Here is a 128313-nt window from a genome sequence, read left to right on the forward strand (position 1 = left end):
GCTATTACTTTTTTGTCTGTAAACTGCTCAAAGTTAGGATGACCAGATTGGTAAAGAGGCATAGTCAGGTGCATTTTTAATAGTTGTTTAGAAGAGGGAATCTCAGTAAGCATAACTTGCATGCCCTGCTGAAACTGAGTTTTCAGCACAACTATCAAAGTACAGGTGACCTATCCTCTTTTTCATCTGGCAACCCTATTCAAAGGGTTTATTATTGCAAGGTATCAGGAATAGGATTTGTGGCTTCAACAAATTCTGCCTGATTTACAGAGCAATCCTATGTGTGTCTACTTGGGGGGGGGGAGTTCACTCCAGTTTCCCATTAGTTAGTGGGAAGAGGATTGTACCCTTAAAAGTGGCATGAAGGAAGAGGATCTTTGAGATTTTTTTCCTTCCTCACTGCACCAGTATAGCAGTGCTATGTTGGTGTCGACATAGCAACTGGTTCTTCCAAAAATATTGTCTGCTACTGTCTACCAGAGCAGCAGAGTGATGTCACATATATAGCTTAACTGGTAGAGCCTGAGACATTCCTCCACATGTGGTGGGAATGCCCTAAAATCCAACCCTTCTGGACAGCAGTCCTACAAGAGATATGCAAAATAACTTAAAAGGTATTAGAACTCATCCCAGAACTGGCCCTACTGAACATCTTCAAAGTTCATAATGACCACACACATTATACAGAGTTTATAACCCACCTACTCTCAGCACCCAGAAGCTTCATAGCCAGACACTAGAGAGACCTGTCAGGAGTAGACATGGACCAATTGTATCCAATTGTATGGGAAACGGCCTTACTAGAAAAGCTAACCAATATACTGAAACTGAGACGGGGACAAATAGAAGAGGATGCCTTCACCCCAGTATGGCTCCCTTTTATCACATACACAGCCCAACAGCACAAGAATCCACCATCAGTATACAAATCAATCTGGTTTACCTCACCCAACAAGCCCTCTCCCCACAACAAACCCCACTGCAGCCAACCAACCACACCGTGCCCTCCAATACCTCTCACTGCCAAGGCAATGTAATAAATGAATAGAAATGCTTGACCTACCCAGTCGACGCTGACACAAAACCCCACACGTACACTATACAAAAGAATATAAGGCTCACCAGCCCAACCCTTCCTCTTCCCCCTCTTCTTTCCCAACCCTATACTGTACTCAACGCTAATGTCTCAGAATAAATGTAACTGATTTGTAAGGAAAGCTGTACAACCTGAAAAAAAGAGACAAGGCATGTTCTTTGGTAAACCAAGAAAATCTTTAATAAAAATAAACAAACTGGCAGAGCCTGACCCCCTCAATCTCAGGTTGGTGGGCTCGAACCTTCCACTTGCAAAGGGGGAGCTTTGAAAGCAGGGCCAGATTTAGGTTTGATGAGGCCCTAAGCTCCTGAATGTAATGGGGCCCTTTATATGTCCAGCTGTCCTTTGTCAACAACAAATTGTCGCTGTTTTTTTGTGTTGAATATATGCTATATGGTAATTTATGGACCTATTAGGCACATAACAAAATAACACAAAACACTGCTGCTGTATGCTGGTTTTATTTTATTTGTTTTTTATCTTATATTTTGGAAATGCACATCCAGGTTTTTTCCCCTTAATTTTTTGGGGGGCCCCCAAGAGAGCGGGGCCCTAAGCTATAGCTGGTTCAGCTTATACGTAAATCCGGCACTGTTTGAAAGTGATGTTTAGGCGGGCTGGCGGCCAGCTTAGCCTCCTGGAATCCCGGGCGGCCGAAGTCTGCGCAACCTCCTTGCCACGTAAGGGCAGCCGCTTATCAGCCCCTCGGCGCTTGAAGAACCGAAGCCCAGGAAAGCCACGCCCATCCATTCTACATAAGGTCTCCTCCTCCGCCTCGCCCCCACCTCACCGGATGTATTCCCGCTCGCACCGGAAGCGGAAGTCTCCCTGAAGACGGAAGTGGAAACTGCGACTCCCCCCTCCCAAATATCTTATACCTTTAGCGGTTCGTTTCATTTTGACTGCGCAACTCCGGGACCCCAGGAGCGGAGGGGCTGCAGGGTGAGTCCCTCCCGCGAGACAGTTCCGGTTTGGGCGGTGGCGGACTCGGCCTCTCTTTCCTCTTGAGCCGCAGGGGCGGCCGTGCTCAGCATCCTGCAGAATTGGGGTGGGGTCTGCAGAATTGGGGTGGGGTCTGCAGAATTGGGGTGGGGTCTGTGGGGACGGGGCGGCCTCTGCGCGCCTTCGCGGTGCTGCGCCCTTTTGAGTTCAAGGCGGGTACGACATGCCCATTCGCGCTTCAGACGACGGGTGGGGACGCGGGGCGGGTGTGCAAACTGCGTATTGAGAATCACGGGTTTTGCAGGATGCATCGACCGCGCGTGCGAACGATCCCAAGTAAAACTTTTTTATTATTATTTTACTTAAAACCTAGGTAAAACTGCAGAAAAATTTAAGTGGGTTATATAGTGCAATCTTAACCATTTCTCCTCAGAAACTTGTCCCACTAAATTCATTGGGGCTTTGTGTGGCAGGTAAGTGGGGTTGGGATTGGAGTGTTAGCCTCCCGTTGCACGATTCCCCCCGAAAGCATTTGGGAACGAGAAATTTGAATGTTATTAAGGGATTCTCATTTAGATCTGGAAGACATTCACGGCCTTGTCATGCTATAATATTCTTTTTTCTTTTTTTGAAAAAAACAGTGTCCATATGAACGAACACAGTTCTAGTCTTCCAACAACACTTTAAACTACTTACATCAATTTGCAGCAGCAGACATGAGTGGCTCCAAACCTGATATTCTGTGGGCCCCACACCACGTTGATAGATTTGTTGTCTGTGACTCAGAGCTCAGCCTCTACCACATTGAATCTGCTGTCAGTTCTGAACTCAAAGCAGGATCACTGCGTTTATCTGAAGAAACTACAGCTACCCTTTTGTCCATTAATTCAGACACTCCGTATCTGAAATGTGTGGCTTGGTATCCTAAATATGATCCTGAATGTCTCCTGGCAGTTGGGCAGGCCAATGGCCGAGTTGTCCTTACCAGCCTTGGCCAAGATCATAACTCAAAATCCAAGGATCTGATAGGAAAGGAATTTGTTCCAAAGCATGCTCGGCAGTGTAACACTCTGGCATGGAATCCACTGGACAGCAATTGGCTTGCTGCAGGCCTAGATAAACATCGGGCTGATTTTTCAGTACTGATCTGGGACATAAGTAGTAAATACACTCCAGAAACCCCAGTTGCTGCTGAGAAAGTAAGGCTTTCATCTGGAGACACTGAAGCAGGACTTGTTGTGACAAAACCACTTTATGAATTAGGCCAGAACGATGCTTGCCTTTCTCTCTGTTGGCTTCCACGGGATCAGAAACTTCTTTTAGCTGGAATGCACCGAAACCTGGCTATCTTTGACCTTAGGAATACAAGCCAAAAGATGTTTGTGAATACGAAGGCTGTTCAGGGCGTAACGGTTGACCCCTACTTCCATGATCGTGTGGCTTCCTTCTATGAAGGTCAGGTTGCTATATGGGACCTTAGAAAATTTGAAAAGCCTGTATTGACCCTGACTGAACAACCAAAACCTCTAACTAAAGTAGCATGGTGTCCGACGAGAACTGGATTGCTAGCTACTTTGACTAGGGATAGTAACATAATCAAGCTCTACGATATGCAGCACACTCCTACACCTATTGGGGATGAAACTGAGCCTACAATCATTGAAAGAAGTGTGCAGCCCTGTGAACACTATATTGCTTCCTTTGCATGGCATCCCACTAATCAAAATCGAATGGTGGTTGTGACTCCAAACAGGACTATGTCTGACTTCACTGTGTTTGAAAGGATCTCTCTGGCATGGAGCCCCATTACCTCTTTAATGTGGGCATGTGGGAGGCACTTGTATGAGTGCACAGAAGATGGAAAGGCTAGTTCTTTGGAAAAAGACATAGCCACTAAAATGCGTCTTAGAGCTTTATCCAGGTACGGTCTTGACACGGAACAGGTCTGGAGAAACCATGTGCTAGCGGGAAATGAAGACCCACAACTGAAGTCACTTTGGTACACTCTGCACTATATCCTTTTAAAAACTCTTGTATGCGGGAAGGAGTCTTAATATAGAGGGCTGGCTGCATTGTTAGGCAATGCTTTTGTCCTGGTGACAGATGAATGAGATATTCTCTTCTTAGCATTGTTTGATGTATTTCTGCTGCTTGGGAAGACTGTAGGTGGGATGGGCCAAAGCTTCATCTAGGCAAAAAAGAGCCAGACAACTGCAAAGATGTCCATTGGTTGTAGGACAGGAGGTGAAAGAAATAAGCAGCAACAGAAACTTGAGACTTAGGGCATATTGGCAGGAGCAAAATATGTATTGATGATCCACTGGTGTCCAAGAAGACAGTGGTAGTAGGAAGGAAAGGTAGAGGAGGGAGCACATGGAGCAGGGTGGGGTCAGGGTGATGCACCACTTTCCAATTCATTTAAGGAACCAGAACAGTTCTGCTGACATGATGCAGATTTAACCAGTAGTATAGTATAGTCTGTGTAGGTCGGTGGTTCGAATCCCCACGATGGGGTGAGCTTCCATTGCTCAGTCCCTGCTCCTGCCAACCTAACAGTTCAAAAGCATGTCAAAGTGCAGTAGAAACATAGGTACCGCTCCGGCGGGAAGGTAAACGGCGTTTACGTGCGCTGCTCTGGTTCACCAGAAGCGGCTTAGTCATGCTGGCCGCACGACCCAGAAGCTGTACGCCGGCTCCCTTAGCCAATAAAGCGAGATGAGCGCTGCAACCCCAGAGTCGGCCATGACTGGACCTAATGGTCAGGGGTCCCTTTACCTTTACCTATGGTCTGTGTATTACATAGGACACGTGGCTGATTTTTCGTTAAAAGGCTACTCTTCTTCATCCAAATGTGTGTTACTCTGTTGAAGTTTATTTATTGCCTTAGGCTATGACAACCAGCAGAAAATAATTTATATGTTCAACAGAACAAACATCAATAGTTACAAAAAATCCAAACACCAGAACAAACTCATATAAACTGCCCCAAACCATATCTAGCATTATTTTTTAAACCATTAGAAGAAAAAGGTTCTGCCGTCCCCCTCTCCCATTCAACCAACCCATTAGATAATGAGCCATTAGATAAAAACTTTAGATAAAAACTTTAATTAATTTACTTTATGCCTGAAAAGCAAAGTCACCACTGACCTTCAACCCAAAACTCATTACTGGCAGTGCTCAGGCCACATGATATGGCACAAATACCAGCTGTTGAAGGGTGGAAATGGTAATAAATTCCACTGGGATAGCACAAGCTCTTTCTTTGCGGACCTTAAGTAGCTTTTGGGATCCAAGCTGTAGTTCGTTTCTTCAAGAACTGAGGAGGGTATAGGAATTTCCTAGCCACCAAATGCATCATCATCATCATCTTTGCCGCATCTTATTTTAATGTTAATTTGCCAAGTTTCCTATACTTGAAAATACTTATGAAGCAGTATACTGAGGATATGGATCAGAAATGCACAGGAAACAAAGGATCTTTAGTTTATGCAGGCATCAAATCTATCGTGAAATCCTCTATGGGTAAGTGCATTTTGACTGATTTCTTACTTAATTTTTAAATTTTATTTTAATGAGTGATTTTGGCCAGCTATTCTGTCCCAGCTGCACCTACTTCACAGGGTTTATGCGAGTGGGAAATTTAATGGCCCAATGTACACCACTTTGAGGTTCTTCAGAGAAGGGTGGAATGTAAACACGTCTGATAACAAAAATGAAACCTTCCTGGTGTCTTTTGAACTCATGCCGTTTCTGAGTGTGTTTTCTCAACCACTTTTCTGGTTCACATGACATTCTGCATGACTTCCTAGTACCCCAAGCCAACTTAATCTGTTTGTACACAGATTTCTAAAAATAGATAAATCCTTTCTCCCCAAATGAGTAATTTTTTCAGGTTTTGACGAAGGTGCAAGAAATAGCTGAAGAGCTGACTTAATTAACAGTAACTGTGATGCTTTTATCGTTAATACAGTGGTACCTCCTGTTGCGGACGGGATCTGTTCCAGAGTTCTGGTTGAATCCCAAGGTTTCTGCAACTGGAGGGACCACTTCTGCGCACACATGGCAAAAACCCGGAAATATACTTCCAGGTTTGCGCTTACGCATCCCGAAGTTTACATATCCAGAGGGATACGTAAGCGGAGGTACGACTGTATTGGCTTTAGCTTTACATGTTCCTGAATCTAAGTTTCTATTTATCTTTGTATGCAAATAACTCAAAAAAAATTGCTCTTTAGGAACAACAGAGAACCTCAGGCACAGCAGGAGTGGATCAGACAGACAGGCCGACATTATTCAATATCTGAGTGAGGAGAGGTCACTGGCTTTGCAGCTTTGTGGATGGATAAAGAAGGGCACAGATCTGGATGTGGAGCCCTTTTTATACTCTTTGGAACAGGAAGGAGACTGGGAGCGAGCTGCTGCTGTAGCTCTATTCAACTTGGACATTCGAAGAGCAATACAGATATTGAACAAAGGAGCATCTTCTGGAAAAGGTACCTGCTGTGATTTGGTATCACTTTGGCAGAGTGAGCTGCTCCTTGTTGCATTTTCTTTAATAATGTCCTGCTTATCAGTGAAAATAGAGATTTCATATTCTCTTCCGCTTCACAAAGGATTGAATCAGGTAAGTGCTCTGCCAGATGCAGCTGGTGTCTTCTGTTTGTGGAGGGCTGTTTTACACCCTATGTTAAAAAGAACATGAGAAAAACAAACCAAATCTGAATGTTTTCCATTGGCAGAAACGAGGCATGAATGGAACCCACTGATTATAGCACTGTGCAAGTGTTTGTAGCCAGTGGCTGTTTTCTATATGTTCATGGATCTTTGCATCCAACACAGTATATTGGGGGGGGGGGGAACCTGGTTGGATCCCATACCCAATTGCATTAGTAACAGGAAAGGATAGACATCACAATTCTACTGTACCATGGATGAAGCATTGCCATGGATGAAGAGGCTGAAGGAGCAGTGGTACCAACCCACCCCCTGCCCCCATTTCTTCATCTGATGTTGCACTATGTCCTGGAATCAGCCATTCTGAATGATAGATCAAACTAAACAGTTATGCATGAATAGAATGTGGTGTATGAAGTAGTTCATGTCAATACAGTGGTACCTTGGTTCTCGAATGGCTTGGTTCCTGAACAAATCAGCTCCCAAACGCCACAAACCAGGAAGTAAGTGTTCCAGTTTGTGAACGTTTTTTGGAAGCCAAACATCCGATGCAGCTTCTGCTTGACTGCAGGAAGCTCCTGCAGCCAATCAGAAGCCGTGCCTTGGTATTTTGTTTTTTTCAGAATTGACTGAAAACTTCTTTATTATTCAAGTGCCCTATCCCACCCCGCCCAGCAGTTATACATGCATGACTAAAACATTTTGGCTTTTAAATGTACAGGATTACTTCCAAATACAGTCAACATAAAATAGAAAGGAATACAAAGTTTGTACACAAACTCAGCAAGGAATACACAGGTTTGCAACAGTTTTGGGAGTCAAACAGACTCCCAGAATGGATTAAGTTCGAGAAGCAAGGTACCACTGTAGTGTTACTTTTCCCAGTATTGGGAAGTCAAGTTCTTCTCATAATCAATAAATTGTACCAGCATCTTTTGTTCTGCCTTTCAGAGCGAGTTCTGTTCCAGGGTCAGTGGCAGTTGTTTTTGTTGAACACCTTGATTGCTGAGTTTGGGGGTACAGATCCCTCTGTCATCCCAAACAAAAGATTTTAACTGTATTTTCAAAATGTCCTTCAGAAGTGGAAACCAAATGGCTTGAAATGTTTGCTATTGTGCGGCCTTTATTTTTGCTGTGCAGGTGATCTAAACCTCAACGTAGTGGCCATGGCATTATCAGGCTATACTGATGAAAAGAACTCCTTGTGGAGGGAAATGTGCAGCACCCTGAGGTTACAGCTCAACAACCCTTATCTCTGTGCCATGTTTGCTTTCCTAACAAGTGAATCGGGTTCTTTTGATGGGGTTTTGGTAAGCTATTTTTGTTAGCTAATCTCCGTTGACTAAATACAAAGGCACAAATATTCAGATGCAAAACTGAGAACTTGATCTGGTTCTTTGTGTGTTAGAAAATTTGGCCCTGGGCTGCTTAGGGCTTTGGTCTTCAGCAGCTTTCGTGAAACAATCCACTGTGAAAATGTTATTGAAAAGGAAATAATGAACTCAGGTTTACGAGCATTGGCCATCATCTAAGAGGTGGAACATAACCCTAAATAATTAATTTCCCCAGATGGATTCCACTTCTCAACTTTGAGGTGGGATCCCAGCTTCACTTGCTTGACAAAAATACATTAAAGGTCCCATTCTGAAGATTAAGGGCAGGGATGTAGAATCTGTGGTCCTCCAGATGTTGCTGCACTCCTGGCTTCCATCCGTCCCAGCTAGTGGGGCCAGTGGTGAGCAGAGACAGGAATGGGATGGGAATCCAGAACATCCAGGAGGTCACAGGTTCCCCAGTCCCATGTAAACATTTCCCTTAGATATTGCAAAGAGATAGGATTTGTTCAGCAGAGGTAGAGCCTGCACTCCTGCCATTGATTGTACAGTGGTACCTCGCGTTACATACGCTTCAGGTTACATACACTTCAGGTTACAGACTCCGCTAACCCAGAAATAGTACCTCGGGTTAAGAACTTTGCTTCAGGATGAGAACAGAAATCGTGCTCCAGCGGCACGGCAGCAGCAAGAGGCCCCATTAGCTAAAGCGGTGCTTCAGGTTAAGAACAGTTTCAGGTTAAGAACAGAACTCCGGAACGAATTAAGTACTTAACCCGAGGTACCACTGTACACTGCTTCTAAAACTCCCCCAGATTTGGGAAGTGGTGCTTGGAAACCAAACTGAGAAGTTGCAACATATCTTGCACTTGGCAAGCAACTAGAAAAAAAGAATAGTTTTCTCAAAATCACTAAGGCTGTTTTTATTAATTTGTCATCTTATACAACTGTAAATATAGAATTGTCATAAAACTTAACATCAGCCTTTTTTTTCAGGAGACTGGCTGTTTTTTTCCAGGCTAATGCTAATGTGTTTTGTATTCTTTCAGTATGAAAGTAATGTAGCTGTACGAGACAGAGTGGCATTTGCTTGTAAATTCCTAACTGATGCTCAGGTGAGATGATCAGATCTGCCATCATTTTCTTCCTTTGTTCTTTCTAGATAACATAAAGGGTTGAATAAGTAATCACACACAATCTTGCATGCTATTCTCTGGGTGTTGGAAAAAGAGTTTTGTCATCCAAAAGAATTTGATAGCCATCCTGAAGTATAATACCCATTTGAAATAAGTGTAAAATCTAATAGAGACTTGTTGTACCTTAAAGACCAAAGATTTATTATGACACAAGCTTTTGAGGACTCGTCTAATGATCTCTGTACAGTCTTGTAAAGCATTTGCCCGTGGCAAGTATGAACTGCATCTGGGCAGTAAATATTTAACAGAGAAGAGTCAGCTTGGAATTCATGATTCTTTTAGGCCACTGCATTTGTTATGTATCCTTTCGGAAATATTTTGAAATTGAGTACACATTGAAGGTGGGTATTATTTATTGCTTTTATCGCTAAATCCTGATGATTAGATATAATAATCAAGACTTTAATTCTGCAGTGAGCCCAGCCCAACCATACCCCATTTGTGTATGAGTGTGTGTGTAGGCGTGTGGATGTAATTCAAGGAATGAGCAAAACACTGACCAATCTTCTTATTTTAAATAGCTGAATAGGTTCATTGACAAACTGACAAATGAAATGAAGGAATCTGGGAACCTTGAAGGAATTCTTCTGACAGGACTCACAAAAGATGGAGTGGATTTGATGGAAAGCTATGTTGATAGAACAGGAGATGTTCAAACAGCAAGTTATTGTATGCTGCAGGTTTGTATTTTTTTACATACAAAATCTCTGATTTATAGAATTCATGTCAATACTATACAACTCATTTTTTGTGTAACGTGCATAATGTAATATTTAATAAATCAAAATTTAATTAAATAATACTTTGCATGGGGTTATTGTTTTTGTTCATTAGTATTGGATGTATTTTTATATTATCAACCACCCTGTGATCTTCGGAGGAAGAATGGTATAGAAATTTAATTAATAATAGCAATTCATTATTGTGCTACCCAAATGTTAGCTACTGTGAAGCAATTCTGATAGGATATTGTGGGGCAATTCATGACTTAGTTCTTGGTAGCGTGGCTGCAGCAGGGGTGGGAGAAGCGAAGTGACTGCAACTTTTGGTACATGCACTTTCATCCTTGTTGGTTTACAGAAAGCCACAGTTTGGATTGGGGTTATTTGCAAGCTAGGCAAATACATTGTTGTTGTTGTTATTATTATTATTATTATTATTATTAATAATAATAATAAATTAAGTGGTGTTCATAAACAAGCTTTAAAACTATTTAAAATAGGTAAAACAACATTTCTTAAGCTAGGGTTCAAAATAATGTAATGATGGTTTCAGACCATCTTTGGGGAGACCTTTGAAACAGTCTCCTCTATGCCTACCTTTTTAGGGTTCTCCATCCGATGTGCTTAAAGATGAGAGGGTTCAGTATTGGATTGAGAACTACCGGAATCTATTGGATGCATGGCGGTTTTGGCATAAGCGAGCAGAATTTGACATTCATCGGAGCAAGCTGGATCCCAGTTCAAAACCTTTAGCCCAGGTAAATGTGCTTCTAATTTTTCGGGCCATGTAGTGAGTCAATTTAGCCAATGGACATAAAGCAGCAGACTTCATTTGACAAAGAAAAGGAAGATCCAGTTGTTTGCACGGTGCTTGTCTGAGGCACTACTGGTGAGCAGTATTGTTTTTGTTTGGTACTGCTTTGTGTTTTTATATTGTAAACTTTGATCCTTGGATGAAGGGTGTTATAGAAATTTAATAAATAAAATAAATAAATGCCAAACCTTTATTTCTAAACAGAAAGTCCACCCAATATTGGCATATATATTTTTATATTTTTCAAAATCAATATCTCTCCCCATATCACCTGTCTGTCCTTTTTTTTCTTTCCTGAACATACAAGCTTTTAATTTTTTTTAAACATGTTTTGCTTCTGAACTTGTAAGCTCTGTTTAGCTATTATGGTCCATTGATAACCCTATCATCCCAGTGGGTGGGTATGAAGTGGTGCAGCTTGAAAAACCTATAGGGTAGCAATATATCTACTAGTTGCTTAATAATAAATAAAAGCAAATCTAATCACCCTCATATCCTTTTTTTAATATTTGCAAGGTGTTTGTAAGTTGCAATTTTTGCGGAAAGTCAATTTCGTACAGCTGCTCGACCATCCCTCATCAGGGCCGAGGATTCAGTCAGTATGGCGTAAGTGGCTCCCCGACCAAGTCCAAAGTCACAAGTTGTCCCGGTTGCCGCAAGCCCCTTCCTCGCTGTGCACTTTGTCTCATAAATATGGGCACTCCAGTTTCCAGCTGTCCAGGTATGGCTCCCTCCCATTTGTTGAACTTCTCCATTTTATTATTCATAGGCTTCTAGCTTTGTGGTACAGAAAACTGAATACAGTCCTGTGAATGCTTATTTTGCTGAACTGCTTTACATCAGTTCACATCTGAATGACTTTCTCTGAAAATGAGCTGTTTGTTACTGGCTTTGTCCTGCTTGTATTAACTGTCCCATCCTTATTGGAGGGGTGTTGTTCTTAAACTGTTCTTAACCTGAGATACCACTTTAGCTAATGGGGCCTCCCGCTGCCGCTGAATCGCCACCGTGCGATTTCTGTTCTCATCCTGAAGCAAAGTTCTTAACCCGAGGTACTATTTCTGGGTTAGCGAAGAGTGTAACCTGAAGCATATGTAACCCGAGGTACCACTGTACTGGGAAAACCATAGCTTTAACTATTCAGACCTTTGTCGGCAAGGTGATGTCTCTGCTTTTTAAGATTCTGTCTAGGTTTGTCATTGCTTTTCTCCCAAGAAGCAGGCGTCTTTTAATTTCGTGACTGCTGTCACCATCTGCAGTGATCATGGAGCCCAAGAAAGTAAAATCTCTCACTGCCTCCATTTCTTCCCCTTCTGTTTGCCAGGAGTTGATGGGACCAGTGGCCATGATCTTAGTTTTTTTGATGTTGAGCTTCAGACCATATTTTGCGCTCTCCTCTTTCACCCTCATTAAAAGGTTCTTTAATTCCTCCTCACCTTCTGCCATCAAGGTTGTGTCATCTGCATATCTGAGGTTGCTGATATTTCTTCCGGCAATCTTAATTCCAGCTTGGGATTCATCCAGCCCAGCCTTTCGCATGGGAATTCTGCATATGTTAAATAAACAGGGAGACAATATACAGCCTTGTCGTACTCCTTTCCCAATTTTGAACCAATCAGTTCCATATTGGAGTGTAGCTTCCCTTTAATTCATCTTTAAGTGTAGCCTTTGCCTAACTCACATGCTCTCTTGCACCTGTTGGCTTGTTCACAGTGCTGTTTGAATACCACTTCTTTAAATGCCAGTCAGGCATTGAGAAAACAGGCCCTTGTGGGTTAAGTTCAGACTAAATGGTTCTTGGAGTTTTTATGGCCTTTTAAAATTTTGTAGATAATGAGGAAACTTAAATCATGTCTGGAATTCAAAGAGCTACTTAGGGTCAACTCGGAAAATCTTTAAATATTTTGCCATAAATAAGAAAACATGGATACAGAATCACAAACTGCTTTTGCAAGTCTGTCTCATCAGCAGTTTGCCATGTGTCATTGCAAAACACAAGCCCGGAGCTGGCTTAGGTATGCAGGACTCATCATGTGTTTCATTGGATCCTGACACCTCTATAGCAATTTCACGCATCTGTTGCCCTGCAGATACACATGCTTGGAAGGGCGACTGGCCTCAGCTTTGTGTGTTGTGAAATAGAGGAATATGGTGATGACACATGATTACATTTTTGACACTTTTTATCTGTGAAGAAGTGCTTCATATTTACAGGAAACATAATGTTTGAAGAGACACTTATTTCCCTGATAATTATTACCCTCACAGCTGGGAGCCAAGTGTAAGATCTTTTCATCAAAATGGGTACAGATTATTTGTGCGTTATTTGAAAGATGCTCTGTGCTGCATGAAATTCCCATTTACAAATATTTGTAAACTTTAAAAAAATCTAGAGGAGTTCTCACCTGTATTATGGAAATTGGCTTAATACTTTTCAGCCTGGGGATGTTAACTGCTTGAGGCACTGATTATTATGTTGCTTTGATTATACTGGGTAATTTTGTTTTCTGTGCCATTTCAAAGTTGTTTCCAATCCTAGTCATACTCCAGATAGACACACAGAAATTATTGGACATTAACTGCAGTAAGTCTCCTCTGAGTTGAACTTAATTGGATACAACCCTGTCTCCATTGGTTTTAAACAACCTGTTCTCATTAACATAGAAATCAATTCAGACTACATTTTCTTATTTATAGGAGGATCAAAGTCAGATGAAAAGGTGGATCTTAGCAAGGACAAGAAATTGGCCCAGTTCAACAACTGGTTTTCCTGGTGCCACAATTGTAGGCACGGTGGTCATGCTGGACACATGCTTAGCTGGTTCAGGTAAGTTAACAAAGAATAATGTGTTGCTTAAGCCATGGGTTCTTCCTGACTGCATCCCACCTATTTAGAACTTCTGCTTATATGGATTTGTAGGCCAGCACATACTACCAGACTACTAATTCTGCTACAATAGCACCGAGAATTTAAGACAAAGCCCTTGAAATGATAAGATTACCCAGCAAATGAAAGCATACGCATGAATTTGATACCTTTGATGAAAGTCTGTTCACATTTCCTCAAAATATACAAGAATTAAGGAGCTTTTTTTAATTACAAAACCCAACACCATCTTGAGCATTAACCGAACATGGTAGCACATAATGTAGAACGATTCATAAGACAAATTTAGTGTATTTGAAGACTAAGGGAACACAGGGCTTTCTGCTGTTCTCATGTGTGGTGTTCAAGAGTGGTTGAATGTTGAATGTTTGCCTGGACTCTAAAAAGTGGCGGTATAAGGATTGCAGCCAACATGGCATGATCAGAGTTCTGCTTGCACAATGGAACTTCCACTTTCCCCTGCAGTCCCCCTACTACCCTCCGAATTTTCTCTAAAAGGTCTCCCAACCTGCCAGTGCAGATGTCAAAGGCATAGAGGGAGGTTAAGTTCCATTGTGCAAGTGGAGCTTATTGTAGTTCTGCTTTTGGACTAGCACTGTTGACTACTGCTCTAAGTCTAAATACCTACAACAGGCATGCTCAAGGATTTATGTGCCCCCTTGGTGGAATCCCCCCCCCTTCTGAACAGCAGGTCTCCATTGGAACTAGTTGCATATGGTGCCTTGCAAAACATGCCTTCCTAGTAACATGCAGTCGGCATGAGTGAATTCATTACACATGTGAAGGCTAAATTGCTTTTTTTTGCACTTCTACAACTTTGGGGCATTTTTTATTTCTCAGGGTCTTACAAGTATTTTCTCTCCGTTGTCTTGCTGTAGCCTACATGCCCTCAGATGTTATAATAAAGCTGTTCATTATTATCACAGTAAATGCTAGCTGACACATGGTAGGATATTTGAGGCATATGGTTTTCTCAGTATTGACCTCAAAGCAGTTATATTACCTTTTAAAGCTATCGCCCTTTGTTCTAGAAGCTCTTTCAACACATTAGCTGTAGCCCAGAGCTCTATACAATGCACTCATGAAAGATTCTACGGGGAATGAACATAATGTTCCAACTGCAGTCAATTGATGTTTCCAGGCAGTGCATTTAGGCTCAAATGGGTGGTGGGATGTTACATACATTATTCTGTGGTAGCTAATCATCTTGTATTACATTCCAAGCTGCATTCCTCCACTTCCAACTGTTTTAATCTTTAGCATCCAATCAATTTTACTTTTGGAGCATGAACACACTGCTTTCAATTTATTGCTTAAAATAAGAATTGGAGGGAGATATTTCAGAGACACTTTTAAAATGTAGCTTGTAGAGTGGATTATAGACATGAGCCGCTCTGGATTATTATTTTGTAACAATTTTAACCATTTGTGTATTCTGTAATCTCTTTCTAACCAATACCAAAGTGCTTTATTCTTTTTTAATGAGAAAAATACACATTTTTTTGTTTTTTTAAAAAATAAAAAGGCTGCCTTGCAGTGTTATAATGCTACTTCTTTCTTATCTAGGGACCATACTGAATGCCCTGTTTCTGCCTGTTCCTGCAAATGTATGCAGCTGGATACAACAGGGAATCTTGTCCCGGCAGAGATGATCCAGCCATGAAACATTAGAGCTTAAATAAGGTCCTTCACATGAGAGGCTTTCTCCAATAGGTTTCCCTCACAGCCCGAACACATACCTCTGAATGTGTTACTGTTGACTTGCCTGTAATAGAAAAATAAATCATCCTATCACATCAGCAATTTGATGTGTGGTTGGTTTTGATTCTTCAAATTTGGCATGTGGACTTTGTTCAGTGGGTTGTGAAGCAGTTCATTTAAGAGGCATTTATAGGTTTCATTGAAATTCAAAGCAGCCTTCAGGAAGACTTTCAGCACTACACTGTCCAGACCTTGAGGCTTCCATCTGAGATGAAGTGGCATCATTTGCTGTGCTTTGGTAACTCCATGAACCTATAAAACACTATTGAAAACTCTTCTTGGAAAGGCAGTCGTGCTGGATATACAGATGTTTCCACCAGCATTTTTTCTAGCTTAGATTTTAAAGTGTTTATGCTCCCATCTATAACTTAGCTACCACTGCATTGCTTTTCTGTGACACTCCTAAGACAAATCTTTGCATGAGTTGAGCTGCTTTGGTTTGGATGAGTAAATAGTAGTAGCTCAATGCCAATGTAACATGCTTTGCGGGGCATCCCAAAATAATGTAATTAGTGTTACACAGCTACAGTCCGGTATTAATTAATCTGAAGCTTTTTAAGTTCAATGATGTGAAAGACCTAACCTTTGAAAAAAATGACAGCTTACCTGTATTCCCAAAACATAGTATAGTGTGAATTGCATACATCCAAATTTTGCTTTGGGTCAAGAGGACATTCATTTGCATCAGAAAACCACAAGCATATAATACACAATCAAGAACAGCCTGAGACATTACACTTAAAAGTTCACTTACAAAATGTGGACGACATAGAATATGTGTTGTGGCAATGGCTGCTCGTATCAGATGTTGACGAGCAAATAAATTTTACTCCTCCAAAAAAACTGCCTATGTCAAAATAAAGGAGCTTATCGATTTCGATAGTGGATAGTATGTAATATACTTCAATAGTGTAAAGTATAGAAAGGTAACATTGCCATGAAATGAATACAGAAGATGGCAATACACTGACTGGTATAGAACACTAGTGCAGGTGTAGGGAACTTTAGATTTTGCTCACCTACAACTCGCACTATCAGTGGCCACGTATAATGGGGTTGATAGGAGAGCCAAAGATTCCTCACACCTACTGTAGTGCATGTTACATTTTAGTTTACATTTTTTTCTACTGTTAACTAGCAACACGGCAAATGAGTTGCATTCAAACTTTCACTAGTCAACTAGAAACTTGAACTTCCTTTGTGCACATTTTCAATGCAATGTAATAATTGTTTGGCCTATATTATAGCTGCCTAATTGACAATCTTCTGTTGGCTTGGATGCAAGAACCATGCACAATATTCTGTGCATGCCCCTGGGCTTTCTTGCCTACTTTCTCACTGCATTATGAACGGCAATGTGGCGCAGTGGGTAGGTCAACAATTGGCCTGCATGCAAGTGGGAGAGAGTTCTACTTGCATGCAGGCCATTTTGGATCCAAGCTTCCGTCTTTGTACAAAGATATGTTAAAAGGAGAGGGGGGAAACAAATGCTTAATGGAAGCAGAAATATTTATTTCTATGTACACCATTTTTTAAATTGTATTGCCTTAGTCAAAGTCTACTTCCTGTCAGAATTGCATTTTTACTATTGATCAATATTTGAGATGCATATCACAATATCCAAGTTCCTGTATTTTTGTAGTTGCTTCAATACATTTCCAGAATATCTAGAATTAATTTTAAGCCATTAAGAGCAACTTATAGACTTTATTTTTGTGCCCTTATATTCAAAGTATTAAAAGAGCTCTGATATTAATATGGTGTCTCCTTCCCTTCTGTAAAAAATTATACTGAGTATGTAAATAGGAACTGCTAATAATGTGTTATCCAGTTGTCTTAACAGTATTTTGTAAAATGAAAGCAGCTGTATTTGCTGACTTTGAGAGGGCACAAAGTCTTTTGTGTACATGAAAGTTCTGTATGAATATCTTAACACTCAGTGCTCAATGATGCAGGGGCTGTACTGCATAGATTAGTTCTAACTCGAAGACAGTTCTCAGGCATTTCGGCTTGTGTATGTGTTTCTGCAGACCGAGGGTTTTTAACCACTTCCGTTAATACAGTTGCTTCTCCTTTTGACATTGTAAAATAAAAGCTTGATTTAACTTCCCATTTTGATTAAGCTGAATGTTTCATGACCTTCATACAGGTGATGCTGCAATAGTCCTGGTAGATACTAGTACCAGATTTTGTAGTATTGTGTTCTGATTTCAGCACCAGGCAGTATTGGGTGTTAAAAGTAAACAGGGAAGCTCCAACATTCAAAGTGTTTACTTTTATGGTAAATCTACATTGAAAAATTAGGCTTTGATTTATGGTGCCCCCCTCCAAAAAAACCCCAGGAGTCCTGCTTTACAATAATATTCCAACTACCTTGTAAAGAACAGATATTTGGTATGAATCATTCTTCAAACAAGAACTACTGCATAAATGGTGTTTATTGTTGAACTGCTAGAATATGCTGGTTAGGTAAGGCGACTAAAGCGCCAATTAAGTCTTAGAATAAAACCAAACACGTTTTAGTTTAGATGTAATCAATATTATGATAGTTTGCATTTTATTTAATACACTGATTTCTCTGATACTTTTCATGTACAAAAGATCACCTAAAAATAAAATAAAAATAAGCACTGTGTTATGTATATACCTAAGATGGTTACCTGAGTGACAGCTTAACATTAAAATGCTTATCTATTGCGAAATACTGTCTCTCACTAGACACAGGTTTTTTGTCCTCAGGACAGCATCGCCATTTAGGATACAAATGCATGAACTTCTAGATTATGTACTATATTGCTGGCATAGCAGACAGTCCCAAGTACACTTTAAGCAAGATTATTTCATACAGAGATTCTTGAACAGTTCTGTTCAGTAAGAACACCAAATTGTCCACTCTTAAGTTGTAACAAAAAGTACCAATCATGCATTAGTACTAAAAGGGTAGTAGTCAGGAAATTCATGGATAATTTTCAGAGCTTCATTATATAGTGCTAAATCTGAAAGAAACAAGAACATAACATTAAAAAACATTAGTGCAGGTGAACTATCCTATTTATACAATACTACCTAAGAGACAACGCTAACTATAATGTGCATCTCATTCTTAAAGAAACATATACTCAATTCCAAAGTCAGGAAGGTTAAAAATATTTCAAGGGGTTGCTTTAACCAGTATCTTGCCTGAATGTGAACAGGGATTAATTTGATAAAAATCCAATTGACGAAAGCTCAAATTTGTAAATGTATCCACAATAGCTCTCCCTCTGTAAGAGCAATAACTATATTGGATAGAAGAGGCTATATAACAGATTTAATACATCAATAACAGAATTATCCTATCTGGCTAGATACATACCAAGTTCAGTGTTTTGAACAGACAGGAATGACAACTTGATCTATGACCATGAAGCTGTCATCGCAAGTGGCAGCACAGCGGCAGCAGGAGGCCCCATTAACTAAAGTGGTGCTTCAAGTTAAGAATAGTTTCAGGTTAAGAATGGACCTCCAAAATGAATTAAGTTCTTAACCCGAGGTACCACTGTATCCACATGGGATTTTAATTTCTGAAAATGTATTTTGTGCATCTACTTCTTTGGGTATCATGCCAAACATAACTTCCATGGGGGAAAATAGTAGATAAGAACTGACCATTATTGAAAGAAACTTGTTAATCAAGAGTGCCAGAAGCTTATTCAAAAGTATTGAAAAACTGCAATTTGCAATGAGGGAGGAAATAATTCACTTACCAAATGAGTTTTTATCTTCTCTGAACTGGGTATATGATTCACACATTATGTTTACTTGATTTGTAACTCTTCCTGCTACCTCAATGACCCCAGAGATCTCTTCTTCAAGCTGCAATAGCAGATGAACAAGTAAATGTCTTTATTAAGAATTTTACCAACAATCAGTTTTACACCTCCCCCACCCACCACGTTTCTGGGAGTTCACTTTATGTTCCAACATAGCACTTATGAATTGAAATTACAACTCACTAAACTTGGCTCTCTATTTTACATTAACACCTTATCATAAAACACTTTTAAGAATTACTTAAGAATGTTCAAGAAAGTGAAGTTCATTCCAAGTAAAGGTGAGGTTATCTATTCTCTCAAACATCCACCTAGCTTAACTACATCACATATTTTGGGAATCTGTGACAAACACAGCCCATTCAAGCCTTTTGTCTTGCCTGACCCACCCCAGTAAATTCACCTGAATTTTGCTGTTCATGTGAGCATGCATGCACACGCACACACTGATAACCCTATACAAATGATATACAGATGACTGTGAAGAATAGGCAAGATCAAACGTAAGACAAAGGAGTTTGTTGGTGTGGAAGTTATTTTTGTTGCACCAAGCAGAAGCATCAGTACCGTACAGCACAGAAAAGCAGAGGTTATGTTAGCTGAATATCTGTAGCACTAGCAGGCTACTGCATTTGATTCTAACCTTATATATATGGCTTAGGAGTGAGCAACAAACAATCCCAGACAAACCTATGGGGCAGGCGAGTTATGCAAAGCGGAAGAGTAAGAATATAAAAATATAATCAGCACACTGTTCAGTCTAAGAAGATGCTTCTATAGTCTTCAGGTACGTAACTTGATGGGGCAGTTGTAAATGCAGTAGTGCTTATTCTTGTTACCGGGCTAATACGAGATCTACGTAAGTTCCTTTATCTAGCTGAGGTTTAGAACTTGAAGCCCTCATATATGGAACTGCTATACCAGCAACACAAAGACTGTTCAGGTCAATTCCGCTTCTACAATTAAAGCCACTGTATAGGACTTGCTGATCGTAAGGCCGGCGGTTCGAATCCCCGCTGCGGGGTGAGCTCCCATCGTTCAGTTCCAGCTCCTGCCCACCTAGCAGTTCGAAAGCACCCATAAGTGCAAGTAGATAAATAGGTACCGCTTTATAGCGGGAAGGTAAACGGCGTTTCCGTGTGCGGCGCCGGTGCTGGCTCGCCAGCTGCAGCTTCGTCACGCTGGCCACGTGACCCGGAAGTGTCTTCGGACGGCGCCGGCTCCTGGCCTCTTGAGCGAGATGAGCGCGCAACCCTAGAGTCGGTCATGACTGGCCCGTATGGGCAGGGGTACCTTTACCTTTTTATACTCAACACCAGCAAAAACTGTTAAGCGTAAGAATTATGAAATCTTCCAAAAGACAAGACATACTTACAGGTGTGTCCAGTTCCACGGTTGCATTTTTTCCTTCTCCATCAGATAGGAAGAAAAATTTCCCAGATGGATGAATCTAAATAAAATTTCAAAACACTCATTTTAAAGGTACTTTTAGCCTGCTGCACCTGCCTATCAACACCACTATGTCAGTCTTTTGTCGGAAATACTGAAGGACTCGGATAATACTCCATCTACATGTGGGCATAACTGCATGTTTTAAAACTGTACATGGCAGCTGTAAAAATGCAAGTCACATTCCAGGAAGGGAAAAAAAATGCAACATCTCATTTAATAAGGGTGATGGAGAGATTTAATTGCTCTACTAAAATGAATTGCATATCCATAACAGAGCCCCATGGGAGCTACATCTGCAATAACAATATTAAGAGGGAGAAAATAAATGGCAACATTAAGCAAGCCTAAAAACCAAACAGGTTCAAGATAATATATACAAAATAAGGATATATACCTCCACTCTCCTCCTGTTGCTTCCTCTCACTTATAATTTTTTGGGGGTATTGGGGTTGTAATTGCCTTGAGTTTTTGCAGTTATCCAAAGCAGGGTACCAATATAATAAACTTCATTTGCTAAATATCCTATGAATAATTTTCTATACCACCCCTCCTGTGTATATTTAATGTGTTCCCACTGTAAACAGTTGAAATCACTAGCAGGAATACATTAACACTTGTAAAGTAAAACAAACTTTGGATACTATGGATTTATAATAGATTACATTACAGTAAAAGAAGCAGGAACAAAATTTTAGAAATGGAACTCATGGAGTGAGGGAGGTCAGAAGCTTCGAGACAACCTCTTTTTTGTTGAATTGCGTGGAATTGTTATGTTTGTTGTGTATAATCAACAATCACTATGTAAAACCAACAATATATATACAATATTTAATGTGTTCATACTGCAAACCAAACAAGAGATAAATGTTTTGTTTTTAAATAAAGGATGACAAATGAGCCTCGACTTCAGCTGTCTCACAAACGGCAACATTAAAGAGCAGGAGCCTTTGGCGAAAGTTTGTCTGGAGCTAAGCGAGGGATACCATGGGCATTGCGGATGCACCACCCCAAGGGGCCTGCAATGCTCTGCAAGGCAAATCCCCCGGCGAACGAAGAGGAGTAAGGGAGCCACTCTTACCTTTTCCAGGCGCCCCACGAAACAAACGGGCTTCCCAATGTACTGCGCCAACTGACTTGTGGCTACGCGTACCCGGGGTCCTTGCAGCACGTCCGCCATTTCGGAACTGGGCGTCTGAACCAAGGCCGCCTCCCCCCGCCCTTTGCCTTTTATCCAGGCTACATTGGCGGGAAACTTCGACTTCCGCTCGCCGCGCGGGTCACCACGGCAACGGGCGAAGCGCGCAGAGTTCGACGGTCCCAGCGAAAACCTTCCAATGCGCTCGCAGAACGTTCTACACGCAGGCGGCCTCTACGTCATTTCCGTGTAGCGGATCGCGCGTTAGGGAGAATTTGCGCATGCGCGCGCCAGCTAACTTAGACTGTGATTTTCCTCAGCCGACGAGGTTACTTCAGTTCATTCGCCGGGAGGTGTCCCTCGTGAACCCGGAACCGGAGGTTGTTGTGGAGAAAAGGCTGCCGGAGGTGCGTATTCAAGACAGGCAGGTAGGGCCGGCTGTCAGAGAGGCCTCGCTCGTGGCGAAAACAGGAAAGTCGAGGCCGAGGATTATTTCGTCCTTCGTTTGTGGCGCGCGGGGGCAGTCGTCGAATAACGCCGGCGGTGTTGGTTTTTTTGCGCTTCGACGGTTATATCCGTTAACATTCAGAATGTACGTGCGGATTTGGAACACGCGCATGCGCGTCGCCAGTTGGGGAGGGGTGTTGTGGAGCTGCTACGTCAGCTGCTCACGTCTGGTGGGCGGAACTACCCGCGCCAACAAATTCGCTTTACTGCTTTTCCCACCTTATGGGGCAGAGCTCTTCTGGGTCCTCCTTGAGATGGGGCTGGTGGGTCGTCCTACCCATAGATAGTGGCGTAGAGCCACGGGATGACGTTGAATTTTGACAGCCTACCTGTCTGGTCTTCTGTGTATAAATTAACGTCTGAACTGGTGACCCATAGAATAGAGGGGTGTCAAGAAGAAAACAAGGGTTGGCATCCCATTCAGAGAAACTTAGTTGATTAGTAGTTTGCGGCTTAGGTGATTGATTAATTCGTTAAATTCAAATATGTCAAAACTAGCCGGAAATGGAGTCTCTCTGTTTCTAGATTATTTATTCATTTATCATGGCAGGCAAGGGTGGATATGCTCATCGTAAGATGGCACGTGCTATCTGTGGTTTTTGTAAGTTCTTGTATATAAAAAAAGTTTGGTTGATTTCCAAAGCTGCTGCTTGTTAATTTCAATTAGTTAATATACTGTAATCTGCAAATCAACTAAAACGTTGCATCCCAAGGAACATGTATCTTGGGGGGGGGGGGAATGCAGCAGAAGTAGGTTTTGGAGACAACTGTGTGCTCTGTCTTGAAACATTACATTGTTTATGTGAGTAGATCACTGTGAGTTATGGGATTGGCCAGGTTTAATCATGTGTCGGAGGTGGTCATACATTATTGCATCTGGTTAGCCCCTGTAAATGAACTGTTCACCTGAAGAAACTACTTCTTGAAAAATTATTTGCCCTCAAAATGCCCATTACCTAAGACATTTGTATTTGCAATAGAAAGACCCAATTTTTGTAAACCTTCAGTGCAGATTGGCTACAAGCAATTTTTATTTGCCAAAGGCAAATATACCTGTATCCCTTTGTGCAGTGTTGAAGGAAACTTTGCTAACTAGATAAGGAAGACGCTTCTACAAAAGTTAAGAGGAATTATTGGTTTCAGTAAGCAGCCTTCAGGATTCAAAGACCTTCATGTGCATAAGTCCACTATTCCTTAAAAGAGCCCTACAAGTTAGGTTCAGTATTACTGTTCCTATATATGTGTGTATGAGTTGTATCCAATATTACCCCTACTCAGGGTAGACCCATTGGAAAAAACAATCAAGACTGAGCATCCCCCCCATACCTTCATTCAAGATGTTGAACAACAGCGGGCCCAGGACAAACATGTAGACTGTTAATAATTTTCAGCGTTATTTTAAAAGGGCAGAAGCCAGAGTATTTCCATTGGGCATTGGAACACACCTAGACCTATAACAAAAAGCTTTGCGATCTAAATATTGCAGTTTATGAGTTTTGGAAGGACTTTTAGTGTGCTTTAATGCAGCTTTGTAGAAGTCTAGTGGCCTGGTATATCAAAATGAAAGTGTGAACTCTTTCTTTCATTCTTAAATATAATCTAAATTTTGTGATTGCAGATGAAGTTTTGAAATCCTGATACTAACATGTGAGCTTTAGTAACTCTTTGTTTTCCTCCCTTTTAGCCTAGTGTATAAAGGAAGGACATCTTTGCAGTTCAAGAAGAGTACTTCATAGTTAAGCATTTGGAAGGAAGTCAATGCTTGGAGCTGCTGAAAGTGAAAAGGCAAGTACTGCAGGATTTAGGAAGAGAGAAAGACATATCTGCACAACAGATTGGGAACTGATAGGAAGTGAAAGGTCATGGGGCAGTTTCCAACTCCCTCATTCCATCAGCTCAAGGATTTGTGTTTGTGCAACAAGACTTTCCCCATGCGCTCTGCCCGTGCACCCCCTCAAAATCTGCTCTGGAGGGTTGTGAGAACCCACTGAACAGATTTTGGTGGCACACGGGGATGAAGGAGGTGGGGAAGCTCCATTGTGCAAGTAGAAATCCTTGCAGTGATAGGAAGCGTACTTACCGTTACATGGAATGAAAGCTATTAGGTTAAGGATCACCTTACTTATAAAAGAACTACAGTGGTACTTTGGGTTACATACGCTTCAGGTTACAGACTCCGCTAACCCAGAAATAATACCTCTGGTTAAGAACTTTGCTTCAGGATGAGAACAGAAATCGTGCTCTGGTGGTGCGGCAGCAGCGGGAGGCCCCATTAGCTAAAGTGGTGCTTCAGGTTAAGAACAGTTTCAGGTTAAGAACAGACCTCCAGAACGAATTAAGTACTTAACCCGAGGTACCACTGTATTGTTTTGTTTCTTACTATGCTATTTTTGTGTCTTTATATTGTAAAACATCCTCAGGTCCTTGGATGAAGGGCAGTACTGAAATTTTAATATTTATAATAATGTGGGATAGATTTTAAATAAACAAATAATTGAAACAGGTCATTTCATGACTTAACTTAGTTTAGAATATGTCATCCTGTTAAATCAGGGGTTGCCAACCTTTTTCGAGAGGGTGCTGTAGGCCCCAGCCACAAAATGCCTGCCATGGGGTGGGTGGCATAACACAAAAAGAGAAGAGCGCAGTCATTGCTGCTGCTGCTGCTTGCTTCCATACCCCACCCCACAGACAACCTTAGGTTTAGCATGCAAAGTCAGTTATGCCCTGCTGGTCCTGACTCTGGGGAATCACACAGTATTGATTTCTCTGTAACACACATAATTATTTTGCTTGACAGTAAAAATGCTCTTCACATAATCAGATGGTGTGCTGATTAAAATATTTTTATGGTGGAAAATATAATATTATCTTGACTAACTTTTTCCAGTGCTTGAGTTATTTTTCCAGGTGTGAGAGGTTGAGACACAGCCAACGCTGCTTGGGTGTACATAAACTCATATTTCTTGAACTGAGCAATAATGAACAACTGACTTGTATCTCTCTGGTGTTCTCTGTTTGCTCCTGCAGGATCCTCCCCCAGTTCAAGTCTCTAATCTTAGAACTTGATGTTAAGAGCATTTCATAATGTTTATTTTGATGACGCCAGAATTGTGTAAGTTTTTTTTTTAGCATCACTTGACCCATTTCTCACCTTTTTGTTTCTAGACTTGTATTTCAAAAAGATGTTCAACTTCTTCCGAAAAAACCAAGATACCAAGAAGGTATTGGTGACAGAAAAAGAAGCAGATGGATTTGTTTTTCTCGGTAAGTGATTCTAAGAGTTTATTAAAAAATCATATATTTTGAACAAAATTTTCTGGGTATTTCACAGGTTGTTACCATTTTATATTTAAAGTACATTCAGTTCACTAAGAAATTTCAAAGAAGTTAATCTTGAACCATGCCCCCCCCCCGAGTGGTCATGTATGAACTGAAAATATAAACTGTAGACTTAGCATAGATGTTGTTTCTGCCTTGCCATTATTTCTCTTAGGCCCTTTGCATCATTTTTGGCACCACCCTCCCTGCTCACAAGTAACAAAGAGCTTAGTCGTAGGTCTATTTCCTGTGGTTGTAACAGTTTAAAAATTTAAATGTTTTTAAGGGTAAGGTACAATCGCTGGTTTTAAAATATTCACTTTTTAAGATGTCTTTGATCGCACCTACACCATGGAATGCATTTATTTTCTTTTTCTATTTCACCTTTCTCCCAAGCTGGGATTCAAAGTGGCTTACAACATTTAAAAATACCATTATAAAATGCGAACAAGCTAGCTTAAAAACAATAGTTAATATTCATCAAAACACATTTAGAACCAGCATTAATACACAGTTTGCTGTGGCATTTAAAGCACATGGCTTTCCCCAAAGAATTCTGGGAAATGTAGTTTGCTAAGAGTATTGGGTATCATAGCTCTGGGAGGGGTAAACTAGAGTTTTAAAGATTCTTCAGGGAAAATCATGTGCTTTAAATGTATGGAGTGGGTGTGACCTTTATTCTGAGGCAGCATTCAGTGAGTGACCTAGTTATGTTAGCAGCCTCCTTCAGCTTGGTGCCTTCCAGATCTTTTGGTCTTCAGCTCTCATCATCTTCAACCATTGGCCATTTTGGCTGGTGGTGATGGGAATTGGAGTCCAAAACACCTGGAGGGCAGCTGGTCAGGGGGAGGATGTGTAATCCCAGTAATGTTGACTCCTTAAGAGAAATAGAGTGACATAAGATTCTTGCAAAGCCTCTGTTTGCATAGGGGGATTACTGTGATGAGACTATTGTCTTTCTGTGGCGTTCCTCAGCTTACTTGATCCTATTTTGAGGCCTAAATATAGTGTGTATGGGGAAATGTACACCGAGTTCGATAAAGATTTTGTGACATAGAAATGACTAATCAATAGCCCTGAATGACAACTGAGTCATGGACACAGGAGAATCAGGAGCAATTGGGAACCGATACAGGATAGTGAGTCTTTCCATTCCTGGGTGGATAACAGCTCCTCTGTTGTTTCTGCCTCTTAGTTTGTGCATTACATTATCTCTCTGGGGGAATGACAACCTTCTTCATAAATATCCTAGATGTGAGACTTTTCAGCTAGTAACTTAAGAAGTTCTAAGAATTCTTTCCCATGAGGGTTTGTGCGCTGCGTCATGCATGCCCCAAATTCTCTGTGGATTTTTTGTTCTTGAGAGTGCGCGAGTGGAATTTATTCCAATCATTTGCCTGGGGGAATTAAGTAGTAATATTTCTTGCTGCATGTTGTTTTTCAGTAGGAGTTGCTTAGTACCAGAGCATGTGTGCTCAAGGGTATATGCTCATGTGTACCCTGCTGGGTGGTGTGCAGAATAGTTTATGGTCTTGGAGAAGAAACTTTTCAGATCTATTAGCTTGCTGAGAAAGGAGGAAAACAGTATTGCTTCCCATATAGTTAAATTAAGTGCATGAAACGCTTGCTGTTCTTCATTGGTTGCCTGCGTTCAACTTTGCTTGCTGAACGTTTGTAATAGTATTTTGAACGTACTGGGTTTTCTGATTCAATGAAGCTTCAAACAAGATTGACTTGAGCCCATCTTTCTCTCCTTTTGTTTTCCTGAGGTGTCCCAAACATAATATTTAATTTCATATAAACTGGAAGAATCAGGGGTCGTCTTTGTGACACTATTTATTTATTTCCAATATCTATGTGCCACCTAATGACAAAAGTCCTCTGGGTGGTTTACAAGTAAGAATTAAAAACACAAAATACCAAAAGAGAGAGAGTCACAACTGAAATTGTCCATGTTGGTGGCTTGGGCTGGCCCAATAATGAAACAGATTGAGACCATTGTCTCAGGTGGTGGGTACAGAGGCACTGCCCCTGTCCTGGGGACCTTCCCCCCAACCTCATTATTGTACATTCGGTGAGGCAAAGATCTTCTGCCACTCCCTTTACTTCCTCCTCACTGTCTTACTTTGCTTAGAGAAAGGGCTGAGAGGGTCCTTTTTTAGAGCCAGGCATTTTGAGTGAGGGGGCCAGCAGAATGTCTGCATTCCTGTCATGGTTTGCCATGGCAGCTTTTTAAACTAAGAATTTTAAAAATGCTTTTATGGAAGTTGGAAGTGCATTCTCCTGGCCATCTCACCCAAAATGCATGGCAGTGAAGAAGGACCCTCTTCAGCCCTTTCTTAGGTGAGAGTTGAAGGCTGTGGTAGAGAGCCTCCATTAAGTTTCCTGGCATTAGAGTCATGTTAATATGAAGCAACTGTGTGTAAAAATGCTGTTTCCTTGGATGACTAGTGCAAGAAGGAATAACCACTATTCTATACAAGTGTATTATCATTGTGTTCCTTCTTCTAAAATTGCTTTCCGTAGTTCCATAAAACTTTTCCTATGCTATATAATTGGCACCATATCAAGATCATATGTATATTCAGGAGAGATGTGCCCTCCTGGCATCAACAAGCTTCATTATTATTACTTTTAGCTGCTTTTATTATATGTTTCTAAATCACCTTGATGCTCATGTAGGTGGTGATTCAAAAATGAATAAATAACAACAATATTAATAATTAGTAATAATAATAATCATTCTGTCCTTCCTGCAAAGTACTCAGAGCAGCATACATAAATTTGCTCCCAACTTAGACTTTATTTGCAAAACAACCCTGTGTGCAGGTGAGGAAGGTAAGGCTGAGGCTGAACCAAGGTCACCCATTGAGCTTTGGGACTAAGAAGGAATTTGAACCTGGGTCTCCCTGTTCGTACTCTCAACATAATAACAGCTGCCCCACATAGGTAATTGCTGCTGCTGCTGTTTTGTGTATGAAATACTTGCAATGGCTCTGCCCTGACTGCCCTTTTCCATTTGGAACGGTTTCATGTGTGTTATCATTGTAATGGTTTTATTTGTTTTTATAGTTGTATGTTTTGTTGTTGTAACCAGCCCTGGAACTTTATGATGAAGAGTCGTTAGGAAATCTTAAAAATAATTTTAATAAAATTATTAAAAATAATAATAAAATACCCAGGCTTAATGATTGCACTGGTGTTCATCAGTGTTTCCTGCTTACCAGGATTTGAGGTTAGTTAGCAAACTCTAGTTGAGAAGAATTCTGGTTATTGATTGATTGATATTCTGCCTTTATTTCCTTATGGCACTCAAGGCAACAACACAGAGGGTTCCCTGCTGCTGATCACATCAAGACTTGGATTAGATTTCGCAAGGTTACAGTATCATATGCCTTAAGACCATGGCCTGAGTCCACTATAAGCACTGCTAGCTGGGTTTAAAGGATCGCTGTGTAAAGATGTAATAAACTGGGATCAAGTATGTTGTCCTCAAAGTCTTGGTAAGCAGTATAGAACATATGGGGTTAGAATGGCTTTTAGAGATGGTTGTGGCTTTCTAAGAGGTAGGAATTATGTAAACAAGCGGTAGCCAAGGGGGTATCGCCTGCTAGGTGTTGAAAACTACAACTCCCACCATCCCTGAGCATTGGCCAGGTTGACTGAGGTTGATGGGAATTGTAGTCCACAACAATTGGAGGGCATCATGTTGGTTGCCTCTGGTGTATATTGTTTTATTTATTGGTAATTCTTATTGATTTGTCTTTCTAGCAACCTTGCATTCATTCCTTGTAGCATTTCAAATGCTGTTCAACAGGTTTCTGCTCAGTATGCATTTGTTGCAAAATTGCTGGGGGGGGGGGAAGAGATTTTTAATAAGCATCCCACCTTAATCAACTGCTCTATGCAAAAGTCGATTGGGACTTTTTGTCTACCGATTGTCACTTCTTTATAATAACAGCTATATTTTGAAGTGCGAGTTTCTTTGGCTATCTTGCTCTTGCCTGTTCTGTGAATAACAGGGTTAAAAGCTCCATGCGTCTGATTACTGTAGTTTGAGTTCACTGGGCAAGGAAGATGAGGGAGACCTGAAAAACAACCCTCTCCAGTGTCACTGATTTCTAGTCGCATAAGGAGATAATTGCTACCCCTTCATTCAGTGTGGAGTCAAACTAATCCTCTTGGGTTCTGGTTTTACACAAAAACAAAGTGCAGTATTGCTTTTGCATCATTAGGTGGCATCTTGCTTCATGCACTTCTCAAGTAAATTGAATACAGCATTAATTGCCAAGCTAGCTCTTTCTCCTACTGTGGTTTTTTGTTTTTTTTTAAAGAATCTGTATGTCTGAAGTTTAATATAAAGCATAAATGGAATGATGTTTTCAGCCAGAGAGCAAATTTGAAATAATGGGACCAAAACCCCTAGAGCTGATTAGTACAGTCTGAAGGGTCACACGAGAGCCCCAAAACACAAAGGAGTGAATTTGCATATTTTTACAAGAGGAAAATAACAGAATGCAACAACATGAGTAACTATCAGCTTCATGCTTTATTAATACTATAAAAGAAACAGAGAGAGTTGGCTAACTTAAGAGTACAGTTGAGTTTTGGTTGAATGAGCTCAATCAGCATCTCCTATGCAGATTAACAGAATTAGGTTACCAAACAATGGACCTTCATAATGCTTTGTAGTATAAGCAGGTGTGTTTCTTAAGAGTAGAATATGCTAAGTACAGCTTTCTCTGGACTTTGTATATTACCATATCTGAATGTTGGCATCGCCATTCAGAAGCACAATTGCCTGTCCCCTGGCTGTTTCGTCCATGGGTCCAGCTTATCATATAGTTTACAATTCTGTAAATACAGTGGGTGTAGCCTTTATGAAAGAACATCTGGCACATTTGGTTGATAATGTTGTTGTAGTCATTTGCAAAGTGTTCCTATTCTGGTTGTCAAGAACACAAAGGTTTTTAAGTTGCTGATGGTACATAAATCCAGTTGTGCTTGTAAACCTGCACCACTCTTTGGTCCAACAAACACAGTTACAGGTGCTTAAAGTGTGTTTGATGGGCTAATGCAAAACTTAGTAATAGGACTCCAAATTATCTGAGACTTTGAGGTTGGGGCCCTTTGAGCAAAGTGCCCCTTCCTGTTTTGACACATTGTGGCTTGGGATAAGCAAACGTGTGTGTGTGTGTATGCACGTGCATGCATGCATGCATGCATGCAAAAAGACAGGAGTCAACTAATCTACTTGTTGCACATAGTCCTGGCAACAACACCTTACCCACTCTGGAAAATGTGACAAGTCGCCATCCACTTTCTTAGCTGGATGTACACTGAGCAGTCCTTCCCTTCTCGGCACCAACCATTGCTAAGTATGCACGCCTCCTTTCCCTGTTTCTCTGCACATTTGTGCTAAGGAGAGCTCTTGGTGGAGAGCTGCTGCTGCCTGGCAGCAGTGCAACCTTGCACTGTACATGTTTAGTCCAGGATGGACAGCAGAGGCAGGCCAAGCACTGAGTGCTTCCTAGAATTCAGAAGTTTCAGAGGCGAGGAGGAAGCTTGCTTCTGGTTGGTGGGTGAGAAGAGGAAGGAAGTGATAGCTGCCACGACAGCCACAAAGAGGGACTGATGGAGACAGGAGAGAAAAACAAAGAAGTGGCCTCTTCTTAGTTTCAAGTTCAGGAGGCTCAGGCTGTCTTGCCCTCTGAAGAGTTCTTCTGAGATTGGAATTGGGCAGGAGCTTCAGAGCCTCTGGAGTTCAGCATGACATCAGATAATAGTCCTGATGACTATGCATTTGGGTTGGCTACCAAGGCCACCCAAAATCTGTGGGCCCCTGTCAATGGTAAATTTGGCAAAGGTTGATTATTTGAACTCTGTTGATAATCGTGCTGTAGTTTATTTAGATGGAGAATTGGCGTTTAAACTGTGCTGCAAATGCCTCAGTTCTGGCTTAATTCTGATCTTGGCTTACCGATCATGGTTTGTTTGGGAGAAGCCAACTATGGATGCTGATTTAGATCTAACACTCAGCCAACTGCTCTGTGGTTTGTTTTGTTATTTAAGTTAGGGATGATCAAAGGCGGAGAGCTTAAGCTGCGTGCACCAGTATGCAGCTTGTGTATGGCATGGTTAAAGAAACATGGCATGGTTAAAGAAATAGACAGCTTTGTATTAATTAATGTTTTTCAAAATAAGATGAGGGGTTTTTTTGTTCTCTGTTTCAGAGTCTTGAGGCATAGAATATGAAGACACACCTACTACTGTAATTGGAAAAATGATTACTCGACTTTCTGTTATGAAAGTGCTACTGTGATAATGCAATAAAATCATGTAGGATTCACCAATATTGAAATAGAACCTTCCATTTTTCAAATTCAGCCTGACACTCCAAATGCCCTCATGAAACAAGCACTAACAGGAGGAGATGAATTATATTTTTTTTATTTATTTTAAATATTTATTGGTTTTTCTGTATATACATCCTCTTAACAATATTTCTCTAACAGTTTTCCATATTTTCCTCCCCCCTCCCCTGGACTTCCCTCATACTCCCATTTTGTTTTATTTCCATATTGTTCACCCTGCATATTGTTTCCCCAAAATTTCCCCAATACATATAATCTTATTTTTTTATTATATACAATTGTGATTATTTACTCAGACCCTGCCAATGATTCCAGTTCATTATATTGTCTCTTCATATATATTGTAAATGGTTCCCATTCTCTTTTAAAGTCTTTGTTGTCTTTTTCATGTAGTTTTCTGTTAGTTTTGCCAGTTCTGCATATTCCATAAGTTTCCCTTGCCATTGTTCTTTCGTTGGTATTTCTTCTGTCTTCCAAGCTTGTGCTAATGTAATTCTTGCCGCTGTTGTTGCGTACATGAATAATTTCCAATTTTCCTTTTTTATATTTTGATCTAAAATTCCTAGGAGGAATGCTTCTGGTTTTTTAACAAAAGTTTTTTTAAAACTTTTTTTCCAATTCATTATATATCATTTCCCAATAATTTCTAACCTTTTTGCATTCCCACCACATATGATAAAATGTACCATCTTTTTCTTTACATTTCCAACAAGTTTTTGATCCCTTTTTATACATTTTAGCCACTTTCTCTGGTGTAATATACCATCTATACATCATTTTCATATAATTCTTTATCAGTAAAATACAATCTGTAAATTCACCTTCCACATCTTTTCCCAGTCTTCAAGTTGTATATTGTGACCTACATGCTGTGCCCATTTTATTTGTGCTGACTTTACCATTTCATCCAATGTTTCCCCATATAGCCGCAGATTGTACATTTTTAAAAGTAATTTTGTATCATTCTCAATTACTTCTTTTGAAAGTTTGAAACTGTGTAACTGAAACCTTTCTTATTGTTTTCCTTAAACTGTTCATTTAGTTGTCTATGATGCAGCCAACTTTGTAAAAAGGTCTTCCTCATATTCTTTCAACTTTAACCCTTTTCCTGCCTCTGTTAATAGGTCTCTATACGTTGGCAAATTTCCTTGAATTTTATTTTAAGAGGGTCGCACTCACCTTCTGTTTGAAAGTCACCAAAACTTAAAGCTATTCTGACAGTTCAGTCTTTCCCCCCACTGCTAAATAGCAACTGAGCTTTGGTTTCACACAGGTTAATAATAACAGCACTGAGGTCTGTAAGTTCAAGACATTGGGGTCACTGCAATCTACACAGACACCTGGTTTTGGATCCCTGTCTAGCAGCAACTAGCAATGTTGAAGACTTCCTGGATTAGCATTGTAAGCATTGCTTTGCTAGTGTACAGTAACTTCAAGAGTTATGACCTTGGCCAAATACTGCATTGTCAGGTACAGAATTGGGTTCTAACCATCTGCAGTCCCAAGTCACTAGTTTGTTCTTGTTCAGGCTTGCACAGTGTTGGTGTTTGACCTGTACAGTTCAGTTTTTTAGCAGAGTGAAAGACTACTGGCCGTAGACTGCTTCAGGATTTGTGAAGGGCAAGTATATATTGGGAAGGATCCAAGAATGCTGAAGTTGATGTTGAAAACCACTTTGTGGGAAAACTCAAAAAAGAAAAATCCTTTGTTTATTGACTATGTGCTAGCAAATGACTTCTGGCCTACCTCATTACTCTTATAGATAACAAAACATAAATAGTGTATCAGGAATACTTCCCATATTGAGGATTTTATTTACTGTTCCCTCAAATCATGAATACAATCATAAGGTTGGAAAGATCAGTATATAGTGCATCTGACTGAAGGCTGAGCACTTTCATCTAGGATTCTAGATTGTTTTTCGGTTTATCACATGATGTTCTATGGATTTGGCTTGTGATCACAGCATTAATCTGACTGCAGCACTTTACTGCCAACTCTCTTAAGACATCAGGTTCAGCAGGAGAAGAGTGTTGGATGTGGATTTTGTGGGGGGGGGGAGAGACCCTCCCTTCTATAATATTTGGCCTTTGGTATTGGTTGGTGGTTATCTAGTTCCCGAGGAAGCAAGCATATAAACCTTTCCTAGATTCCTGTTTTACTTGTGGACAGAAGTCTTGATGAACAGTTGTCAAGTTAAGCTGATTCAAAGGGCAGGTGAGGAAAGAAAGCAACCATTTGATTTGCAGGCCTACAGATTTGTTGCTCATTTCTTTTAAATTATTATTATTGTTATATATTTATTTATACCCCACCTTTTTCCCTGATGGGACTCGGCGGCTTATAGAGAAAAACAAGAATCGCTAAAAACACAGAAGAAACAATAATTAAAAAACAATTAAATATTGATAGAATTAAAATTTTAAAACCCAAGGGACTTCACCTCAGTAGCTTGGTGTAATTTGATCTATCTTATATATTTTTCAGAAAAACAAAAACCTGGAAGTGAATTGCGATATGCTTTAAATACCAGTTTTAAGATATATATTCCAAAAATACCAGTTTTACACGCCACCCTACAGTTGATCCCTGAAGCCTTCTTTAATTTATTATTAAAATATTTAAACCCTCCTTTTCGAGCTCAAGAATGAGACCCGCAGGGTAGCTTACAACAGAGAGATGGCAAGGCATTCTACAAGAAACTTAAGAACAGCACAGATATTCCAGTATCAGAACAAATAAGTAGCAGCAGAATTTAAGAGGCAGCCGGTTCTACCAAAACAGAAATCTTTTGATCTGGTATTTAAAGGCCGATTTGATCTCTCAGTGCCGGGCTTTCAAAGCCTCGAAGCCACAACTGAGAAGACCCTTTCACCACTTCTGGTGGTGATGAGACAAGGAACAACAGTTCAGACGATACCGTCATAGATCAGTGGGCAGGCAGGATTGTAGAAGATACATCAAGCGACTTAGTCCTAAGGCATTTATGGCTTTAGAAGTAATAACCAACATTTTGAACTGAGCTCAAAAGCAAAATGGGAGGCAGTGCAGAAGGAATATCAGCAGAGTCCTGACTATTGCATGTTGGAATAATTGGTGTTTCCAAATGCTTTTCAACAGAAGTCGTCTATATTTAATCTTGTACATGTGTTGGTTATGTAAATAATTCGCTTGGAAACAGGGCAGTTGGATCTGTTCTATAGGGCAAAATAATATTAGACACAAATGCTTGTTCATTCAATTGGGCTGCCATGAAATACAAAAGAATGGGAAACATTGTGTGAAAGGTTAAGTTAAAACAGAAGCGCTGCATAATTAGAAAAGGACAGTAGAGGTGCAATTTGTTTTGTACAGTAACTGTAAATTTCTGACGATGGGGAAACAGCACAGTATTGTTCAACAAAATGCAGGAGGTATTTTTGCATCTTATACTGAAGCAATGCATGAGACAATATATATTACAGTGGTACCTCGGGTTACAGATGCTTCAGGTTACAGACTCCGCTAACCCAGAAATAGTACCTCGGCTTAAGAACTTTGCTTCAAGATGAGAACAGAAACCACGCAGCGGCAGGCCCCATTAGCTAAAGTGGTGTCTCAGGTTAAGAACAGTTTCAGGTTAAGAATGGACCTCCAGAATGAATTAAGTTCTTAACCCGAGGTACCACTGTATATTGGAGGCAACCCAGCAGGCTCCATGATGCTTATGAAAAACTTCATTGGTTCCCCAGGGCAGGAGCCCCCAACTCTGAGCTTGTTTTAAAAAGGCTCTAGCCATCCCAGAAAGAAAGTGCTGTTTGTGTTTAATGGAGCAGCTTAGGCTTTGGTTTAGGGTTGGCATTTCGTGTGTCTTCAACAGCTGTATGGTAGGCAGGCATTCAACAGGTCCATCCTTTTCTAGCATGGAAATACAATTATGTGAAAAGCTTCACCATGACTGGGCTGTCTAACTTTGTGATATGCCATAGTGGCCATTTTGTGACTAGAACCCACAGCACTCTTAAGATTTGAAATATGCCCACTGGTCCAAAAAGGTTGGTGACTTCTGTATTAGATGTTGGCATGTCTGCCATTTACTAGTTCCTCTGAAGTTGGTTTGCTTTTGCTTTGTTTAAAGCTTCGTATCAGTCCTTGAAATGAAGAGACTGGTAATATCAGTTGAAATAACCACACATACAAACCTCGTTTCTCCACCCAAAATGGCTTTCAGTAAGTTGTTGTTTTTTTAGTTCTGTTAAGTACTCAGGAAAGAGTTCAAGGCTTGGTGAAAAAGAAAATGGAGCAATGGCCTTGTGAAGACGTCAGAACCGCTGTGTACTGTTTCCATGAGCCGTGTACATGTATCATTGACATCTTGTGTTTATTTAGGCCAGGATCCAAAGGAATACCACCCATGCTCATATGCAAGGGCACTTTGGACTTTTAATTTATTTATTTTTGAACAGTGGGTTCTCAGCGCTGCAAAAGCAGTTTATGACTGTTGATGGGGATCTGCCACTCGAGAAGTAAAAATTAAAAAGCCATTGGGTGAGCACAAGTCCTTGGGCTGTTTATGGATTTCAGCCATTTGTTGGTTTATATTTATACTTAACTATTTTAAGTGCTGGTTTCACATGTGGTTCTAGTGCGTAAGAAGTGCAGTTACACCCAGGAGAAATGCTAAGGTTGAATGTCTTCATTCACCAAATAGAAAAACTTGCATGTGAAGTGGGAGCCACAAGTGGAAATTCCTGCACGGGTAGGCCAACTCACACAACAGTGGTAGGGTGGATTGCATGTGTGATGTCCAGGTTTGTAAGCACTGAGCTTCATGGATTTTTGTTCCCATTGTAAGCTCTGTATGTGTAGAGAAAGGGCATGCAAGTCCAAAGCTCTGTTCTTGCTTCATCATGCATATGACCTACATGCTAAGACCTTATGTGACATGACCTTGCATCTCAGCTGACTGTGTCAACTGAAAGTCTAAAGGGCTTTGTTAAGAATTTCTCAATGTTTTGGTGTATATCTCAAATAAGCAACATTATTGAACTGTGGTCAGTTAGGGTTCCCAGCACTTGTAAACCACTTTGGTCTCTATGCAAATAGCTGGATCTGCCGGGTGTGAGCTGAATATTTATTTTATTTTATTTTATTTGTCTACCACCCTTTATCTGCAGATCTCAGGGCAGTTCACAACATAAAAATGCAACATAAAAACATATCCCATCTCTTTCCATATCCCACTCCCTTTGAGTGTAGAAGCCTGAATGCCACCTGAATGGAAAACACACCATTCCAAATTCTGGTTGGCTTTCAAGATCATAGCAAACAAGCCACATTTGCTTCCCAATTCTGGTGTGTGTGTTTTCTTGCTGACGCATCTGACAGCCAGATAATTCATTTTTCTTTGCTGATATTTGTCAAGATAGTTCCATGAGATCAAGCATGATTCTTAGTCTCTAGCCAACGCTGTGCCTTCCAGATGTTGTTGGACTACAACACCTACCAGCCCCAGCCAACATTTCTAATGGTAAAGGGTCCAACAACATGTAGAGAGAGCCCCACGTTGGCTATCCCAGCTGTATACAAAAGGTCCTTCTGTTGATGGAAGCTCTCCGGTTCAGTAGAGGCTTCTGTTGGTGCAACTGGAACAGGGATGATTTTCAGCCATTTGTCCTCCTGCATCAATTCCCAAGCTATTTAGAATGCCCCCCCAGCCCTCTAGTGCAGATTTGGAAGGTGAATTGCCAAAACCCACCTCTCTCCCAGTTTCAGTGCTGTAAGCCTCTACTGGATCAATGTGCAGGGGTAAAACTAGGATAGAACCCAAAACTAAGTACTTGCAAACCTCAAAGTTAACCTAAAATTCTTAGGGTTTTTACTTTATTTTTGACCTCTTTGAAATTACAGAACCCTGGAAAGAATGGGTTAGTAATCTGTTCCTTTCCATACATAATGCCTGGGATCCAAAGCAGGGCATCCCCAGTTCTGTATCTCCAGGGGGTCTTTGGGCATTTTCTGAGACAGTGCCTCACCCCACGCCATGGGGCAAACCACTTCTGAAACTCAAGTGCTATTCTAAAAAGCCATTTCTGATATAGCATGGCGGTCAGCTCTTCAACGAGAAAAAAAGTCCTGCAAAATTATACCGGTCTCGTCTGAGCCCTTGGGCGCACCTAATGTAGCTCTTTGAATCACAGCCAATGTGTCTGGCAAGGGGACTGGCATTGTTGCTGAGCATGATTAAGAGCTAAATAAGTTATGATAAAGGGAGGCTGAAGTAGATAAGCAATGTGGGAACCCCCCCACCACCCAAAAAAGGCCCATAGTAGGAAAAAAAGCAATACTTTAACATTGGTTTGTTAATGTTTGTCTCCTTCTACCACTCCACCCCAATGGGTCTTGGTAATGCTGTGCATGACATCCTCTCTCTCTGCTAAGTATTTCTGGAATGCACAAAATTGAGATTGTGATCTGGTATAGGGGCAGGATTTTCTCTCCTCCGTAAAGCAAAAGGTAGGTGACCTTGAACAATCCACTGCTGCAGATTAAGAACACTCAAATGGATCACTGAATAAGTATTTCATAAGTGAAGAGGGAGACAGAATGCTGATCTCATTTGTTATTGGGGGGTGGGGGAGTTTTAGGGCAGCAGGGAAGGAAACTTTCCCCCCCAGTATAATGGTTATTGATGAGAATATTAATAATTTTATAATTTATAAGCTACCCATCTGACTGGATTGCCCCAGCCACTCTGGGCGGCTCGGAACAAAATATTAAAAACACACTTAAACATCAACAATAAAAAACAATGATATAGTGAGGAACTATCTTGCTCTCAACTATGTAACAATAATCTTGAACCCTGCAGTAGATTTCCTTCTGTTTTTTCCGCTCCACCCTCACTAGTAATGTAAACATATTCTGGATAGCCTCACAGCTTTCACAGATCCACAGCAAAGCTTGTGTTGTCCTGACCTGGGCTTCCTCTGCCTTTCCCAAATGTGCCCTGAACAAAAACTACAAGTATCGCTGGAGTCTTGTGATATCAGCAAGCATAAATATGCAGTGTGTTCAGTGAAGATTGTCAGTGAAATGTCAGAAACCAGATAAATTTACCAGCATAGAATGTATGTCCACAGTTCAACGATGGACCAGTATAAGAATATAGGAAGCTGCTTTATATGCAGGCCAGTCTAGCTGACTGGCAGCAGTAGAAAAGGATATCGCCCAGCTCTACCTGAAGATGCAGGGAATTGAACATGGGATCTTATGCATGCAAAGCAGATACTCCACCACCGAGCTACAGCCCCTCCCTTTTGCCAGCCCAAGCAAAATAGGGCCCCTTTTTACTTATTATCCCTTCCTGCCCTTGAAATGATTCTGTTTATGTGATCACAAATGTGTACATGATCACAAATGCCACAGTTCCACCTGCACAAATGTCCAGAATAGGTGGATCTAATCTTATCAGATGATTACAGTGGGTGTGGGTATCTTTTCTTTTAAGGATAATCCAGTGATGACTTACGATTGAGTTGCACTATAGCAGCAGGATTACATATGGTTAAATTATTTAAAGTTGGGGGTTTCGTCTGTTGCGTTTCGGAAAGACAAATCTTGTGGTGTGCATCTAGTCTGTCTCTTGACTTAAACCGGTGAAGGGTATTTTCTGCTTGAAATTAGAATGATTCTGCCTGTCTAACACATCTGGCAAATTATCACAAACTGTTGCTCTCTGTGTGGATGTGGCTTTGCATGCAGAGGGGGAAATTTTAAGATCAAAACTGAAGGCTGAAGACCAACAAAGCATAGCACACACACACACACCCCGATCCCCTGTATATTGAGGACCCTCTTTTAAAATATCAATGGCTTTGAAAAGTTGAAAGTAGTGTAGTTTTGCGTTTCCTGTGGAACCTATCAGTAGAGAACAATTTACAGTCGGTGCCATTCTTCACAGCTGAATGGAGAAGAGGTGCTTGTTCAGTGAAATGGAGCAGCTGCACCCGGTTTGTCCTGTCTCACATTAACATTTTGCTTTTTAATCAAGACCTTCACAGTCCTCTGCTACAGTTTTTCAGGACAGAAGTGGTCAGTAGCGAGGCAGCTGCAGCATAATTCAACATGTACATGAAAGCAAAATTAAAATAATAATAATATGGAACTTCTGAGAAGTGAAGTAGTCCCTTAATGTTGCCCAACCTTAATGTTGCTAAACCAAATTCAGATGGCAGAATGAAAACCTTGTTTGTTTTGTTTTCAAAAAAAGGGTGCTGCTAAGTATTCTCTGTGGCAGAATGGAGGTTTTAACACTTATTTTTAAGCTCAACCAGAACTTGAAAGGCTAGATATGTAGATCAGAATATATTGGTTTGAAGTCTTATGGCAAAATAATTGATGCCTATGCAATAGCATAAAAAGATCTGAGAAAGACACACTTTTCTCAATTTGTTTATGTATTGCTAGACAGTGGGTTCCCAAAATGGGCACCATGGGGGGCAGTGGGATTACCTAGGGGAGGCGCTAAGAAGTAGGCAGGTGCAAATCACTATCAAGTTTTGTAAAGCTGGTATCACTGGATCAAGTTTATCAATTTTGTTGAATTAAACTAAATGTGCAATCAATCATTTATGTTTTGAATTTTACTGTGTTACTGTCTTCTTTAGTGGATTGTGCAAACTGCAATTCTAGGGGACACTGGAGATGAAATTATGGAACTAAGGGGGCAGTGGCTCGAAAAAGTTTGGGAACCACTTCTTCAGAAAACCTGCTTCTTCCAGGTGCTCAGAAGTCTTTACAACTGGAGTTGCAGAAACCCATATGAATTATCCAGCTGTGGGCTGGGAATGGCTTTCAGGTGGGCCTCAGTCTGTCTCCCGGCCACGCTGTTGCCTTTCAGCTATCAGCAGCAGCTGTCCACAAGCACCTGCAAGAGCAGGAGTTGCTTAACGAGAGCAAGGTTGTAGTATGGAAAGTTGCCAGGCAAGGAAGGAAAGAGGGGAGAGAGATAACAGGAAGGAAGGAGGTGAAAGGGACTGATAGGAAATGGGAAGTGCTGGGTGCAGCGCTTTTTGATGCCCCGCTTTACACACACACAAGCACACTTGCACCCCAGTTCCTCCCCACTTCCCATTAGGGATGGAAGCTTACACAAGCTCCCCTGCTCTCTAACGGCCCGGAGTGAGTCTTATAACTGATGCAAAACGGGTGCTTTCATACCAGAAGAAAGCACAGCCCTGCAGGTGCTTCCCCCGCAGGAAACAACTATGTAACTGGGCTGTCGCCACTCAGCACATGGGTTTGAAGGGCATGAAAGGAGCCTGCACTTGACAGTTTTTCCTCAAGCCCCTGGGTCTTTGTATCTGCAATTTGTTTGGACTTGGGGCTCTTACGTTTTGCAGGATTCAGTAATGAAATTAAGGTTGCCCAGTACTGTAGAATAATAACTTTGCAAATATCAGAAAGCATGTGTAAATTGACAGTTCAGGTTCTCTCTCTCTTTTATGTGTGTGCAGGAGGAGTCTAGCATCTTTCTAAGCTTAGCTTTCATCAGGCTAAAAATAAAAACTTTTGTTTTACATGACAAGCTGCCCTCCAAAATTGTTCTTTGCAAATGAACACTTTTGCATGAGGAGCAGTATCTTTTGACTCTCAGATTTGGAACACAAATGTTTTTGACTTGAGTGTCTCCTCTTCTTGCCCAGGGCCTTACCGTATTTTTCGCTCTATAACACGCACCTGACCATAACACGCACATCGTTTTTAGAGGAGTAAAACAAGGGAAAAAAATTCTGAATGAAACAGTGGATGTATCATTTTTGTGCCTCATGCTGTGGCCACAGACATGTGATCTGATGGTGAGCTTGGGGTAGCCCAATGCAAAAATCCTGAGGATCCATGTGGATCCATGCTTTGTAACCACATTTTTGCTCCACTGCAGCCCCAGGCAACAGTGGGTGTGTGATTTGTTTGGTGCAGGCTGCAGCCATGGACATGCTATGTGATCTGATGGTGAATTTGGGGTGACCCAATGCAAAGATCCTGAGGATCCATGTGGATTCATGCTTTGTAACCACATTTTTGCACCACTGCAGCCCCAGGCAACAGTGGGTGTGTGATTTGTTTGGTGCAGGCTGCAGACATGGACATGCTATGTGATCTGATGGTGAATTTGGGGTGACCCAATGCAAAGATCCTGAGGATCCATGTGGATCCATGCTTTGTAACCACGTTTTTGCACCAGTGTGCAGAGAAGCAGCTGGCTAAGAATGCAGGAGAGGGGTATAACGGGAGGGAGGAAAGGAAGGCAAAAGTCCCCCCCCACACCCAAGCCAGCCCCCCCTCTCTCCCACCTCCATGTTTTCCCTAAAATGCTTCCCTGGACGCAGCACTACCGGAGGACGGAGATCCTTTCCTTTCCCCTCTGCTAGCCTGGAGGGAAGGGGTTGCCTGGAGGGGAGGGGATTTGCCTGCTCTTTGTTCCGTTTGAGCAAACAGCAACCGAAACAGAAGCGAGTGGGCAGTAAGACCCTGAGGCAGAATGCAGGAAAGCAACAGCTTCCTCTCTCACGGAGCTCCCTCCTCCCTTCTCCCTGACGCGCGCGATTGGATTTTTGTCTGATTTTTCCTCTGCGCTTGGGAGGGTTGGCTCCAGGGACCCCACATTCGCTCAATAACACGCACAGACATTTCCCCTTACTTTTTAGGAGAAAAAATCTGCGTGTTATAGAGAGAAAAGTACGGTAACTTCGCATTCTTTGTATATGCACAACTGTTGGACTGCCTTGGGCTGCCATCATGCTGCCTGTTCCACATGTTCAATTTTTTTTGTCAGTGGTGCCAGGTGCAAACTCAGCTTTAAAAATATACTTAGATTGGTTGCCACCACAATCTGAAATATTTAAAATGCTTTTACCTTCACTTCCCTCTGTTCTTAACTCATAGCACTATATAACTCATAGCACTATATCAGTAGATAGGACTTTCAGGGCTTTTGGAATGGAACTGGAAGATCAATGTTATTTTATTTTTGTTTTGCTTTGATGCATTTGAGGATATGGGTCCATTAGCAAAAATGTCATTTGTACTTTTTAATGGAACGCTTTGGACCAATGTGTCTGTGCTCTTCTCACCTACTGAAACATGGAATTCTAATGAGAAACATGCCCTAGTTTGATTCCGCTGGGCTCCAGACTTTTGTCTTCAGTTTGGGGAGAGACTGTTGGGTAGATCTCTAGATGTAGAGTTCCTTGGGAGTTTTGATGTCAAAATAACCTTGTGTGTGGATTGCACAGAGCAAATGGCTAGATTTTGAAACAGCTTGATAATGTAGTACTTTTGTGTTATTTTATGAGACTTGCCTGTTTTCCACATAAAGCCTGGAGTGCTCTCCCAAGCATATGTTGCAGAACAACATGGTAACTTAGGGGCAGGCGAGGAAGGAGAAAAAATAGGCCTGAACCTGCTGGTACTAAGCATTCTGACTCTGTTAAGCTTCATGCATAACTTGAATTTTAATATTTTGCTAAATCTGCCATGTACACATAACAATACAGCTCCAAGTCTGGAGAAGACTCTGGGTGGGTGGTTATCTCTAATCATGAGATGTCACTTTGGGTCAGGGGGGCGGTCATTAGACAAATAGTTGCAACATTTTTGAGCTTTTGGTTTCCCTGTGGCCGCCTCTGGTGGGCTTTTATGTCTTTGCACCTACTCCTTTCCTTTAATTGGCTAGCCTTGCTTCCAAAGAAGTGGCCAATAGAATAGCCTGCATTCGCTGCTCTTGTCAGGAAAACAAATGTTTCTGTTGCCCTTCAGGAGGCTCATGGTGACACAGTTTTTCAGAACACCCTGTTTAGTACAGTCTCCTGCAGATGTTCATCTGGCTTGCTTTTATCACACCAAAAGCAGCTTTTGTCAGAATCAAAGATAGACTGTGTGCTAGCCCTCTGTTCCACTTGAAGCTACAAGGATGGTGTCATCTTAACCACATTGTGTGTCCTCAAGTATATGTACAACAGGTAAGGCCATCATCACGATGAGCTTGGGCTTTGTGTTTTCAGTGTCCCAAGAGGTGTGACTTCTGTATTAACAAGCATTCAACCCTACGTTTTTTTCAGGCAGCATGAGAAGGTTGAAAGTAATGATAACTGCATTCAAAAACAGTTGCTGGTTATCGTTGTGGTGTCTCTTTCTTCTAGCTTTGTGTGAGTCCTAATTTTAGAAGTTGTTGTGAAGGATATCTAGTTTGGCAGCATAGCAAGATCACAAACGAAACAGTACAAATGAGATTTCACAGTAGGAAGGAAATAGGAACCCATTCAGAGGTCTCAGTCGGCCACAACTATGCTACCTCTACTAATAATTACGTAAACGTGGTTCAACATAGTAGACCAGAAAATTTCAAAATGCTTGATCTCTCCTTTTCAGTGAATTTCTCAGTGCATCAGAAGTATCTTCATTATAATGCAAAACATCTTTGATGTTAAAATTTGCAAACACGACAGCTCTCTACTGAAATGCAGTGTGACATGATGTGCCCTTTTGTTGAACAATACCTATGTTTTTATAAACAAGTTTGTATTTTATAACCAATTTTGAAAATGTTTCCAATAAGAAGAGAGGGAAGTAGTTTGTGATGAGGAAACTATTTATGAGAAACATTTTGCGGAATAAGAAGTTTGCTGAAGCACATGGAACACGTCTCATTTTTTCAGCTATTTCTTGAACATTTTACTGCCTGTTAATTTCAGTGTTAGATGTCTTGATTTGGGCTGGGTTTTGGTGGGGAAGCAATTTGCAAACTTTTACATTGTAAGTGATGTTGCAGTCATGAAAGGGACCAATAACACAAATCTCTTGCATTGTGTCTTCTAGGCAATACAGTGAATGAAGAAAGCAATGAGTCTTCAGGACTTGAGGGTGACCAGACTACACAGGTCAGAAATCCCTCTTTTAACTCTGTCTGAAAAAAAGGATATGGTTGGGGATAGCAGGAGTTACTAAACATCAGCTGTGGTTTTCTGTATTTAGATAAGATTTCAAAAACGTAATTCTTTTTTCTCAAGCACTGTAAGGCATGCAGAGGAGGCTGACTTTTTCTATGAGCAGCAAAAGCATCTGGCCCAAGTTGCAAATCTGGCCACACTCGGGATGCAGCCCAACCATAGCTCTGTCAAAATTGTGGAGTGAGGCAGGACTTTATTATGAAAGGGAGGAGGTTCCTATGTTTCTGTAGTCCAGCCCACGTCATGACTTGACATCATCGCTTTCTGTTAGGTGGATGAAGTTACATGGTATATGCCCCCCTACTTCATCTTGCCAGCCTTCTTCCCTTACTTACAGTGATCTGTTAAACATTTACTGCTGATGAGAATAAACTGGAAACATAGCCTTACCAGGCTCAAACATAAAAGACTTCTAGAAGATTTAAAGTACACAAAGCATTGAAAATTAATGTGTAAAAGAAAAAATGCTACAACTGCTATATGCCAGCCAGTATACTTGGTTTAATTTTTAGATAATTGCTTTATTTAAATACTTAATGTTGTAGCCAATGTTAGTGCTACTCAGAGTAGATTAACTGAGCACAACTTACTTAGTCATCCAATGGGCATGACATGCTTAGCTTCATTCATTTTAGTAGGTCTACTCTGGGTATACTTAGTTGGAGACAACCCTTTTAAACTAGCATTTATATGAGAGTGTGTGTTTGTGGGAGGGACACAAATATGCACGAGTAGTACTGGTAATGACTAGATTTTCTGGTGTCAAAACAGTTTCACTGGCCAAAACTGTAAGTCATTTTGCAGGATAGTGGAGCATACCATTGGATTATTTAGAGGTGGTTCTTTCTTTGCTTCCTAACTGTTGCTAATCTACTTTTATGGACATATGATGTCCATTGCTTGTAATCAATGTATCCCTATAATAGACCTGGTTCAGTAAAAAATTATGTTATTCAGATTTGTAGTGCTAATTAATATAACTAATGAGTTCAGAAAAAGGAACTGTGTGTGTTGCAAACACTTTACTTTTTAGTTCATTGCAGTAGCACTCGCTGCCAAAGAGGCAAGCTGCTAGTGACTTTGAAAATGGCTTGTTTCTTCATTACGAATTGCTGTAGTAAAAATATGAAAGAAAATTGTGGTTGCACATATTGGATGGTATCCAGTGTTAGTTCTATTCATAATAAACTCATTGAAATCCATAGATTTAAGTTCCTTAAATCATTGGTGTGGCTGTTTTTTCTTCTCAGTGGGTCTGCTCTGAATATGACTAAGTTGTACCTCTGGTGGCAAACGGGATCCGTTCTGGAGCCCCATTCGCAACATGAGCAGAATGCAACCTGCGGGTCACGATTCGCCGCTTCTGCGCATGCGCGTGACGTCATTTTGAGCGTCTGCACATGCGCGAGCGGCGAAACCCGGAAGTAACCCCTTCCGGTACTTCCAGTTCGCCGTGGGATGCAACCTGAAAAGATTTAACCTGAAGCAAACGTAACAAGAGGTATGACTGTATATCCTTTTAATTCCCGTTCATATCTGTAAACATAATATATGTCTTTATTGGTATTGTGGCCACTATATTGTCTCTTTTGGCTAAGTATAATGACATAGTCAATGAAAAATATTAGAATAAAAAAGATTCAGGTGACATACATTTATAAATACATTTATAGCACAGATGAAACGCTACTGTAGCAGCTAAGGCTTATGGTATAGTGAAATTTGTCTCTAGGTAGCAGGTTTTGGTCACACATAGAACCTTGATGGCAGAAAGTGAGGAGGAATTAAAGAACCTTTTATTGAGGGTGAAAGAGGAGAGCGCAAAATATGGTCTGAAGCTCAACATCAAAAAAACGAAGACAAAATAGAAGGGGAAGAAATGGAGGCAGTGAGAGATTTTACTTTCTTGGTCTCCATGATCACTGCAGATGGTGACAGCAGCCACGAAATTAAAAGCCGCCTGCTTCTTGGGAGAAAAGCAATGACAAACCTAGACAGCATCTTAAAAAGTAGAGAGATCACCTTGCCAACAAAGGTCCATATAGTAAAAGCTGTGGTTTTCCCAGTGGTGATGTATGGAAGTGAGAGCTGGACCATAAAGAAGGCTGATCGCCGAAGAATTGATGCTTTTGAATTATGGTGCTGGAGGAGACTCTTGAGAGTCCCATGGACTGCAAGAAGAACAAACCTATCCATTCTTAAGGAAATCAGCCCTGAGTGCTCACTGGAAGGACAGATCCTGAAGCTGAGGCTCCAATACTTTGGCCACCTCATGAGAAGAGAAGACTCCCTGGAAAAGACCCTGATGTTGGGAAAGATGGAGGGCACAAGGAGAAGGGGATGACAGAGGACGAGATGGTTGGACAGTGTTCTCGAAGCTACCAGCATGAATTTGACCAAACTGCGGGAGGCAGTGGAAGACAGAAGTGCCTGGCGTGCTCTGGTCCATGGGGTCACGAAGAGTCGGACACGACTAAACGACTAAACAACAACAGAACCTACTATGCTTCCAAAACTCTCTCCAGATAGGCTTTTCTGACACCTGCTCTGATGTCTTTTAAGTTTTTTTAAAAAATGATTTGTGTTTAATATATGCTGAAATGTGTTCTATGTTTATATTTACCATTTTAATTGTTTCGGGTTGGAGGCAACCCATTGTTAAAGCAACTTAAAACTAAAACAACTTGCATAATAGAATGACTTCATTGGATACAACCCTGTGTCTTTAAATTTCTGACTTTGTTGATTTAATAATGTAAGATATCCCCAGAGTAGAAACACTCATGGATGGGAGATGAATGGTTTAAATAAACAAACAAGTCATCTATATACTAATACTGATTCAAATCTTCCCATGCTTTTGTAACCAAAACCTCATTATAGATACTTATGAGAGATATCAGAAATTTATAGCAGAAATTACCTATGGCTGGGAGAGGTGGAAACAGCCCCATAATAATTTGGTGGCACAGGCTGCTGCTGCATTTACCAGGGGCCAGAATCTTACCACGGGGGGCGGACAGGGAAAATTGAAAGGCTGGTGAGAGAGATGGAAGAGTACTGGTCAGACCTAGACCTGCATAGCTTCAATAATAATAATAATAATAATAATAATAATAATAATAATAATAATAATAATTTTATTTATATCCCAGCCGAAGCCGGGCTCAGGGTGGCTAACAACAATAAAATAGTGCAACATTCTAAAAACATTTCATTATAAAAATTAATTAAAATCAGCAAGGTGATGGGCTCCTGTGCTTTCAGACCATATGTGTGTGTGTTTTGTAGAAAGGACCATCTCATTGTTTGGCTAGGTCACTTCCTGTTTCACCCTGAGAAATTATTTGCAAATGTCCCCAGAGATGGAAGAAAGAAAGAGCTGCCCATGGACACCCATGGAGAATTTAATTGGACATGAGTTTATACAACCCCCCATCCAACCCGCCCCCCTCAAAAATGAAGTGGGGAAACCCAAATGGAGCAAAAAAACCTCATCAGTTAGAAAGAACTGAGCATGCCCAATGGGCATGAAATGCCTAATGACTGTTGCCAGGGAAACCTTGGGGGAGGGGCTTTAAAGGGAATCTGGAATTCCAAGCAGGGAGTGATGTACACTGCAACATTTTGTTGCAGTTCCCTCTGAAAAATAAATAAAAAACAAAATAAATAATTACCTACATAAGATGTACCCTAAGGAAGTGTTCCAAAAATATGGCAAACTGTGTTGTCCATCACACTTCAGAAAGTTTTTGCAAAAGATTAATTGCTTACATAAGGTTCGCTGAGTAATAAGGAGTCCTTATTTTAGACCTAGTTTGCATGGTAGGGAGGAATAAGGGAACATGGACAGAATAGGTACCTAGGGAGAAAGTGATAACGAAATGTTTGACATCATGTTTCTAAGAAAAGAATGGTACTGAAAATAGTAGACAAAAGATAATGGCCTTAATTTTCAGTAAAGTACCATTAGGTAGTAAGAAAAGAAAACGAGAAAAAACTGTGAAATAGTTTTCAAATTAAGATGGAGTCAGAAAAGCTGTTCATTTCTGAAAGTTATTTTGGGAAATGCCAATGCTAACACAATACTGTGTACTCGGACAAATTAAACAAACTAGGAAAATTAGAAGGAACAAATATTTCATTGCTGATGAGAAGAATTCAGGAACCTCATTGGCATTAGAAGCATGGAAGAATGATTCTTTGTATAAAATATGTTTTCAAGCATAGTAAAAGTGAGGAAGACAAACGCCTCAAGTGAATTATAGGTGATTGGGGATAGCAGGAACTACAGGCAAAAAAGCTGATCTGTCTGTGAACCCCATCACAAGATTGTTGCTACCCATACTCTTGCCTCTGTTTTTCCCCCACTGTACCTATTTAAATGGCACAAGGAGTGACAGCTGTCGCCACCTTGTTACCTGCTACCAATTTATTTTTTATTTGGGGAGCTTAGGGGAAAATATTGAAATATGAAATGCAGCAATGAATGAGGGAAGTCTAGTTGATCACTGCAGTCCTTTCTGAAAACAGCTTTTGGTATATCATTTGCCCTCTTTGCTAGTTCTTTTGAGATTATTCGCAGGGAAGTGAATCGGTGAAAAATATAATACTGGGACTGGTCATGCACATCACTTTTTCATGTTTGAATATGGTAGATCCCTGAATTTGTTCTCAAGGGACCAAAAGAATAAGGCTATGTCTGAAGACTGTGTGTACTCTTTATTGTGCAATCACACTATGTATATACCAGAACTGCTTTGGGTAGCATTTTTCTTATCCTAAGAATCCTGATTGTCTGTGTGGCTTGTTTTGAAGATGCTTCAAGCCTTATAGTAGAGGCAGAATGGTAGGATTCCAGGAGCAAGTAATTGACTGCTTTCATGCTTTGGCTCTGCAGCGTGTTTTTGAACTACAGCTTCCATGAGCCCCAGCAAATATGACCAATGGCCAGGGATGATGGGAGTTGTAGCTCACCAATAACTGGAGGACCGAAGATTCCCCACACCTGCCTTACAAGGACAGAAAAAAATGTGAGGAAAATTTGCAAGGAGAAAAATGCAAAATGGTGCCACGAAGCAGTAATTTTAACATGCATTGCCTCACAGAAATCCTAGGAAGATGTAAGTGGTGTTCACATAGAAATATTTAAGATCAAACTATCTGTTTTTGTCAACTTAAAACATTTATTGATACCACTTTTATTGTTTATTTCTATCATTTTATGGGTTGCTGTTAGAGATGTAATGTCATGGAGGGGGAAACTATTTTTTTTACAGCTCTCCCCCATTTTTATGTTTTCTAAGTCTTCACATGTCTAGTTGCTGTGTATAGGCAAGCTTCTAAACAGGCTGAATAAAATGAAACAAATAGATCACTTTTCCTGGGAAGTTTGCAGACATTGACTGATGTTTAAACCTTTATTTCCATGCCTGTGCATTACAAAGAACAAACTGTAAAGTTGATAGATGTTTGTGTTCTAAGCTATGCATTGAAATGGAGACAGAAATGCTTGTGTGGTTATGAATAAACAAGAAGGGCATAGCTACTAGTGAGTCATATTTCATGTATTTGCATGTCAAAAAGTTCTTTGGAAAACATTGCACAAGGATATGCAGCAAACGCTTCCAACTTTCCCCCCAATAATAAATATATGAAGGTTTGCTTCATATGAAGGAACCTATCTTATGTCATCACAATTGTATTAAATATATCGTGTATCCCCAAGAAATGTTCTCTTTTTGTATATGCCTTCCTTGAACACAAGTGCTTCAAATTCCGCCTTGGACTTCAACTCTGTTCTACTGCTTTTAGGCAGTGCTGACATTTATGAGCAGTGCAACCTTGGTCACAGTAATTTTCCTGGGTTTGGGGGCATCCATGGTGCTGGTATTGCTCATCTAAAAGGGGTGACAGTGGGCAAGGTCTTCTGAGTTGTAATTTCCAGTAATGGAGCAAAGTTGACTTTTCAGTAATGTGCTGCTGAAAGCAGTTTGCTGAACCAGAACTAAGACTTCCTAGAGGAGAGTGGCAAGAAGGTTAAACAAGAAACTATACAATTCTACAATTAGCTCACTGTCAGAGTTGTATGGCTTATTAGAGATGATGGCCTTTGTCATTTGGATCCATTCTCCTTGCTTAACAAAAAAAATTTTTTAATTAAATTATATTGCAAAAAAGGCTCAGGTTAAAAAAGGAAAACATTCCTGTCTGCAGAGGCAATATACATAGTTTATTTCCTTTTAACATTAGCCTCTTTTGAAATTAACCTTTGAAGATGATGGGAGAGGACTGAGAAATCCATCTGTTCTCCTAATGCTGATCTTTGCTCTTAAATCATGAGACTGTCAACTCTTTATGATCACTAATATGGTTATTGTAGGTTGACAAATGTACTGCATTAGGGTGGTTGTATGCCAAGGTGGTTTTTAGGACTGGGAGACTCAAGTTCCAAGCCCCCGTCAGTCATCAGGTTTGCTGGGTTGCCTTGGTCAACTTGCTGGATTATAGTTTAACTTTGTTTCACATAATTGCTGTAAAGATTGTCAATGACTTTGTGCATGGAAAACTACCATAGGAATTTTCATTAACAATAATTTATGTTGATGATTTTCCAAACGCTACTTGACTGAATTGTTTGGCCTTGAATCTCTGGCTGATACTCTTGACTCCCCACCCCCTCCTGCTTCATTTACTGCTCACCTATGTGCAGTCCTCATAGTCTTGCCATTTCCTCCTTTTGTTCTTTGCTATCATAGTCCTTGTCTAAATGTCTTTTGGTTGCTCCAATCTTATTTTCAAAATACAGAGTTCTGCCCTTAAGAGTGAATACTGAGTTGCAGTGCCAGAGTCCACAGCTATCATTTCACCTATCCCCCTTTAATTCTTTCTTTGACTCATTAAGAAAATTAAGAGAATTGTTGTTGCTTTGTTTTGTTTCGCAGCAACCAACAGCATAGTATGCAATACCTGTAACAATAAATAAAACCTCATCTGATTCTGACAGATGGCATGATCATGAATTAGGATTTATAAAGCTTATCAAACATCTGTGTTTGAGTGCCCTGGGGAATAGACTGGTGCAAGAAACAAAGAAGGTAGTTGTAGAAATAACTGCTGTGGTTTGTATTTGTCTACTGTCACCTTGTAAAAGTAACTTATGCTTGCTTCTTTGACATTGCATTTTGCACTGATGGCCAGATGTGCTTTTCTTCAACAGATGCCAAATGTATTGGTGCTTCCTGTCAGTTATTTATAAAAAAGCATCCAAATATTGTTTTGTGAATTCACATATTTGCCCTCCAACCTTATTTTTCATTGCCCTGATTCTTCACTGTATTCTTCTCCTGCTTTATTGGGTGACTTATACTTCTAGTGGTCAAAATAAATCTTCCAGGGTCTACTTAATCCCTGCTTTCCAAAAGTCAACATCATACTTGCTTTCTTTTTCATTTAGATGGGCCTGGATAAACTTCAGCAGCTAGAAAACTGCAATCTAACAGCAACCACTTTACGCCGGTAATCTTCAAAATATATAACTTGTGCAGTAAAGCATCTCTTTGAATGGGAGTATTGTCTTCCTTTCCCCCCAGTGTGAGACACAATTCTAGCATTGGCTGGGTCATCAAATATGTTACCCAGTACTATACCAGCAAAGAAATTTACAAGTGGTCAGTTTATCGTCTTGCTATTTGATCTTCAAAACAGACACTTGGCTTTAGTCTTGTAGTTTCAGGTTTACTGTTCAAAAGGAACCAGTGATCATTATAGGCAAGTGGGCAAATGCTGTCTTTTATTGACCCTTGTTTGTGCTTTATAGTTCATATGAAAGACACAAGCTTCACATCTCCTCTGCTTGGGAGCTGGCTTTGGTCCAAAGCTATTTGGGGAAACCAGAAGGTGTGGCTCAACTTGTAGTGTGTGCATCTCAGAGTACACTTGCATACTCGGTTTGACACAAAGAGCCAAAGGTTTGAGGTCAGCTTGTTTCTGAAGAGGCAGTGGGTTGGGACTGGAAACATGCAGATATTTTTTTAACACTCTCCCACCAACAAAATGTGTGCTAAGGCAGAAAGAAAGTTAAATAAATCATGCAACTTTAGCAAATTTGCCTGTGTGCAAATTTTGCATTATCTTCTACTTGTAGAAAGAGCTCAGCCCATTAGAAATCCTGCTGAACTCCCTCTGGGGTTTCAACGATTGCCCATGCACTTTGAAGGCTAACTTCACAGTTGTAAGTCCTGCAAATTTGCTTTTAAAATATTGAAAGCTGAGATTCTCAAGATGTTGGTTTCTGTGATCAGTACCAGACTTTGGTGTGTCTGTGTTGTGGCACAGCACAGAAGAATTACATACACACATGTATATGTCCTGCATACTAAGCTCTTCAGAAAGATGCACTTCAGGCTGGTCAAGGCAGACAGAGGAGAATGGAAAGCCTTCTGCATCTTTGAACTGGATGATTGGCTCATGAGGTCGAGCAGAGCTGAAAGGAATCTTGGCAACAGCTGTAGCACAGCAATGTTAAAAGATCCAGAGAGTGCAGAAAAAGTTGCTATCATTTATAATCAATCCCTGATGCTTGCTCTTTTGCCCTTTCTCGTAATAATTAAGCTGATGCAAAGGAATTATTGAGCATGCACTCTTCCTCCAGCACTTTGTATTTCTATCATCACAATGTCTTTCCATTTTTGCAACACACCTTGCAAATATTTGGTAACAGGATGATAGCTTCAGTTTGATTTTTCCAGTTCCTAAATAGAACTGAGCAGTGATAGTTTGGGAGCAGAAGTCATGCCAAAGCTGAATGAGCTGTTCTTTGCTACAATTCAGAGAAATTGCTACTGAAGAGGATCCTGTTTATATAAAAATGCAGGAAGTCTCTACCAGAACTCTTTAAAAGAGATTAGAAGGGCAATTCAGAGTTGTACAATAGATGTAGATGAGTTCTTATACATGCTTTTGTCTTGAGATAACTTTGAGAGAGGTTTCATGACCACCCCCAAGTATGTTCTTTAGCGTCATGTTCCTATAAGCTTCATTTTACAAACCCTGTTAAGACATTTGTGCAAAATCTGAAAATGAGGAACAGTCAAAAACCAGTACCTTTTCATAGTAGTGGCTTCTCACCTCAGCTGTTTAATGAGTTGTTCTGAAGAATACTCATGTATTTAGCCTGAAATTTCTCAGGCAATTTAGGATTTGCAGCCTTTGTGTCTGATTTGAGAAAATAAAGGAAAACTACTACAGACCAGTGCAGAATTTCTTCCTCAGCCTGGCACTGATGTCCCTCTATACTCTATAGGAACACCTTGTACATCCCCACAGGATGCTGACTGTACTTCATAATTCCCCAAAGAACAGCCATTCTCATGATTCATCTCAATTCAAATTAAATCTTCTCAAGGACATCCACATTTTATTTTTAACTGTTCCTTCTCTTCTTTCAAAAAGGAACAGCTATAAAAATTGCTCCTCCTCGTTAGTCAGTCAGTAAGGGGCAGGTGTGTGGTAGAATATATGGTAAAGTGGTCATCTTTATCCACCCAGAAGTAGGACAAGCCTATCAATGACTGCAAGTGGTTCAGGCTGTCAGTGGCTACTTCTGGGTTCGACAATAGGATGAGGCTATTGTAGGCTTCCAAGGACAATCTGGTTGGCTGCCGTGGAAACAAGATGCTGTACTTAACCCAAGTAGATCCATGCATGCTGCTAACCTTGTTCACATTAACCTCATACATTCACTGCATGTGGGGGGGGGGGAGCAAGGTCATTCTAGCAAGCTCTGAAATCTCTCTGTGATTTCAGCTGAAGACATGTGTGTGACTTGGTTTGTGCATAATGGTAAGCTGAACTATGGCTTACCATGATTGAGCAAAGCGTGCCAGAGCATGCTGATTTAGCTTCCTCTCCTGGTTTGCTTGGATAGAAAGAAACCATAAGCGTTGGTTTGCATGTGATACTAAATCAGTGCTCTGGTTCATTTACTCTCAGGAAACAAGGAAGATACCAACATGCTTGCTCATTGTAAGCCATCATGCAGCTTATTGTGACATGTGAACCAGACCAGGGGATGTCAGATGAACAGAGATTTATACTAAGGACTATTGAGGCTAGGGCCAGGATTGTGTGTGTTATGGCGCAGTGCATTATTTCCCCCCATGATTGGCTGACATTATGAGACTTCCTGATTGGCTAGGGAGAGATACTCCTTATGCCCTGGCTTTGTCAGCAAAGTTATATTTCCTAGCTGCTGATCAAGGTCTGCCTTCAGCTCTTGAAACTGATTGCAGGAATCATGAGTTTGGGGAACATTCACGGCAGTCTAGTTCAGAGTACAGTCACCCACCGCACCAGCCCTGTTCCAGTGGGCTTCATTGACTGGAAAGGATTTGAACCTGGGTTTTCCATCTAAACCAGGGGCCAGCAAACTTTTTCAGCAGGGGGCTGCTCCACTGTTCCTCAGACCTTGTGGGGGGCTGGACTATATTTGGGGGGGGGGGGATGAACGAATTCCTATGCCCCACAAATAACCCAGAGATGCGTTTTAAATAAAAGCACACATTCTCCTCATGTAAAAACACGCTGATTCCCAGACCATCCGTGGGCCGGATTTAGAAGGCGATTGGGCCAGATCCGGCCCCTGGGCCTTAGTTTGCCCACCCATGATCTAAACCCTCTGCTGTAGCTGCTTTGTTCTGCTGACTGCCCTTTCCAAATATAATTTGTTAAAACTCAGAAATAATGGAGTCTTGGCTGATGTGTCCTGTGTTATTAACATTTGCCACTGAAGTTCTGTCTGCAAGCTCAAGCTTTCCATTGTAGGATATTGTACTATTACTTATCTCTTTGAATTGTGAACATCTCTTTGAATTGTGAACATACAGCATTTAGATAATGGGTGAACATTGCTGAACAAGAAAAGCACCTGTTTATGTAAATAAATGTTTACCATCAGCTGTCATTGCAGCCTATATATGGTCCCTGAATTTCTAATGTAAAATGTTAAAGACGCTCTTCAAAATTATTTGAATTGACAGTCCACTTTACTTGGAAATTGTGATGATGGTATACCTGACAGCATTTTGTGTAGCCAACTGTTGAAGAATATGTTTTGAATGCCCCACACTTCGCAATGGGACAAGCTGGGTAAAGGTGAATGTTATGCAGAATCAGCATGTCTACGGTAGAATAACAAATCCTCCAAACACACTGCTGTAAATTACTGTATGTGCTGGAAAGAGACAAGCATGGAAGCTTAAGCCATTTTTATAACCTTCACTTTGCGCAGCACTGTTTTGTTGTGATATGCGTGTTGAAACCAGCTTGGCAAGTTAACAGGATTGATAAGGTGCTGTCCCATGCTTCCGTACTTAGTACTGTTAGAGTTGGCATAACATCTTGGGATTGACAGATACCGCCCTTGCTCTTGTCACCAATGTTGTTTGTCCGAAGCTAGGCATGGAAAAGCTTAGTTAATTGCTATGGTTGAGAAGTAAAGGTTAACCTAACTTGATAAGATCTTATATACAAAACAATACCTTTTTAGTCAGCCTAGTACTGATGTGTAGGTGCCACACTTTGTTTAAAAAGAAATCTGGTTTTAAACTATCCAGTTATAACACATTGTCCATTTTTTTTAAATGTGTGTAATTCAGTACCCCCATGGCAAACTTAATTGGCCAGGATTTGGAAGCCTGCTTAAGTGCTTTGTTGTTCTTGTTTCTTCTTTAAACATTGGTAGAGTTCATTGTAGATTGCAGTTTACCTGGATCTTTATGACGTATTTGGAGGAGTAGGGTTTGCAGCAGGGCTTCTTTTTTCAACTGGAACTCGCCGGAACTGAGTTCCAGCACCTCCCAGGTGGGCGCCATTGCCATTATAAGAGAACAAGGGAGGCGTCCATGGTGAGTTCTGGAACCTCTTTTTCTAGAAAGATAGCAGTGGCTTTCAGACAGCTGCAATGGGTGCAGAACTCTCCAGAAAGGTCCAAGCTTCCTGGATATCTCTAGGATGGGGATGGGGAACCTCAGACTGGGAGCAAAATGTGGCTTCCAGGACACTCATATCAGGCCCTTGGGACTTTTCCTAGGCCACTCCCAAACTTTTCCTGCTCGGCAGCCCTCTTTGAATAGTTTTGCCTGGCTGGCATGTGTGCTTGAGCTGTCATAATGCTTTTTGCTTACCTGGATGGCACAGGGAGGTGTGTGTGTGTAATGACATTAATTGCTCCACTCATTTTTGCCTTTGGCCCATCCCAATGCCAGCATGAAGTCCCCTAAGGTTATCCACATTACTTTTTCAGACTTGTTAACTTCTTTGAGAGTTAAATACATGAAACAGTGTGCTAGGTAGTAGTTTCTAAATGATACATGCATCCAGTTGTGTCCCTTTATTCACAGAAGGCTCCCTGATCTGGCAGAGACTTCCCTGAGGGGAAAGAGGGGAAATGATTTTTGCTTGTTCCCCTCTTCCTTCCGTAGTCCCCTCTTGCTTCCACCACCCCACAGTCTGCTCCTGACAGCTGGGGTGGTGTGGGCTTCAGGAAAGAAGGAGAACTTGTGGAAATCACCCCCCTTTCTAGTCACAGAAAAATCTGCTGGTTCAAAGAGCCTTCTATCTTTGGAGGAGCGTAATTGGATACAACCCATGGTTTTAAATCTCGTTGGAGCAGTTAACACAGCTTCTTTGCCCTACATAAGAATCCACACATGTTTACCATGCAATATGCATTAAAAATATACTTTTTAATGGAATTGTATACCTAAAATCCTTTATTTATATGGAACTTCCTACACAATATTTCTTTTAGAATATATTTGATTGAGCATTCATAACTGTTCAGATTTAAATAGAATGATGTAATCTGAAGAGAGATAAACTAAAAGACCAAATAGAAGTAGCATTAACTTCACAAAGTCTCCATATCTCTCTTATTATTTGTTTGTTGTTTATTTATCATTTGAAGCTGTTAAATTTTCAACTACAGAACTCCTTCTGAAATTTTTATTGCCCATCTCTTAAGAGCCATTTTTCTGCTATACGGTTTTATTTCATGGCATGGTTTCTGCAGGTTACTCTCATAGGGAAAACATAGCATAATATGGGAAGAAGATATATTTGGTGATGTACTTTTGATTAAACATGACAGCTCATGTGCTTATTAAGAGATGGGGAAAAGCAATATGCTTCTTCCTAGAACGTGCAAGGTTTGCACAGACTGAAGCGGAAACAGTTAATTAGAGCCATCTGATGTTTGAAAACCAAGGAAGCAGGTCAATGGGTTTTGAGACCCTCCCCCCTCTCCTACTTTCCAATGAGCTTTGCTTCTTGATGGTTTTATAAAGCAAACTCTTGCAAGGAGGAAAAGAAGTTCACGCAACTGGGTTGTTGCTGTTGCCTTACCATTTCCTCATATTGCAGCAATGCAGTTGAGAGAATGAAGAGGGATTTGTTACTAAAAAGGAGAGAGGCACTTTTCCTTTAATACGATGATTTAAAAAGATGTCAGAAAAGGACCAAATTCGAAAGCAAAACAGAAGGAAATTGAGATATGGAAAAAATGAGTGCCTTACAATGCAGAATTGGTAGTGGAGGTGTATATACAATTCTAGGTCATGGCAATTTCAGGCTTCTGAATCTTATAGTTAATGCATTTTACATCATATTCAGGCTAGATTGCATATGTGTAGGGTAGAGTGTTTATTTATGTCTCTCCATAGTGGATGGTCCTAGGATGGGCCTCATTCACTACAAAATACAACTAAGCACAGTAAAATGACATTAAAATGGTTATAAATTCATAAAACCCAGCACATTGATACATTTAAATACTGCTCCATAGTGTTTATGAAACACAGTCTTTGTTGCTTTCATGATGCTACTGAGTGATTAAGGGGAAAAGATTCGGCCCTGCTACCCTTTTCACAGACATGGCCAGCCTGATAGTGGTGGTCTACCAAACAAGGCCCCTCAGAAAACCTAATGGATTGAGAAGATGCACATAGAAGCAGATGTTTTCCCCTACTTAAGTTTAGCTTGCATTTTCTTCTGTCTGAGATGTAGGAGCACAGTGCCTTAACTTGGTAACCATAGAATTTTCTGGTAAGTTCATTTCCTGCTTTTATAAAAGAGTTGTGTTTCTCAAACGCCATGGCTTTCAGAGATATTAGCTGTGGTTCTTGCATACATTGCCCACAAGACTGAAATGTTAATCCTTGTTTAGTCAAATGAACTACGTGTGGAACCCAACACCAGAAGAGGAGAAGCAGGGTGCCTGTAAAAGCGAGGTGGAATGAAACAATACATTGCAAATTGTCATAATTAGGGTGTTTAGCCATTTAAAAACAAGAGCTTAACCTCTCTTTTGTCTGCTAAAGATTCAGAACAGCATTTTTGTAAATCATTCATTACTGCTTGCAGCGCTGCTGTATAAAATAATAACTTCTATTGTTGTCAGCATGACATTTCTTCCAAATCCATTTCATTCCACTTGTAAGGAAGAGGAATGAATGGGACAGGACAACATATGAAGTTACCTTCCTTTCTCCAGCTTTTTTTCAAATGAGTGCAGTTAACTTTAAACATATTTTCCCTCACATGCTACATTAATATGGGTCATTATTTGAAGTCCTACATTTGTGCAACAATTAAGCTGCAAGCAGGTGTTCCCTGGGGTGTAGTTTTAGCAAACAAAACAAGACTCTAGGGATTTTAATTCTCTCTTATGCCGTTAAACAAGGACATCATGCCTGACAGCATGTTTTCTCTTACAGGGGAAAGTAGACCGGTGCTCTGATCCAGCATGCACAGTTGCTCTTATTGTTCAGGGAAAACTACTAACAACAGAGGCCTTGTGACCTTTCCTCCTTCAGGCCACTCTCCCCCTGCTTATTAATCACAATAGCAATAAATGCACTGTCTGGGGAAAGCATCAGATTATCCAGCTGCAAAATGTTATTGTTTTTTGCTCTTGAGAAACGCAGTATTCCATGTGACCGGAGGACAATCTTGCGTGTAGGCAACGTACACCAAAGAGAAACAAACACACACATTTATAGTCTAGTAAGCTGCTTGTGTGGAAAGGCCCCTGTAATCTGATTTAAGAGTTGCTGATACAGGATTGAGTCATGTAAATGAATACTGGAACCTCTAGAATAACGCTTGTCTCTTTAGATCACTATCTGGTTAAAGTAATGGCTTTGTGCAGCTGCGTTTTTAAAGAGAGATGTTCATTTAACAGCAGTGCCGAAGTAGACACTGTGTTACCATCCTCGCACACAAATGTTCCCTGTCTTCCCAGAGCACAAAATTCACAGGAGGCACTTCGTTTGTCACCTGCGATTACTGCTTCGGCTTCGCTTGGGGCCACATCATGGCATGAATTGACTGTTTCAATTTTATTCAAGCCAGTTCACAACGACGCCACACAAGAAGGCCACTGTGAACAAGTGCAGCATTCATAATATCCATTTTCTCTCTTTTTCTCTCTTTTGTTTCCTTAGACAAATTCAGAGAATCAACCAAAGTTGCCTGAGATGGGGACAGAGAAAAATCAGAACGTGGAAAGCCAGCCTTCTATGCTGGAACTTCTCAGTGATGTACCTTTCACACTTGCACCACATGTCCTGGCAGCGCAAGACGCATGCAATGACTTTCCCAGACCGTTGCTCTCCTATGATGTCAATGACAACCTAACAAGATTTTGGTACGATTTTACGCTTGAAAATTCTGTGCTGTGCGAATCGTAGTTGTTGAATCAAATGTACCTTGATCACTTGATGTAAAATACTGAGGCGTTGTGTGCTACGTAGCTCAACTACTTTGTGACACAATCTGAGTCATTGTCTGGTTAAGCATTGACATTTTCCATCCACTGTGATGTCCCTTACAGAGTTTGAAAGTACCTGTGCCAAACCTGGCAATTCCGTTATAATCTTCAGCTTGAACTCCTTGAGCAGAGTTCCTTTTAATTCCAGATAAGCTATCTAGGTGTTGACATTAGTTCAGGGCTTGCCTTTTCAAAGGAAGACATTGCATATTACAAGAGCACTTTGATTTAATAAACGGGTAAGAAGTACATGATAGTGAATAAACTGGCTCATTTTGGGAGAACAGCCTTTAAGTTCTCTAACATTAGACACAACTTTGTAGAAATGTTGAACAGTGGCAGATTCTATTTTACCCCTTTTATGAAATATAGAATTGTCTGCATCCACAGCTCAGAATGGGCTGCTGGTGTAGTTTTGGGGGTTTTCATACTATATTTCCTTGGGACTCAGCAGTTTTTCATTTGCTGTTTGTTTTCATCAGCACATATGTTTCTGGTTTATATCTTGATCAGCTTTTCCATTGCAAACCTCTGTACCCACTAGAGAGTGAAATCTGGGTATGTGTTTATGCACACACACACACAAAAGTTTACCACTGATCCTATAATTTATATGGGTCAAATGTAAAATTGATGGGTTGGAGTATTGGAAAAGATCAAATAGTTACATGTTTAACTATATGAGGTATCCTCTGACCCACATATTCAATTCACAGGTCTTATTCCTACTAAAGTTTAGCTGAACTTCCCTGTGCTCACTATTGTAGTGTATATGAATAATTATTGTGTGCAAGGTTCATTTATTTTCTTTTTACCAGGGATTGAGTGGAAGAGGATACATTTGTTCTGTGCCAAAAGCAAGTATTTCAAAAGGAATATGCAACATGGTTATTTAAAAACATGATACACATTTTTAAAATTAATATTCTGTGACTGCCTTCCCCAACCTAGTACCACCCAGTTGGTTTTGACTATGATTCCTATCAGCCCTGACTTTCAGCCATGCTGTCTGGAGGTTATCAGGCTGGGGAAAGTTCCTCTGTGGGATGCATCTTCTAGATTACATTAGATACACTTAATTCCCATCAAAATCACTGGGATGCTAGTCATGCCTTAGGTTCCATTGATGTTAGGGGAACTTATTCTGGATCCACTGCTTTGCTTTTGTGTTACACTAACAAATGTTAAATGTTTCCTTAGTGTCTATGTGTTTTTTCTTGAGAAAACTATGTTATAAAGTTTGACAGATCTAGGTGTGCCGTATATTTGTATGTGTGCAATAAAAGCTAATTAAATGTGATATTCCTTTTGAAACTGGAAAATAGTGTCCTTGCATGTTCAGTTCTGTAGCCGTGTTTAATCAGATGTCACAGAAGGGACCAGACATTGTTTTTAATGAATTAGAGATTTATTTAATGGTAAATGAGAGATGACTTTCTATTAATTAACTTGAGTGATAGCTTAGAAAATCTAATTTGCACTAAATTCTGTATGATGTTGCATGCATATCAGCAGAAGAACTAGATTGTGATCATATTCTAGGATATGAATAATTATTTCTAGAGGAAGGAATAAACAGTTTAAATGAGGCTGTTAGAATTTATGTCTCTTGCAAATTTGATGGCAAGGGGGTCTCAATCCCTGATCATCTAGGTTGTATGTTGTACTGTTCGTTTTTGTTCTTTATTTTACATTAGCCATTATATTTTGACTAGTCCAAAAGCAATATTGCCACTACTGTTGTCCCGTTTTACTCTGTTAAAAACCACTTTGCAGTATAATCTAAAATATACTTAAAATTAGATTTAACGTACAGTACAAAACATAAGCTAATATTTCAAAATGCTTTGCATTAAATAAAAGGCAGGCAGCAGGACATACTTTTATATTTAGCATTTCTTTTTTATTGTATGATTATTTTATGATTCCTGTAATAATTTACATTGAAGTAAGTTTCACAGTATATATTTTTATTGGGGCTCCAATAAAACACACAAAAGTGTTACAATGAAGGTATTTGTGTTAATATTTTGATTGTCTTTTTTTATTGTGTTGCTTGTTGTGAGCTACACTGGAGTGTATTTCTTTGTTGGGGCAGGTATTAATAAAATGAAATAAATCTATACTATTAAACTGTCCCTGCAGCAGATCTTTATTGGGCTAATGAGTTCCAATTATTAACAATTGGGTACTGGAGTGTTGTGACATATTGGAGGTGTTCTGTAGCAGAGTGACAAGTGGGAGGGGCTTTGGGGCAGTTATTCTGCAACTGACAATTTCTCTGCAATGTAAATTATTTCTACATTTACATTTGTTTAGAGGAGCCTGTGAGATTGGTAAATCTCAGCTAAATGACACTATGGTGAGTACAGTCATACCTTGGTTGTCAAACGCCTTGGTACGCATACGTTTCGGCTCCCAAACGATCAAAACCCAAAAGTGAGTGTTCTGGTTTTTGAACTTTTTTTGGAAGCTGAGCATTTGATGTGGCTTCCGCTATTGTTTCACATTTAGGAAGTCGAACAGACTTCTGGAACGTATTCTGTTCGAAAACCAAGGTACGACTGTCTCATATTTTATTTTGGCAATAGGTGATGCCCTTGCTCTGACATAAACATTACAAATCACTTTATTTCCCTTGAAAAAGAATCTTCTTACAGATTTTTGGAAAGGATTTTAAAACATAATCTTAACACAAGAAATAAGCTATTCATAGCTCAAGATAAACCTATGAAATGGTCGATTATGATTTTCCATACAAACCACAATCTGCAGAAAGGATTGTTCATAGCTTAGTGATAATGGTTTGTTTCACCAAAACAAACCATTGTGCCTGATTTGGGCACAGCACTAAACCAAGGATCTCAGTTTGCGTTTTCTGCATGTTAACAGAGAGGAACAAAGCAGGCATGATAGGCATATTAACTATGGTTTACCACATATTAACTATGTGCAAATAAGTATACATCTATTTGATAGACTACAGAGTGTTTGATGGTCAGTCTGTTGGCAACACAGAAGCCAATGGAACCTTATAAGTGAAGGAGATGGAAATCAGTCTGAATGTTTACATGAGAAATGGAACATGGAGCATGCAGTTTCAAGCTACATCATTCTCTTGTGTGGCTTCTACTGATTTCGGTTGAGCTTAGGAGCTTTCTTAGTGTATTGTGCATTTATGTGGTCTGCCTGTCACCTTTTGTAAATTAGTGACTACAGCAAAGGTAAAGGGACCATATAATTCAGCTATACTCTATGAATAACTGCAAAGAAAGCATCTAAGAAAGCTTCGAAGAACCATAATAAAGAGTAGAAAACATCCATGAAGGTAAAATGTGTATCTCAGAAAACATTCTTTGGCAATATCTCATGTCTGATCATTCTTTTATGTGTTCCTCTATCTGCATGCATCTGAGGGCTAAAACTAGATTTGTCCCTAGGGATCTGTCACTGTGAATAGAAGGGTTTAGGGGAGTTTTGGGATGGCAAGGGAGAGAAATGTTCAATCTCAAGTTGGCAAAAATGGAAATAATTATATTCGCCAGGCTATAAATGAGTCTTCAAAAGGCTCTACGTCTTGGAAGAGCTGGTAAACTCCTTGACAGGCCTGCACTTGATTAAAAATTATGGGGATGCTCAACACGTCTTTGTTCTTAGGACCCAATACTCAAGGTGGAGAATATCTCATGATCTTGACACAGTTGGAGAGAGTTTCGTTTCACCTGAGATCTGAAAATTCCTGTGTAAAACACATGTGTGTTCAAATTCTTTGTACTCTTCCATGCAGTGCTTTTATTGTGAATTAAAAGATGGTTCAACTCTTTCATCAGGTGTATCTGACTTTTCGGTTCAAGGTGGAACTTTTCAAAATAATCACTAAACTTCAGAAGTGGGTAGACACAATACAGATTGTAGCAAGGTCATGTATTCCAAGGGCTTGGAAGCCCAACTTCCTGAGATCCTGGATCAAGAGATTCCGGGAACTGGGAGCTTCTGGCACTAAACTTCCACTGAACTATGGCTCTCCCGAAGGTCATGTGCAAAGCAGAGCCATTGTTTGTTCTCTGGAGTGATTTTATATGCATGCAGTTGTTTTGACCCATTTTCTGTTTAAATCTAAAACATTCTATAAAAGTAAAGTCTATAAAAAGTTTTTAAAAAGGTGTATGTGATGACATAATAACCTTTTCTTTTGTTGAGGGGGATCTTTTGGATTATCTCACCTCTGTTACTGTTTGTTTCCAACGCAATATGGTTGTAACCCAATACCCAGCTCTTGCAACCAGTGAGGCTGGGTGGAATTACACTTCATCCTACAGAAACGGAGCCTATAGCTATGACAGCAAACAAACTGGCTGCCCTGAGAGTAGAATTGGTTTGGCAACATGCATAAACACGCACAGGCATAAAAGATTAGTTATACCAATGTCACTGCCGCTCTGATGGCCTAATGTCATAGAACAAGGGTGGGGAACCTCAAGCCTGGAAGCCAAATCCAGACTTCCAGACTTCTCTGTCTGGTCCATAGGACCCTCCCCAAGCCATGCCCTCTTTGGCCTTGCTCTGTGTCCTCCTTGGGTGCTGTTGCCTGGCACCTGAACAGTGATAATACCTCTTTCTTACTTAGACTGAGAGCTGTGGGTGCGTAGAAACCTCTGGTCTTTGCACAGCTAAAATGTATCTCACGTCTGTTGCTGCACCTGCCTCTGGCTACACCTCCTTTTGCTTGTGGTCACAGCCACTACTGGCCTCTGGAAGGTTGTCCTTAAGGAAATGCCACCCTCTGGCTGAAAAGGGTTTCCCATCCCTGTCACAGAGTGTTACTTGAGTGAGTTGGCCTCTCTAGGTTCCACCATTAACGCTCTTTAATTCCACTCAGTTTTGCATTCTAGAGCAGTTGAGTGCAAATGTGGCTGCTATGGTGGTGGCAATTATTACCCACAACTGTAATTGAGCCATGCCAAGACACATTCCGATGCAGATACGCTATCCTAGGTTAGCATGATAGAGTATATAGCAACAGAATTGTGTTTGAATAAGTGCTGCAGTGCTTTGTCTCCATTCTGTAAACAGTGTTAACTGGGTATCTTGGAATTGTAGTAGAAACCACTTGAAGGTGCCCAGGAGAATAAGACCAATTTCTGTGTTGAGCCAGTACTGACTGAAGTGTCTGGAAGCAGACTTGTAAGAAAGCTATTATATGTTTCCAGATGACTACAGGAAACTCCCAGACGAATGGGAAAATCCTAGTTTCTGACCAGTTCATACATAGCAAACCATGAGTGAATCAGAAGTTGTCCCCACAAAAATACACACCATGGCTTGTTTCTCCAAAGCTTGGTTTGTTTTCTGGCTGCTCATGCCTTTGAAACTTGGTGAGCCTATGGGGTGAGGTCATTTGGATTTAAAACTACTTCTAGTGGTCTTGCCATGTCCATTTGGTACTAAAAAGTCCCTGGCCACCAAACTGTCATAGTCATACGGTGACAACTCACTTCTTGCTGCTGGGCCAGGAGTTGTGCCACCCGTTTTAGCTGCTTATTTCCCAACAATGCTTCTCATAGGATTGTGCTGCTGTTCCATAAAACTAAATAAATAATTAATGAGTCTCTGAAAACCAAAAAGCAAGCTGTTCAAAACATACTGCAGGCTTTTCGACCAAGCCATTGGGTCATCTCCTTGGGTAGATTTGGAGACTTTCCGGCTTCCCTGCTCTAGAGATAAAACAGTATTTGACAGCCCTGCATTCCAGGCTTATTATGACTTGAATGAATTAAGAACAATAGATTTCAGTTGTAACTCACTTCCAAGTATTTATGCTTAGATGTGCAGCCTCGGGCTGCAACATTCCTCTTACAAGTTAACCTTCTCATTATTACTAAAAACAAATAAAATTCCATAACACTTTGTTGTAGATGTATCTAGCAAATGCATGCTGTGACTTATTGGGATGGTTCAGCCATAACAAGAAACTAGTTCCCATTCTGAGAACAAACCTTGGGATTCTGTGCTTCCTTCTCTTTTGTGTGTCAGAGAAGATTAAGCACTGCCACTTCAAAGAAGTCATAGCTCCCTGTAATGTGCAAATAACTGTGGTTTGTTTAAACCAAAAATTGGGATTGTGACCCTCCAGTTGTTGGACTACAACTCCCATAATTCTTGACCAATGTCCGGGGCTTTATAGGGAATCCCACATTGGGAGGGCATGGTGTTGTCAATAGGGTGTAGGGTGTTGGACCAGGACCTCAGAGACTAGGGTTCAAATCCCCACTCATCCATGAAGCTCACTTGGGCCCATCACTACCCAGCATGAGGATACAACATGGAGGAGGAGTGGTGGGTTAGAAATGTAATATAATAATGAAATATGGTTGTCTCCAATCTCTTGAACACAAAAGAGGAGTAGAGAGTGAGAGAATCTGAGGCTTGTTGCAGCTTGCTCATGTAGCAGGAAACCACAGTTTCCCATCCAGTTTCAATGTCTCCCATTACTTCTGAACATAATGAAGCGTCCTATAGTGTAATCCCTATTTGCACTGTTAATATAGGGAATTCTCTCATAGTAAGATACTGTTTGCCCTTCTAAATAATATACTGAAGCAGATGGACGGCTAGGTTTTCTATTCCCAGTATTTATGATGGCCACTTACATGGTGGGCTTAGTTTTACAGAAAAGAAAGATTACGCATAGCACAAAAGAAAATGGCTGTGAAGGTTTCCGTCATGTGAAGATTTAATTTCAAGAAGAGCTAAAAGGCCTGGTATTCACAGCTTATTACAGCATCTGGAGATGTGGGCGGTAGCTAAGAGAGAGAGGCTCAGATATCCTCCTAGATGTAGGCAGCAGCTGCAGTACAGATGAAAAAGAGGACTTGGTTCAGCCACCAACTCCCTTTAGTTTTATTTGTTACAGAGATAAAATAAATGCTTGAGATCAAAGATCCCATTTAGAAGCCTGTCTTCCTAAGTCACTCACCACATACACACAACTCATAGGACATTAAAAAGCTATTTACATGCAAACAGCAAAAACATGTGGGAAAAAATCTCACCAGAGAACATTTGTGGATTTCTTTCATAATAGTTTTCCTGTAAATTATTCCATGTATTTGACTGTATACATTAGCCAAAATTGAACTTTAAAAAGATGCCTGAATGGTGTAACATCAAATCTGTCTTTGCTGAAAGCTATGTGTCCCCCTCCTTTCCTGCCTAGTTGTCCCCCAGATTCAAGAAATACAGTGGTACCTCGGGTTACATACGCTTCAGGTTACACACTCCGCTAACCCAGAAATAGTGCTTCAGGTTAAGAACTTTGCTTCAGGATGAGAACAGAAATCGTGCTCTGGCAGTGCGGCAGCAGCAGGAGGCCCCATTAGCTAAAGTGGTGCTTCAGGTTAAGAACAGTTTCAGGTTAAGAACAGACCTCCAGAACGAATTAAGTACTTAACCTGAGGTACCATTGTAAATAAACTGAAGGACGGAGAAGTTAAAAGTAGGATGAGCAAGAGTGTGAGGGAATTCTACTTTTAAGAAGTGTGCAGCTCAAAGAAGACAGGGTTTTCCCCCTTACAATTGCCCCACACCAAATCATAGCAATTTGGCCACCTGGTTCATACAGGAAGTTGTTTATTCTAATGATAGTCTGGTGCAGCAACATTAATTCCTCTTAAAGATCTGTGAGATGGATTTGACATTATCAGTTCATTCCTTCCATCCATCATACTACTTGTTACGGATAGTCTGTTTCTAAAACTTCGTATGGAAGCCTTTTGTTAAACTCTGCCCCAGTTCTTTGTTTGGTTACCTTATTTTATTTTATCTCCTTAGTCATTTTTAGAAAATATAAAGCTCTTTTTTGTTGTTGGTTTTTAATCTTGATTAAATTGTGGAGCTTGGTACTTTCCAACAGAGCTGTATTGCAGATATAAAATATGCCATCAGAAGAAAACTGCTGGATTTTTAATGCACCATGAATTTGCAGAAGAATTTGTGTATCTTTTGCCAAAACCTGATGTCAGATACAGCCATATAATTAGGCCTAAAATCTTGACAACTGTATTTAAATCTCCTGAAAGTTAAGACTGTCCTGCTGCTCACCAAGTTAATTTAGTATTATAATATTTAACTGGGAAGTGCCTGACTTTGCTTTTATGCATATGATTACAAGCTTTGCAACAATGATATTAGAAAATATTCTCCCAAGCACCAGAAGATTGAAAGGAAAATAAAGCAAGCATAACAGTCTTGCTCAGAGGTTAAAAAGGGAATATTTAAATATCTTGCAATCATCTATATTTTAATGTGAGATGAATATATATATTCTCTTGAAATCCTGTTTTTCCATTTTAAGTACAGATGCTGAATATGCTGAATATGTTTTATACAGCACAATCAATACAAGGTTATTAGAGTTGAAATTTTTCCATAAAAAACTCTCTACAAAATTAAGATGAGGCTGAATTTTAAATCTTTTTCTACCTTCACATATTTGATTAAAATATTCCATTAACTGAGCAAAGGCAGTCAGTTAATGGAATAGCAGGAGGTGTTTTTGCTTTTTTTTATTTCCTTGGATATTCCATCTCACTATTTTCCTTTGATTAAATATGTGTTCCTACAGAACACCTTTTGATTCCACATTATTTTTACTTGCATTTCACATGTAAGGGGCATCTATTTGTGATTTGCAGCTTATGTCCTTACACATCATGCAGTACAATGGGACTTACTCTCTAGTAGGTATGGTTAGGATTGAACCCATTCTCATTCATCAAATTCACTCAGATCCTGTACAATGTTTTAGTCGTTTATTTTCCAAGCAAGGTCAAGGTCCTTACTGTATCTTGGTCAAGAAACTGAGATGAGATGCTCTGCTGTGACATAATTTCTGAGTTATCTCTTAGTTTGTTTTCAAAGGCAAGGAGAAAGAAAAGATGGGAAAGAGGAAAGTGGGGAACGAAGGGGGTGGGAACAGAAGAAAGATAAGAGATGGAGGTTTGGACCAACCTAAAGTCTACTTCCAAGACTACTGATCTAAAGCAGGTTGTTCGGCTGGGTTTCATTTTGGTGCCTATTAGCCCAGTAATTATTCCTGCTGGACCAAACTTGTCAGTAAAATGGCAAGGTATGAAACCAGGGGATGGAATGTTGTGTGGGATCTGTTCCCTTGGGCTTTCACTGACGGAACAGGCTTGCCTGCCCTGCCCAGATCTCCAGCAGCAACGAGAAAGGCGCCATTCAAACAGGTGAGTGCTCTCACAATGCCCTTGGGAACATGTGTGCTCTGCGGTTCAGTAAAACGTTTGTGTCCGGCATTCAAAGACATCATAAAAGAATGGGAGTATTTTAGGTGTAGAATGCCCTGCGGGCTTTTTGGTATATTTAAATGGTTGCTAAAGAACAGAGAGGGTTTTATTCAGCCAAAGATAGATGAATTAATGGTTAACAGCCCAACTTGAAACATTGGAAGTGGTGGAACTGTCTTTGATTATCACATTTTTTTACAGGGGGGTATTTTATCATTATTACTACCCTGTGAGAGAAGTCTAAATCAAGGATGGGAAATCTCTGTGCTTCCTGAGATGTTGTTGGACTCCAACTCCCATCAGCCCCAGCTACCATGGCCAGTGGTCAGAAAAGATGGGAATTGTAGTCCCTGGAGTGCCCCAACTTCCCAGACCAAGGGCTAAGTGGCAGGATCTGATTGAAGCTTTGTGGCAAAATTTGAACCTGGGTTTCTCTGGTCCAACAGGTAACCACCACACCACACTCTGGACAGATCCACACTATATATTTACAGCTCATCTGGCGCACAATGAAAGCGCATGACTTCCCCCAAAGAATCCCAGGAACTGTGGTTTGTTAAAGGTGTTGGAAATTGTACCACTGTGAGGGGGAAATTGCAGAATTCTTTCTTTTGAAATGTTTCTTGGGTGTACTGGATGGTGTGGATCTGCCTTGGCTCGCAAGGTTTATTCTGGCAGCCTTTGGAAGAAAGTCGCTTCTTACAAAACCTGCAGGTAGGATGCAAAGAACTTTGGACAGTATTTCGAGGGAAATATTATGACCTCCAGGCTCTGTTTTTCAGTCTCAGCTTCTGACCTGCAGTATCTTTACTGGGATTATAACACTGGCCCACCTCACATGGTTGTTGTAATGATAATAGAACGAGGTACGTGAAATTCTGTGAACACTTGAATGCACTTTATAAATCCTAAGGTTGTCAAGGCCAAGGGAGAGATGTTTCTGCTCGTCACAGCCCTGTGCTCCTTCTGAACTTTGATTTACAACAGAGGTTCTTGAACTGTCATCCACGGAAAGGCTGTGGAATAGTTAAGCATATCTGTACTTGGCCCTCTGTTTTGTTTGTTTATTTATTTATTTATTTATCTATCCTGGCAAGAATGATCAGCTTTGCAGAACTTGGCTCCCCAAATCAGCACATCCACCACGTGAGAAAGCAAATACTAAGGTTATTAAAATTTTGAATTAGTTGCTGTAGATTTTTTTTAAAAAAAAAGTTTGAGTGGTCCATCAAGTGGTCCCACCCCCAAGCAATGTTCAAATGATCCACAAAAAAGACAAATTTGAGAACCACAAATGTATAGCATTTTTACCTTACCCCTTTCTCCAAGATCTTCAGAGAGCCATACTTGATTCCCTTCCCATTCCCCATTTATTTTTTATTTTTCGTTACCTAGATAGACTTGCTTAAGGCCACCCAGTGAATTCGAGCCCCAGTCTTGGTCTAAAACTGCAGACGTATGTGAGTTTCATAGGCAGATCAAACTGTTTCTGCGTTTTACTTTGTCCTCTGCTGCCTGGATACCACAAGTGCTATTTGTACAGCAATTTTAAGTGTGTCACACCTTTGTTAATGAAAGTGTGTCTGTTCTCACTTGTTCTGCGTCAGGTGGACCAGAGCTTAGGTTCCAGCCCTCTGCAGAGAGTTTTCTGACATCTGATTTAAAGGAATGTGTAAATTGCCTCATGTGGTTAAGTCAGTAGGTAATCTATTTTATTGTACCTAGTTAATGCCTAATTCCAAACTGTAAAGGCAAAATGAAGTGTTCGAGGGAGAGAAATACTATAAAAGGAAATAGAACTTTAGAACCTTCTAGGCTTTAGTGTGCCAGCTAATGCATCCATCCACCTTGAGTGATTTTCCTGGCTGCTTTGTGTCCTTGAACTGAAATAGCACTTACTGCCTGCCCTAAAGGAGGATGGAGTTGTGGGTAGCTAGATACCATTGTCCTTTGCATGGCTGGAATGTAGCCTACTGTGCACAGATAAGAGTCACATCCGTTGCTCCACCCAGTTTTGCTTCTGGGCCCACCCACTGTTTTGCATATGTCCCCACCCACCGCTGGCTTGTAGCCCCTAGAGTTTTGCCCATAAGGCAATGTGGCCATACAGCTGAAAAACAGTATCCTACCCCTTTTTTAGGGGACGCGGGTGGTGCTGTGGGATAAACCACAGAGCCTAGGACTTGCCGATCAGCAGGTCGGCGGTTCGAATCCCTGCAATGGGGTAAGCTCCCATTGCTCAGTCCCTGCTCCTGCCAACCTAGCAGTTCGAAAGCACGTCAAAGTGCAAGTAGATAAATAGGTACCACTCTGGTGGGAAGGTAAACGGCGTTTCCGTGCGCTGCTCTGGTTCGCCAGAAGCGGCTTAGTCATGCTGGCCACATGACCCGGAAACTGTACGCCGGCTCCCTCGGCCAATAAAGCGAGATGAGCGCCGCAACCCCAGAGTCGGTCACGACTGGACCTAATGGTCAGGGGTCCCTTTACCTTTACCCCTTTTTTAATATAAATCATAGGTGCAGCAATTATAGTTTTCGGATCCAAATGTTCGTTCATTTCAAATCTCTCAAAAACACTTTAAGAACCTAAATTACAGTTCCACAGCACTATCCGTGTTCAAAGTGCTTAATAGCCACCTTAGCTATTGTTTCAACACCAGAGAAAAGATGCACTAGATTCAGAAGACTGGATGGCAGGATTCTACATTGTAGGACCATGGATTCTACATGTGTAGAACTGTTTCCCTTGATTAAAGAGTTTAAATTAACATTTCCAGTCAAAAATAATTTATTTTAACTGCCGTTCTCTGGAATTTCTGACTTTTAAAGTGGGCGGTATTGATTATGCATTATTGCAACAAAGAACACTGAGCTCATTGAAGTGCATCAAAAAAGGAGGATGTTTTATGTAATGGTCAAGGATCTTGTTCCAAGCAAGAGACATAACTCATTTCAAGGCCAGTGTCTGCTGCTCTTTAAATACCATGACTAAGGCCAATGAACATCATGTAAATAACAGCATCACTGCAAACTGGATCAAGTAATTGTCCTGTTTGACCATCATCAAGTATTTTTTTAAGATTTAAGGGTGTTTTGTTCTGTTTTTACAAAGTAGCCCTCAAAGAAGGGCGTTCGAATTTTCCGCATCTGTATCATGACATAATATTGGCTTGCATCTGCTCTTCCATTATTTTAAGATTTGTGTAGAAGAACATACAAGAAGCAGAGGGTCAAAAGATGGAAATCATCTAAGGACTGTAGGCAAGCAAAGGGGAAGCAACATGGTAGACGTGTATGACATCATGCATACTGTGGAGGAAAGTAAGTTTTCCTCCTTTTCTCATAATATTAGAACTTGGGGTCATCCAATGAAGCCGAGCGTGGGAAAATTCAGGGCAGACAAAAGAACTTCTTCACACTTTGCATAGTTGAACTTCAGTCTGCTGCCACAAGATGTAGTGATGACCAACTTGGATGGTTTTAAAAGGCAAATTCATGGAGGATTCGACTATGAGCAGCTGTAAATAATGATGGCTGAATTACAGTATGCTTCTGTGCATCAGTTCCTGGAGATATGAGTGGGAGAGTACTGTTTGCTCAATGTCCTGCTTGTGGCCTTTTTCATTAGGCATCTGGTTTGCCACTGTGAAGACTGAATCCTGTATTAGATAGACCTCTGGCACAGCTCTTGTTATGATCACATCTGATACACATGTTCCCCTTATGTACTCTATGCAGCTGCACTATTATGCTTGGGCAGCTAGAAATTTATTCTTAGAATAGAGATAGCCATTGTGGTGTCCTTCAGATGTTGGGAGCCACAACTCTTCCATTCTTGAATATTAGCCATGCTGCCTGGGGCTTATGGGAGTTGTAGTCCCAAACACTTAGAGAGCAACATGTTGTCTCTCTAGGACTGACAAAATGGGAAGGGCTACCAGTCTTAACCCTTCAGTTTCTTGAAGAAGATGCTTCTAACATAACCTACTGTTCAGTAGCAAATGACACTTTATTATAGTGGGGTACGTACAATTAAAATGTGGCCGCAATTTTTAAAATCTATAAATAGACAATAAAGAACTTGCCAACATGCATAACTTGAAAACTCCAGTTGGCAGATGTGTACTATCTATGTGTGATTGTACAAAGGGTGCTCAAAGAACAGTTGCAGGTTAAGTATGTGCATTGGCCTGCAGGAATTTATTAAATTAAACATATTGAAGGAAGATGGGTTTGGCAATGGCTAACAGCCATTAGCTAAATTTCATGTTGGCAATATAAATTCACCTTTAAATATTACTTATGTATTTGCCAATCCATTGTAGTGTTAATCCATGTAATGTAATCAATCAAACTCTTTAAATTCTGATTCCCGATTACACTAGGCCTTAGTCCAAATGATGTTGCAAGGAACTGATGTGCCTCAGTGTGTTGCACATGAGAGAAGTGACATGGATCTATTAACTGAGATCACAACGAGGAAGTGATTTGGAAGGAAGATTCCATAATGCCTTTTCTTACAAAGGATGCAGTTGAAAGAAGTGCCACGATTCCTTAACCTGGTTCACTACCTCAGAACAAGTCTCCTCAGTGTAGTTCTAATAGTTCCTCACCAAATTTAGCTGCAAGAGCCTCACTTCGAGGGCTCTAGAGAAGGTAAAGCAAACTCTGAGGGGATGACATATATTAATTTTATGTAGAGATAGACAAATCTACTTGTTAAGATCAACTGATTCGTTTCCCCTGGGTCTAGAAGAGCAAATACTACTGAGAAGTGGCAATCTAATCCTGTTAGTACTGTTCTATTTTAGGAGGCTCTCTGATGTATCCCGGGAACTTTGCAGTCCACTAGGCTCTTTATATAATTCTGTTTGATTAGAGCAACAGAAGTAGTCCAAAAACGGAACCTGAAACAGTTCACTTACTCCCCGAGTACTTGTACTTCTACTCTAAAAATAAATAAATATTTTTTTGCCCTTTCTGTTCAAGTAGCCTTGTAATTCAGATGAATCCTGTTTGCGCTTTTATTGAGAGTTGGGCTGTTTATTTATATGCATACATGGGAGGCAGGGTCTCCCCAGGGTCCCCTGTGATAGTCAGAACACTCTTAAGTGTGATTTTAATTTGCATGTCCACATATCCTGCATTCCCCTAGGCCTGCAGACAGGAAAATGCAAACACAACTCAGTGGCAGGGAGTGCGGTTTCAGCTTGTGACAATGAGCCCTGCGTCTCTATTGCCAACTTCACAACAATAATAATGGCAATCATGGTGGGGATCGTATGCCATGACTGCAGAGTCTGGTTGTTAGGACAAGTTGTGAAGCTTTCTGACTATACACAGAGAGGGAGGAATCATATTTCTGATTCCTACCCTATTTACTCCAAGTAAGTGTGAACTTGCAGACATCAGTCAAGGTGGCTTCAATTATATATAACTGTGGCACTTTGCAGCAATTGCATGTCAATAGACCTGCATGTACTTCCTCTACACAGGAATGCAAATAACTGTGAGCCTGAGAGTGTCAACATGTTGCAGGCACTGGCAGAGGAAGAGGAGTGCGGGGAGAGCGCCTCCCCCGGCAGCGTGATTCCCCAGGGTGCCATCGCGGCTGCCCCCCCACCTGTGCTGGGTGCCCCACCCCCGCAGGCACATGAAGCTCCGCCACTGGTTGCAGGGGTAGCCAATGTGGTGCTCTCCCGATTATGCTGAACCACAGCTCCCCTCCTCCCTGACCTGTGGCTATGCTGGCTTGGGCTGTTGGAAGTTGAATGCCACGATTAAGTATGTGAAACGGCTCGGCAGAGCAAGGTGGTAGTAGTGGGTGAAAAAACCTATTCATGTTTCACTTTGTAATCTTTCCAAAAAAGAAAACTGGAAGAGCAGTTCGCGAGAGGAGTATACTGTATTATATTATTTTCTCATTTTCTTTGTGAGTTACTTTTGTTGTTGTTTAGTCATTTAGTCGTGTCTGACTCTTCGTGACCCCATGGACCAGAGCACACCAGGCACTTCTGTCCTCCACTGCCTCCCGCAGTTTGGTCAGACTCATGTTTGTAGCTTCGAGAACACTGTCCAACCTTCTCGTCCTCTGTCGTCCCCTTCTTCTTGTGCCCTCAATCTTTCCCAACATCAGGGTCTTTTCCCAGGAGTCTTCTCTTCTCACGAGGTGGCCAAAGTATTGGAGCCTCAGCTTCACAATCTGTCCTTCCAGTGAGCACTCAGGGCTGATTTCCTTAAGAATGGATACGTTTGATCTTCTTGCAGTCCATGGGACTCTCAAGAGTCTCCTCCAGCACCATAATTCAAAAGCATCAATTCTTTGGCGATCAGCCTTCTTTATGGTCCAGCTCTCACTTCCATACATCACTACTGGGAAAACCATGGCTTTAACTATACGGACCTTTGTTGGCAAGGTGATGTCTCTGCTTTTTAAGGTGCTGTCCAGGTTTGCCATCGCCTTTCTCCCAAGGAGCAGGCGTCTTTTAATTTCGTGACTGCTGTCACCATCTGCAGTGATCATGGAGCCCAAGAAAGTAAATTCTCTCACTGCCTCCATTTCTTCCCCTTCTATTTGAGTTACTAATTCTATGTGAGTTACTAATTGCTGCATTAAATGCACACAGTTGCTTCTGCCATCGAAAGCCCCATGATGTGAACATTATAAGCATCTTCCTTCCTGGGAGTGTTTGTACAATTCCCATGCCACTTTAAAAAAAAAAGAATAAAGAACCTGTTTTCTGCACAGCTTTGACAAAATGAAATGTTGAGTGCAACAACACCTGAAGAAAAAGAAAGATGCCCTTTCTCACAGTTATTTCTATATGCACAGGTGTGTAGAGTGGTTATGAAAAGGAAGTGGGTGGTTTGATGACAAGTGCAATACAACAACCTGTTCCGTATTTTGAATTCCCTTATGTAGCTTTTTTTGTTTGTTTAAATGCTGTTGAATTTCAGTCTTATGTCATTTTGACTCTCCCCTATGATATTTGGAAATGTTACCAAGTAACAGAAGCTGTTATGCACAAGAGTGACGCTCTTGACATCCGTGGGGTTAGCAACAAAAGAACCTCTTATGATGTAAATAGGCTGGAGAAGGTCAGCCTTATAATGTTTCTCATGGAGACAGGTACTTTCAGCCAAACGGGAGGTAGTGAGATATAAGCCTCATCTGCTGGAGGTCTTGGAAACCGGCATAGATCTATTGTCAAGCCAAAATCACCATGGGAAATGGTTCTAGAATGTTTGGAAGGGTGGTTTTCTTTTTGTATGACAAAGGGGAGAAGTGATAGAGGGTGACAATACTAAGCAAGTTGTGGAGATCAATAGAAGGTCCCCCATATAATTCCCAGTAACTTGGGATCATACAATGAAATAAATTGGCAAGAGATATAAGACAGGCAAAAGGGACGCGGGTGGCGCTGTGGTCTAAACCACAGAGCCTAGGGCTTGCCGATTGGAAGGTCGGCAGTTTGAATCCCCACGACGGGGTGAGCTTCCGTTGCTCAGTCCCAGCTCCTGCCAACCTAGCAGTTCGAAAGCACGTCAAAGTGCAAGTAGATAAATAGGTACCACTCCAGCAGGAAGGTAAACGGCGTTTCCGTGTGCTGCTCTGGTTCGCCAGAAGCGGCTTAGTCATGCTGGCCACATGACCCGGAAGTTGTACGCCGGCTCCCTTGGCCAATAAAGCGAGATGAGCGGCGCAACCCCAGAGTCGTTCACGACTGGACTTAACTGTCAGGGGTCCTTTACCTTTATAAGACAGGCAAAGAACTTTACATTGTGCATAATTAATTTATGGAATCCACTGCTACAAGATGTGGTGAAGGCCATTATCTTAAAGCAGGATTAGGCCAGTGTTATTGGACCCCCAGATATTTTCCCATCATCCTTGACCACTGACTAAGATGGCTAGGGATGATGGCAGTTGTAGTCCAACCACTTCTGGAGATTCTGAACTGTGGATTCACAGAGGAAAACTGTTCTATCAGTGCTTGCCAGTCACAATGCAACCACTAGTTTCAGCAACAGCAAACAGAACAGGGGTATTCCCTTCATGTCCTAATGAGCTTTCCAGAGGCATTTGGTGGGCCATTATGAAGAACAAGTCATTGGTTTAGAATAGACTGCTAAGTCTTCTCCAGCGTGGCTTCTCTTACGTTTCCATGCATGCATGAGGCACACACGTGGGGGCACCATAGTGTTGAAAGAACTATTTATTTCTCTTTGAGGGTCACCTTCAGATTCCACTTTTATGACCTAGAGAGCTCTTAGTCCCCACTTGGACCTGGCAAGCTATACTATTGCTGCTGCTGACATTCCTAAAAGAGAGACTGTCAAAAAAAGGTAACAGTAGTTTAAGGGAAATATTATTTGAACATGGATAACACCCTCCAAATCACATCACTGGCCATATCAGGTAATTGCCTTGATGAAATGCTGAGGATCACAGTCTGGTCATGAAGAAGTCTATTATAAAGAGTACTTCAGCCAAGGGTTATAAGCTTTCCCATCATTCAGGCAATGTCTGTGAGAAAAAAACCAATGTGGGATGCAGAGGTAGCTAACACCAGTGGTGTTGGGTGCAATGTTCTTGACTTTTGCATGCTATTAGCAAAGAGGCAAAATGGCTAGATTGCTATATAGCAACATAAGCAGCTTGTCTTGTTTGTTAATAGGATATACAAGTGGAAAATGCACAGGATGGCTGTAGGACTCGTTAATAGCAACGTAAACTAGATAAATTAAAACTGGGTAACATGTTAATGACTTTCCTGTAAAATTTCTATTGACAGGTGTTTTGTCATAGTGACATTTTGTTTCTCACAATAAATAGTGTAGAAACAGAGAGCTGATGCATCAGCTGAAGACAAGATGAACATCTCACCGGAATTAAACTTGCATACTTTCAGCAAAAGCTTTGAACTCTGGACTAACTCTCACATTTATTCTTATAAGAAATTGTCTTCTAGCCTTCCTCTAAACATACGTATAAGTAAGATGAAAGAACGCCCCAACCCACAACTTTTTGATAGCTGCCTCCATATTAATCAGCTCCCACACAAATGCTGGGGAACACTTAAGTAAGCATCATGCCACTGCTCATATAGCTCAGGAGATTTCCTAATGACTAATCAATCCACCATCATTTTAAAAGATGGGGCAAGTTGAAAAGCTTTGTTCTGCTGTGATTCTATGATATAAGTAATCATATTTGCAGTTAGAGCCAAATAATTAATCTTACTGCTGACATCCAGATCTTCTCACAAGCAGAAAATCCCACCCTTAGGAAGGTGCATGCATTCATTTTTGCAAACCTGTCTCCCTTCCTTGCATAAAAGAAAATGACAGTCTGTTTGTTTTTCATTTTGGAAATTCCTTGTCCTACCACAGCTTCCTTTGTCAGATCTCTTATGATTTACCTTTGGCAACTTCTGAATTTTCAAAGCCAGACAGAATGTTTCTGTTCCATTCTGAGCTCTCTGTGTTCCTAATAATTAAGTTTATTAAATATTATAAAGCTTTATGTGGAGGGTTTTATGGGGATAGTGGGGAGCTAGTGTTAAAGCTCGATCCTATACGTGTTTACTTTGAGCTACACCCCGCTGTGTTCAATGGAGTTTGCTCCCGTGTAAGGATTGCAGCCTGTGTCACATACTGAAATCCAAATTTTAACATACTGAAGCCGACCCCATCACCACCTGCAAAATGTTATTGATAGATGAAGATGCAACATGGATCATTCTCACTTATAGTGTTAGTTAGGCACCTCTTGATTTATCTGTCATATACATGCTGGTACACATAGTGACTTTCCGCTTGGACAACAGTGTCATCAGCTAGTGTGTTTTCTTTCGCTGTTAGGTTCCTCTTCCTGCCTTATCTTCGTTCCTTCTGCAGTGCGTCATGGGTCTTCACTAGTTATTATTTAATTACAGTGGTACCTCGGGTTAAGTACTTAATTCGTTCCGGAGGTCCATTCTTAACCTGAAACTGTTCTTAACCTGAAGCACCACTTTAGCTAATGGGGCCTCCTGCTGCTGCTGTGCTGCGCCGCCAGAGCACGATTTCTGTTCTCATCCTGAAACAAAGTTCTTAACCTGAGGTAATATTTCTGGATTAGCAGAGTCTGTAACCTGAAGCGTATGTAACCCGAGGTACCACTGTATTTTATTTTATTTTATTCATAATAGTGATACACTGGCTTTCCTCATACAAGTTCCAGGCAACTCCCTGCAAACAACATAACACACAGTAAAACTAGAAATCACAAAACTATAGGAGCATAGGAAGCTGCCTTATAATGAGTGAGACCATTGTATTCAGGAATGACTAGCAGTGGATCGCCAGCATTTCAGGCAGAGTTTTCTTCTAGCCCTGCTTGAGAATGCTAGGGATTGAACCTGGGACGTTTTGCATGCAAAGAACAATGGCAGATCAGGAGGCAGAGACAGGTTTTGGTTTTTTTAAGCAGCAATAAAATATCAAAAGCAGAGCAATGAAGACTAGTTGGTAAAGTCAAGCTTTTAAAAGCCTATTTAAACAAAACAAAACAAAAAAAGTTTTAACACTAATTCCAAGGCAGTAAATGCCTTGGAATCATCAGCCTTGCAACAATTTTGTAATATAAGTAATTATTCCTTTTTTCTTTTCTTTTTTACAGATGAGGAAATATACCTGAATGGCAGTTCTCTAGACAAGGCTGCTCAGTGGGCCTTGAATTAAAAGACACTGGTCTTCTATGTCTAAGCCTAGTACTTTATCCATGAAACAATACTCATTTTTTACATATTGGTCTTCTTGTTGTTATTGGATATGATATGGGGACATAACCTTTGCAAACACAACTCACGTTATGCAACAAGAGATCAGATATATCACTCAATCTCTTTGTATCCTTGCTCGTTGCACTGGGTGGCCAGATACTGAACAAGAACACAAGTCAGTGAAGGAGAAACATTTGTAGAAAAACAGCACGCATCATATAAACAACTTACCTTAAGGGTAGGATTAATTATATAACACAGATCCATTACATTCTGTTGGTGCAATTATAAACTATTATAGCTAATTAGTGATTATACTAAATCTGTAAAGAGGAATGTATGCAACACACAGTCAACAGTCATTATCACTTCCGCTTCTATACCACCTGTCATTCTGAATTTTTAGCAATTTTGAATATTCCTAAAGTGGTTTGCGAGCTATGCTGTGAAAGCCTTGGATTTTTGGCTCCATATAAAGGCGGAACGATCAGAAATGGGGATCATGTAGGATTTTCTTACCCCACTCCAATGAAATAAAAATACTAATTAAATGTTAAATGAAATGAACTTTCTATTTTCCTCTCCTCACACACTTGCTTGCAGTTGCCAACAAGTAAACTTCCTGCCTGTATTTAACAGTGTTTCAGATCAATGGGTTCCTCCCCCATCAAAGGATCTCAGCTAAGCTATGACTTTTTAGATTGAGCTATATGCTACAGTATTGTTATTACCACCAAGAATGCAGTGCTTTTTGGTGTGCTTAAACATACGGATGCCAATGGCATCTTTGTAGGATAAGGCTTCTAAATTTCTGGTGTACACGCAGGATACATATCATACCAGTTTAATCTGCTGCATTTTCGTGATATTTTCGCAAGATCCTTCAATTTTAATAATGTTTTGTATATTTTTGACAACAGCCCTTTTACCTGTACTATCAAATCAATTCCATTATTCACGTTTGATTAGTTCTCTATCAGAGGTAATCTGACTTCTGAACAAAATTAGCAACCCAAATGGAAGTATGGAAACAAGACTGAGTGTTGTGGGGGGTGGGGTGGGTGGGGTTAAAACCGTGCATTTTACCAGTTGGTTCCACAAGAGGGAAGATTGCTGTGCACACTTAACCCAGGAGTAAGTCCCATTGAACACAGTAGGCCTACTTCTGAATAAACATGCAGTGGATTGCACTGTTAAGTCTGCAATAAAATCTTGGTTTCTTTCCAAACCGTTCATGTCTCAGTTATGAAATCTCATTCTGCTACCCTTAAATGTTGATTCAGAGTTCCTAAATTTTGCAGTTCAGCATGATTTATTCTAATGTTTTCCGGCTTATAGCTAAACATTTAAAAGTTAAGAGTTAGGATAAAGAGAAGAACCATTTCCATAGAGGTAAAGCAGCAGGTAGAAACAGGATTGCCAGAAAAAATACAAATGAAAGACGTTTTGTTGTGTCCGAAATAAGAAATACCACAATGTTCTATGGAGGTGTGAATTGTGAAGATAAGGGAACATCCATTCATTTCATGAGACTGTGGTTTTCTAGAATAATAGACAACCTTTAGACAAAGAATGCCATGGTACCCTAGCATCTGATAAAGAAGGCTATGAAAGCTCTTGCAACCATTAAGCAATTTGTCCCTATGTCACAGTGTGCCCTGTGCCTATGTCACCTTCAGGTTTTCTACCAATACAGAACTTGTTCTCCAGGGGTCCTGCCAAGACATCCCCACCATTATCAGTAGTTGTGAAAAGCAATATAGCTGGGGCAATATAACCAGCTGCTGACCAGTGAGAAGTTGGTGGGGGAAGTTAGTCCTTCTCTTAGCTAATGCGATTTGGTGGGGCTTGGGCTGGGGAAGTATGATCAGAAGAAGTCCAGAAACCCAGCTATAAGGTAAGGCACTTAAGTATCTAAAATTTAGACAGAAAGCTCCCCTTCCTGAGAATCCATCTGCTCTTGTTTCATAAGCCCTTGAGCATGCCTCATTTTACATGGGATAGAATCAGTCAATTCTTTCTTCTGTGCCTTTTCCTAACTTATAGGGCTCAGACACAGCAAAAGGTGGACTGACAGCTAGCTCCCTATTGGCCAGATGAGCAGATGAAGTGGTTAAGATCTTTCTTAAATGGGTAAAAAGAAGAAGAATAAATATAAATCTGTACCTGCAACATGAGGGAATTGCATGATTGAATGGGCCTGCATATAAAAACTCTCAACAAAGGGCCCTTAGGCGGGACCCTCCTACATCTAAGCCTTGTGGGCTTACCTAGCAGCAGCAGTGCTCTCTCTGGTCATGCTAGGGGACTAGGAGAGCAATATAAATCTTTCACAATGTACCCAGCATAGTGCTGCTGTAGGGCATCATGGGAAATTAAAAGGCATACCTGATGCTGATCAGAGTGCTTGTGTGTTGGGGAGTGAATTTAAGGGGACCCTGGGACAGGCATCTGTGTAATGTCAGAGCTCTTGGCAGCTGTCTGATGATGGGAAAGGACGGCAGCCTAGTGACAGGGCAGATGCCTTGCATGCAAAAGGTCCCAGGTTCTACCTCCAGCTTCTCCAGATAGGGCTCAGAAAGACTCCTCTCTAAAACTGCAGAGAACCACTGCCAGTCCATGTTTGTCACTGCTGAGCTAGATGGACCAATGGCCTTACTTAATATATGGCAGCTTCCTACATGCTGCCGTTCAAAGTTTTTACAAATAGGCAGTGCTTTATTTTGGGGGTACATTTTGTGAATCTAAGTTTGGCCTCATTGAGGGGCAGTATTTCAATATGAGTAGGAAAATGAGAGTACCCCTAAACATTTTTTTAAGAAAAAAGCACTGCATATAGATATATTAAACATTTTTTAAAAAAACCTGGCTGTACCTTTTTAGACTAAACTTTTTAAAAAACGTTTTTGCAACTATGTTTAGAATGAAGATCTAATCTTTAATAAATACCCTATAGTGAGAATCTGGGTGAGTTGGGTGGTGGGCTTCTGTGCAGCTAAGTTAGGCAAACTGGGATATACTATTTACAAGAAAGACCAGTCCTTTTAATCCTCTGGCTATTATGCTGCACAGTTTTCTAGTTTAAACGTTGAATCCAGCTAATTTCTACTTGGGGTGAGACAGATTGAAATTAACAAGGCTAAATGAGTCACGCCCATTAATTTCAATGGGTCAATTCAGAGTGTTGGATAGAGTACTAAACATCTGGACTGCTCCAATTTTAAGCATCAGTGATGGGTTGATATAAATTAAGAGAAATTGTGTTCATGACTGAGGCACCTCCTGTACTCAGGTCGAGTATGTGCCCCTCTTTGAAAAGTTATATACACATTTTCCTAAAGATCACGCTGCCTGGGATTGGCACTGGTATCTGCTTGCAATCTGCCAGTTCCGAATGAAAGCGGATGCAAATCAAAGAGAGAGAAAGCAAAGCCCAAACAGGTATCAGAGCAATCCATTGTCACGTGTTCCCTGTAATATCAGCTTGGTCTTCGGTCAGAGGGCCACCCATCCCAAAAGGATAACTTCCACTTTCCCACCTCGGACTCCCCCCCGCCCCCCACCACCTACAAACCTCGCTCCTCCGCACAAAGCGGCTCCAAACTACCAACCCCTTCCTTTTTCTTGCCCTTCCCCTCCTCCAGGTAAAGCAGAGGCCGGCGATTGGGCAGACGCGCCGCCCGTTCCCGGGCCGCGTCCAATCCGGCTCGAGCTAACGGAGGCAGGGCGCCCAATGGGCGCGAGGCCTGACGCCCCTCGCCCGCCACAGACGGGGCGGCGGAGCCTGCGGAGTGCCATTCGGAGGGAGGGCGGCGGAGCAGGAGGGTAGGTTGGCAGGGCTGGCAGGCTGCAGGTGCGGTAGCGCCGCCTCCCCCCCCACCCCCGAAACTCGCGGCTAGGTAGGAGCGCGAGCCTTAAGCAACCCCCGCTCCCACCACACCACCTCATCTGTGCCTCCTCAGCGGCCGGCGCCGTGTGGACAATGTGAGCCGCGAGGAGCCGAGCTGCCGACGAGGGCAGCCATGACCACAGCTGGGCGGTAGAACTTGCCTCACTCGGGATCCCCGGTCGCCTTCCCATCCCCCCCTTTTTTTCCTTCCCAGGGGAAAGAGCCTCGAGGGGGGAAAAAACCCGCCTCGTTCCTGTGGCCCTCGGAGCCGCCGCCATGTCCAGCTCCTCCTCGCAGACCCCTCCTCACCACCCGCCCGCGCAGAGGATGCGCCGCGGGGCCGCCGGGTCCCCCACCAGCGGCGGCGCCGGAGCCTCCTCAGTCGGTAGTAGCGGGGCCGGAGCAGCAGCAGCAGGAGGAGGAGGAGGAGGAAGCGGCGGTAGCGGCGCCCCCGGTGGCAGCTCGGGGACTAGCCGGCTGCTCCAGCCTATCCGCGCCACCGTCCCTTACCAGCTCCTCAGGGGCAACCAGCACAGCCCCACTCGCTCTCCCGCCGCCTCAGCCTCGGTGGGGAGCAACACCGGCCCCGGGGGGCCTCGCGGAGCAGCAGGAGGAGGAGGCGGCAACAACGGCGGCAGCAGTCCGCCCCCGCCCAGCTCGACCCCTCCGTTGTCCCTCGCGGCTGCCGCCTCCCCGCCAGGAGCAGGCGGCGCGGCGGAGCCCGGGAGGGTGAAGGCGAGGCAGAGGCGCTCCCCCGACAGCAGCAGCAGCGGCAGGCGGAGAAGCATCTCACCTGAGAGGAGGAGCCCCAGTTCGCCCATCTACAGAGGTAAGGGCACCTGTGGGGCTCTCACCTGGAATCCGTCTCTCTCCGCCCCCCCCAAACCCCATTTTCCACTCCCCACGCAGCATTGTGGAGAACACCCTCCTTGAGCCACCCCTCTAAAAAATAACAAACTCGACCCCGCGGTTCATGTTTCGGATTATGGTACCACCTCCTCGATCTAGCAGCGCATTTCTGTCAAGGGTTTGCTCGGAAGTATCTTCCCATCTTTTCGGTGGGGGCCTCATGCCCAGGTAAGTGTGAATACGATCGCCAGCCCTAAAGAAGGCGAAGTGACCCAGCCCTTAAAAAAAACACAAACACTCAACAACACATCACCCTAAATGTTAAGACTCAAGGTCTTAATTCAACTCGAGCTTGAAACGGAGCAGTCTTGGTTAGTGACCCCTTTTAACACCCAGCATCTACTCTGCTATACTCCTCGCGGTTTAGGCTGCTGAAGGGCTATAAAATTCTACCTTGCAATCCTTTATCTATTGGTAAAGGGAGCCTTGTTGCATATCCTTAAAGGAGAGTGCAACTCCCAAGCTCTATTAATGCAGAGCTACTAAACTAGAAAGTAAGCTGCTGCGTTTTATGTGTGTGAATAGAATGCTTGGACTGGCTTGTGCCCTGAAGCAGAATTCTCAGTTTAATGAAGTATATTTTATCCACCTTTTTAAAAAGGGGTTAGAAGAGTGTTTTTCAACGCTTGCGTTGCAGCATGCTGTATCCATGCCTTGTATGGAAATTTTCATCTGGTTTAGTGCCTAAAGGCTGGGCTAATGTCTGATGGTTCCATATTGGCCAACTTACATTTAAATACTTCAATAGGTTATTGAAGCGTAAGTTCTGAGATGTCTGCCTTCAGGGAAGCCGAAGCACAAAGATATTAGCATTCTCTACCAAGACCATAAGATTTGCAAAACAGCAGTGTTTGTAGAAGTATTCCTGTACCCTTTTACCAGGAAGGTATAAAAAACACCTGACCTAAACAAGCACATGCTAGCAAAACTGCAGGTTCTAAATAGAATACAACACCCATGCCGCTCCTGCAATATTTCCAAGATATAAGATGCACAAATCTACTTACAAAGCTTTCGAAAACCCCTCTCACTTAAATGCAACCCTTTGTAGAGCTAAAATTAAACCTTGTTGAACCCTGGAGGCAAGTAGAATGCACATTCTGTGGTATTCTTGTTAAAGAATATAATGTACTAGGAAAAATTCCCTCCAAACATATTTGAAAAAGTTTCTTTAAAAGGTGGCTCTGTCCACTCCCCTTAAGCAGTTGAATGAATCATATGAAATATGCTGCTTATCCTATAGCTATTGGGTAACCTGTATCTTTAAGCACATCTTTAATCATGCCAAGACTGTGTTTTGTTTCAGAAGCAAATTAGATACCCCTCTTGATATAGTATTGAATGCAGCAAGTTGGATGCATTATTGCCATGAATCCTTGCACATAGTTGTGCAGTTATGGTTATTTGGATTGTACTAAATTCACTCCTCCAAAATGTTGCTTGTATTATATCAGCCTTAAAAACATTTACATCCAGATGAAATTTAATTTCCCCCCTCACATTTCAAATTACATGTAAGTTATGCAACAGGCCTATGATCTTGATTCATCCTTATGGAAACCCTTATGGAATTAGTGTTTCTAAACCAAGTATTTTGTAAAAATGGAATTTAATCCATGTTATTTTGTCTAGAAAATGTAAGCTTTCTCCTTTTATGGGGACAAGACAAGTGCATACAATTCTAATTAAGCTAACTCAAACATTTCTGTTTGCTTGCTAAAATAAAACAAAATGGAAAACTGCTAACAAATACTGCATGTTTGAATCTGCATTTAAATGTGTAGTGTTTGTGAACAAATACTAAAAAGCTGATCATTCTTTTATCAAAGTATTTTAAAATAATAGTCTCTTTTAATAGATGAATTATGTTGCTGCCTTACTTTCAATGATTCAGTCCTCTTAAATTATAACTGAATGACTTCATTAAACTTGTTTGAGCCTGCCTTAAGCCATCATAGCAGCATCCACTGTTTAATAGAGTTGTGAGAATACAATATATAACTATGCATTGACCGCAGTGAACTGTTAACCTGCATGTACCATAAGGAAATCCTCATTAGTTGAGCTGGCATTTCAAAGCAGGCACCCTCCAGTAAATTCCGAACAAATGAAAATATGTGCCCACATACTGAATATTTGAATTCATTCATTTTATAATTTCTAGAAGGACAGCTATGTTAGCCTGTTGCGGCAAAAAACAAACAAACAAACAAACCAAGCTATTGAGGCATCTAACTTTACTATGACGTAAGCTTTTATGGACCATAACCCACATTTGTATCTGATGTAGCAGGCAGTAGTCCACAAAAGATTTATGCCATAATCAGTTTCTTAGCCGTTAAAGTTCCACTAGATTTTGTTGCCTTTTAGGGTCTATGGCATCACTCATCTTATATAGCAGAACAAGCCTTATTTAATTCTGCAAGCTAATAAATAAAATATTTAGTTTTACTTTCAAATTCTTAGCCTGCAGAATCTGCCCCGTGGACTAGTTTCACCAGTTCTTGTGACTCTGGCCCATGTGGTATAGTTAGCATGGCAACCTGCATTATGGAATAACTTCAGAGAACTCGGTTGCTTTGTGAAAACTCCTTTGTAGCAGAATAAATCAATTTAGCTTCAATCATTAATTACTCTAATTATTCAGTTATTTATTTTAACAGTTTTCAAAGAGCATGAAAGAATAATAAATATGTTTCATAGATACCATACTTCAGAATGTTTTAAGTCACACATAAATGTATCTTGTTTTCTCTTTGCATTAGTGTTTATACTGCAATGCATGGCTCTGGCTTTGCAAATGAGTTGCATTATTCAGTTTGTACTGGAGCCATTCTAGGAGAGATATATATTTGTATACATAGGTATGTCTTTCACTTTCTTACAGTGTATATGTTTAAAGGACATTGCTCTGATTTAAGTTCTTTAGTAAAAATGGAGCTGGCAGAGGTTCTTAAAAGAAATCTGCAAAAGTGCTCTGGGTTGGAAGCTTGTACAGGTCAGGCAGCTGCCACTGCAGACGCTGACATCACTACTGCATGAATGAAAACAGCTTCCTCTGGGTTTTTCCCCCTTCCATCATCCTTCCCCCTTTTGCAGCTTAAGGATGATCTAAAATGTTGGTTTTAAAAAACAAAACATTGATTCTGGTTTAAAATAGAATCAAGCCAGGCCAATCTTTAGAGCTTTAATTTGTAGAACAGGGTTGTTGTTTTTCTACAAAAATGCATTTTCTTTCTTTCTACATATTTATAATCTTCAGCAACGTGCATTTTAAAACGTAATAGTCATTGCATGCTTTGGGTTTTGTGCATATTTATTTGGAGTACTACAGCATCTGATGTTTTACTAAAACTGATGTTTTGCAGTTTTTCCCCTTTCTATTACATTTAAAAAAACTGTTTCCTTGTCGCATTTTTGAAGATAAAAACAGATGTCTTACAACCATCCTGGGATATATTTGCATGAAGAGTGGTTTATAAATACGGTAAATAAGCAAGCATTTGTTTTACTGAGTGCCATGGTTATACAAAAAATGAATAATACATATGTGAATTAACCCAGTGCAAAAAGTTGTACTGGAAAATAGTGGTGACTGAACAGCATTTGGTTACTTGAATGCCACTGTGTTAAAATATTAGCTAACCAAATAAAACAGTCATAGTGTTTTATTTGGGAGAAATGCTTGCTGCTTTGTAATAAAACTAATGCATTTCAATTACATAATCCACATTTTACATTCTAATCCGGCCCTTTTTAAACTAATATAAATGTGAATTCACTTGTTAAAAAAAATATTTAAGCTGTCCTTCTGTGAATGCATGACTTCTAAATTTACTCCTGAAGGTTTCCGTTTACCAAATCAAGATAAAAATACGATAAATTAAGCATAGAGAGTACAATTTAAAATGTATAATCTCTGGCAAATTATTTGGATGAGACGTGGCTATTGTCTGTAATTTAAAATGGATGCAGATGTTTCCTTACAAGCCTCTAAAGGGTTATGGACAATGAATTTAATCTTTAAATGCTTTTGTTAACAAGTTCAAGTAGCCTTTGAATATATTCTGAGGCCTAGAGCTTGCTCCTTCCTCCCCCTACTGCTGAGAATAAATTATCTTGGGCTACATTGGCATAAATACAAGATAAAGTTAACTAGACCTGTTTTCTTAAAGGTGAAGGGCAGTTGACCTATGTCATAAATCATTGTGAAAACATAGCTCAAGTTCATGGCTTTCATGTTTGATTTGATTTATTTACTGTTTATACACATACAGTTGTTTCAAATAAGAGTACTAATGCATCAGGTGCTCCTGTTGGCATGCCCAGTGAACTTGTGCCTTGCACCATCACATACAAAGTTGTGTTTTTCTTCCATAGTGTGTAGAAAAATGTCATATATGAGATCTCACTACTCTCAAGAACTCCCCTTGGTGATGCCCTGGACACTTACCTGAAAAGCTAACTTTTTACGACTGCATTGTGATGGTGCACTAAACTAATATCGAGAATAAGATCTCACATGTTCAGAATGGTTTGGTGTGAAACAGGTTGCTTCTGGCCCAACCGTACGCATGTCCCCCCAAAACATTTGCTCTCTGGCTCATCTTTGGTGGAAATTAGATACCAGAATCAGGACCTTCTTGCTGGTGGCACTGCAAATACAGGACACTTTCTCAAAAGTTCAACAAGCTTCCTGTTTTAGACAGATATTGAAAAACCTTATTTAGGAAGACATTTTATTATTGTGTTTTCACTACTGTTGTTGTTTTGGATAATGTGCTCGTTTATCATCTTCTTTCTGAATGATATTGTTTGTATTTCGTAAGTAACAATGGTATGTAGTTGCTTAGCAGATTGTAGGTCTCAGAATCCTGGCTTCTGTGAAAGCGTGGAACCAAAACAGACATTATGGTGGCTATGAGTAAAGTACTTTGTGAAAATTCCATGCGTCCACCAGCATATGTTACATGCTTCATGTCAATGCCTTTACATGTAGAATTTGTGCCTGTTCTGACATCAGATAGACAACATGTTGATGTATGCAAATGAGCACTCCACATGTCGCATAAATGCTTATACAAATAAGCATTTTATCTGTGGCTAAAAGATGTCCTTTTCAACATCTTAGTAAATTGTTAGAGTTGTCATCGTTCATTTAAGCTGCATCTTCTTTATGTAGAGCAACTTTCTGAATTATTTTGGTCATGTTATTGGGTGTGTATGAAAGCAGAGATTAGCGCCACACCTCATAGTCAAATTTGACTGGACGTAACTGTCCAGAGGTCCTTTACCTTTTTTACCTTTATGCTAAAAGTATCTTGGATAAAAACTTTTAAAAGCATATGTCTGAATTAGAATAATAAACTAAAAACCCTAAAGAGGACACAAAGCATGCTGAGCATATTCAATGTTCTCTAGGAGGTGTTGAATACAAGAAGAATCAAGGAGATGAGAAATTGGGACCTACTCAGACCAAAAAGCTTAAGCTCTCATAATTTGTGTCCTCTTCTCTCTCACTCCACCCAGAGCACTGCAAGTGTCAGCAAACTTTTTCAGCAGGGGGCCGGTCCACTGTCCCTCAGACCTTGTGGGGGGCGGGACTATATTTTGAAGAGAGAAAAAGTGAATGAATTCCTATGCCCCACAAATAACCCAGAGATGCATTTTAAATAAAAGCACACATTCTACTCATGTAAAAGCACCAGGCAGGCCCCCAAAATAACCCAGAGATGCATTTTAAATGAAAGGACACATTCTACACATGTAAAAAAACGCTGATTCCCTGACTGTCCGTGGGCCAGATTTAGAAGGCGATTGGGCCAGATCTGGCCCTCAGGCCTTAGTTTGCCTACCCATAGCTTAAGGGATTTCTCTCCAATTATTCAGTGTGCCATGAGGTTCCTACCCTTGAGGCTAAACCTTCCCACACCCAGACTCTATACGTTAAGGCAGGGAGATGCAAACATTCTATCTATGCTATATAGCTCATGTTCAGGGATAGATTAGCAGTTTAAGTTCAGTTATTACTATTTCCTTGTATCAGAGTTCTCAAGGCAGTTTTCTGTTCACTTCCCCCTCCTCAGGACAATTGCTAAACAGCTGAGGTTCAGCTTCAGTGACCAAGAAGCTACCATAAAGTACCAGAGTTTAGAAATCTTGTGCTTTTGCTGTTGTGGTGGAATTTCCCAGTTGCTTATTCCATCCCTTTAATTCATTGAAGGCCTTCAACTGGTATTCTGATTTGCCAGTGTGCAAAATAAAATAAAATGTGGGATTGCTACTTAGGGTGCAGCAGCTTAAATCTTTATTTGTAATTTATCTAGATAAACATCTATATAAAAATTATTTCATAAGTAACAATGATATGTATACAAAATACTTTCCATCTTCTTAAAATGACAGTTTTGCAAATAATTTAACTTGGATTTTTGAAGTTTTGCAAATAATTTAACTTGGATTTTTGAAGTTTAAAACTTTCAAGTTGTTACATATCTGTGTACAACTGTAAAATACTGTCAGGAACCCAGACTAGTACAGTTTACTAAGTTCTTCCTATAACTGAGATGAAGCTTACTTTTCTTTTTTAAGTTCAAATGAGTGGTTTTAAGCTATTAAGGTACTGAAGTCTATTTTAGCTCCAGAGAGAAAATACATTAAATAAAAGTTGAGCTTAATTGTGTATTCTACAAAAAGTGTAATGTTCTTGAATATGATCTGGTTTGGGCTGTAATCCAAGCATTCATTAGCAGTCATGGGGTCATGTAATCTTATCTTCACCAATAGTTGCTCAGTAGTCGAAATCTTTCCTAGTTTTGTTTGCTCTTTTTTTTAAAAAGGCAAGAGTGCCAGCTACATGACCCCAGTAAAGTCTGGAAAACTTATGTGTTCAGTACTTTAGCTGTATATGGGAATTCTGGTTTCAAGAGTCAGTAGCAAACATGACAATGTTCTGTAAATATCACTTATAGCTTAGTACATAAACATACAAAAAAGTACAAAAAAATTAAATGGAAATCAGTTGAAAATAGTGTTAGAGATAAAACTGCAAGCTACTGCATCTAAAGATCTCGAACATGTATTTGTTCTTGCCCTTTGGGAAAATATTGTGGGGGGGTGGAGGAGAAGGAAGAATTTTAAAAAGAAAATCCAACGTTGTAGTATACAAAGGAAGGTTTTATTTTTTGGACTTAAAATTATATGTAGACGTTTGAAGAAACTTGTCTTTTTGAGCTTGGGAAATAAATCCTGCCAGAATGTAAATGAAGGAGCAGTAATACATTTGGATGTTACATATATCACAGCTGGAGATCTGCAACAAAATGGTGCAGCGTATCCATGGCTTCTTAAAAAGAGCACTGCTGTTCAGGTTTCAGCTATCCTAGAACAGAGTTCACAAGGGAGATTTCAGGAGCAGCCTCCAAGCCTCCTGAAACCTTTGCTGGCTGTATTATATGGCACTAAAGGACATTGTGTGTGCGTGCACACTAATAAGGGGTGCAGAGTAGAGGGAGGAAAAGGCTAGTGGAAAAGGGAGGTGTGCTTTGCTTCTTTTCTCCCTTGAAAGCTCAACATATACTGTATTTTACTCATCATGGCATATCTGTCTTATCGAGGGGCTCAAACCATAGTTTGCCTTTCTGTGATGTGCAGTCTAGGGCAGTAAACTTTGCTTTTTATTTATGTGCCACTTTATATTAAAAATCTAAAGCAGCATACAACATAAAATTATAAAAAAAACAGGAAATTGTTTATATTGAACAGTATTTATTTTATGTCCTGTTCCATATCAGTAAAGAATATATATTCAAAAATAGTAATGTTACTGGAATTTATGTCCGAAAGAACCATAGCTTCTTACTTTTGAACTTTTGTTTTAGCTTCATAATAGCATTACAGAAGACACTTGAAAGCATGACAGCAGAATAGGTATTAACTGGCACCTAAGGGGAAATGGGGAAACAGTTTGACTTTCGCAGTTTTGTTGCCCCCTTTGAAAAGCCTTTCTTTCCAGTGGCCATTCAAATAACATTCATATTTGTTTGTATTGTCTTTAAACATTCATCAGTTTTCACTTGATGCAGAAAATGAAGGAATCTGTGGCAAGAGACAAGCAGGAGGTATTTTGATTGCTTGTCTAAAAGACTTGCAACTTCATTGCAGGAGCAATATGTTTCACACTAACGATTTGAACCAAATACAGTAAAGTGGCTGTATATTCTGTAACTTCTGAAAGCACTTTTACCAACATTGAATCATAATAGTGTAGCTTAAATACCTTATTTAGTAATCTAGTAACAATGCTACCATTGCTAACATTAATACTTTTGAAGCGTGAGTTTAGAAATCCTGTAGTATATTTGACATTTAAAAAATACTTAGGAAAGGTTATCATGCTCTTTCATTTTGAAAAAAAAAAATCATTGAAATCACCCTATTGATTCTTTCCACCTTGGTTCATAAAAGCTAGTAGAGGAGGTATGAGTGGTTGGGTGCAGTTTATTTGCCTGGCTGAAAGTGTCCTCTTCTAAAGAAACCCACGCTGGACTCATTGGCTTTTAATGATTATCATGTAGTCACAAATACCCTCTTTAGGGCAAAGGAGTTGAGAGAAGGTGTTGGCGCAAGTGCAGTCTCTTGGAAGAGACTGATTATCTAGGCCCAGTTTTGGAACAGAACTGAGTTTGACTTTGGATTTCCTAGTGGATTCCCTTTCTTGGGACAGAGGAGTGCAACCCTATTACTATTTCTTGATCTCTCAGCAGCTTCTGATGGCATCAACTAGGTGTCCTTCTGGACTGCCTCCAAGGAAAGGATATTGAGGGCCCTTGTTTTACAGTGGTTCCAATCTTACCTACAAGGTTGGTTATGAAGGATAGAATTAGGGGAGTGCCTTTCGGCTCTCTGGCACTTGTTTAATAGGGTGCCACAGGGCGCTATATTATCCCTGATGCTATTCAACATATGAAGCTGTTGCGCGTAGTTGTTAAGAGGTTGGGAGCCGGGTGTCACCTATATGCCAATAACAACCATCTTGTGTTTCTCTATAATGTCTGAGTCAGGTTGTGCAAAGCATGGACTGGTACCTGAATGCTGTGGTGGGCTAGATGAGGGCCAGTAAATTGAGTTGAAATCCTGGCCAGGTGGAAACATGGCTGATGAGTGGTTTCTGTGTCTGAGATATAGACCATTTGCCTGTTCTTGCACTCCATCTGAGCAGGCATGCAGTCTGGAGGTATTCCTGGACCCAGCTTTGTCCCTTGAGACTCAGGTTGCCTCAGTAACTAGGAATGCCTTCCACCAGCTTCAGCATATGCATTAGCTGTGACTGTTCCTGAATCAGGATAGCTTGGTTATGGTGGTTCAAGCACTGATAACTGAGGACAGACTACTATAATACACTTTATGTGGGGCTGCCCTTGGAGCAGGTTTGGAAGCAGTAGCTGACAGAATTCTGCAGCCGGGTTGTTACTGGGCATGCTACCTTGCATCTATGTGGGAGCTGCACTGGCAGTCACTATGCTACCAAGTTATTTTTAGTATCCCATTATTATATACAGCTCTAAGCAATCTTGGGCGTTGTGTTTAAAATATGGCCTTATTCCTTACTCCCCTGCCTGATCTTTGTAATTTGCCACAGAGGCATGTCTGACGGTGCCTGGCAGTGCTAGACTGTCCTCGGCAAGAAATTGTGCATTATGTGTGAGTTAAGGAATTCTGTACCTAATGAAATCAAGTTGGCGTTGTCTGTAATGAGCTCCAAGTGCCAGCTTAAAGACTTTGTTATTTTAGCAAGTGTTAGAGAAATAATTTATTGTTTTCGTTATCTCATTAGAACATCTATTTTTGTATTTCAGATTCTTTTATATATGTTGATTTTTACTGATGTTTTGGTTTAAATTGAGTTTCTGTATACCACGTGGGTATCTTTTTATGAATTTGCAGTATAGAAATGAATTATTCATAACTTTGGAGGTAGAAAGTTGCAGGTTCTCCAAATGATCTAGCTTTCCCCTCCCTTCCTGCTATTTGATAGTACATAGTTCAGGACATGGAGATGGGACTTCATGGGATACATTGTCCCCATAACCGGATGTTACATTCAAGTCGTCATTGTCACATGAGGCTCAGAATCTGTTAAGAAAATGCAAGGTAAAACAATGAGAAGTGATCTAACTGGAATAGTGTAGCTTCCACAGCTCTAATTGTATTTTCTTAATATAATAACGCTTTGTCTAGCACTCTGTGTCTGCACATACAATGAAATAAACTCTTACAGTGCAGCCCTAACCATGTCCTATTCAGTGGGGCTTAACTTCTAAGAAGGTGAAATTAGGTTTTCAGCCTTACCTATTACAAATGTATCATAAAAAATATTAGTCTTAAAGATGTGGCCTTCCAGTGTATTCCCCATAAGGTTTTTTTTTTTTTTGCCATAAGTTTTCAAAATGCAGAATATCAAGCCTTGAATTTATATATGGTGGGATTGAAAGATGGAAGATTAAGTGAGAGAAAATCTTACAAATACTCTTTCCTGAGTTTACCTTCAGTGTAGTCTGGTTGTAACAGTTGTGCATATTCCCTCTAGTTACAGAATACTTGGCATTGATCACATGTACCTCAACTGTTGAGAGGGTTTTTTTGTACTTAAGGCAAATATTTTCAGTTTTAAAAGGCCTTTTGTGCAAGTTGCCACACTAAAAACAGATGTGAATAGCTAAAAACACCATATTAACTGTTGCATATAACATGTTTCTGTTTCAGTGGACAGGCCAAAAGCCCAGCAAATTAGAACTTCTAGCACCATAAGACGTACCTCTTCTTTGGACACAATAACGGGACCTTACCTCACAGGACAGTGGCCACGAGATCCCCACATACACTATCCTTCATGCATGAAGGATAAATCCACTCAGGTATGTTTGAGAAGCCAATCATTGCTATTTACTTAACTGTTGTGTGTCATTCATTCCAAATAATATGTGAAATACATAGCAGTTCTAGTACCTAAAAACACCGTGGATGAGTTGGTTGAGGATAGGTAAGAGAAGAAGCAAAACAGAAGCTGAGGGAACATACTCTCCTTCATATTGTAATATTCCCTAATAGAAACATCTCTCTAGTTCACTCTTGCCTCCACTTCACGCACCCCTGCCATGTTCAACTTCTCTTTTCCTTATTACCCAACAGTCCAGGCTTAGGTTGGGAATTCCTCAAGGCAGGGATCTGTCTTTTATTTTAGGGTCCATTTGGAAAGGTCATAAGGTTCTGAGCAGCCATGTGCAAGATGGTATTTTCCTTCTACTGCAGAAAAGCTAGGGCATTTGGCCTATTTAGCTTATACATCACTGGTGAGCTCTGATATACAGAATACCATCTGCATGTTATTTGCGAGGGGTTGTGGCTTCTGAAATAATTTCAGGTTTGCCTTATGGCCATGGGGTCTTCTTGCTTGGAGCAGGACAGCTTTATTAATGAAGCTTTTTAAATTTGAAGCATGAGTAGGTTAGGTATACAGGAGGGATTCAGAACCTTATATTTAGTCTTCTTTTCAAATACTATGGAAATGTGAAAGTCCAAAAATCAGCTGTCACTAATGTGCATCCATTCTAGAGGCCCACCTGTACATTTCCTGTCTCCTGTTCCAGTTTGATTTTTCTTTTCTTTTTTCTTCTTATTCTGCTTTTTATGGGCTTGCAGTACCTCTAGAAATCGGCACTGGGACGAGATAGGTGCTTCAGCCTGCTCTTTCAGAAAATGAGCTTTGTTCCCTAGCATTGACTCTTCCTTGCTTCAGATGTTGAGTCTAATATCTGGACAGGCTGGCTTTGAACTGAAGTGTTTAATTGAAAACAAACCCCTGGACCAAGTAAGTCCCAGGGAAAAGAACAGCTGCTGGTTATCAATTTGACAAGATGGAGGCACCATAGGTGAGAAGTTCCCATGTTCAGGTTAGTTTCCTGATCTAGATAGAGTTGCACACATTTAGAAGGAGAAGCTCTGTAATCTGAGAGTACTCCTGGATCCATCCTTGTCACTAGAGGCCCAGATGTTATCAGTAGCCAAGAGTGCCTTTTTCCAGCTAGGGCTACAGTTGTTCATGAATCGATAATGTTTAGACTTGATTATTGTATTATGTATGTATGTATGTATGTATGTATGTATGTATGTAGTGCATCTACACTACTAACTGGTCCTGCTCCGTGATTACAGTCATGGGATTGTTGTCTTTCACATGACGGTATATGTTTTGACTCCACAGAGTGAGAAGTGATGGAGACAGGATGTTTGTGTTACTGTGTTCCGTGAAGTGGGACTATTGTCCTTTGTTCTTTTTCTCTTTGCTGTCTGATGCTAGAGAGAGAGGAAGCCATGTTGCAGTGCTCCATGTGTGTTTATATGTAAATAATGTAGATTAGCCAAAATGCTGAGTTGCCGAGGTCTGTCACGCAAGGTGCGAAGACTCTGCGGATCCCTAAATGTGCCAGTGTCTGTTGGCATCGGTCGCTGTGATGTTCGGGCAGAAGAAAGCTTTGAAGTTCCTGAATGATCGACCAGGAAGGAGGGAACATGCCAGTCGGGCATGTGTCTCTGCCAGGGTCCTACTTGAGTGTAGGATGAGCTCCTGACACGATCAGCAGCATGTAACACCTACTCTGCACAGGGATCTGCACTGGCTGCCAACATGCTACTGGGTCAGATTTAAGGTTTTCATATTGGTCTTCAAAAGAACTTGGGATCAGAGTACCTGAGAGAGTGTCTTACCTTCCTACATACTAGTACAGCCATGGGGTATGCACTTCTTGCAGTGCCTCATGCCTCTGAGGTCTGCCGCATGGTAACAAACAACTGGGGGAAACCCAACCAGAAGGGTGGGGTATTTATTATTATTATTATTATTATTATTATTATTATTATTATTATTATTATTGATAATGGAGTCGTTCCACTGTTGTAGGAATTCCCTTCCAGTGGATATCAGACAGGCACTGGCTATCTTGGCATTTCAGTGCCTTTTAATGGCATTTTTATTCCAACATGCCTTCCCAGAAGGATTTTCTTGGCCTGGTCCCTGTTGATTTTTGACAGTATAATGCTATTTTATTCTGTCTTGTACTTTGCTTTAAGGTTCTTTTGAATATAAAGCAATTAAGATAATGCCTTTTTCTCTTCCCTCAGATCTGTAGTCAGCTTTCCATACCCTGTAGCAGTGTATATGATTCTTCTGTACTTTTCCTGTGTGTTATGAATGGGAAAAACAGAGTACAGGGTTATGATGTCTTAGCTAAGATGGGAAGTTGCTAAGCCCTTTTTACCACCCTGCTTAATACCTTGCTGGAAAGCTGGAATTTCCCCTTAAATACAGGAAAGTTAAAGGCAGCCCGATTTTCTAATCTGGTGTTGAGTTGTTCTTGAATCCCCATATTAAACACATATATTTGGCAGCACCTGGTGGTTAAATAACTGCAGCTTTAGCATGCTAACTAGGATAATGAGACACCCAAGCTTTGAAACTCCCTTCCAGGGGGTGTTCAATCTGCCATTAGAGTAGAAATTGTCACTGAATATATTTTTATTTGTCCAGTCATTCAGATGATTAGGTGTGGTCCCCTTGCTGCAGATTTTGCTGTTTTATATTGATATTTTATGGTTTTGATTGTTTTATCACTGTATGGTTTAATTTTTAGTGTTAGCTGCTATGTGCTCCTGATTGGAGGAAAGGTGTAGTATAAAAATAGTGAGTGGTATTCAACTCAATTGCTCCATCAGTGCAAGGACATTTAGCTGTGCAGTGGAACTTCCTCTCCCACACTCAGGTGCCCCGCCCCCTAAATCAGTTTTGGTAGTTGCCTCAACTCTTCAAAGCTGACTTGGGGAGGGTGCACATGGGGTGGGGAACCTGAACTGTGTAAACTTATATCTTGCGCTTACAGAAAGAGTGCATTGGGTACCACACAATGAATGAATGATAATAATAAAAATACCTTGCTGAGTGTGATACTCCAGGTGAACAGTACTGTTAGTTTGTAGAAGGTGAATAATTTTTTTATCTCTATGATTATTCCAAATTAATCAGTGGAACAGATGCCCTCCTTTGGATTGCATAGAACAGATTTGAAGAAAGATGTGAAAGGACTTTTGGAGTTGAGATTTAAATTTTCAACTTCAGTTCTGTCACTGGTGAATTGTCATAGTAATTCTAATATTGTAATTGCATTGTATCTGTTTTGCAAACTGGAAGTACTGTCGTTCTCTATCTGTTAAATGGCCTAGCAAGACCTCAACATGTACAGTTGATTACCTCAAATTCTATTGATTTAACTTGGAGCTTTAGGGAACATGGTCACTTTGACCCATTTTTCATTTTGTTGGAGTCTTTCATGCTGTCCTTATTAATGCATTGGTCTGACTCTACATCAAGATCTGGCTATTGATTGACATAATAGTAGCTGGGAGTATTGGAAATACTGAGAGCCATTCAGCAGTAATGGAATGGTTAGACTTGCTGGATGTATGGTTTTAGGCACTATTATGTAAGAGGAATACAATCAATTATTACCTACTTGGGGTGAAATCATGTTTTCCTTTAACTACTGGTTAGCTTAGTTTAAAAGTATATCAGGGTTATAATTACTGCATTACTACTGAAACACATGGTGAGCTGGTTCAGTTCTGAGTGTCAGTTCAGAGTATGGAGGAAGGCCATAACCCAAGCAGTGGGACACACGCTCTGAATGCAAAAAGTTCTAGGTTTAGTCTATTGATGTCTCTAGTTAAAAGGATTGAGTAGAAAGGGATAGAAAAACCTTTGTCAGAGTCCCTAGAGCAGGAATGACCAATGTGGCGCCTTCCAGATGATGTTGGACTGTAGCTCTCATCATTGAACATTGGCTATGTTGGCTGAGGCTAATGGGAGTTGGTCCATATCATGAGACCACTACATTGGCTACCTGTATCCTAGAGCTAGAGCATGGTGCCCTCCAGACATTGTTGGACTCACAATGCAATCACCCCCAGCAAGCATGTCCAGTGGTTGGGGATGATGGGAATTGTAGTCCAGCAACATCTGGTAAGTGTCACATTAGCTGCATACATCTGTTCCAGAGGGCTGCTGTGAATCAGAGTATACAATTCTGGGATAGATGGGCAAACGGTCTGACCTGGTTTTTATTAATTTTTATTCTTAAAAAGTTTGCAAATTGCTTGAAAGGTAAAAACAAAATAAAATCCTCTTAAGGTGGCTTTTAAAACAAAACCAGTAGTCACAGATCTCAAACCATTAATAAAAGGCAGCATCAGGAACAGCACCCATCCATGGGCAGCTTCCTATGTAGCTGAATAATTTTCATTTTTAAAAAATACTGGGCATGGTACCCCTTAAGGTCTTAGTCTCAGCACTTTCTTTTTAAATTACACACAAAAATCTTCATGGGCTCTTGTGTTCTGTTGGTGATTCACAATTTTTAGATTCTCTAAAAATTGGATTCTCAATTTTGGATTCTCAACCAGGAACTATCCTAGCAGTAAGCAAAAGAGTATTGGCTGCCGCCTCAGGGGCCACATGCTAGTCCGTGTGGGGCACAGAGTGGCAGCCCCCCAGGTATATTCCTCTGTTGGAAAACAACTGTGTGTAACACAGTTTACTAGCCTGCTGCCCTTAAGGGCAGTTGAGGACACTGTCCTCTCATCAGTGTTTAAGTGAGATTAAATGGCTAGTTCAGTTGATTTCTGTATATTCTTCCCCTGCCTGTCTTGTCCTTCATTTCTGGTGGTAAAATGTATTGGGCCCAGCCGCTTCTCAACACTTTTGTTAGGGATGGATAAACTATATTAGACCAAAATCAGTTTATCTCAAGATCATAATTCTGTATGTAAGAAACCCATCCACTTCAAAATGATCATGATTGTTCTTGTGCCTTCCAACCACCTAATTAATGGCCAGTCCCAGCTAATCCTGTGTTAAAAATAGACAGAATATCATATATTTGGCCTGAATTGAGTGAACTATGCAAGTTACTGTTTGATAAACCTTTGAACAAGGACATAAAACTGATCTGATGTTTTACCATGATTATGGACATCACTTTAGTACTACAACACTAAAATAACATGACGGAGACCAAATTAAAACTAACTGCTGTGGTATTTAATCTGTTTTAATGGACAAAATAGGCTCACAAGACTTAGAAAAATTAAACTGCAGTTCAAAATTGTCTGTTTTCAAAGCAGTTAAATCATTTTGTTCTCAAATGACCAAATCCAAAGTGTAGAATTTGGCACCTCTTAGCGATTTCTTATTTTGAAAGCAAATAAAGTGCTTTTCATTCTTCAGACTTTATATCCAGATGGTAAGCTGCAACCCAGATATGACTTGCAGCGTGATCTTATCTAGTGCCTGAAGGTTGTCACAAATTTTAATTAAGGTGTACTAAAAATATTGCCTACAGAGTCACTTTCAGGGGAAAGAACATTTGTTTCCAAAAGTTGTATGCAAGTGAGATTTCATGCTTCATGTTGAGTTTTGGATGTAATTATATCTTACCACTAACTGCTTGGAGAAGCATTGGGAAAATATAATACTTAAACTTTTTATTGCTGTCATAATAAAACATATGCCAAAATAAATAAGTTGGTATTTTAGATGCATTTTAGGTGTTTTTTTTTTTGCTTTTTTGAGTGTTTTACTACTTTAAAAAGTGCTTTTTAGGTACATTTTCATTGACTGCATATTGCCCAAGTATATTAGAAGTCTATACTGCTAAGTGACATCAATTTCTTAATGAGACTGTTTATTTATTATACTTAATATCCTATTGTTACATACCGTAAATGTACAGTGCATAACAACAATAAAATCACAATAGATAACTAATCCCTATAATAATCATCTCCTGCCAACCTAGCAGTTCGAAAGCACATCAAAGTGCAAGTAGATAAATAGGTACCGCTCCGGCGGGAAGGTAAACGGTTTCCATGCGCTGCTCTGGTTCGCCAGAAGCAGCTTAGTCATGCTGGCCACATGACCCGGAAGCTGTACGCTGGCTCCCTCGGCCAATAAAGTGAGATGAGCACCGCAACCCCAGAGTCTGTCACGACTGGACCTAACGGTCAGGGGTCCATTTACCTTTATAATAATCATAATCAATAAAACAATATAAAATCAAATAAGAGTTCATAAAGTAAAAAAAAAGTCAGCCAATTAAATTAAAAACATTAGAAAAGAGTAAATCCACAAATGCTTCTTGAGTACAGATTTTGGCTGTACTGCTGATCAGGTTGTACGGCGTGACAACATGCATGTATCACCTTTGGAAGTCCGACTGGCAAATAGCCTTGCAAGAGATAATTAGCCCTCAAAAAAATACTGTTCCATCTGATGTCCTATCTGTGTTTTAATACTTTATGACACAAATAGCATTATGAATGTGTTGGGAAAGCCATCTCCCTTTTGAGTGGCCAAAACTTTTCAATCTTAATTATTCACCTAGAGTCAACATTTAGTACTCCACAGGTGAGTGACTGAAGTAGCTTCTAAGAAAATGGAATGTGGACATTTATTCAGTACTGTTTATATTGTCCGTTTCCTCTATCATGAAACTTGGGGTGGTGCATCTGGGATTCCCAGGCAGCCTTCCATCCAGGCACTTTCCAGATCCAGGCCTGCTTAGCTTCAGCAGCGTGGTTTCATCATGCATCTTCATAACATGTCATTCAAACCTTCCATGTGTACAGTTTCTCTCCAAGTGGTGCAAGTAAAGACATGGGCTTTTTAAGTTTGTCCATATGTACAAGTTTCAGCATTTTAAAGAATGTTACAATTCATCTACAGTTGCAGATTTTTTACTACTTTGGAATCGAAATCTTCAAAATTCTGTAGCCTTGACACGTGTATCAGGTAGCAGTCAATATGAATATATTGCAGAACCAGCATCTTAAATTATAATAATTGTTATTTTGGTTCTTAACAAAAAAAAGTGGATTAAAAAAAATAGTTTTCAGCTCACTTGCACCTTATTTTATAAGAGAGAATGTTTAAAAAGCTACATTTCATGACTAGCACTCAATTATCGTGCATAGTGAAGGAGAACACGAGAAATTGTAGTAGAAGATAAAAGGACATCATGCATAAATTAGCTATTAATATTTTGTAAAAAAATACTTGCTTTTCGCATGCAACAAAACCGTGGCTTAGTGCAGGGTAGACTTTCACATGGAGAAGGGCTGAAGTCCTAGTTGCTCCTAAATATACAGTTGCAGGGTTATGTGCATGTACCTGCAATCTGCTGTGCACAAGTTGCTATCCATGAAACACTTGACAACTTTTTCATTTTCTCTTATGTGGGCTTATGCACAATCATCAGCTACATTCCACTGTTTTCTGGACTGTGTAAAAAGTACGGGGCTAGAAGGTCATGGAACAGATCTGTGCCCATAGTACAGGTTGCGTCTTGAACAAAAGTCCACACTGATGAAAGGGATGGCATAGAAGGCCTTTCTGGCAGTTGTGCTGCCTTTTAAAGGTGCACAGTTAGTGCTTTGAAAACCAGAGAAGCCCAGTGAACAGTCATGAAATAGGGGGGGGGGCTGTACACTGTACCAAAAGAGCTGCTGGTCCTCATTTTAATAGTTGCATGTTTCTTTCATATGTAGCTTTAAAAATAAAGCATGTGGGTAGCATTTTTCCTCCTCATAATAGGTGTTGAGAAAATAGAATTTGGAGTTATTTATATGGCAAATGAGTAGAAGACTGAGGTAGTACTTGAGGTGGGGATGGAGATCTTCAAAGCTCTCAAATTTCAATTTTACAGTCATAATTTGCTAAAATCAAATGAGTTGATGCAAATTTTTTTCTAGTTAATCGCTATGTTCGTTGAAAAGCCAGCCAGCAACTTGAGCTATGGCATTCCTAAATCTGAAAATTCAAATTTTCCACCTGCTTGTTAAAGCAATTTTGGGTCATGGTCCTTTTGACATGGTTGATTTTAAGGGGCTTTATTGGCAGTACTTTTCAGCTTCTGACACTTAAATGGGAAGACACTATAGCTCATTGAAAAAGCACGTCCTGTGCATGTTCAGTCCCTATCATCACCAGCTAAAAAGGTCAGATAGTGCTGTGGAATGTGAGCTCCCTTTAACAGGAGAGTGAGTAAGCAAGCTCATGCAACATATTGCATGTTTTGCCAGCTGGGGCAATAGCATTGTTATGGCTGCCTCTGGGCTGAACTGCCTTTGTCTTGGTGTTTCTTTCACTGTCTGAAGGAAGCCAGATACTGCAGTGGCCATGCTGCTGCTGTGTTTCCTTCGACTACTGCCAGTCTGGGTGGAGTCTCTCTCATATGCACCACAATCACAGCTGAGGTCTGTGAATGTGCATCTGTCAGAAGAGAAGAGGAAGCTCAGAGAAGGTGATAAGAACCTTGCCCGGAGGCAACTTTTATGCCCCATTTTCAATCAGGGCAAGTATTTTATTACAAGCTTGCTCTGTGCATAGTCAAAAATTTCCAAGCACTTTCTGAATATTAAATACAAGTAAGGGTGAGAGAAGCCACTCTGCTGCGAAATGAATTATTGTGCCTGCAGATGAACATGTTAGTCCATTGTTGGGTCTGTGAAACCACTGAAATGTTAAAATCTCTTATATGTGTCTTTAGAAATGTCTCCAATTCTTCTGCATGATTAACATTTTAAATATATTACCCATTTACCATTTAACACAAATGACAAGTGGTGTAACCCATAGTATTACAGTATAGATAATCAGGTGTTAGTTTGATATCAAAAAGCTCAATGTAATCTGATGAGTGGTACTGTGTGAATAGGTTTTGCTTTAGGGATAGCTCTGAATAAGATATCTTACTTCCAGTTCTCCATTTTCTAAGTCAAAACTGCAAATCTGACTTCTCATTCCCACAGGCTGACATTTTGGCAAGTTTTACTTCAATATCTACTCCTTGTCCTTTTTCTTGAGCTAAATATTTATTTTCTTTATTTGTCTGGGAATCTGTATTTTGCAGTTGCACTAAAGCACTTCACTTGTGCACTTCTAAACAAGTGCTTCCTTTGTTTTGAAGCTTTTCACATCTGCTTCTGTTCATGTGGTTCAACTTGCCTTTGCAAGCCACATTTTCAATATAGCAGATGCAGTGTAAAGAAAGTGGGGGATGTGGCAGGAGCACAGCTTGCAAGTTGCCAAAATTACATGGTCTGTGTTATTGCTGTTTATAAGTTTTTTAATTTAGTTCATGTTCTAAGCATGCATTTGTGACTTCAGTATGCAGTAATGAAATGTGCATTTATCTAAAACAGTGCTCCGTGGTGAAAATGTTATTAGCAACATATGAAGGAAATTCTCTTGCAGGTATTGTGCCTAGAAATGACTAGTTGTCTGAGCTGTGAACCAGGAAGTCTTCTGGTTCAAATGTTACCTCTGCCACAAACTCACTTCGGCAAACTAAACCCCTTCTCCCCCAGTAACAGCATCCATCAGTAATAAAGGATATTAATCCTATTTTAGGGCTGATCTAAGGCAGAGGTCCCCAATCTTTTACCCCTATAAGCACATTTGGATTTTTGAGCAAGGATTGTGAGGCACCACCCGCTCTGGTCACTTCTCACCCCCACCTCCTAGAGTGAGAAAAACATAAAGTGCATGTACACGGACTTCACTTTTCCTAGGGATCTGAGCAAAACCCGGATCCAGTAGCATTAATCTGAGCCTTAAAAAGCACATAGACTAGAAAGAGGATGTGGGAAAGAGCATTACTCTTCTAGCTTCCTTCTTCAGCTCTGTCTACTGTTCAGGGTAGAAAAAGCTAATCACCCTCACCACCTGATGTTGAAGGGGGCAGTGGGGGGGGGCAGAGCTCAGAGGCTTTGGGTGTGCCAGGGGCAGACCTCAAGGGCACCATTGCGCTCATGGGTGCCACATTGGCGACCCTGCTCTAAGAAGATACATATGTGAAATATACATATATGCAATATAACTGTTAAATGGTGTTCTAACATTATAAGATTAAAACAAGAACAAGTAATGGTGCCATATCATACTTGTTGGTTTTCGTTCGTTTAGACACCTAGCTGTTGGGCAGAAGAGGTATTAGAAAAGAGATCGCATCAGCGTTCAGCTTCATGGGGGAGCGCTGATCAACTAAAAGAAGTAAGTGTTTATAACAGTTTGACAAACAGGAGGCCCTTAAGTCTCACAGGTTCACTGGATGTAGTTTGTCCATAGTAGCACATTCATGTTCTTCTCCCTTTTACAAACTCCCGATTTAAGGGTTTCTTTAATGTGCGTGAATGGACAGAATGCATTGGGAAGTCAGTAGAGTACTCTCTGATAATATTGACATAAAGGTGTACTGCACTGTTTTACGTTATTGTGTGCATTGTTCCAAAGGTAGATAGATGCGTGATAAGGATCAAATCTGTCCCAGATTCAAAAATGTCCCTGCAGTGATGTTTGAAATATAACTTAGTATCCGTGACTCACATATTCTTGTCATTATTTGGCCACAATTAACATGAAAGCCAATTAATACATTTGGGTATTATATGTTAAAATTGAAATAATCATATACTGTCTGTACCAGTAATTCTTATATTCTCAGTTGACACCATAGAAATGGCATACTGCATATTATTGTAGATATTGTTGCTTGTATCCAACGCAGCACTAAGTAAATGCCTCTTCAGTGCAAGTATTCCAGCTTGCTCAGTTGGACCCCCCTCCCCTGCAAGTCTCTGCTAAAATATGTTAAGAGGAGTAAAACGAACAAAATTAACACAGTGAAGAGCAAGAATAGGGTGGTGTTAAACACCTATGCACTGGGAACAATGCTAACATTCTTGATGGGTTTAAGGTTCAAACTGAAAATATATTCAAAAGATGCTAAAAGTGTGATTATTGCTTATAGGAGCAAGATCTTCCTAAATATAATATCACACATTCTTTACATGGTGAAATAAAATGTGCAGTTTATTTTTTTTTAATATACGATGCCTTTTTGTGGCATCAAAGCCTAGCTGATTTTTTCTGGTTAGCTAACATTGCCACCTGGCTGTTTGTTTTAAGAGTAACTTTAGAAAGCTATTTTAATTTACATATGCAAAAGAGCAGCAGCCAGCAGTTTTTTTCTGAGAAAGGTTGCATTCTAATCAATCCCATCATTATTAGGCTTTTGCATTGGAGGACATCCCTCAGTTGTATTTGGGAGTTCATCATAGACTCTATTAAAATCCACTGTTGTAAGTACAGTACACCATTCTGTCTTAGAAGGCATGTTCAGAGCTCTGTAAACAGGTCAGAATTAGTGTATCTTCTTTCCAAGGCAGATGTGTGAATTACAACATGATGTTTTTATGAACATTTAGATATGGTTGTGATTCTCAAATATACCTCTTTATTTTCTCAGAACAATCATAGAAAGCAACTCTTCATGTTAAGCTAATGGTTAATATTTGGAAGAGAGCATTCATATCAGGACAACTAAATTCTATGCAAGAAGCAGTAATCGTAACCCATGTTTATCTCTGAAGTGTGATATTGTAGTTTTGTAGTTAGTCTTATTTGTATGGCAGGTGCCTTTCCTCCCCTTCAGCTAGACTCAAGATGTGCGCATTGTCAGTTACACGCCTTCTTTTATTTGATTTTGTCTCCTCTTCCTGCTAGATTGCCAAATTGAGACAGCAGCTCCAGCGCAGTAAACAGAGTAGTCGTCACAATAAAGAAAAAGAACGTCAGTCGCCTCTCCATGGCAACCATATAGCAATCAATCAGACTCAGGTAAGCAGACAACTGAGCTTGTTCAGGCAGCCTTCAGAATTAAAAGTGATCACCCTTTTCCACTTTTGAATTTCTGTCTACAGTTTAAAATGGATTCCATAGTTATGAATTATAAGGACGATTTTATACCAGTTTTAATTCATGCAGGAAAAATTAGTGACAGGTTCTTTAACAAGCCTGGAAAAGTTGGGGAGAAACCTCCTGTTTAAAAATAATAAATTCGCAGCATTGAGTTGACCAGAAACAAGGGTTAGGTTTGAATCCTGACATCCAAATTACTCACTAAAGGCAGTCAAGGAGTGCCATTTTCTCAGCAGCAGCAACCATTTATATTATATATAGTCACAGTTATTTGACCTTGCTGTCCTCCTGTGGACTTGTGATGTTTTAAAAATGCTAATATATCATCACCTGGTTATTCAGTCCTGCTGACCAAGGAGGTCCTGTTTATCTTTGTCATTTTATTCCCACTGAAGCAGGATACTTGAACCATCTTATTAGTCACAGCCACCTTGCTAGAAACTCTCGTTTTAAGGAATTAAAAAGTGTTTGCGCACCAAATATACAGCATTAACAAAGATTCAGCAATATTTTTAACCAGTTGTACCCTTTTTCAGTACTCATTATTCACATTTATCTGCAATCATTTTTAGAACAGGATATAAAACCTCCTGTGCAGTGGTTCCCAAACATCCCCCTTCCCCATAGACCACTTGAAAATTGCTGGGGGGGGGTGGTCCTCAACAGTCCACTTCAGTATTTCTCTTCAGCACAGGCCCTAGGGCCTTGTTAACCAGTTCAGTAATCTGGTGCTGGTCAAAATGCCCTTATTTTCCATTGTCTGGAGGTGGGGGGTAGTAATTAACTGCAGGGTCAAGTACAGATAGTCTTGACTGGTGCACAACCATTCTGCAGACCACCTGAATGGAGCTCACAGACCACCAGTAATCAGTGAACCACAGTTTGAGAACCGCTGCTCTAATGAAGACTGCTGATAAGTACCATGTAACTCGCTAGAGGTCTGTATTTATTCAGCCCTTTCGGATGTGGGGTGAAAAATACCCATTACTACCATACACTCCCATACCTTTGGTGCGGTGGCTGCACATTTGGCTGTTAGCATATACCGCTGGATTTGTTTAATGTGTTTGGCTTTCTGATGTCATGGATGTCACAGTGTTCCTTGCAAGTATTATGTCCTTTTTCTTGATCCAGTACACTGATCACTTTGATAAGCCTAGTACTGAGCATGTAGAGCTCTATAAGAGTAGGGACGTAATCTTTTCTTCCTTTTCATCAGAAATCTAAGATGCATAGCTCTTCGGTTTAATATTTCTCTACCTTCAGATGAGTGCACAGCTCAAACTTTCACACCATAAATTCTCCTGCCATAAGTTTAAAGCTAAATTTGACATATCTTTTGTCTTTAAAGGCTTCTATAACGAGATCAGTCCCTATGCCGCTCTCAAACATTTCAGTGCCAAAATCAGCTGTTTCGCGTGTGCCGTGCAATGTAGAAGGAATAAGTCCAGAACTAGAAAAGGTGTTCATCAAAGAGAACAGTGGAAAGGAAGAAATGTCCAAGGTAAGCTGATGCTAAGCATGGTTACTTTAAGCTGCATAATATAGAAATTGAATGTAGAAAGGTGTGAATCTGTGCAAAATGACTGAACTAATCTCTGAGAGCATAAATACTCTGCATGTATTCATATAAGCAACTAATATAGTTAGTTTCAGTTTTACAAAGAACCTGGTAGTGTAAGGTGGCAAAAACACACTAAATATATACTACTGCATTTAACTACGATGATGGTGGTGGTAAAGTAATCCAGGCATCTTGTGTGATCGGTATTTTTAGAGGTTAGTGATTTGAATAAAACAGTGCAATAACTGATCTTAAAACACTCAGAGTGGTTACAATTTAACTAGGCTGAAATCTCCTAAATACTGCTTTTTACACCATTTCCCCACAATTTATATTACAGTGTCATTGTCACTGTGGCAATAATACCTCCCAAAATTAAAGTGAACAATAAAATGGACATACTTGTCCTCTTAACAATTTATTGCTGGCTGTTCAAGGTTTAGATCTCTGAGCTCATGAGCCCTTCTGCTCTGATCAAGCAGTACAATGAGGAGGAACTATGTTGATTTCATTAGGACTCCTCAAAGTTTTAAGTGATTTGCTGAATTTTTGCCAGGGCTTCTGATGAGACGCAATACTGAGCTGAAAAGAATCCCCTTTCCAAAGTTACAACTAGATCCAATATTTCTTTTGTTATCTGCAGAATTATAGCAGAGAAGTCACAACTGGAGAAACTATATTTTAGAAAAGTATGCACATATACAGGTGTGTGGAGGGGGGGTAGGCGAGAGTTCATACGTCAATATATTCAGTACTCCATATATGCAAAAAAATTCTGTGTTGGATGAAGGCTACTGCCAAGACAGGGCTTACATGTACTATATTGCCTTATATTTCTTCATCAACTACTACATTGCATAATGTGCTTTTTAGACACTTGAAAATGTGCCTGCTGAATAATTGGCACTTAGTATAATTTGATCTGCCCAATAACAGCAATTCATGCCTCATTTTAGGTCATAGGCTTTAATAAGCTCAAAGCTTCGTGTCCCATGCTCTCATGAGAGTTACTGAGAGATCATTAGCTATTGCTGACATCACAGTATGCTCTCTTCACAGGCACAATTGTTATTCCATTAGTAAGCATCCAGCAGAATGCAGAAAAGTCTTGCAGAAAATGCTGAACGGCACAGGTGCTTTTATATAAGTTTCTGGGATTTTGTTACCCTAAATTGAAAGGAGGTTATGAAGTAACTTATATTTTAAGTAGGACAGCAAGCCACAGAACTGCAAAGTAGTTGGTTTCGTAGGCTTACAGTTTTTTAAATTTTGGTTCTGTTGCTTTTGTTACCCATTATGATTGAGACAAAGATAGGCATATATGTACAAATATATAAATGTCTGATGGAGACACAAACACAGCAAATCATAACATTAGTTAACTCAGACCTTTTCTTCTAGCATGCCCTCATAGGTGGCTTGGCTTTGTGTCAGTTGCCAGCTTGGCAGAAGACATCAACACTACCTCTGGGATGTATGAAACTTTCCCTGGTACAGCACACTGGTGCCAGCTGGTGCTGATGGAGGAAATGAAAATGAGAGAGCTGCTGCAGCTCCTTTATGTTTGAGTTTTTAATTTTTTAAAAAATAATAATAATTATTTATTAAATTTGTACACCGCCCTTCATCAGTAGATCACAGGGTGCTTCACAGCATAAAAATGTAAGATAAGATACAAAATACATAATAAAAACAACAACAAACCAAACCATTGACCTCCCCCCGCCCCAAACACATTTAAAAGGACATAGACTGTTAATAAGCCAAAGGCCTCGTTGAAGAGGAACTTTTTCGCCTGGCACCTACAGGTGTATAATGAAGGCGCCAGGCAAACCTCCCTGGGGAGAGCATTCCATAAGCAGGGAGCCACTGCAGAAAAGGCCTGTTCTTGTGTTGCTACCCTCCAGACCTCTCATAGAGGAGGCGCATGGTTCTAAAAGCACCTTTTATAACCATTAGATCGGAAAGCCCCCTGAAGCAAATGGTTTGGGGTGGCATGTTGCTACCACCCTTCTGGCATGTCTGCTGCTGCAGTTCATATGCAATCAGAGGATCAGGCTTTAAGTGTTACAAATGGAAAGCCTTCTTGAAACATTGCTTATTTGACAGCAAGACAGAGCTATTTTTATACATTTGTTGATGCCATTTAAAAGCTTTTGAGGGAAAAGTACTTAGTGGAAAAACTTCAGTCTTTGTTTCTAAATCAGCCAAAAATAAAATGCCTTGAAGAATTGGAAAGCCCAGATAAAAAATGAAGTGAAAATAGTGTTCTGTAACGCTAGAGTAATTTCTCAAACACTTACAGGATGTTGAACAAGAAGGCATTACCTAAGCTAAATCTTACTTTCTGGAACTTAAGCCTTTTGTGTTTCTCTCAAAGGGAGTGCATATCAGTGTATTAGAATTTTCTTCATTACAGCTTTCCAGGAAAGCAAAAATTGCTGTGATCTTAAGGCAGCGTCAGTATTTTTGCATCACTCTTCTCTTTTGTCAGTAATTTCTTTGAAGTGTGATGCCTCTAACTTTGCAAATCACAATTTAATCTGTGTACTTCTTTTTTAACAACTTATTTACTGTGTTTGAAAGAATTACTTGCTATGTTAATCAAGGCTGATGAGATGAACAGTGGTATGAATAGGCTGTCAGTAATTCACTTCTAATGAATGACATGTCTATGGCGAGACCATCATAAAGTTTGATATTTCTTTTTAGAAAGATTCCCAGTGAAAATGTAAGTTATAAGGAAAAAAAGACTGCATAACTGTTTTGTAGAAAACATGGAAGAGCTTCACTGCTTTCTTTCAACACTTTCTACCCTGAAAGCAATAATAAACTCTCCTTAAGAAAAGAGAAACTAGTTCATGGAAAAAATGAAGTCTGAGTTGACCCCTTAAATTACTGTTGCCTGCCCTTCATGACAAGATCCCAGGGGACTGTGCTTTAAAATTAGTGTTTATGGGGCTTTTTCCTCTTTTGATGTTGTTGGGGGGGATTTTAATTGTCTTTAATTGTAATAGGGATAGTCCTAAGCTGTGTGACATTTCCTGTCTCTTTTGTAATTGCAAAATGTCTTGTTCTTGTTTCCTTTAATATAAAACGGTAAAGGGACCCCTGGCCGTTAAGTCCAGTCACGTTCCTATTTATCTACTTGCACTTTGACGTGCTTTCGAACTGCTAGGTTGGCAGGAGCAAGGACTGAGCAACAGGGATTCGAATCGCTGACCTTCTGATCGGCAAGCCCTAGGCTCTGTGGTTTACACCACAGCGCCACCCGCGTCCCTTTAATATAGTTACTATTAAATAATGCCAAACCATTTGTTTAGTAAGCATAAATATCAGCCTAATGGCTGAAGTGTATCTAGCCTTGGTGTTTATTTAAGGATATAGCTGCACGTTCAAGTGACTAGAATTTTCATGCAGTCTCTTGCACTAAATGAGTTGATGAACAGCATGCCATTGTGTCACTTGCCTCCTTTTGTAAGAAGCTGACTTCCCTCCCTCTCCCAAGGTCATTTCTGGCTTGAAAGAAATTAGCACAGGTCAAAGTGCCCTCCAGGTCCCAGACTTCACTCTGGGGCAGGAGTTTTCACTGTGCCTTTTAAGAATGTTGTTTTCGCTGCAGCCCTTGGATATTCCTGATGGCCGACGAGCTCCCTTACCTGCTCACTATCGTAGCAGCAGCACGCGTAGCATCGATACGCAAACACCTTCTGTGCAAGAACGCAGCAGCAGCTGCAGCAGCCATTCCCCATGCATTTCTCCTTTTTGTCCTCCTGAGTCTCAGGACGGGAGTCCTTGCTCCACAGAAGACATGCTGTATGACCGTGACAAAGGTGAGAGTCTATTTGAATAATTGGTTCATGGCTTGCTTTTGTTCTGCTGTACTGTCATTGTGCTTAAATCAGATTTTTTATTTCATTTTATTTTGTCCTGTTGGTGTGAACTGAAGACTGCTCATAATTGTTTTTGCTTGTTTACATTTGTTTTCCCTTTTGTTTGTGCAGTTTCACAAACATCTTCCATAAATGTCAGAAGGACACAGCAAATGAGCTTAACTCTTTATGAAAGCTATAGTATGAAAAGTTAAGGAAAAGCATGAAGTGAATATTTTATAAAGTAGTGTGTGAATTATTGGTGAAATAAGTGAATCCAGAGTTTGTGGTTGCGTTATCACTTTTATTGGTCATTTAAAGGGCAAGTTAGGAAGACAATAATATTATTTGAGTCTAGTGTACAAAATACTATGGCAACAGAATGACTTGTGGGAATGAAATCAATGCTGGTCATGTTTCACTGTATGTATTTAACAGAGTAATCCTATGTATGTCTACTCAAAGTAAGCCCCGCTGAGTCCAATAGGAATTGATTCCTAGAAAAGTGAATATAGGATTTTGCAGTCTTAAAAGTCTGGCAGTGTTCTCAGTTTTTGGCAAAGTCAATGGTTTTTTGAATTTTGCAGTTCTACTCAAGCATAAGGGTTGGTGGTGAACCCAGAATTCAGCATGATTAGATTCTTGGTTTTCGGTCTCCTTTTTTTTAGATCTACAGTTTTAGCCCTTAATGGCTGCAAACAGAAGCTTAGAAGTGTATGGCCAATGCTTGGTGACAGTGCAGAAACCACAAGGAGTGGGGTGTGGTTTCAGTTTTCTGCAAAGCTGCTTGGTTCACTTTATAACTATCAGGAGTAGAACAGATTATGCACAATTTGCAAATACATGTGTCTGTTTATCTTATATACCCCTTTTCCTCCATGGAGCTGAAGGACACGTGGGACATTTCCAGCTGGTTTTCCATCTGCACACTGACCAGGCTCCTGGCTGCTTAGTCTCAGCAAAGTTGATGTACCATGTGCTTTCAGACCATGCCTTGGGATCATTATTTTGCTTGGTTTGTGGAATGAATGTAGGTTGTAGGATTGAATATGTGCATGTTTTTAACACTAGTTGTAGGCCTCCTGGTCAATGTGAGCTGTTTTAAATTAAGAATAAAATAATGAAGTCTCCCGGTATACAGATTTTAAAAACAGCAGAAGGGGAGTTCTCCATTTAAGTATTGTAAAAAAACAAAAAATGCCTTGTCTTTTCCATCTTTTCCCCAATTATTTTTAGAGTGCTCCAGCTCTTTCCTCTTTTTTTTCCATCTTCCATGCTAGTTTCTGTTTTCTGGCCACATCCTGCCTTTATTTTTCCATATTGGTGCACATCATTTACAATTAAAGCATTTCCTCACATGCCTCATGTTTTTCTTTCTTTTAACTTTCTTTCCCATTTGTAGCCTTGCCATTTTCTCTCTTTCATGAGGATTACAATGCATGGACACTTCCTCAACCCCAACATGTGATTTTGCTGTCTTGGGTCTAGTTTCTTTACTCAGTTGAAGCCAGACACAGAATATTTTTCCACAAAAAGGCAAGACATTCTTGAAATGCCAAAAAACCAAAAAAAGGCCTTGGGATTGTGACTTACACAAGGTGTCCTCCAGATCTTGGGACTACAATTCCCATTATCCATGACCATTGACTGTTAGTTGGAGCTGATGGGAATTGAAGTCCAAAAACTTCTGGAGGAGAGTTTTATAACCTGGCCTGCCTTTTGTATATATGCTTCATGGTAAACTAAGTAAAGATCATGATCTCACTTTGAATTTTAATTAAAATTAAAAAAAATATATTCTATCCCACCCTTCATCATGAACAATCAATGCTAGGTGCAATAAAATAATGTAAAACTACCAGACATTCACAAATACTCATACAATAAAACAAGGACAGATAAAAAACAAATCAATAGATTGTTGTTGTTGTTGTTTAGTCGTTTAGTCGTGTCCGACTCTTCGTGACCCCATGGACCAGAGCACGCCAGGCAATAGATAAACAGTCTATAATATATAAGCTATCTACATCTAAGCACCCAGTCTAGACACTAACAACCAGTAAATTTTTGGATGGTCAACCATCCTTTCAACTGGTATTCAAAGGAAACAAACAAACAAAAGTCCGTTATTGTCACTTTCACATACTAGAAATTGGGTTAGCCAACGAGATATCCTGGACTACAGCTCCCATCAGCCACAGCCAGCATGGCCAATGATCAGGGATGATGGCAATTGTAATAAAAAGAAATGTGGAGGGCACCAAGCTGGCTACCACTGTATTAGCGCTTTGCCACCACAGATCTTACATACCCCAGCCCTTTTTCCAAATTTGATGTTGCCTTTTATATAGCTAAAACTCAAGTATTCAGCTCACAAAACCCAGAGGTACTAGGCTAAATCACCTCTAGAAAATTCCAGGTTTCCTTAGTTTCATGCTCACAGACCTCATTCAAATGCTTGTTGAATGATTAACACTTGTTAGTTGGGGGGGGGATAATATTCTGCAGAACTTTAAGTCCATGTCTGTGCATTTTGCCTGTAGCCATTAAGATATTTTTCAGCAATGTCAGCACTTGGTTTTACAGAGAGGGCTTCTCTTAATGGCGTCTGAAATGGTGAACACAGATAAGAGTTCTTTTGGAGTTGATGTGATAAGTGCATTCGATTGAAGGTCACTGTTCTTCATGGTATCTACACCTGCACAGATCCAGCTTTGGGAATGCACTAGAGCAGAATGCCTGAAAAGTAGCATTCACATCTCCTCTTCCTAAAAGAGAGAGAGAGAGAAGTCTTGAAGCATTCACAAAACTCTCTTTTCGGTAGGCAGAGCTGCCACAATTATCATTATCTTGGGTTATCTGATAATGGCTGATTGCATCAACAGTTTTAAGAACATATGAAGAGCAGTGTTGGATCAGAACAGAAGCCTGTCTAGTCCAGTCTGCTATTTCCCACAGCAGCCTACCAGATACCTATGGGTAGCCCATAAACACCACATTAACACAATAGCACACCCCTGTTTGTTCCATAGCAACTGGTATTCAGAGGCATGGTGTTTCTGTTCTTGGAGGTAGCATATAGTCATCATAACTAGTGGCCATCACCTTACCCTCCATGCATTTGTCTCATCCCCTTTTAAAGCTGCATATTGGTGGCTATCTCCACAACATGCAGTAGCAAATTCCATGTGCTAGGTGAAAAAGTACTTCTCTTTGTCCTGATGACGGAAAAGCCGTAACATTTCCTCGTATAGAACTGACTCTTGACAATTTTGGTTACCCTTTCCCTCTCTCTCCAATATCCTTTCTGAAGTGTGGTGACCAGAATCGTGTAATAATAATAAAAAATAAAAATACACCATGAACTCAAGATCTTTTTCCTGGCTAGTCACCATCAGCTCAAACTGCATCAGGATGTATGTGAAATTAGGATGTTTTGTCCGGATGTGCTTCATTTTACACTAACATTCAACTCCATTCACCATTTTTATGCCTAATCAGCCAGTTTGGAGAGTTCATTTTTGAGCTTTCGGCACCCTTCTTTTGTTCCCCCCACCTTGAATAATTGGTTATTGCCCACTGACTGAGCTACCTACTTCCTCACCTCTCACTCCAGATGATTTGCACTGCTCCCAGTTTAGATCCCTGGGGATCTGTATTTTTGGGTTAGCCAGTCTCTGATGTGGTTACAACTTTAATTGCTGTGCATGCTACCTTAGGATGAATCTGATACTTATTTTCACAAATACCTGTTAGCAGGCACCTCTGGAACAAGGCACAGTTTGATAAAAGGCTGTGCAGATTGCTCACTAGTTCAGTGGTCCCTTAAAAAGTACATTTGCCCCATCAACTGTGTTGTGTGCTTAATTAAGTACAGAAAAATAATGGAGCATTGAATAAAATAATCACTTTGGTTTGTATGCTAGACCATGTGTGATTTCCCCCCAGTGCATTGTGATATTGCTAAATGTAGACAAGGTACTGCAGAACACTACATTTTCCAGTTAAATTAAACACATAATCTATTTTTTCAGAAAAGAAAGTTTGTTGATATCAACCCAGACAGTATGCACTAGCTCCAAGAAGATTTCTGGATGAAGTGTTCTTAAATCTCTGGACAATAGTTAAAGAAGTATGGCCAACTGTACTTTCTGCTTTGTTTTAACTGTTGAAAATCACTGGCTCGGTTTTAATTAAGGTGGTGGGAGAATGTCAATTGTTACACCTTTCCTACCTAACCTATTCTATCAGGCCACCAACACTGGCAATCTTTCAGTTGTGGAAAACAGTTGCCAAGTTTGTTTATTCAGTCATAGGTATTTGTACCACATATGCAGAATTAGCAACTTTATAGAAACATGGGGAAATTACTAAAGTAGATTGATCTAGGTTGGTATTGTACTGTCTGTTAGGAAGCTACAGAAATGTGTATTGGAGTACACAATCACATTATAATATTGATTATCAGAAATGCATGTTTTAAAATACTTTTTTCTTAGGAAGAAAGCCAGACTAATCATTGTTAGTGATTATAATTTGGTCCTGTCCTACTGTACTGGAAAAGCATCTTTGGTACCACATTTAGTGGTAGTTCACAACTTGTTTGCATAACAGAGCTGGCAATTCCTTTTATTGTTGAATATTTTCCCCACTTCGCATTCTAGAGTTGAAGTTCCCAAACTTCTGATGTGAATCCCACCTTTGGCGGTTTAATTTCTGTTCAAGCCATCTGCCACCTCTTATTTTAGGGCTCTTCTGTGATGGTTCAACCTAAGCAGTTGATTAATGTACTGTATCAGTGTTTTGGAAGGAGACCATTTCAAGTTTGAATGTCTTATGCTAAAAAGGCATTTAAAATAATGCCCAAAGGTTCCGTCCTCTGTTGTTCCCTGTCATAGGGCTTGTTTTCTTCTCCAGCTAAATTTCCATTATACTTTTCAGTCGTAAATCAGCTTTAAGCTGGACCTGACTGTGTTTCTGAATAAAAAATGGAAGTTAATAATTGATCAAGCATGGGGAGAGCTAACCTGCTGGCCAGACACAGACCTGCTTTACATTTCTAAAGCATCTTTTCTTTTCTGTCTAAGTCTGCGCTTTGACCACAGGCTCCACTGCCGCTCTTTGGATCAGATCAGCTGTTTACTTTACATTTCTATAAAGAGCTGCTTAAATAGGTTGAAATTTTCAAAAGAAAATGAACATAAAGTCTGCAAAGGGAACCCATGGTCTGCTTTGGGATGGGAGAGTGATCTTGCACAGCAGGGGGTGGAGAAAATGTTAATGGCACCTGTTGTGTGTGTGGAGAAGGGGAGGTGAGGAAGGGCCCGGCCCGCCATGTGATTAGAAGGAGTTTTATTGCATTAGAAGTGCCAGCTCCACAGGGTGCCAGTGATTAGAATTCAGTTTGGTGACCCCATGTGCTATTTACAGCTGGAGGGTTCAGTTTTGAGACCTTTCTCCACAAAGAAAGATACTGGTTTTCAGCTTTTACTTTCTGAATTTTTAAATTAAATTTCACTTCTGATAAGTAAAAATTAAAAAACAACCAGCCTTTGACACTGTTTGTTAGCCATCTGTTGAGCACAGCTCCTCTCAAGTTACTGAAGACATTGCTCACTACTCTGTGGTTCCTCCAGGGTTATTTTTTTAGGACTAGCTTTATGTGAAAAATTAAATTTTGAATACTTCAAGGGGGGGGGCTCAGGGAACATACAGGGTTGAATACACACAGGGAAGAAAGGAGGGAAGTTTGTGTGCTATATATGGTTAGGGAACTGAAGGATATAGAAATGAGCCCGTAGACATTTCATAGTCTTTACCCAGTGTAATTGGTCACTGGATTATGTTAGAATGATTTAATTGAGCTGTATAGGTAAAAAGTTATTACCAGCAAATTCCAGTGAACCATCCAGTTCTGATATTTTTGTGGGTCTACTCAGAGCAAACTTTGATTTTGAAACCACAGAGGAAGACATTTAAGGGGGAAAAGGAAAACAGCAAGAGAAATGACATTCAACTTTTCAAAAAACAACAGCAACAGCTAGAACTTGTATTTATCCTTTTATGGCTTTTACTACTAGCTTTCAGGGAACTTTAGAAAGTTGTTGTTGGCAGTTCCTCACACTCCTACTTGTTTTGGAATACTTACTCATAGTTCCATAGAGAGAATGCAGTACTGTATTCCCCTAGATAGTGTTGATGTTGTTTACGTGGCCATGTATCCTAGGATGAGAAAGAGATCAATCTCTACGGCCCTTTCTCACCTAGCAGCCGCCATTCCATCGGGGTACCTGGAAAGTCCCCATCCCAACTATTATTTACTGAAGAAAATTTATATATCGCTTATCTGTAGGAAAAAAGAAACACTCTCAAAGCGGTTTACAACTATTCATAAGAACTGTAACCCCCCCCCCGCCTTGTGTGTTTCTTTAGATTGTAAGCAGGGATTGTCTTAACTGTGAGTTGCTGCAAGCCTCTCTGAGAGCTTTGTTGGCTTAAAGAGGGGATGACAATGTGTTTTAAATATTAAATCATGAGTTCTCAGCTTTATAATGATTTTATATATTATGGTAGGCTAAGTGTTGCCTACTCCTTTGCAACTCCTTTTTTTAAATAATAAAAAAGCCCTGTTTCATTACTACAGCGTATGAACAAATTTGAGCTTTTGGTGAGTTCAGGACTTATAACCACAAGATACGGAAAAAAGTAAAAAGTCTCTGAGAGGTGCCTGTTTCAGCCTTTTGATCTTAAAAAGTGTAAATGTTTTAGGCCATTGTCTGAAGAAGAAACATATGCAGGACAGCTAGGAATATAGGGGTGCTGTCCAGCTTGTCTCATGTGTCTCATGTAAGTCCAGTGGTGAATTTTAGGAGGTAGAATGGCGCCCGAGCTCTTTGTAGGTTTCTGCTGTTGTGATAAATGGTATTCCAAGGTGAAAGAAGGGTTACCAGGAACAGCTGTACCAGTGTGTCAGCCATGAAAAGCAGGGATGCAGAGAATGAATAGCCCTTTCCTGTGTTCCAGAGCTCACATACACAGCAGATTGAAGATCAGCATCTGCATTATATATGCCCTTGGTTTTGTTTCCTTTTTGGTCTTTTCTGTGGGTGACATTACTGTGGACAATATTTCTAATGGCTTCATATTTCAAAAGCTGCTTACGAGCACTTTCCAATTATTGTGTTTATGCTTTGACAAGACACAACGGAACTTTACGTTATCATTAACCACTTGCCCTTCTTTGCATATGCTGTACATGTTGCCCTGATCATTTACATTTTTGAAATGCATAATAAAGAACTTATTTGTTTCCAGGATTACAGCTCTGCTTTATTCAGTCTGTAACATTCTGGATAAAAATATCCTCCCATTATGTGCTGCTGTATGGTAGATTACTGCTCCTCTAAAGCTTTTATTCAGGAGAAATGTGCTCTACCAGAGTGTTGGATATAGCCTGCAATAAAAGAAGCTTTGTGACTTGAAACAAACTGGTATTAGCAGTGAAGTTGTGCAAAAGCCATCATGTTTGGAAATCAAATTTAATTAAAAAGCACTCTCAATCCCTAGTAATACAACTGCTTTAAATTTTCAGACAGTGGGAGTAGCTCACCGTTGCCCAAGTATGCCTCCTCTCCTAAACCCAACAACAGCTACATGTTCAAACGAGAGCCCCCAGAGGGATGTGAGCGAGTGAAGGTCTTTGAGGAAATGTCGTAAGTAATGCCTTTTATATCAGCTGGATCTGCAAATGCAGGAAACCTTTTTACTGGACCTTTTCAACTGCAGATGAATAAACTACTCCAGCTGATGAGGGTTTTTTCCCCTTCTTCTTTCAGGAGCAAACCACTCTTGCCAATTTTGCACAGGCAAGAAGTTGAAGTGTTCCTGTCAGCTTGCGGGGGGCGGGGGCGGGAATGCAACCTATTTGTTCTTGACCACATGTCCCAGATGTATAAAAGCACAACTGAGGAGGAAATGCAAGCAGAGCTATGGTTTCTTCAGCGTTCTAAAAAGTATTTTCCAGCATGAGTAAAGCTGTCTTTATAATGATACCAGTTCAGCTTTATTTTTTTAGCCTTTGAAGCCGTGACCAGAATTATTTTGGTAGCATTTGAGTTTTGGTTCTTTTAATTGAGCTATGTATTTTGGGGAGTGGGGGAGAGAACACAGTATGTAAGTACATACATGCAGGAATATCTTAAAGTTTGGCCAGTTTTTCCTCCTGTTTTGCTGTACAAGGAAATAGCATGAGACTAATTTAGACTAGGATGGCATAGACATATTGCTTGGGAAAATAGCTGAAGCCAGATGCTGGTAAAAAATGCTTCCGGATCATTAATAGAGGATTCTAAAGTGAATGTAGACGTTTTGCTTGTCAAAATAGAGATAAAGAAAAAAGGACATTGTGCTATCATTTCATGTGTGTTTGCTACAGTGAGTTTTCTATTGATAAACGGCACATTGATGGATTTCTGATATGGTTTGTGCATCTGAATCCTTTAGGGAAGGGAATTGTGAAAAAGTCTTACCTCTCTGGTTGCTTTTTGCATGTATATTGTGTATTGCTGTGGATCAGTCAGCTGACTACCAATATGGAAGATGTTTGCCCATTTGTCAAATAATCCCATTTCTTGTCACTCACATTCTAGCAACATACAAAACTGCCAACCCATGCTAAGTTATCTGCAAATGTTCAAGTATGTAACTTTAATTTCTTTTTCAACCCCTTTGTTTTAGGACTCGTCAGCCTGTCTCAGCCCCTCTCTTTTCATGTCCTGACAAAAACAAGGTTAATTTCATCCCAACCGGATCAGCTTTCTGTCCTGTAAAACTTCTGGGCCCTTTACTACCTGCTTCTGACCTGATGCTCAAAAGCTCTCCAAACTCTGGTCAAAGCACAGCTTTGAGTACTCTGACTGTTGAGCAGCTTTCATCTCGGGTCTCTTTCTCCTCTCTGTCAGACGACACCAGCACAATGGACCCTACAGAGGTTTTAGTACAACAGCCATCCCAGCAGCAGCCACCACAGCTTTTGCAAGAACTGCAGTCCGAAGAACACTCCTCTCCTCAAAATTACGTGATAATCTAGATAATAATCTAGATGAGCAAAGGCAGAGGGACGGTCTAAAACTCAACTGCATGAGTGGCACTTTTCTGGAACAAAACAAAGCTACTTATCAGCATCTTTCTGCATTTCAGCACTGTTCTTGGCAGGGACAAAAATGCATTCAGCATTTTTGTGTTTGTGTGTGAGTTTGCAGGGGGGGGGAGCAGAATGCTTGCAGAATCTGTGTATCATTAAGCATTTTAAGTGGAGACTATGCATTTCATAGAATGTTTGACCAGATTAGTACTTTGTCCTGTGTTCTGTTTCAAATTCTACAGTATAAATAAGCTCTATATCAAACAAAGGTTGCCTGTCTAAATAGAAAATGTCTTGCTGTGTTGTATTCTATGGAAAATACTGTACTTCAGGATTATGTTTACAATTTATCCAGGTATTTATGTTTTGAACTTCTGTAATACATACAATGCAAAAAAAAAAAATTATGGCCACAACAGTTGCACAGTGTCCCCACCCTATATGGCCTAGCTTCAGGTACTTCTCTCGAAGTCTAAACTCAGGTAACTTGGAATGTATATCATATTGGGATATAAAATATTTTACAGCTAAAAAGCTAAAGAGGGATCATCACTCTTCTGCCTTTCCTTATTTTATGCATTAATATTTCCTCATTACATTCCACTTTCTTGGAAAAAGTGCATTCAGATCTAGGGGGATACGAACCCTGGACATGGGTGAACATGAGGAGAACCAGCAAATCTGTGGTGTGCTGCATCACATTGTCATGTGGTTACAAGTAAAACAAAAAACTAAAGCGTGTAAATTGTGGCATTTTAAAGTTTCAGGTGTTTGCACAGTTAATGACTGTTAAGCTGTTGTGAATAAAGTGTTCAGTTTTAGGCTGCACATAAGAAACATTCCATGACGTGTGTGTGAGAGAGGCTCTAAGGCAAGAATGTTTTCATTTAATTTCAGCAAATTCATTCCCCCCTCCCCCCAGGTTTCAGAGGGGGTGGGTGGGAATTTCCTCACGCGTTTGCATTGGCAAGTTATAAGGACGTGAAATGCTACTGTTACCATTTTAGGAGTCTTAATTAATGTTTAGTTTCTCTTTTGGAGGAAATGTTCCATTCACATGCTGGTTGCAAAAAAATAATAATTATCTCGGGTTTTTGACAAGCAATGATCGGTGAACTTTGTTTTATTTGTACAGTGGGTATTTTGCATCTGAACTTTAAAAAAAAAATCTCTTAAAGCGGCTATGAGGTTTTGTAGAAAAAAAACAAAAACAAAAAAAGAGAAAGAAAGAAAAAGAAAGAAAGAAAGAAGCAATAGTTTTTAAGTCATGTATCTAATCGAAGCCTTTCTTAGTACCCTCTGGTTTAGGCCCATTAGCAGGTAAATTTATTGCAGTTTGAAGGTGGGCAGGCAGTGCAGTCGCTTGTCTTTCCAGATGCTGCATAGCTTAGAAGCCTCCAGTAGTGTTACATTACAGTAGCCCTGGAACTGTGCGAGTGCTGCTTTCAGAGAGAATGAACCTGCAATACAAAGAGGGACCCCAAAGGCAAGAGACCCACTCAATATTCTTAGCTCTGTGCTTTCAGTTCAGTGGAAGTACCTTTATGCAAGCCTGTTCCTAAGAAAGCCTACTTGCCCCTCTTCAGGAACTGAAAAGATTAAGATTGCAGCTGCTGCTGCAGCAGCATTTATACTCTCTCCGCTACTTCTTTTGTGGAAGAAATTTGGGAAATAATAAAAAAGGCCTCAGTGAAAAGTACCTAAGAAAAGCAATGAAATATACAGCACATGTATGTTGTTGCAAGATGAAGCCCAGTTTCCTTCCTATCATCACCAAAGAGTTTGGTAATAACCTGTTAGGAAGTTTGACCGACAGCCTCTTTTTCAGTCGCTGTGTGACTGTAGGAACAGGCGGAGAGTGGAAAGCTTAAAAGATCTGTTTCTTTTGTTTTCACAGTATTTTTTTTTAATACAGCAACAGGCATCTTTAATCTTGCTAATCTCAGGCCTTGGTGGAAGCACTATATAGTTTGTATGTTAATAAAGGGTAAGGGAAAAAGCATCCAGTTTCTTGTGACCTAAATGTGTGTTCTTTGAAGTTTTACATTAAAGTTGAATATGACAGTACATCTACCTTCTCACCCTCTCTCTTTTTTCCAAATATAAATACATTTGTCACAGTTCTTGATGTTATAGGGTTTTATGAGAAACTATCAGGTGACTTTTTAGATCAAGAATGAACTCTGGTGAACAATATTTACAGTGATATTACTTGTTATGTTTTCTCACGAGAAACTAAATATTAATTGTCACACACATTTGCCCTTGGCATATTGGAAGGTTCTGAATCAAATGTGTTTAAAACCTAATGCTTTGCTATGTAAATTTCCCAGCAGTTGTTGATCTCCAATATATCCTACATTCAGCTGTAGAAATTTGTCAAATATTGTTTCAAGAGTTTTGTACATAGTTGTACTGTTATTTCTAGCCACTGTGCTGAACAGTATTTGAATTACCACACAATATTGCTTTACACAAGGAAATGTGTGGCTTTTGTTTTGTATTTTTTCAGTATAGACGTCCCTGTGTCTTATTTAAATAAAATTATTAGAAAAAAACACACCCTACAACCTGTAAAATGTAGTGTGTTGTCTGTCTTTTGAAAGCTGTCTAGAAGCTGAACATTCAGAAAAAGCAACAGCTGTAGTCTTGAACTTTTCCAGAACCGAAGGATTGAGGGGTCACAAAAACTGCTGCCCTGTGTTAAAACTCCCCTTTCCATAAGGAAACTGCAGCAGGAAGAAGAGAAACTAGTTGAGAGGTGGGATTCTCTGCTTGCATATATATGCAGAAAAGGTGGTTGTAAAGTCCAATATTAATCAATCATTGAATTGAAATGATAGCTTTTTGTAGCTGAACTATTGCTATGTTGCACGCTTAATCATTTATTTCCACTGTAACATGGTGCAAAAACTGCATTCCACTGTACATAGTGGAATAAGGTTAGTGCCAACCTGACTAAATAATTTAGAAAACATTCCCTTCTTCATAGGCCATTCATCTTGTTACGATGATGTAGATTTCATTTCTCATGACTTTAACAAATAGCACGGAACTGGCTCACTTTTTTTCGCAACTTGTTCTCTTCAGTCTCAGGACTGGAATAGCATGTCAAAATGGACTATTCCAAATGTCTTCTAACATATTAAAGATTCCGAAAACCTCTACTGTTTAGGAGAAGCTACAGAACATAACCTAGTTTGGTTATCATTTTCCAGCAAAGCACATTTTCCCCAGTGCAACAGCTTTTATATACGTGGGAAAGTATCATCATTCGCTTCAGCACCCTTTAAAACTCTGCTTAACATTGTGACATGTTTTCCAGTAAGCTTTTAGTATTGGCTCATTTGAACACAACCCTTCACTTAGTGACCCAAACACCATAAATTTGAGAAAACAAATCAGTAACGTTTTCTTGTACTTGTGTTCCTACTATGAGTGCATTTTAGTTTGCGTTTGAAGTGGATAGTTCTCTAACTTGCCTACTATATTTATAAATATTCTAGTAACATGCTGCAATGGCAATATAATCATTTTGATTAATCCATGGCTGTGTCTGCATTGTATTTTGCTCTTTGGTGCAATTCTGGGTGCAACTTGTATCTCATTACAGTTTGCTTGCTTTGCATTACCTGTTCCATCTCAGCAGCTGTGGGGTTGAACTTGTGAATGTGACTGCAATAAATAAGAAGGGGTGGAGAAAGGCCTGCGACCTAGTTAACACGATGGTGTGTGACTTCCCATCTTCCCCGCATGCACCTGAGAGCAATGATGTCAGAGGAACAGTACCAAATAAGGCAGGTGAAGTTTGCATTCTCTCAAGCTATAGATGTAGCCAATCTTCTCAGCTTTCAGGCTTGTTTTAATAGGAAAGGTCCTCTTCTGGTAGCAGAGTAGGACTTGCCTAGCCAAGCAGGGCTTTGGTTTGACAGAAGGCTGGCCACAAACAATTTCCCCACCCCAACTTCAGAATCCTAGAGAAGCTGAGAAAAAAATAAATTATTAGGGAAGGACCATCACCTTCACATCTGGAAAGTGAAGAGGGCAGAAACCTACTATCCCTTCCCCAAAGGGGGCCTTAAGATAGGGTAGGACTGAACGTGGAGGAACAGAAGGCAGGAAAGGACAGTTGTGAGCTTTCAATGTGAGATCTCCCTTGCGGTAGGCAGCCCAAGAGCACTCTGTGCAGCCATAGGGGAGAATTCCTTCCTAAGGAATCCAAATTACAGCAGCCAGGCTTGACTTGTTGTGTGCTCTGATCAGCATGTATCATCTGTCTTTCTCAACTTAGTTGGCTGCCTGTCTCTATGTAGTTTAAGGTGCTGGTTTCGCCTTTTGAAATTAAATCGGGCATGGGGAACTTTTTTCAGCCCATGAGTCGCATGCGCCCATGGGGGCTGCATGCCAGTAGTGGGTGGAGCCAGTGGCAAAAGTGGGTGGAGCAACCCATGTTCCTTGATGGTAAGCTGTTTGCGAGTGGAATGAGCTCCCTCGGAAGGTGGTGGACTCCTTCATTGGAGGTTTCTAAGCAGATTGGGTGGCCATCTGTCATGTGTTGGTCTAGTTGAGATTCCTGCATTGCAGGGGGTTGGACTAGTTGATCCTCTGATCCCTTCCAACTATGGTTCTATGGAATTTTACCTTTGTGCATTAGGCTACTGTGTGTGTGTGTGTGTGTGTGTGTGTGTGTGTGTGTTCGTTTGTGTTCCCCATGCAGACAAGCAAAAGGCATTATCGGAGTTCAAGAACACATTCCATCCAGGAAGAAACGTTCCAAGTGTGGAGCAGGGCTACTGAGGGGTTTGGCTTGGGGAGAGTCAAGAGGGCCAGATAAACAGGGCTGCTGGGGGCCCACATTTAACCCAGGCCTGAGGTTCCCCCTTCCCTGCTTTAAATAGTCTAGGATGGTGTTTCCAAAGCTTTATTCAGGTGGCCTGTGCTGTGTCTGTAAAAATAAAATCATACAGCACCTAGCACAACCAGCAGAAAAACCATTAGGTGTTTTGGCAAGACTCTTGGCAATTTTCAAGTGGTCCGTAGAGAAACGTAGAGAAAAAGGGTTATGAAGCACTGGCATCGGACATCATTAAGAATTGTTCCATAGTGGCCAGTCCAAGTTTTAAGATAAACTTTGGAAATGCTCTCTACCATC

General features: G+C 40.4%; 4 protein-coding genes across 9 annotated transcripts; 3 read left to right on the forward strand and 1 right to left on the reverse strand.

Moving 5' to 3' along the window:
• The first annotated feature begins 1910 nt into the window (after positions 1-1910).
• On the forward strand, positions 1911-17539 carry MIOS (meiosis regulator for oocyte development). Its single transcript, XM_053359815.1, has 11 exons — positions 1911-2038; positions 2680-4051; positions 5465-5563; positions 6277-6534; positions 7856-8025; positions 9099-9164; positions 9767-9925; positions 10573-10725; positions 11298-11502; positions 13479-13608; positions 15235-17539. Exons 2-11 carry the CDS (start codon positions 2755-2757, stop codon positions 15329-15331), a joined length of 2634 nt encoding a protein of 877 aa, XP_053215790.1. The 5' UTR covers positions 1911-2038; positions 2680-2754; the 3' UTR covers positions 15332-17539.
• A 310-nt stretch (positions 17540-17849) lies between these two features.
• On the reverse strand, positions 17850-21987 carry RPA3 (replication protein A3). Its single transcript, XM_053359820.1, has 4 exons — positions 21772-21987; positions 20617-20691; positions 19176-19284; positions 17850-18425 (listed from the first exon to the last, which is right to left on the reverse strand). The coding sequence occupies exons 1-4, from the start codon at positions 21868-21870 to the stop codon at positions 18349-18351; spliced, it is 360 nt and encodes a 119-aa protein (XP_053215795.1). The 5' UTR covers positions 21871-21987; the 3' UTR covers positions 17850-18348.
• A 122-nt stretch (positions 21988-22109) lies between these two features.
• UMAD1 (UBAP1-MVB12-associated (UMA) domain containing 1) lies at positions 22110-62986 on the forward strand. 4 transcript variants are annotated; one of them, XM_053359817.1, is made up of 5 exons: positions 22110-22235; positions 24020-24120; positions 25504-25602; positions 44889-44950; positions 60523-62986. In XM_053359817.1, exons 3-5 carry the CDS (start codon positions 25521-25523, stop codon positions 60766-60768), a joined length of 390 nt encoding a protein of 129 aa, XP_053215792.1. In that variant the 5' UTR covers positions 22110-22235; positions 24020-24120; positions 25504-25520; the 3' UTR covers positions 60769-62986. The 4 variants fall into 4 exon arrangements, with proteins under 4 accessions (XP_053215792.1, XP_053215791.1, XP_053215793.1 ...); XM_053359816.1 differs by having other exon boundaries at positions 22130-22256; XM_053359818.1 differs by lacking the exon at positions 22110-22235 and adding an exon at positions 22291-22420.
• A 21691-nt stretch (positions 62987-84677) lies between these two features.
• Positions 84678-125228, forward strand: GLCCI1 (glucocorticoid induced 1). 3 transcript variants are annotated; one of them, XM_053409572.1, is made up of 8 exons: positions 84684-85639; positions 96484-96635; positions 106790-106876; positions 108389-108502; positions 109935-110087; positions 113770-113980; positions 121611-121731; positions 122756-125228. In XM_053409572.1, exons 1-8 carry the CDS (start codon positions 85087-85089, stop codon positions 123105-123107), a joined length of 1743 nt encoding a protein of 580 aa, XP_053265547.1. In that variant the 5' UTR covers positions 84684-85086; the 3' UTR covers positions 123108-125228. The 3 variants fall into 3 exon arrangements, with proteins under 3 accessions (XP_053265549.1, XP_053265548.1, XP_053265547.1); XM_053409574.1 differs by lacking the exon at positions 121611-121731 and having other exon boundaries at positions 84678-85639; positions 122756-122959; XM_053409573.1 differs by lacking the exon at positions 106790-106876 and having other exon boundaries at positions 84681-85639.
• Positions 125229-128313: the final 3085 nt, after the last annotated feature.

The sequence above is a fragment of the Podarcis raffonei genome, chromosome 12, assembly GCF_027172205.1.
Source record: "Podarcis raffonei isolate rPodRaf1 chromosome 12, rPodRaf1.pri, whole genome shotgun sequence".
NCBI classification, from domain to species: domain Eukaryota; kingdom Metazoa; phylum Chordata; class Lepidosauria; order Squamata; family Lacertidae; genus Podarcis; species Podarcis raffonei.

Bases quoted from the DNA above. Each gene is read 5' to 3' on its own strand.
- MIOS (XM_053359815.1), top strand. From the start codon at position 2,755: ATGAGTGGCTCCAAACCTGATATTCTGTGGGCCCCACACCACGTTGAT. The intron at 8,026-9,098 runs GTAAGCTATTTT...GTATTCTTTCAG, and splicing joins GTTCTTTTGATGGGGTTTTG to TATGAAAGTAATGTAGCTGT. The intron at 11,503-13,478 runs GTATGGCTCCCT...TCTTATTTATAG, and splicing joins TCCAGTTTCCAGCTGTCCAG to GAGGATCAAAGTCAGATGAA.
- GLCCI1 (XM_053409572.1), top strand. From the start codon at position 85,087: ATGTCCAGCTCCTCCTCGCAGACCCCTCCTCACCACCCGCCCGCGCAG. The intron at 85,640-96,483 runs GTAAGGGCACCT...TTTCTGTTTCAG, and splicing joins CAGTTCGCCCATCTACAGAG to TGGACAGGCCAAAAGCCCAG. The intron at 106,877-108,388 runs GTAAGTGTTTAT...TCTTCCTGCTAG, and splicing joins GCGCTGATCAACTAAAAGAA to ATTGCCAAATTGAGACAGCA.
- RPA3 (XM_053359820.1), bottom strand. From the start codon at position 21,870: ATGGCGGACGTGCTGCAAGGACCCCGGGTACGCGTAGCCACAAGTCAG. The intron at 19,285-20,616 runs GTAAGTATGTCT...CTGCTATTGCAG, and splicing joins CCGTGGAACTGGACACACCT to CTTGAAGAAGAGATCTCTGG. The intron at 18,426-19,175 runs GTAAGTGAATTA...TGTTTCTTTCAG, and splicing joins AGAAGATAAAAACTCATTTG to ATTTAGCACTATATAATGAA.
- UMAD1 (XM_053359817.1), top strand. From the start codon at position 25,521: ATGTTCAACTTCTTCCGAAAAAACCAAGATACCAAGAAGGTATTGGTG. The intron at 25,603-44,888 runs GTAAGTGATTCT...TGTGTCTTCTAG, and splicing joins AGATGGATTTGTTTTTCTCG to GCAATACAGTGAATGAAGAA. The intron at 44,951-60,522 runs GTCAGAAATCCC...TTGTTTCCTTAG, and splicing joins AGGGTGACCAGACTACACAG to ACAAATTCAGAGAATCAACC.